The sequence below is a fragment of the Bos javanicus genome, chromosome 10 (genome assembly GCF_032452875.1).
Source record: "Bos javanicus breed banteng chromosome 10, ARS-OSU_banteng_1.0, whole genome shotgun sequence".
Taxonomy (NCBI): Eukaryota; Metazoa; Chordata; class Mammalia; order Artiodactyla; family Bovidae; genus Bos; species Bos javanicus.
This window is the reverse complement of record NC_083877.1, coordinates 88,014,806-88,136,701: the sequence shown is the minus strand read 5'-3', so window position 1 is coordinate 88,136,701 and position 121,896 is coordinate 88,014,806. Positions and strand designations below refer to the sequence as shown.

The window sequence follows — 121,896 nt, the reverse complement described above, 5'->3', positions numbered from 1 at the left end:
CTGGCTGGACACGGCGGTGGTCTTTGCCCTGTCCCTAAAGCTGAGCGCCCTGGTGGCCCCCGAGTGTGCCGGGGTGCTTCAGTCAGTAACCAGAGCTAAGGCAGACCCTGCCCAACCCTTCGCGGCCCTCGCCCGGCTCTGCCTTGTCACACAGGCAAGCGCCCTGGCCTTCTTCCACCCCCACCTCGGGGCTGCAGGAAGGAGACCTGATGCCAGGGGTCGGATGCGAAGGAGACCTGGTGCCAGGGGCCGGATGCCTCCAGGCAGCGTTTGCGTGGGGTAGCGGAGAGGCCAGCAGCTCCAGCTCCCTGCCCTAACTGCTGCTGCTGCTGCTAAGTCGCTTCAGTCGTGTCCGACTCTGTGCGACCCCATAGACGGCAGCCCATCAGGCTCCTCTGTCCACGGGATTCTCTAGGCAAGAATACTGGAGTGGGTTGCCATTTCCTTCTCCTTGCCCTAACTAGTAAGTGGTAAAATTGTCACCGGATGAGAAACCGAGCTCCCCAGAGGCTCGGCGATTCCCGTGAAGCTCTGAAGCCCTGTCCTTTCCCAAGCCGCCAAGTCCGCGGCCAGAGTCGGTCGCCCGGAGATGCGCGTCTATCCGGACGGAGAGGGGCGGGGGCCGCGGCGGCTTTAAAGAGCCCCAGGCGGGCGGCGCGGGGCGGGGCGCAAGGCATAGCGGCCGGGAGCCGGGGTACCTGGAAGCGCCGGGCCGGCGGGGGCGCCTCCACCTGGGCGGGGAAGGAACGGTGGCTGGACCATCCGCGCCCCACCCCACACACTCCCCCCCCCCCGCCCCGCGCCCCCGGCGCCCCGGCCGAGGCGCGGGGACCGTAGGAGGCGCCGAGTGGCCGAGGCGCCGACTGGCCGCGTCGCCGCGGAGATGGCGCGGCACGTGCGGTGACGGTGCCTGCGCCCCGAGGGTCCCAGCCCTGCGCCCCGCATCCCCGGGGCGAGCATGGAGCTCCCGGAGCCCGAGCTGATACGGCAGAGCTGGCGGGAGGTGAGCCGCAGCCCGCTGGAGCATGGCACCGTCCTGTTCGCCAGGTGAGGGCGGCCCGAGCGTCCCCGGGGGTGCGGGGAGCGGGGTGCCTCTCCAGGAATGAGTCGGAGGCGGCCGAGCCGGCGCCGGAGGAGCGGGGCGCGGCGACTAGTGGCGCAGCCCCTGCGGCTCTTCCCGCGGCGGCCGCGGCACGTCTTGGCGAGCGCGCACACCCCGCTCCCAGCGGAGCTCTCTGGGCGCCGGCCAGGGTCCTCTCCCGCCGCCCATCTCCCTATACTCCGGGCCCCGCGCTGCGGCCCCTCCCCGGCCGTGTGCCTCCTGAGTGTTCTTTCCCTGGGAGATGACTGCAGGGGTGCCCACCGCTGTCCCTACGGAGAGAAACCCAGGTGTCCCAAGGGCCTGCGTGGGAAGACTGTACTGGGCGCCTGGCCCGCAGGGCACGGGGTCTGGGCCCCGGAAATGTGCACTTCCAGTAATCAACTTCAGGATAAAGCTTTCCGAGGAAATGCCAGGCTAGGACCTGAGACCCTCCAGGGAAGGGAGGACAGATGCTCAATTCTCACCACCCCAGAGGGGTGAGGGAGTGTGCAGACCCCAGAGGGGAGGGGAGGCTGCCTTTAACCTCAGCTTGAGGGTGTCTAGGTAGCCCCTCTGCCCTCACCAAGAAGACATGCCCCCTCACCATGGTTTTTCAAGAGCCTTGGCTCCTTTAAGTCAGCCCAGAACTTCTGAAGAGGTTTTTGTAAAGCCTCCCCCTTGCAAACAAAAAGGGACTAAATTTACAGTCTCCCTCCCAGATACGGAGGAGAGCTTATACTTGGGCCTCCAGCTTTCCCCAAACCCACTCTTTTCTCAGGCCCCCTCTGGCCGTGCTGCTCCCAAGCTGTGTGGCTTGAGACAAATGATCAACCTCTCTGCTTCTGTTTCCTCCTCTATAATATTGGGTAACAGTTACACCCACTGTTTAGGATTGTGAGGGGATACCTGAGTAAACCACGTGCAAGGTACTCAATGCTCAGAAAGTGTTAGGGCTTCTGAATACTAATTATTATCGTTGCTGGGCCAAGCGCCTTTGGACAGGATGGGACTGGGGGGTTCTGATCCAAGAATGGGAGGGAGGGGAGGAGAAGGAGACAGACGGCGGGAGGGGGAGTCCCCACCAAGGACTCCGGGCTTCCTGTTTCAGGACCCCTGCCTGTCCCAGCCCACACCCCTCCACGGTTTATGGGAGGGGCTTCCCTATGAGGCCTGGGGAACATGTGTTTTCCATGATGCGGAAGAAGTAAGAGGGGCCAGCGGCAAAGCTGGCCAAGCGATGCGTGCCAGGCTGAGGGTGAGCTGGAGTTTACACCCCAGGCTCTGCGCACCTTCCCCTGCTGCAGGGCAGCCAGGGCCCATGGAGCCTGGAGGGGCGACCCCCCCCAGGGCTGACACCGGGCCTCCCCGCGCAGGCTGTTTGACCTGGAGCCAGACCTGCTGCCCCTCTTCCAGTACAACTGCCGCCAGTTCTCCAGCCCAGAGGACTGCCTGTCTTCCCCCGAGTTCCTGGACCACATCAGGAAGGTGAGGGGAGGTAGAGGGCCTTCCTGGGGGAGAACAGGAGAGAGAGAACCGGGGGTGGGAGAATTCCTTTGGCATCCTGACCCAGCCCTGGGCTGTGCCCCTTCTCCTGCTCCCTCCTGTCGAAGGCATCTGCCGCTTTCCCTCTGTGCTGAACTGGGCAGAGTTGGGGCACCCAGTCAGCCAGCTGCTCCCAGCTCAGCCCTTTGCCCTCGGACTCGTCCCTTGGCTCCTGTAGGTGGTGTTGGTGCTGATCCATCAGGGACCATCTCCCTGTAAAAACCAAGCTGGGGTTTTCTTAGAGGCTGGTGGCTCTTACAGGGCCTCAGCGTTCCCCTGTCCCAGGAGGATAATACTGTCCAATAGGTGTGTCTAGGGCTTTGAGCCCCTCAGCAGAAGCCAGCTTCCTTCATGGCCTAACATTAGTAGTCTGGCTACCATATGCTGAACGCCTGCTGTAGGCAGACACAGGCTGCCTTTTGTCTCTGATCCCAGATAAACAAGGGTCTTCTCTTCCTTCTGGTTGGGACCCCCAGGTTCGGGACTGGTTATGAGCAGGGGCAAGGAGTTGCTCTGATCTCCGTTTCACCGCGACCTTGACTTTGGCAGGTGATGCTGGTGATCGATGCTGCGGTGACCAATGTGGAGGACCTGTCCTCCCTGGAGGAGTACCTGGCCGGCCTGGGCCGGAAGCACCGGGCAGTGGGCGTGAAGCTCAGCTCCTTCTCGGTGGGTAAAGGGGCCCTTTCTCTCTCCAAAGCTCCTGGCCTGAGGCCACCACTCTCTCCCAGGCCCCTCCTGTCCACCTGTTAATCTCTCCCCCTCCTAAACCTTCAGGTGACTGCATTGTTAGGTACTTGCTGTGTGACCCTGGCACTGCCTTGACCTCTCTGAGCCTCCAATTTTTCTTCTCTGGTGTGGTTTCTCTTAGAACCCATAGAAAGTGAAGGAGCCTCTGGGATTGCTGCTCAGTTTTATATCGGCATGCATAAAACCATCCCAGAACCAAACTGGCTTAAAACAATGACTTCTGATTTCCCTGGGCTCAGTTGAGCGGTTCTTCCGTCCCACGTGCTGTGGCTGGAGTCACGTGTGCACTGCATTCAGTTGGGAGCTCAGCTGGGGCTGCAGTGTCCAAGATGGCCTGTCATCCTTTGGGATCTCTCTCCCTGTGGCCCCTGATCATTCGGTAGTGGAGCTGAGCTTCATTCCAGAGTAGCTGCTGAGCTCCAGGAGGGAGTATTCTAAAAGGACAAGCCAGCCTCTGCTTGTATCACTCACTAATGCCCCACTGGCCAAAGCCAGTCACATGGATGAGCCCCGTGTCAAGGGCGTGAACCCTTGAGGGCCCCCTCACAGGGGACCACTCACCTGATGGCCCACCGCACGGTCCAATCACCTTGTCAGATGTAAGCACCTTGAGGAAGGGACTGAGTTTGTCTTGTCATTCTCTCCATCCCCAGCACTAGTACAGCGTCTGGCCTTTAGTGTGTATTCAGGAAATATTTGTGGAATAAATACACTGTATTTTATAATTAATAATTAAAAAATGAGAGCCATTATTATTGCTGAAGACTTACTGGGTATAGATGCTGTGCCAAGAGCTTTTAGTAGATGATCTCTTAATCATTCCAACAATCTGATGAGTTGAAAGTTTCACTCATGAAGCAACTGAGGCTCAGAGAGGTTACCTAACTTGCTCAAGGTCACACAGCTCTCAAGCACTAGAGTCAGAAAGTGAACTCAGGATGGCAGAGCCTGTGCTCTTAACCTCATGACTGCTGTCTTGCAGAGAAGGAAACAGGAGGGACAGTGACTTTGCTTGGTGTGAGCTGGAAGTGCCAGGCAACCCCTCACCCCCGACTCATGGGGTAGTCGTGAGGCTGGGAGTGGAGTGAAATGCTTCGTTCGCTTTAAAGCCTCACCTTTAAGTGGCACCCAGGGACTGGGGGGCAGAATCCTGCTCAGGAAGCATGGACCCCGTGTAGGAGAGCCAAAAAGCCCAGGAGTCCTTTCCAGCCCCCAGCCTGTTTTCTCAACTGTGGAATGGGGGCATGCCTCCCTGCACCTAGAAATGACAAGTATCCCCCTTGCCTCTGCAGACGGTGGGTGAATCCCTGCTCTACATGCTGGAGAAGTGCCTGGGCCCTGCCTTCACACCTGCCACTCGGGCTGCCTGGAGCCAGCTCTACGGGGCCGTGGTGCAGGCCATGAGTCGGGGCTGGGGTGGCGAGTAAGAGGCGGCGCTGCCCAGCGGTTTCCACCTGGTGGACGCCCCCGCCTGTCTGTGTCTGTCTGTTGGTCTGTGTCCATTGTAGCCCAGGCTCCCCTAGGCCTCCCTGCCTTGTGGTCCTTGTCCCCTTGGCTGTGCCAGGGAGGTGATGGAGCAGGGCTGGGCCTCAGTCCTGCTCACCCCCAATCGCAGGTGGGGTGGCTTTTCCTTTCCGATTTCCTCGAGTTTCCCCTAGCTTCCTCTCTGCCAGCCCAGCCTTCCCCTCTGGCCCCCCCACCCTCCTCCAGGAGGAGGAGCAGTGTTTTGGCGGCAGAGGTGGCATGGGGCCCAGGGAGGGTGGGGGAGGCACGGGGCTTTGAGGGGTGGGCGCTCCCATCCTCCTCCCTGCCCGGGTGAGCCTGGGCTGAGGCAGGCAGTGGGCTGGCTGAGCTTCGAGCACGTTTCCAGCTCTCCTGCCCTCAGCACGTTTCTCTCCCAGCAGTGTGTTTGCTTTGCACAAGGAGAGAGGCGCGGGACAGCTCTGGCCTTCGTGGCAGAATCCCAGGCAGCCGGAGCAGGTGGCCGGGAGACCAGCTGGCTCTGTGACGGGGCCCCTCCAGGTCTCAGTGGGGAGCAACCTCTCAGATGCCCCCCGATAAAGTAGTTTTTCTTTTCTCGTGTCAGGTGGGAACTCCCCTGTATCTCTGTAGGAAGCAGCTATCCAGCCAGGGTGGGTGGGCTAGGGAAGGGCCAGGAAGCTGGGGGCTTCCTTCTCGAGAGACCTGAGTCTGTTCCCCAGCCCTGACTCCTGCAGAGCCTGAGGCTTATCCCCCGCCCACCCCCACCCCTTTCTGCCTCTGCCCACACCGACAGCAGGTCCAGGGCTCCTATATTTAATACCTGCTGTGTGCCTGTACCTGGGCTTCCCAGGTGGCGCTAGTGGTAAAGAGCCTACCTGCCAGTGCAGGAGATGTAAGAGATGCAGGTTCGATCCCTGGGTCGGGAAGATCCCCTGGAGGAGGGCATGGCAACCCACTCCAGTATTCTTGCCTGGAGAATCCCCATGGACAGAGGAGCCTGGTGGGTTATGGTCCATCGGATCTCAAAGAGTCGGACACTACTGAAGCGACAGCATGCACACACGTGTGCCTGTACTTAGCAGGGTTGATGGACAATAGCAGGAGAGTCCCCCTTCCCACGCTCTGAACTGTCTCCACTTTTATCTTTTGCTGAGTGCCATGGTTATATAAACTCACGAGAAATAAACCTGTTCTGTGTGCCTCTCTGACCCTCTGGGACTGGTCTTTTCTTTGGTGTTGGCTTGTGTCCAGATGAAGCTGCAGGGTGGTGGATGGAAGGTAATGTGGGAGGTCGGGGTCAGGAGGATCAAGGCCAGAGTGGGTGGAAAAGAAGGGAGGGGTGTGGGGAAACCAGTGGCTGAGATGGAAGGGGTCTGTGGTGGAAACTGGCTGGCAGGGCACACAGCCTGACTACATTTCCCAGTGTCCCTTGCATTTAGGTGAGCTATGCTACTGAGTTCAGGCCAATGGAATGTGTGGACATGTGTACCACTTCCAGACCTGGTCCCCCCAAACTCCTGCCTGCTCCTCTGTGCTCTGTCATCCTCCAGTCATCTTGATGCAGATCTCAGTGACCTTGAGGGCCATGCCTTGAACATGGCAGACTCACAAGGTGGAAGGAGCCTGAGTCCTGGATCATGCTTGCAGGACAGCACCCCCTAATTAGAAGTGCCTTGCAGCATCCAAGCGCTTCCCCTGAATGTAGTGCAGGGGCTCGTTCATTTTAATTTTCTAGGAAAGAGACAAACTTGTGTTTGTGCCATTACACATTTGGGGGTTGGTTTATTTCAACACATACCCCTACGTCTGGAGTCTGAAGCAGTTCACTGGCCGGGGGTCTGGGAGGCCACGCGCTGGTGGACAGGGTGAGGCCACGAATTGAATGGGCTAGGTGTCAGGACAGCAGCGCACAGCAACAAATCTTGCAGGGTTTCAGAAGAAAGCTTCTAGAACCTCTTTGGAGAGGTAGGTGCCAATCCCAGAGTGGACTTTTTAGGGAGACTAAATGTGTTAAGCTGGGGTATACATATTGGAGTTGAAGACCAGCTGTGAGTGTAAGTAAGTGTGTGTGTGTGTGTCAGGAGGAACAGGCAGGCAACCGTAGAGAGACAGCCAGGTAAATGGGGAGTGAGTGACTTTAAGAGTGGCCTTCATCCAAGCAGGCTTGGGGTTACCCCCTGCCTGCTCCTCACTTACTCCTGGCCTCCTATGTGTGGGGCCCTGGAGCTGGGCTGTGAGTAGCTGGAGGGGCTGCACCCGGGCCAGCTGTCCTCACCCTGAGGTCTGATTTTCTCAGCCCAAGACCAATGCCACCAGTGTTAGCAGAGCCTCCCTAGCTGCAGCCAAGGCCTCACTTTTGTTAAGCTCTGGAGGCCAGGCCTGCCTGGCTCTGTGACTGCAGACCTTGGGTCTGGAGCACGTTAGGAATGCTTTTCCCCCACTGGAGCATCAAAGGGATTTTTCTCTTGATCCCCATAGGCTCCCATGCGGGGGGGCCCACTCTGCTGTGTGACCAAAGAGTGGCTCAGACTCAGGTGGCCACGCCTAGCCTCAGGCTCCTGAAGCCTTGACACCCACACCGGAGACGGGGTGACCTGGCTCCGGATGGGCCGCACCCCCTCCTCCAATGTGTCTGGAGCCATCCTAAGCATGGGTGCTTTTGCCTTTCTTGAAGGTCTTTCTTGCACTTGTGCGTGTCTCCAAAAGAGTTGTCCTTCCTTGTCTTTCTCATGTCCTCATTCCCGTGAGAGGATGGGAACCCATTTCTGCCAGGCTTTCTCTCCCCCGCCCCCAGCTCACCATCAAGGTTACCAGTAGCCTCCATCCTGCCCAACTCAGGGGTTGCGTCCCAGGCTTCATTTTGCTCTTCTGCTCAGCAGCGCTTGGACGAGTTGAGCACTTTGGTGAGCACTTTTTTCTTTATTTTTAAACTTTTTATAGTGGAGACGTGTTAACATACACAGAAATCAGAGCCTGATGGATCTCCAGGCACCCTTCACCCCTGCATCTGCACTGAGCAACTCAAGACCTCTTCCTGACTTCTAATTTTGCTGGACAGTTTCAAAGCTAATCCCAGATTTCGTGTTCTTCCACCCATAAGGTCTTCCATATGCTTTTCTAGCCAATTTTTTTTAAAACCTCTTAACCCACGCCATCAATGTACCCACCAGGATAAACAGTTATCTCAACATCGCCAAATGCACAGTCCATATTTGAATTTCCCTGGTATCTCAGAGATGTCTTTCTGCAGCTGGTTCATTCAATTCAAGATGTAATCAAGGGTCACACACTGGTTGTGCCTCTTAAACGTCTCATTTTCTTCCAGCCTCTTGCTCTCTGCCCTGTGCCATTGATTTGTGGGTGAAACCTGGTCATTTGTTCCATGGCTTGTCCAGCATTTGACCTGGCTGGTGCCTCTTGGTGGCATCTCTGAGCTTGCCGGTCTCTGCCCGTATTTACTGTCAAGTGTGGTTTCAGGTGACCCCACGCCCTCCCCTCTGAGTCCCTTTCTTCCCTGACTTCCAGGACGCCAGGCTCTCCTGGTTTCCCCCCTTCCTCTCTGCAGCTCCTTCTCAGTCTCCCTTGCAGACTCTCCTCCTCATCTCCCTCCGACCGCCTCCGCACCTCTGCCTGCACCCCTGGAGGTCGCAGCCAGTCCCACGCTTTCCACACCATCCAGATGCTGAGGGCACCAGAGTTCACCCCTCCAGCCTAATTCGCCTCTACTCCAGACTCTGTCTCCAGCCACCCGCCCAACATTCGCATCGGGCACCATCTCAAAGGTAACCCAACCCAGGTGGAGCTCTGGGTCTTCTTCCCAGACATGCTCCTTTCCAGCTTTCTCCACCGTGGTGAACCAGTTTACTCGGTTGTTTGGGCTGAAGAACTGGGAGTCATTCTACCTCCTTGCTCAAACCTCACGCTGAATCTATCCAGGAATCCGTAATCCCTGTACCAAATCTCACTCCCTCTCTCCTCTTTGCTTACCCTCTCCTTGTCTGAGCTACCGTGTGGTTGCTCCAGGCTGCCCTCATCACAGTCCCCAAGGGGGCTTTCTGCTTCCGTCTTGTCCCCTCCCTGCGGCTTGTAAGGGGGTGTCTCTTCCCTGCTATGAATCCTCCAGTGGCCTGGCCCATGGAGCCCCGTTGCACCCTCAGACCCCACCCCACCCCTCTGCCCCTCGCTGACTCTGCTCCGGCCACTGCGGCCTCCTCTCTGGTCCTTGGCCCCTTCATGCACTTGTTTTCCCGCCCCCTTCACGCCACCTCCACTGGCTCACATGTCTGGTTCCCCCGGAGCTTCCCCCAAGTCCTCCCCATCTCCAGGCACTCTCCCATCCTGCTTTGTTTTTTTCTTCATAGCGCCTGTCCCGACATCCCACTATGTAAATGTGTTAATTGCACTTACATTCCATTGCAATCGACATGGGAAGGCTGTCAGGAAAGGCACTTTGGGCTCTGTGTTTGGAGGGGAGGGGAGGGGCGCTTCAAATCATGGCTGAAGGTGCTGAGCTAGGCGGAAGTGACCCCCGAGGCTGGTCTGTGTCTCTCTCCGACCCAACAATAGTACTTATTGCCAAGGAAGGTGATTACAACAGAAGTTGTACCCGCGCTAGGCGTTAATCACTGTAAGCCCAACGGCAAATGCTTCCTTGGGCCTAACCTTTGGTTATCTGCCAGGCACCTGCTATTTCAGCTCTTTGGAGGCAGAGTGAAGGGATGAGAGGTTATCCAGCCTGTGCATTTGTAACTAGGTACGGGCTACCGGGGGCTTTGCCGGTGGCTTCCCTGGTGGCTCAGACGGTAAAGCGTCTGTCTACAATGCGGGAGACCCGGGTTCAATCCCTGGGTCGGGAAGATCCCCTGGAGAAGGAAATGGTAATCCACTCCAGTACTATTGCCTGGAAAATCCCATGGACAGAGGAGCCTGGTAGGCTACAGTCCATGGGGTCCCAAAGATTTGGACACGACTGAGCGACTTCACTCACTCACCGGCTACAGGGGGCTTTGCCGGTGGCTCAGCATCAAGAATCCTCCTGTCAATGCAGGAGACGTGGGTTCCATCCCTGGGTCGGGAAGATCCCCTGGAGAAGGAAATGGCAACCTGCTCCAGTATTCTTGCCTGGAGAATCCCCTGGACAGGGGAGCCTACAGTCCATGGGGTCGCAAAAGAAGTCAGACATGACTGAGCAACTAAATGACAACCCCTTCCTGGAGGGGAAGGCGGTGTGAGGTGCTGGGACCAGCTGCCCTGGTTCCGGGAGGCTGGGATGGTTTCCTGATGGCTTCAGGAGAGCCTCGCCCACTCAACCCTCCTGCACCCCAGAGTCACTGGGGGGATTGTGTGAAACAGAGGTGATCGGGCCCCACCTCATAAATTCTGGCTTGTTCAGTGAGGCGGCCTGGACACTGGGATTGTTTACAATCTCCAAGGAGACTTCCACCGGCAGCCAGAATAGAGACCCAGTACTTGAGGCTTGAGAGAGGCTGGGCTGCTGGTTGTCAAGGCCACGGTATCTCAGATGTTCAGAAAACAGCCTCTGTTGAAAAAAAAACCTGCGTGCTGTCTTCCCAGAAGCCGGACTCCACCACGCTTCCCCAGGGCCTTTACAGAGCGAGCTTTGCTGGCAGAGTCGGCCAGCACAGAGTTCCCTGACGGCTTTGGGAAAGTGGCCGGGAGCCGCCAGAAGCTTGGCCTCCACAGGCAGAGCCTCTGGGAGCCCAGGGCCCTTCTGCTTCCTCCCAAGCCCTGCAGACCCCAGCCCGGCACTCAGGGTGGTGCTCCAACACCCTCCAACAAGAGGGTGCTGGCATCCTGGACTGCCCTGGCACCAGGCCTCCCTCCTGGCCATCTGCCCAGTTCCCCTCCCCAACAGCCCCCACCCCTGTTTCCAGGCCGTGGAACCCAGCCCCTCTCGTCCGGCCAGGGTGGTCTTCCTGCTCTCCTCTCCACTGAAGTGTCTCTGTGGATTTCATCTGACTCCACTCGGAAACTAATAGTGTTGAGGGGACAGGGGTCCGGGGCGTGGGGCCTGGACCCCTGGCCAGGCTCACATCACGGGCAGCTTTGAGCCCACGCCCACGAGTGGACCATGAAAGCTTGGGGAGAAGGTCCGGCAAGGGTGCTCCCGAACACCCCTTGGAAATCAAGCCCTGAGAGTGCCCTCTGCCCTCACAGGGGGCAGTGACGGAGGAAGCCCCCCTCCATACCCCATTCCCTCTATCCCTGCAGCTGAATCTGCTCCATTCAATAATGGACTGAGCGATTGACTTCCCGTCCTCCTGCTTTCAGGGTGAGGTGACCAGTGCAGGGACATCGCGCTGCCTAGAGAAAGGCCCAGAATCCTGGTCTCCTAGGCGAGGACATGTCATTGTCCCCCAGGGTAGGGAAGTTTTCCTCCTTGTCATGGGCACGACAGCTGACATAACTACCCTTTGCTAGAGGGTTTTCTTGTTCCGTTCAGGCCTGACGCGGCAGCCCAAGTGCCCAACCTCTCCCTAACCTCTCCCTGCCCCTGTGTCACTGGCCGAGGCTGGTACAGACCTGAGCCTCGCCTGCTGCCTCTGCCGGGGGCCTCCATGGGTCAAGTCCAGCTGCTCATCAGGCCAAGAGCCAGCTCTCAGGGAGCAGCACTCAGCCTGGAGCTTGTGCTGCCCAGGGGAGGCTGCCTGATGGCTTCTTAGGTAGCTCAGGGACCAGAAAGTTCTCATCTACTTCCCAGGTAGTACAGTGGCGAAGAATCCACCTGCCAATGCAGGAAACACAAGAGACATGGGTTCGACCCCTGGGTCAGGAGTAGGAAATGACAACCCACTCCAGTGTTCTTGCCTGAAAAATTCCACGGACAGAGGAGCCTGGCAGGTTACCGTCGTGGGGTCGCAGAGAGTCAGATACAACTGAGCACACACCTTTAGCAGACGGGTCAGGGGACTCTCAGAGCGCCCGCAGTGGACTTCTGGTCTCCCCAGGAGACCAGGCAGCGCTTGCCAGGCCTCCTTCCCCTTTGAGGCCAGGGGCCAGGGAAGGCCTCAGGGCTCAAGGGATTCCCAGGGAGGCAGCTTTTGGTCTCAGGCGCCAAAGCCACAGCGCAAGACGTGTGCTCCAGCCTGGCCACCTCCGGGAGCTCCGGCTCCTTCCAGATGGATGGGAGGCCCTGCTGGGTGGGTTCAGACGCAGAGGCACAGGCCAGCTGAGGTTGGGAGGACTTGTTTATTCAAGGCACAGTCATAGCGTTAATAACAAGAAGGTTCGGCGTTCTGGCACATTCCTTAAGTGGTGGTGGCCAAGGGAAGTCCACACGCCCCACTGGGGTCCCCAGAGGATGCAATGCTGCTAATAGGCACTTCGCTTCCAGAAGCATCTGAGGAAGAGGCAGGCAGGTGTGGAGCTGCCCTAGGCCCAGGGAGGGGCGCTTCTCGAAGACTCTAGGCAATCCCCGGTTTGGGAGGCAGCTCCCTCCAGAGAGGAGCAGGTCTGAGGCTCTGGGGGTTGGGGGAGGCCGTGGGAGACAGATGGGGCAGGGGGCGGATGGGGAAGGGGGCCGTGGATGGGGTGGATGGTGGTAGGCGGAGGCCAGTGGGTGAGACCCGCGTGGGCCGAGGGTGCAGGTTGGAAGGGAAATGCCCGAGGAGGGCCTGGCTGTGCCGTGGCAGGCCCCAGGCTCACCCACGCAGCCAGCAGTGGCCGCGCGAGGTGGAGCGGCTGTGGCCGGGGCCCCGCTTGATTGCCCTGGGTCTCCAGGAAGAACAGAGACGCCAGGGGACTCCAACACTCCCAATACCCTCCCCATCTTCTTTCAGAACCAGGCAACCTTTGACCCAGGTTCAGAGCCGGCAGCTCCAGCCCTGCCGCCGTGTTATCTGCTGGGACCCTTCCCGTACGCAGCTTCCGCAGACTTAGGGGGACGAGGCAAGAGCAGCCGCCGCAGGACTGGTCCAGTGGGGACCACGAGACGGGGGCTGGATGCCAGCAAGAGGTGCCAAGAGAAAAGGAGCCCTCAGGCCAACTTCCGGCAGGACATGCCTGCCGGACACCTTGGGGCTGGCGGTGGGTAGGGGTGCCAGAGTCGCCATCTCCCTGTGGCGAACAAGGCTCCAGGCTGGGGGTCCTGACCACTCTGCTCTGGAGGGGACCCTTCCCCTTGACGGCTGGTGCAATGTTTAGGGAGCAGGCCTGTGGGGGCTGGGATGATTTCCTCCTTATTCAGACCTGGATAGGGTAAGACCCCGTCCTCCCCCCAGCTGACTCAGGCTCTCTCTGGAAATTAGCCTTCGTGCCGAAGTCGGGGCCGAGGTCTTGGTGGTGGGGTGGTGGGGTGGGGGCAGAGCAGGGCTTCTTGCCCCTCAAGTGCTATTTCTCCTCTGGGGTTAAGCTTGGAGCTTCTGGAGCCAGGATGTGGGCAGCAAGGGGAGCAGAAGTGAGGCTCAAGTGATCTGAGCTCAGGAGCACCCATGTGCCCAGGAGCTGGTGGCCAACACCCATGCGAGGCGGACCCGAGTGCCACCTTCAGGAGGTTGGCTGCAGGGATCCAGGCCTTTGGAGGACGGAGCTCAGGAGAGCCCTAGGGCACACAGACCCCGCCTGGCGCAGCTCGTCCCGGCCCACCGTGGCCCCTGCAGCCCTTCTCTGTGTCTCCCTCGGCCTGACTGCCTGGTGGTCCTGGTGGGCCACCTGTCCCCGGAGGCCAAGGCCTGCAACTCCCTGCCTGGGGCGAGGGTGCCACCAGAGTCCTTCCTACTCAGGATTCGGCTCCTCTGGGCCCCAGCTGGTGGCCGCCCTGGGAGGGAAGCCTGAGTCTGCCTGTTCATGGGGGACATGGTGCCCCCGACTCCACCACCCACAGGGAATCCGCAGTGTCTGAGCCAGGACCACGCCGGAGGCACTCTTCAGCCCAGAGTGCAGGGCAGCCCGAAAGGAGACATGGGTCCTGCTTGGAGCCCAGGGAAAGGCCAGTCAGTGCCTGGTCTGCAGCATGGGCTTCTCACCCTAATCTATGCCCCCCACCTTGGCTGGGGGCTCAGGCACTCAGATGGGTATGAGGCAGGGGCAGCTCTCAGCAGCCACATCCTTGACCTTGGGGGTCCTCTCATTAGGCCCTGGGGCTTGGGGGAGGCATATCTGGTTTCTCATCATTTGGCATTTTGGGAGAAGACACCCCCTCCTCCCCGCCGCCCCGCCAACTCCATGAATTCTGCCTCTGCCCCTCCCGCCTGACAGTAACCAGCCCAGGTCGCTTTCATCAGAATGCACACAGGTCCCATTTAATGAGCCCCGCTACCCTTGCAGGGACAGACAAGAGAACAAGTCTCTACCCTGCGGCTCCTGGGACCCCTGATGAGGAGCGGGGGACAGAAAGGGGCTCAGTCGCCTCCTTCCCGTCTAGGGTCTCAGCCATCCCTTCCTGCCGGTGGGGTGCAGGATTTTTCCTTGCGGCTCTCCATGTGGGGAAGCTGGGAGGAGGTGGTTCTCTGTGTCTTGGGTCCTCCGCAGACTGCAGGGGAGGGATGGGGCTGGGAGGAGGGGTGGGGCGGGGCAGTCGCAGAAGCTCCTCGGGCAGGGTAGCTGGTGGAAGGGTGGGGAAGATCCCAGAGAGTCTTCTTCCTGCCTCCTCCTTAGGCACACCTTCTCCCTCGTGACCCCAGGAAAGCCCTCCAAGCCTTCAGTCTCTGTGCTCTGGGCTCCAGCCGTTGTTGCCAAGAGGCAGGGCTTGCCTGTATCCTCTGTCCCATCCTGGGGGGGCCCTTCTAGACTGCCCAGCGTCTCCTGTTCGAGCTGGTCAGCAGGCCGGGGTCTCCACGTGGCTGAGAGATACAGCCAGGGCTCTGCTGGAGCCTTCCCAAAGTCTGCAGGATGTGTTGGGGGGTCGGGCCAGGGTGCCCTGCTGCCTCTCTCTGCCAGGCCCTTCCCCTGGCAGCTACTCCCGGCTGGGGTTGCCAGGTGGAGGCCTGGGTCCTGGTCAGTGATACTGGCTCTGGTCCCCCAGTTCCAGCCCTTCCTGGAACCGGGCCGAGTCCAGCTCCCTCGAAAAGGCCCTCACACCGCTCTCCTCTTCTCCCTCTTCCGGCTGTCTGCTCATGGTGCCGTAGGTGGGCTGGGCTGGGGAGGAGGCAGGGGTCAGGTTCATCTCCGGCTCTTGCAGCACGGTGGCCACATACAGCTGCTCAGGACAAAGAAGGGAGATGGGACAAGGTCACACCTGGGGCGAAGCGAGGTCACGTCCGTCTGGGCACACCCTCCCCCCAACCCTGCCCACCCCGCCCTGACGCTTGACCTTTCTCGGGGCCCCCACCCTCTAAGCCGTGGCTCCTTCCTCCCCCGGCAGCCCGCGTCCTGGCCAGCCGGCCCAGTCTGCCTTCCCGGTTGCTCTCGAGCACGCCGCGGGCACCTAGTCAGCGGTCTCCTAACTCCCAGTCCAGTGCTCCTTCAGCACACGTGCCGTTCAGTCTTGGTTCCAGGTCCGGCTGAACCCAGGGGAGATGACGGGCTCCCTGACACTGGGGTCTGGGGGGAGCCCCCATTCCTGAGCTAGTGCACTTTCTACTGCAGCTTCAGAGATGCATCCAACACCCTGGGCTGCGTCACTGGCCGGCCCGTGAATGAGGACTTGAAACCGAGGCTGCCGTCTGAGGTCTTGGTCATGAGACCTCTGAAGTCCAGGCCCGGGCTCAGGAATGCCTGGGACAACAGCCGAATAGAAAAACACAAGAAGTAACAGGGATGGGCTGTCTGTCGTCCTTTGAAGGGACTTTGAAACCAACTCCTTATTTTGAAAACAGGTAATTATTGGATAGAATGAAACCTTTTCTGTAGGAGTTTATTAGAGTGAGACTAAACAGCCCTAGATGATGAAGGAACATTTTTTTCTGCAATAGAATTTAGATATTTTCATAGGGCCAAAGTCAACCCCACAGATGACTTTTGGGTCCTCCAGGAAAAATGGTAACTGAAAAATGGAAAAAGCCAGCAGTCATCCCTGAACCCGGGAGTCACTTTAGCATCATAAATGGCAATAAATGGGATATCATATATCTCCTGGTGTGACACAGAGCACTGCCGGTGATGTTCTAGGCCCTAGTGTTGAACTTGAATCTTCAATTCCAGCCTTTGAATCTAACTTCTAGTTTTCAGGAAATACAGGAGATACTGTAACCTCCTGTAAGATATCATGAAGAAACAGCCAGAAAAAGCCAGAAGATGGGGCCTTCTGCAGGACTACAGGCTTGGTCTTTCCAACAAGTCATGAAATAGAGATGGTGCTGAAATAAAAGGGACATGGGCAGGGGCCAGATTAATCCAGCACAGACCCCAGGTTGGATCCTGGTTTGGATGAGCTGCAAAATACATTTCTGGAACCGTAGGGCAAGTTGAATATGGACTAGGTATTTGAAGAGGTAAAAACGTATATATGCAGGAAGACGGAGATTGTTAACTAAAAACACAGGTTATGAAACAGTGTGCAGTGTTACGACATTTTAGAAGAAATATATATCTGCAAGAATATACATTGAGGTGTCAGTGGTCATTGTAGGTGGTAGAAATATGGACTTTTATTTTCTTATTTTGGCTTGTTTTTTTCCCATAGTTAGCTACAACGCTCAGAAACCTCTGTTATAATAATGAAAGATTTAAAAAATCAATTCCAGTAATTTCTTTTAAAAAAAAAAAAAGCTCACACTCTGGAGTCTAGCAGACCTGGCTTCAAACTTTGTTCTGCCATTTTCTTGCACAGTAGTACCCTAGGGTCTAAATTAAGTCAGGTCTTTGAGCCTCAGTTTCCTCATCTGTAAAATGAGGATAAAACCCCCCGCAGTGTGGGTTAAGTGCAAAGATCAAGAGCAAGAATGGTGAAGCGTCTAGTTTGCAAGGTTTCAATAACCAACTGCTGACAATATTCTGGAAGGGTCATCTTAGAAGGGCCCTAGGAGAAAGGCTACGTGGAGAGAGACTCCTGCTCGAAACTTTTGTCTCTCCTGGTACTGAAGCTCCGTCTCCCCTGCCACCCCCCAGAGTTCACTGGGCCCTCTCTGTGGGGCTTGCTTCAGAGCGAGGCCTGTAGTTCTGTGTGCCTGGCATGGGCACGTCCTCCCACTGCTGTCTAAGGGGTCCCCTCTCCTACCCACTCTGCGAGTGCTGCCCGCTCTGAAGTTGCACCCGGCCCAAAACTGTCTTTGGTTCCCTGATGCCCTGGATTCTCTCTTCTGGGCCTTTGCACAGGCTGGCCCTGTTCCTAGAGTGCTCTCCCCGACACCCTCTTCCATCCGGCAACCCCTAACTCTCCCATGCCGGGAGTCTGGTTAGACCTCCCCTTTTCCAAGAAGCCTTCCCTGAGTGCCAGGGCTGGCTGGTGCCCTTCTTCAGTGCTCCTCCAAGGCACCCTGGCATCGGGGCATGGGCCGACCCAGTACCCAGCTCAGTGCATGCCTCGGCAGCCCAGCATCCATCCGTGTGGCCAGGTTTTGGCGTGCGCTCATGCCCATCTCCAGGCTGAGCCACGAGGGTGGGAGCCAGCGCCCAGCCTGCTGGACCCCTGCATGCGGAGTCCAGCCTCGTCTCCTCTCAAGCTGACGGGCTCACTCGTCTTACCATTCCATGCAGACCTCCAATAGCTCGCGGCAGCTCTGTCCGCGCCATGCTGCCTGGCACCCGTGCCCTTGGCGGCAGCCTTCAGTCCTGAGGCCGAAGGACCCCAGCAGACCCCTGCGTCTACACGACTGAGCTCGCTGAGGCTGAGTCCGCCCTGCCCTTTCTCTTCCTCTCTGAGCTCCTTCTATAGTGTGTCCTGTAGAAATTCCCGGATCTTCTATCATTCTGAAGGCTCTTCAGCCAGGGCCACGGCAGCAATCTGACCTGGGCCAAGTCCTGCTGCGTCAGAGGGGGGAGTCCCGGGCACCCCATCTCCTCCCCGATACCCAGGGTGGACTCTAACCACTGGTGCCCCCACAAGGCTGCTGGAGAAGCCCATCCCTGTAAGCACCGCACCTCCCCACCCCGACCTGTCCCAGGGCAAAGGCACTGACTCACAAGGGAGGTTGGCGTGGAGGAGGTGCTGCTAGGCTCCAGGTCAAACACGGTCTCCATCTCCTCGGGCTGCGGCGGTGGGAGAGACAGGGAGGGTCAGTGAATGCGCCCCACCCCCGCCCTCCCCATATCCAGAGAAACCCGGACCCTAACCTCAGGCTTAAGGGGCCCCCCGCTCCCCTTCAACTCATCTTCTGTTTTTCCAGACCTGCAGCCCAGCTGGCCGGGCTGAACCCTCGGGGGACAGAGTGAAGACTGGGATGCTGGGGAGACCCTTCTGGAAGGTTCCATCCCCAAGGTCCACAATGAGAGCTGTGGGAAGCTGTGGTGCAAAGATGAGCCTGCTGCTTTGACTCCAGGAGAAGCCCTGACTTCAACAATACCCTCTTCCCTGCCAGGTTTTCCCTTTTATCTGAGATGAAGGTCTGAGTCCCTTGTCACCTTCTGTCTCTAGAGTGGACACTTGAGCAACCAGATCCCACGACACTGTTGCATTGGGAAGAGCCACGGATGTTGTCTGCCCAGGTGCTTCACTAGCACGGACTCAGGCCAGGGGATGGAGGAGGGTCCGGGGAGAAAGGGAGTGAGCACCTATGCCAGGACCCCGGAGATGGGACCACGGAAGCAAGAAGATCCTCTTCTCAGAGGCTCCCTTCTCCGGCTCAGTAGCATGCTAGTACTTGAAATCAACTTTCTTTCTTATTTAAATTCATTTGAAAAGGAAATAATTCACTATTATAAACAAAAATCCTGTGTCAGCTGCCATAAACAAGGTCAACTAGAAAAATAAAGGTATAACCATGAAAAACAGAAAATGTTTCTGTCCACTGGAAATCATTCCAGTACACTTCTAAAGTCACCCCACTTTAGGAAGTGCTGATCTAGAGCACATAGTTCTGTTGGCATGGATGGGCTCCCTTCTCTAATAACTGGCTGGGCCCCGAGACCCTAACGCTGGGAAAGATTGAGGGCAGGGGGAGAAGGGGGCATCAGAGGGTGAGATGGTTGGATGGCATCACTGAGTCAATGAACAGGAGCAAACTCCGGGAAATAGGAAGGACAGAAGGCCTGGTGTACTGCAGTCCACGGGGTTGCAAAGAGTCGGACACGACTTAGCGACCAACCAACAATGCAGCAAAGAGTCAAAGGAGTCATGGGGCCCGGAGGACCAGGTCTCCCTTCCAGACAAGACCAGAGTATCCTGAGATTCTTCAAAGTGAGATGACTGTTCCCCTTCCCCAGGGTCTCATTCTTACCACCCCCTCTTTTACTCCTTCACTCCATCCTTTCTCTCAACCCTCCATCCCTTGGAATGGCCCCAGAAGCTCTGTGGCTGGACAGGCTCACATCATAGGAGGGATGGGCCAGCCTGTGGTTCGGAGGAGACGTTAGAGGGGGGAAGAGGAGAGGACGATGTCTTCTGCCCTGGGAGGCCTGGTTCTGGGGCCAGTGCAAGCACACACACAGAATGCACACCCAGCACCTTCTGCCCATCCTACCACCAGAGAGAAAGGCAAGAGCCTCTCGTCGCTCTGACGCTGTGGGCGCCCCAGGCAGGGTGGGGGGGTCCTCTAGCTGTGTGCGCCCCGGGGAGAACTTGAGGGAGGAAAGGCAGGCTGGCAACTCACCTCATAGTTAGTCCTTTTCGACATCTTCCCCAGGAATGTGGCAACGCAGGCCATTATTATGGAAACAATAAGGGTGGTGAGGGAGAAGATGGTGATGGCATGCTGGGACCCTGCAAGGAGGAGGAGAGGCGTGGGCTTGGTGCCTGAGGACCAGAGCTGTGTGCGGGGCGCTGGCAGAGATGCTGGCCCGGCTGACATATGCCTGGGGCCCTGGCCCGGCACCTGTGCAGGAGTTTGGAGCCCAGGGCAGAGATGTCTCTGCCCAGCTCTCCCCTTAACCACATAATCAATGAGCCCCACCCAGGAACATCATCTCTCTGTGCTACCTGACCAGTTTAGAATTCGGCATCTGGCGTATTCCATGAAAAAAATTCATTTACTCAAACAACCACTTAGGTGTCCATTAAATGTCCCCCTAGATGTCAGCCACCTTCCATATCACGGTCCCTGGGAAGTATCTGAGTCATTTATGTCACTCCCTCAGGTCACTCATTTATGTCCCTGTCCCCAAATGCAGTGACTGACCCACACCTTCCCTTGTAAGCCCTCCCCCCCCTTTTTTTTTTAATTCTTTTAAATTTTATATTGGAGTAGACTTCCTGCAATGCAGGAGACCCAGGTTCGATCCCTGGGTGAGGAAGATCCTCTGGAGAAGGAAATGACAACCCACTCCAGTATTCTTGCCTGGAGAATCCCATGGACAGAGGAGCCTGGCGGGCTAGTGTGTGGGGTCACAATCAGTCGACTGAGTGACTGACATGACGACTACTACGGTTGATTAACTGTGTGGAGTTAGTTTCAGGTGTACAGCAAAGGGATTCAGTTATTCATATACAGGTATCTGTTCTTTTTCAAATACTTTTCCCCATACAAGTTATTACAGAATATTGAGCAGAGTTCCCTGTGCTATACAGTAGGTCGAGGTTGGTTATCTGTTTTAAAAAATAGCAGTGTGTACATCTCCATTCCAAACTCCTACTATGTCCCTCCCTGCTCTACCTGCTGGTAAACATAAATTCATTCTCTAAATCTGATTCTGTTTTGTAGACAAGTTCCTTTGTATAATTTTCTGCATAGAAGCAATATCATATGAAATTTGTCTTTGTCTAACTCTCATAAGCCCTTTTGAAGTAAGCATACTCTATTACATGTGCTAATAGCACGGAAAAGCAATTCAGAATTTAAAAGTCACTTATGTTTCGTTTGGGGATGTTTGGTAACCTTTTCACGACAGCAGTTTTCTAAGTACATGAATATTAAAAATCAGTCTTTACAGTCGGAAGTTATTGCAAAATGACGTTTATCGTTGTGTTATTATAAAAGCAAAAAATGGTAAACAACTTCAATATCCCAACAACGTTGAACTGACTAAAATTGGCAGAAATTAATGCAGCCATTAAAAGACACATGCTCTAACAGTATTTTAATAATGCAAGAAACTGCTCAGAGCATAATGTTCAGTGAAAAAACTCGGGCTGTAAGTCTGACTAGAATAAAACGGATCCACAGTTTTGTAAAGTCAATCCGTAAACCCCCTCTTACTCTGCCCTGTCCTCTAAAACACATGCACAAAGTGAGGTCTGGGAGCAGCAGACGGGAGGCTGTAGGTGAGATACCAGGCATTCAAACTCTAATCTTTCCATTTTTTTCTATTTTTGATAATAAATCTGTAGTCTTTTATACCTAGCAGAAAAGTCTTATTAAAAAATGAAGTCTGCCAGGGGTTTCCCAGATGGCTCGGGGTAAAGAATCTGCCTGCCAGTGCAGGAGATACAGGAGACGAGGGTTTGATCCCTGAGAAGACACCCTGGAGTAAAAAACGGCAACCCACTGTCAATACTAAAGGAAATCCACCCTGAATATTCATTGGAAGGACTGATGCTGAAGCTGAAACTCCAATACTGTGGCCACCTGATAAGAAGAAGTGACTCCTTGGAAAAGACCCTGATGCTGGGAAAGATTAAAGGCGGAGGAGAAGGAGATGACAGGATGAGGTGGTTGGATGGCATCACAGACTCAATGGACATAAGTCTGAGTAAACTCCAGGGAGTTGGTGATGCACAGGGAGGCCTGGCGTGCTGCAGTCCATGGGGTCGCAAAGAGTCAGACACGACTGAGCGACTGAACTGAACTGACTGATGATAGATACTGTAAAATTTTATTTCCTGCCAGCCTTGAGTTAGAATGAAGGAGTAGGATGTTTTTGTTGTGGAGGTGATTTCCCTGAAAATTGTAAAGCGAAATGTATACGGTCTGGACCACACCGGTGCCACCCTTAACTTCCAAGGTCAGCCGGGACTCTAACACGAGCCCGCTGGGCGTACAGAGGCGCTGAGCGTGGCCGTGCTCCACGAGGAACACCTCGCTCCTCCCAGGGCTTGGTCTGCTTCGACAAGAGTCGTCGGTGAGGGGCGACTGAGCAGTGGGGGAACGGACAGAGGCGGGGTGGCCGGGGGGGCTCGGCACGTACCTAAGCGTAGGATGGAGAAGAAGAGCATCCAAACCAGCCCCAGGAGCGGCGCGAAGATGGCTTGGTGGATGGCCGCCATGTGGATCTGCTCGTTGAGTTTGGTGGGCGCATACGAGTAGTACATGTTATAGCGGTCCGTGACGTGCTTCATGCACAGGTAGAGCAGCCCTGGGGGCCGGCAGACGGAGGCAGGCTCAGAAGCCATCGCAAGACCCTCCCCTCCCCTCCCCTGGGCCCGAGATGCCAGACACAGGTCAGCCAGAGTGGCAAGGGGCTCAAGGACAGGCTGTGGGAGTCCCGTGGGGCTGATCTTGCGTGCCCGGCTGCTTCCCTTGAATCCTAGAACCTATTCTGTCATTTTGGTTAAGTAGTCATTCCCTAACAAGCATCCTCTGTAAATAGCCATCCAACCCCAGCCCCCCTGACCAACCTGGCCCCCTCCCCAGCCCTTCTGATCAGCTGGCCCTGGGTCTCCTCCTGAGCCAGGAGGGAGCCGGATGCTCTGGGGCTTCCACTGGGTGGGGGCCTCAGGGACAACTCACCGAAAGGAGCAATGATGGGGCAGGTGATGCTGTACGCCATCACCACGCTGAAGACATTCATCATCCACGCATACTCGCGCCCGTACTGGAAGTCCATGGCCTGGTTCTGGGGCAGAAAGCAGGGTCCGCTTGGCATGGCTGCTTCTGCAGCTCCTCATCCGGCAAGGCAGCCTCCCCTCCGAGAATGGTGTCGGAGGAGCACCTGGCCCCTTCCGCCCACCAGGGCTCCCAGGTCACTCCGCACTTCTAACAGGCACCCCCCACTCCAACACCCGCCCAAGGGAAGCTCCAAGGGCTGTGTCAGGGAAGGGCCTGTCCCTCACCATTCGGATGTTCACTCTCTCTGGCTCCGACCTGGAGAAGACGAGGCGGATGGTGTACAAGAAGAGCGACCCCAGGCGCATCAGCTCCATGCCTGTGCCAATAAAGGCTGCCGTGATGACGTAGTTGACAAAGAAGGCGCCATTGTCTGGCAGGAACACACACCTGGGTGTGGAGGAGGGCGGGAGATGGCCACAGAAGCCGGAGAAGAGGGAGAGGGCAGAGATGTTGGGAGCAAAGAGGAGAGAGAGGAAGAGAATTGAAGGGATGGGCAGGGGGTGGAGATAGAGACGGGGAGAAGAGCTTTCAAATACAGTCATCCCTTGGTATCCGCGGGTGGTTGGTTCCAGGAGCCCCTGCGGATATCAAAATCCAGGGATGCTCAAGTCCCTTATATGAAAATGTCAATAATATTTGCAGATAACCTATGCCCATCCTCCTGTGTACTTTTGTCTCTAGATTATCTGTAATGCTAACACAATGTAATCAGCTGTAAATACAACTAAACGCTATGCAAGTGGTTGCCTGCACACGGCACATTCGAGTTTCGCTTTTGGAAACTTCCTTGAATTTTTTTCCCTGAATATTTTGATCTGCAGTAGGTCAAATCTGAAGATGTGGAATCCGTGGACACAGAAGGCCCACTGTATACATGCGTTTCCAGCCCAGTGTAATTTAAACAAGGGCCCTTTTGAACAAGGATAGGGGTGGATGGGTTAGGAGACACATGCACTGGCTTGATCTACAGAAGGGCTGTGAAAGAAAACAAAAATAAAGAAGGGCTGTTTGACTGGATCCACAGACCCTGGAGAGCTCACAGGTAGACTTTTGGGGGTCTGTGACCTTGAATAGGGAAAAGATTGCATCTTCACTTTCTGCAGTTTAGCACTTCCTTCCATGAAGAGTGTGGGCAGCACATCACAGGCATGCCAGCCATGGCTGTGAGTCTGTCTCCAGTTGAAGTGAGGTATTTTCATATCATGTTGTATCTATTGCTGAGCATTCACAACACCATTTGCGTTCATCATCTCTTCAAAATGATGCTAGTTATTAGGCCACTACATTAGACATGTTAAATTCACAGGATTGAGACTTTCCTGTCTGCACACGTGTTGCTAGCTGGCCAACTTCGGCTAACAGCCATTCAGCCACCTGAATGGATTGTCACACTGCCTGTTCTCACATTGGTGACCCATGCATCTCTGTCATCTATACAGTTCTGATAACTCCCTCAAGAAGAAAAAATCTGTGAGTCCCTGCACATATTTCAGAACTCCTTCAAAAGCTATTCTTTCTTGAGGGCATCAAAGGTGAGTCATGAACTCACAATTCTTCTCCTTCTCATATATTTACAAACTGTATTAAAAATAACGACCTAGCCAAAGATGAACTCACTCATCTTGGGAAAAACTAAGCTTATTACAATTACAGTTTAACTGTAGAAAGCTTGGAGAATTCTGGCTCTTGCCCTGTAAAGCAAGCTATGAAAGGTTGCATGGCATTGGCAACAGCACATCTTTGAAAAATTGGGACTTTCAACATTTGTAACCCTAAAAACAAAACAAAGCCAAACAAAAAGAGAAACTGGCTGGACGTCCAACAAGACCTGCATGTTGCCTTGTCAAAAATCCACTCCTCTGTTCCTGTTGAATGTTCTTCTTTTAGCTAAGTAACATCAATTTTCACATGGATGGCTTTAAAACAATAAAATGTAACTTTTGCTTGCTTCCATTTAGAATGCATTGACCTATTATTAAAGGTATTAACAGAGATTGTATCATACATTTGAATTCTAAAATATTTTCAATAACTGTATTTTGACATAACCAGTTTTCGTTATAGCCCAGGTATTTTGTACATTTAAAGAACTGGGCTTCCTGGGTGGCTCAGTGGTAAAGAATCTGCCTGCCAATTCAAGAGACATGGGTTCAGTCCCTGGTCTGGGAAGATCCCACATGGCCCGGAGCGACCAAGCCGTGCATCTTAACTACTGAGCCGTACTCTAGAGCCGTACTCTAGAGCCGGGGAACTGCAACTTCTGAGCCCACTTGCATGACTACTGACACCCGAATCCTAGAGCCTGTGCTCAACAAGAGGAACCACCGCAATGAGAAGCCCACGCTGCAACAAAGAGCAGCCCCCGCTCTCAGACTAGAGAAGAGCCCGTGCAGCAGTGAGGATCCACACAGCCAAAAATTAATAATTTTTTAAAAAGAAATCTAATCAGAATCAACTCAACATTGTACAGCAATTATCTTCCAATTAAAATATATATATATAAGAAATCTACTCAGAGTATATATAAAACTGGCAAAATCTGAACAAGCTCTGTGGATTGTATCAATGTCACTTTCCTGGTTTTGATACTGTATCTTAGTTATGCAAGATGTGACCATTGGGGGAAACTGGATGAAGGGTGTATCAGTTCAGTTCAGTTCAGTCACTCAGTCATGTCTGACTCTTTGTAACCCCATGAATAGCAGCACACCAGGCCTCCCTGTCCATCACCAACTCCCAGAGTCCACTCAAATTCACATCCATCGAGTCAGTGACACCATCCAGCCATCTCATCCTCTGTCATCCCCTTTTCCTCCTGCCCCCAGTCCCTCCCAGCATCAGGGTCTTTTCCAATGAGTCAACTCTTCGCATGAGGTGGCCAAAGTACTGGAGTTTCATCTTTAGCATCATTCTTTCCAAAGAAATCCCAGGGCTAATCTCCTTTAGAATGGACTGGTTGTATCTCCTTGCAGTCCAAGGGACTCTCAAGAGTCTTCTCCAGGACCACAGTTCAAAAGCATCAATTCTTCAGCACTCAGCTTTCTTCACAGTCCAACTCTCACATCCATACATGACCACTGGAAAAACCATAGCCTTGACTAGACGGACCTTTGTTGGCAAAGTAATGTCTCTGCTTTTCAATATGCTATCTAGGTTGGTCATAACTTTCCTTCCAAGGAGCAAGTGTCTTTTAATTTCATGGCTGCAGTCACCATCTGCAGTGATTTTGGAACCCAGAAAAACAAAGTCTGACACTGTTTTCACTGTTTCCCCATCTATTTCCCATGAAGTGATGGGACCGGATGCCATGATCTTCGTTTTCTGAATTTTGAGCTTTAAGCCAACTTCTTCACTCTCCTCTTTCACTTTAATCAAGAGGCTTTTTAGTTCCTCTTCACTTTCTGCCACAAGGGTGATGTCATCTGCATATCTGAGGTTATTGATATTTCTCCCGGCAATCTTGATTTCAGCCTGTGCTTCTTCCAGCCCAGCGTTTCTCATGATGTACTCTGCATATAAGTTAAATAAGCAGGGTGACAATATACAGCCTTGACGTACTCCTTTTCCTATTTGGAACCAGTCTGTTGTTCCATGTCCAGTTCTAACTGTTGCTTCCTGACCTGCATATAGGTTTCTCAAGAGGCAGGTCAGGTGGTCTGGTATTCCCATCTCTTTCAGAATTTTCCACAGTTTATTGTGATCCACACAGTCAAAGGCTTTGGCATAGTCAATAAAGCAGAAATAGATGTTTTTCTGGAACTCTCTTGCTTTTTCCATGATCCAGCAGATGTTGGCAATTTGATCTCTGGTTCCTCTGTCTTTTCTAAATCCAGCTTGAACATCTGGAAGTTCACGGTTCACATACTACTGAAGCCTGGCTTGGAAAATTTTGAGCATTACTTTACTAGCGTGTGAGATGAGTGCAATTGTGTGGTAGTTTGAGCATTCTTTGGCATTGCCTTTCTCTGGGATTGGAATGAAAACTGACCTTTTCCAGTCCTGTGGCCACTGCTGAGTTTTCCAAATTTGCTGACATATTGAGTGCAGCACTTTCACGGCATCATCTTTCAGGATTTGAAACAGCTCAACTGGAATTCCATCACCTCCACTAGCTTTGTTCATAGTGATGCTTTCTAAGGCCCACTTGACTTCACATTCCAGGATGTCTGGCTCTAGGTCAGTGATCACACCATCGTGATTATCTTGGTCGTGAAGATCTTTTTTGTACAGTTCTTCTGTGTATTCTTGCCACCTCTTCTTAATATCTTCTGCTTCTGTTAGGTCCATACCATTTCTGTCCTTTATCGAGCCCATCTTTGCATGAAATGTTCCTTTGGTATCTCTGATTTTCTTGAAGAGATCTCTAGTCTTTCCCATTCTGTTGTTTTCCTCTATTTCTTTGCATTGATCGCTGAAGAAGGCTTTCTTATCTCTTCTTGCTATTCTTTGGAACTCTGCATTCAGATGTTTATATCTTTCCTATTCTCCTTTGCTTTTCGCTTCTCTTCTTTTCACAGCTATTTGTAAGGCCTCCCCAGACAGCCATTTTGTTTTTTTGCATTTCTTTTCCATGGGGATGGTCTTGATCCCTGTCTCCTGTACAATGTCATGAACCTCTGTCCATAGTTCATCAGGCACTCTATCTATCAGATCTAGTCCCTTAAATCTATTTCTCACTTCCACTGTATAATCATAAGGATATATAGGAATTTTTTTTTTTGGCAATTTCCTTTGAATCTACAATTATTTGAAAAAGTTCATTCAGAGGAGGAGTCCCTGGGCTTTACCCCCAAAGGGGTTCATGGCACAGGAAACGTTAAGAGGCTGCCTAATGAGAATGTTGGCATTCATTCATCTCTACCTATATGAGCAGATAAAGAATAGGCATATCCAGCTGGTGTGAACCCACAAAAGCCCCAGTGAACACTGGGAGTACGCCTGAAACATGCACTCTGGTACTCACTGGAACCTGACGGATGCCTGCTCCAGATAGTAGATGTCAAAGAGCCAGTGCAGAAAGACGTCCAAACTAGAAGCAAGAATAAAGCAGACCTGCCATTAGCGAATCGATGAACTAAGGCCTGGGGTTCCATTTCTCTTGGGCTGGCTTCCCTCCTTCCAACCTCCCTTGCCTACTCCCTGAAGACTCTCGCACCTTAATATTCCAGCTGGCCAATCCACACTGCCTCTCTTCTTAATGGTGCCCACCCTGTTCCTGACTCTTTGACCTTTCCACTCAAGGCCTCCCCTCCAGCAAACCTTCACCAGCCTTTTCTCCCACAGCGCTCTCTCCCTCTTCTGAATTTCTACTGCACATTTCCCCCACCTTGGGCTGCCAGGCAGCTGGGAGGGATGGCTTGTCTCCGCAGCTGGATGATAAGTACTTTGAGGGCAGAGTTCATGGCTGACCGCTTAGAGTTCACATGATACCTGGCTCATGCTAGGCTCATGACAGGCACTGGACTGTCATTTGAGGAATGGATTTGCAGCAGTCACAGGTGGGCCTACAGTATCTGAAGGAGGAGGTTCTGACTCTAGGGTGAGCCTGGCTGAGAGAGGAGAGATAACTGGAGGTGAGGTACCTGGTCAGTCCCATAGAGGGCAGAATGACCACCATGAACACCAGAAAGACATAGCACTTGTGCGCTATGATCAGATTCTGACTTGTTCTGGAAGGAAACAAAGAGACACATGATAAGAACCAAACGACTGACTACAGAATGGAGAGAAAGAGAGATGGCCACCTGGGCTAGAAAGCAGTTTCACAGCATGTGCCAGTGCCATCTCCACAGTGCACTGAGAGCCGTGCTGTGTCTGGGAGCAGCAGGAAAGAACGGCATGATCAACTAGTGATGTCTGCCGTGGGCAGAGGAAAGGGAAGGGAAGGCTCACACATACCATACACTTGACGCCCCTGTTGCAGGGACATCACTAACAATACTCAGAATCCTTGCAGCATTTCAATAAGCAACATGAGCCTTGGCCGTAGGAAAGCCCAGGAAGGATTTCTGTTAAGAGAAACCTCTTGGCTTACTGCCTGATAGGATGATAGAAGCTTTGGGAGCAGTAAATAACTTTTGAGACCCATGCAGCCTTCAGTCCAGAGCAGGTCCATTTTGCCCCAAGATATAGTAAATACTTCCTAAGTAATTAGCTCCTACCACAGAACTATTAGGGCTAATAAACAGGGAGGGGCTCTTTGTTTAAAATATGGCACCGTATGGGCTACACGGGTCTTCAGTCAGATTGAGGGCATGGGCTCCTCTGCGATGACCGTAGCAGCCCTTCTGACATTTTTCAGACAAGTCCTGTTATCTCGCTCCCATCCTCCGCCCTCTCCCTGGCATTCCTGCCATTTCTGCCCACGGCTCCAGGCCCTCAGTGCGTGGCTGGAAGACGAGGGAGCAGCCTGAGGAGGGCTTGGTTTCGGGTATCTCAGCATCCCTGAGACAAACCAGTCCCTTCTTTCCAAAGACAAAAGTATCTGTTACTTTTTTGGGGTGGTTTTGGGCATCAAAGCCATCCTGCATCAATTCCATTCCCCAGGTGAGACAGGAAGCTGGAGCACAGGGCTGGTGGGGACGAGGGAGTGGGGAAAGAAGCTGGTGCCAAGGGAAGGATAAGAGGGGAGGCCCCCAGCTCACCTGGTCCAGTGGGCTTCAAGGAAGGCAGAGAGGTAGACGATCAGAGGCAATGTCACGGTAAAGGCCCAGAGCAACACAGACGGGAAGAACTGGGTCACGATGGGGCTCTGTGTGAGCAGGTGGAGGTGGGGCAGAGAGAGGTCAATGCGAGAAGCCCGCTCCCCCTCACAGGCCTCCCCTGCCTTCTCCCACACCTCTGGCCACTTCTCCAGCTCAGTCCCAGAGCGGGCCTCGTGTCCCTGAGGCTGCACAGTGGGCTGGGGCCTTTCTCACTCAGAATCTGCCTGGCTGGGGCAGCCAGAGGCTGACACCTCAAGGTCAAGGGGCATCCCCAAGGGGTGCAGGCCTCCTATGCTGAGATCACTGGAGGGATGGCCTAGTCTGACCCCACCGACTTGGCCCCAAGGCCACAGCCACCTGCTGTCACTCAGGGAGGAGACGCTCAGACTTTAGAGAGGAGACACTGCTTTTACCGCGATGTTGTGTGAGACATGGTGGAGAAGGGGAGGGTGTGGTGTGAGAATTCCCGGGCAGAGCTGTGGTGCCCCGGCCTGGGGCCTGTTGTGAAGCTGACAGAGGAGGGGGGCAATGGGAAGCGGCAGCACAAGGACTTGGCTTGACTGTGTGCACGTGTGTGCATGTGTGTGTGTGCATGTGTGTGTTGCGTGTGCACTTCCATGTGTGCGCCTGCATGTGTTTTGCTGGAACAGGCACGGGGATAACATGAAAGAAGGGGCCTTCTAGGATCACTGCAAGTGTGCACGTGTGTATGCACACATGTGTGTGCATGTGTGTGTGTGCATGTGTGTGTGTGTGCCTGTGTGTGTTTTGCTGGAACAGGCATGGGGATAACATGAAAGAAGGGGCCTTCTAGGATCACTGCAAGAGCCTTGAGGCTACACAACTTGGATATGGGCCCGTCCAGCTCCTCGGAACTCCTCTATGCATATGGCAGGGACGGCTCTTGTGGACATACCCAGGGCCTGTGTGTCCAGAAGTGAGGCAAGTGGAACCAGAGCCAGAGAGCCTACTCCTCTTGAAGGGCTGCCCTAGAACTAAACTCTGTCTTCCCCACCGTCGCCTTATCTTCACACCAAGGATCTCGGCTCTAGAGAACGTGGGGTAAATGGAGCTGTCACGCTCGCCCCACCCTCTGCTGCTCTTTCGTACCTCTAGCTTGACCCAATCTAAAGAAGTCCTCCAAGCCCATCCCCCCAAATTCAGCCCAGAACTTGCCTAAGGCTCCCCACCCTTTAGCCCTAGTCCCTAAGTCGGGCAGTGGCCCACATGCATCCTCTTTAGAGCAAAGGAGACCCTGGGCCACCACGTACACCCACTGCCAGGGCCACAACTGCGTGTGCTCTGGAGTCACGTCTCAGTGGGCCCCCCATCCCATCCTCGCCGGAGCTCTTCCTTTGTCTCCTGGGGGGCCCCCATGCCTGGCCTGAGTGGAGGAGGCACCTGCAAATTCTCGATGGGGCGGGTGACGTTGTACAAGTCGATGGTGTTGATGATGATGGCAGGCGTGGTGAGGAAGAAGAAGAGGAAGAAGAGGAAAGTGTTGATTGCGATAAAGCGGGCCCACCAATGGAAGCGGCGGACGGACAGGTGTTTCCTGGGCAGGATGGAGGAGGGAGGCGCGCTTAGGGCCGTGGGTCTCGGCCCTCAGACCCAGCCATGCTGCTTTCTGCATGCCAGCTGTGGACCAGGCTGCCCTGGTCTAGTTCAACGCTGTGGGCCCACGCCTGCATGCGACAGCCCTAGGCCTTCTCCTATCACGCCACTTGTCAGGCTCTGAATACATCCCACAGGTGAGCCAGAAGAATGATCTGAATTCTTTCCACAGGAAAAACCTTTTCCCCAAAAGGGGGTGGACTTGGGGGCAGGCAGAGGCTGCGATGCCCAGGAGAGACACAGCCCAGCAGGGGCTGTATGTGGAGGAGAAGGACAGGCCCTGATTCTTTTCCCCATCCTACAGGCGTCTTCCATCCCAAAGGAGCTCAAGGGAGAGGAGACAGACAGAGGGGGCTTACCAAATAATGTCCTTGGGGTGCGGGGCACGGACTACCCTCCAGCGGTAGGACTTGACGATGGTGGTCACTGAGGACTCTTTGGGGGACATCCCACAGTGGATGAACTTGTAGTCCTGCAGAATGCTGCGGAGACGAGGAAGACACAGAGGTCTGGGGGTGAGGAATTCTTGGAGACTTGGATATGTCTCTCCTGACCTTATAGGTGGGCAGTTCCTCAGGCCTGGTCACTGGAGGAAAGGGTGTTAGAGGGATGGACTGCCCAGGAAAAGAGGGGACCACGTAGTTCTCAGTTCACGTCTTGTCCCCCTATTGGTAGTGACGGCACAAAGACATGCTCTTTCTGTGAGGTTGACAGGGGAGGTACTCATTTAGCCTCCTCTTAATATCAATAGCTACCGGCTGTTCCAGCCAGTGCCTGACACTGTGCTAACTGGTGAGTCACATCATCTTAGCTGCATAGATTACTGAAGACACAACCAAAGAGGGGCGGGTGCTGGCACTGGGGCCCCACCTTGGGTTTCCTAACTCACATCTGCTGTAATTAAACCTGAGATCCCTCTCTACTGAGCGATGGTTCTCAGAAAGATATGTAGATGTCTCACACACACTAAATAGGACACATATTCCTTCTTACCCTTCCAGGAGGTGGACAAGGAAGATATAAGTAACCAAATTTGATGAATAAGAAACTTGAGGGTGTAACTAACTTGCAAAATTGCACGTGATCTGTTTCCCTGAATTCTAGCCTGTGCCACTGTTCCTTTGCAGGGTCAGGGCGGGTGAAAACAAAGCCTTATGAACGATCAGGCTCCCTCGGGGAGAGGATGGCTCCATCGTCCTCAAAAGACTGATTCTGAGGCTCCTATGTATTTGACCCAGGCCTAAGATTCCTTCCAGAACACTCCAGAGCAGACCTCATCCATTCCTTATCAAGATGGGGCTGCCAGTGGCTGGGGCAGAAGAGGGAGGAGCCTGCAAAGCTATGAAACAGAGAAGGCTTGCAGAGGAGAGGAGAGGAGCAGGAATGGCAGTTGGGTCTTCTCTATGCTGACTCTGTCACTAGCGGGGAGGGGAAGGGTGACGTAGGGGTGATGGGTAATGAGGGGCGGAAAATGGGTATCATTCTTGTCAAGGCCTGGAAGAGGAACCAAGAGGTCAAGGGCTACGCTGACCACTTCTGGGCTGAAGCAAGGATGTATGGGGGTGGGGAGCCCAGGACCTGGGTGTCTCTGGAGACAAGCTGAGCCCAGCAGCTGGAGGAAGACGCATGTGGCCGTGCTCCGGAAAGCAAGATGGCATCTGCGATGCCCGTGAGGAACAGGGCGGGGCCGAGGGGAGGAGGGCAGAGCACGGCATGACGGAGGCAGGCACTCTCCCCTCCTCCACTCCTCCCCTCGGCTGGAATGGGGGTGGGAAAGGATGGTTTCGGAGAAGCAGAGGCCCGCTCTTGGGGCCGGGATGGGCGCAGCAAGCAGCTGCCCACCCCCCCCACCCCCCAACCCGGCACTCACTGCTTCGTCATCCTGGAGTCCTGGAAGGTGACGAAGATCAGGTCCAGACGCTTCAGCCGCGCGCGGTTGAGCTCAGCGTTGAACTCATCAGTCAGCTGCTCCTCCAGCTCGCTGTAGTACTGTTCTGCGTCCACCTAGTGGGCCAGACGTGGGCCTCAGAGCTGGAGCGGCCAGGGCTCCAGGAAGGCTGCCTCTCTCCCCCCGGGGGCACAGGCCGGTGAGGGGCGGGGATGGGGGTGTGTCTTGGTTCCATCCCCAGCTCCCTAGGAAGCCTGGCAAAAAAGCTCAGGACCCCAGGTGGGCTCCCAGGTCCCAGCTCTCCAGAAGGAAGAGTCTGTCACTTTGAAACAAGTTCCCTGCTCTTAGATCTGGGGAAAGGGAGGCTTCCCCAGGGGTGAAGGGGTGCCTTTGGCCTCGGGGTGGACTCCGGAGAAGCGACAGCCTTTTCAAGTGCCTGCAGCCTTTTCAAGTGAGGGAATCATGCTTTTTTTCTGAACTGGCTAGATGAGTTCAGTCCCGCCAAGGCCTCCTTCTAGCCACATGGGCGGGGCGATAAGATGGAGCCCACAGCTTTCCAATGTCCCCGTCCCAGCTCCTTCCCCCCGAGGCCGGGCAGCCTGCTGTGTTCTTGCTGGTCCTCCCCACCAAGCCCCGAAGGGAGCAAGAACCAGCCCCGTCCTGGATCACTCTGGGAGGGGGAGGCCCCGAGAAAGGCTCCTCTGCCTTCTCAACAGGGAGACAGAACATGCTGGAAAGGAGAACGTGAGCCAGGGGCTGCTCTGAACGGAGTCTGCGGCCCAAGGATGCAGGCCTGGGATACCGCCGGGGGCCGTGGACGGAGCCTGGAGCCCCGGTGCCCCAGCCCCTGTGATGCGCCCCCGATGTCCGCGCCAATTACCTCTTTGAAGCAAGCCCAGCACCTGCAGAAGCACAGCCGGGAGCAGGGGTGGACCTTGATCATCACCTTCCCCTTCTTCTTGGCCTTGGCGGTATAGTAGAGCCGGCCCCGCATCGCGTGGCGCCTGCCAGCCAACAGGTGACACGGTGAAGGGTCTCGAGGTCAGAGGCCGAGCAACAGCCTCCCCTTCCCTCCCCGCCCCAGATCCAGACAGGTCTCACCGCAGCCTCACCTCTGATCGTCCAAGTCAATCAGGGTCCTGACGTCATAGCAGAAGTGGACTCTGGTCACTACGCACCCTGGGTAGGCCTCGCTGAAGCCAGGAACAAAGATGATGAGCCAGCCTGTGGGGCTGGGGACTTCCCCTTTCCCTAGAGCTACAGCCCACAGGGCTGAGGGGCACAGCTCCCAGGGGTTCCCGGTGCTTGGATGGTAGAATCCACCCCCTGGCTCCTAAGCCTGGACATCAGGATTGATCCCTGTAAATGAGGGATTTGCCACATCCTTCCCAGATGACACAGAACAGGGCCAGGGAGCAGAGCTGGACATTGCTGCTCACGGACAGATAATTAGCTTCTAGGGTTTGGAACTCAGGTCACAGAAGGGGCCACAAGATAAGACGACCTGTTCTAGACTGGGCACCGCGGCTGGAGGGTGACTGGGAGGGGGCCATCCACGCCTCAGCCCACCCCGCCCCACTTACTGAAAATGCTTAATGATGATCTCTGGGTCTTGGATGTCCGTGGGGACATAGGTGATCATTAGTGTCCTGGTGACCTAGGTGGGGAAGGTCAGTGGAGAAAGAAGATTGCTCACACAGGAATCCTGGGTCTTCCGGTGGCCCTCAACCACCTGGAGCAGGTCATCTACTCACATCAGGCTGCCTCCTTGCTGGGTAAGCCAGGTGCCAGCTTCCCCACCCAGCCCACGTCCCTGAGGTCAGCAGGCAGGCAAGCTACACCTCTGTGCATCCTGTGCCCCGTGCTCCGCCCGCCCCCCACACCGGGAGACCCCTTGCCATGGATGGCTGTAGTCAGGGGAGGAAGAGTCAGAGGCTGCAGGGAGAGGTGGAGGGCTCAGGGACGACCAGAGCTCCATGACCTGCAAGGGCAGCTCATGCTGTCTTGCTGACCTCCGGGCTCCACTGTTCCACATGATGCCCATCTCGAGGGGACATCCCTATCATCAGACCAGGGATGGGGAGTTGGAAGGTCAGCTGGACTGTGGGGAGGGAATGGGGAAGTCCCTCAAAGTTCACATGTTACTCTGTGAGTGGGACATGTCTTCCTGAGCCATCGCCTCGTGGCCAGCATCTGTAAACTGTGCTGCTAGAGAGGGGAGTCTGGGCAGGAGCTTCTGGTGACAAGACAGAAAGCTGATGTGGCCGAATCCAGATGGGCCAGGAGTGTCTAAGCCTCCTGGCAGGCTGAGACATTCAGGGTTACCTTTCAGGGGCGTGTGCAATTGCATTCTGGGGTGTGTGCAATTGTGTTCTGGGGTGGGGTAAAGGGAATCTGTCCTTTAGGATGAAAGGCTTGAAGAAGCCCATCTCTCTTTTATCTGCCATCTTCCCTCCCGCTAGGAGACTCTACCTGCCTAGTGGTCCTTCCTGGGATCACCTCCCAAATAAGTGAATACTACTCAAACCCTTGTCCCAGGTTCTGCTTGGGAGGTGGGATGGGAGAAATACAAACCAAGACAGTGAGAACACAAAGAGGCAGCCCATGCGTTTCTGACCTCAGGGAGATGGTAGAAGGGCCAGGAGTTGGACGCAAGAGTGGGCAAAGTAATCAAAGTATCTACCCACTGGGAGCACTGGCCACTGAAGATGGAGATCACCCCCGCCACAGTCAAGGCTTCAGTTTTCCAGTGGTGGGGAGGTCCAGGGGTCCTTGGAGAGGGTCCAGGGCAGCAGGGGTGTAGCAGGAGGATGTACTTGGGGGCAGCTATTCACCAGCTGGTTTGGAAGGGTCTCAGTGGTTTCACAGCCCAGACAAATGTGCCAGGTGACAATTCCCAGGGATAAGCAGAGGAGGCCTCCCTGATCGGGCAAGACTGCCTGGTGTGCAGACCACGACAAGCTAGGATGCTTCTGAAGGCTGGGAGTGGGATGGTCCAGCTTAGGGGGGTAGCAGAGGGAGGGGCTCTAGGTGAGAGGGCGTGGTCCTGGTAGTTCTTTTCACTTACTCACCGCATAGCTTTTCCTGGGCACAAATCCTAAGCAGTGATGAGTCATGAAGAGGAGGTTGGTGATGAAGTATAAGAAAGCAAAGATGCTATGTAGCCACAGGAACTCACTCCTGCCAAGAATGAGACACGGAAGGCGTGAGACCCCCACCCCACCTCCTCCCACCTCCCAAGGGCCACCCTCCAGTGCCTCCAGACACTCAGGCACCTTGGAAGGGGATGGAGAAGGGGCTGTCCACTCCAACGAATGAAGGCTAGCGTTGCTCGACTGTTCACTATATGCCAGACGCAGGGTGGGAGCAGATGCTCTGTGTACATTTTCTCACTAGACTCTTGGACCGTGTGAGTGCGGTGCTGTGAATGTCTTTGTTTTACTTGTAGGGAAACAAGGGCCAGAGTGCCTGCCCAAGGCTACTCTTGGCCGTGGCGGTCCCAGGAGGGGAGCCCAGAACTGCAGAAGCACTTACACTCTTCATACCGTGTCACTTTGCCCCCTGCCCACCCCCTACACCCCCTGCCACTGCACAGCTGACCATGAGGCCAAGCAGAGCAGGCCTGCAGAAAGGAGGGCCTGCAGATTCGGCTCACCTCCCTGGGGCAGGAAGTGTTTGGGTCCCGGGGCTCTGCACTCACGTGAGGCTGTCCCAAGGCACCAGGCCAGGAAGGCTGCTCAGAAACAGGGCCCGCCTTATTTGGTGCAGTTTGAGGACAGAGAGGCTGCCTGGCTTCAAAATATCTCATCACTGTTCCCCCGCCCCACCTCCTCCGCCTGGCCTTTCACTTCACTTTTCCCATCTGGCTAAATGCCTCTCTCCTCAGTTTTCTCAGAGAGGGCAAGGTGACATGGTCCCTGAGGGACGCTCCGGCTCTCTGGATTTAGGAAAGTTGAAAGGGCTCTTGGCCGCCCTATTAGACTTCACTTCTTGTTGGAAGTTGTGGGCACCGCACTTATACCAGCGACTGGGCGGGGAGAAGCTGCTTAAGCTCTGCTCTGGCGCTGCCAGCACCCGGGGCGGAGCTGGCGAAAGGGGGCCCAGCCTTTCTGGTGCTTTTGGAGTTTGGTGGGGTTCGCAGGGGTGCAGGGTCAGAAGATGGGGTGGGGTAAAGGGAGGTGGGGTTAGGAGCGCGCAAGCCCACTCATACCTGCTGGAAAGGCTGCTTCGGCTCTGTCAGGAAGCCGGCCATGAGCCCTGGGGGGCCTGTTGTCTCAGCCGAGACCAGCAGGGCCGCGTCTGGGTCCTACAGATTGCTCTGGCCACCCGAGGGGTTGGCTGATGTTAACGTCCACAGGCTCCTGAACCATGAGGGCTGGAGGGGCCTTAGAGCTCGTGTCCAACAGCCTTTCCGCCACCACGGACGAGGGATGAAGCTCACAGCAGGGTGCTCTGCCCCAGACCCAGGGCCGGCTAACAGCAGAGCCGGGGCAGGAACCCAGCTCCTCTGGGTCCTTAGTCTCGTGGCTGTAGGCATCAGGTCTGTGCTTCACTCAGTTCCTTGAGGCCTGAGCTGAACTCTTTTGTGGGCAGAGGAAGCAGTACCTTAAACCTCCACTTACTACAGTGCTTCTGCCTATCGGGAGCTAGACATAACCAAGCAAAGAGGACCACCTTGCTGGGACTTCAGGAGTGACTGGTTTAGCTAGTTCCACCCATTACAGAGATGGGGACACGGAGGCACCAAGAACACTTCTCACGAAGAGAAGGCAGTGTCTGGCATCCCACTTGGGACCTGGGTTCCCAAAGAAACCAGGCCTTTCTCGTCATTAAAGAGGAGCCCATGTTTTAGACTCACCATCAGACCACCTCTCCCCACCAACATCCACCCCCTCCCCTGCCCCGGCCAGTAGAATGGGAGGTAAGAGGATCAGGTACCTACTCTGTGGAGACATTGACAATTGTGGTCCGGCCAAAGTGACTATCCCGGTCTGAAAGAGAAGAAGGTTGCCAACCTCAAGCCTGGCTCCTCAACTGGTTGGGCACCAGACCCTAGAGTTCCCGAGTGAATGCCTGGGGCCTAGAAACGCTTGCCTACTTCCTGCGCTTCCTTTTAGTTCCCCAGAGCTTGTTGCAGGAGACGCAAGAGACATGAGTTCCATCCCTGGGTCGGGAAGATCCCCTGGAGTAAGAAATGGCAACCCACTCCAGTATTCTTGCCTGGAGAGTCCCCATGGACAGAGGAACCTGGCGGGCTGCAGTCCACGGGGTTGCAAAGAGTCAGACACGACTGAGCGACTAAGCTCAAGCACCAGTGGCCGAGGAGAAACAGGTGGAAACCTGAGCGATCAGCACACGCCTGGCGCCGTCTGGACATTTACACACCACCCAGTTGTACGGCCCTCGTTCAGCTCTGTGTCTGCGCTCACTAGTGAAATTTTGGCTGCTATTCACTGAGCACCCACTACAGGCAGCGTGCGAAGCACATGACATGCATCGTCTTTATCCCTATGACCATTGAGGAAACCGCGGCCTGGGGACATTGTATAAGATGAAATAATCTTCTGGGAAGCAGATGTGGGTAAACGGTGGGGAACCATAAGTTTTCAGTCTCTGAAGGCCAACCCTCCTCACCCACCACACTACTGTGTCAAAATCTACCCTGTTAGGAGAAATGTTGATGGACTCCAGATGAGAAATTCTGCCCCTACGACGCTGCGTCCACCGGAGTGGGTACAGCCAGAGATCCGGTCCAGGGATCTTGGCAGTGGGTCACACGCCATAACAAGGCCTCCACGAACACCTGGCCAGGTACAGTGTGGGTCATGGATCATGGATAAACATTCGGTCTTAGACTGAATTACACTATCTGCCTTCTCTGCGCCAGACCCTGGGCCAAATTGGTACCCAGAGAGGTATCACCTGTGGTTTCCACGTGAGGGAACCAGAAGCACAGGTTGCCTAAGGTCCTATAACTAATCCTGAGAAGTGCAACTAGAAGTTAGAGTTTGAGATGCCCAAGCCCCAAGCTCTGTCCCACCAGCTGGGTTGCCTCTTAGGTCTAGCAGGCTGGGCTCAGGGTCCACAGAGCTCCACATACCCAGAACATCTCCAGTGTAGTTGATAGGCAAGATGATGCCCAAGGAGGGGATGCAGAGGATGAGGATAAAGATGATGAGGTGGTACTGGAACATGATGTAGATCCGGGCATCGTCTCCACACCTGCTAATCAGATCTTCATTCCTGGAGGAGACACAGAGATGGGGACACTGCTCAGGGGCCAGTGTGGCCACAACTCAAGTCAGGGGCGGAGGGAGCAAAGGGCGAGGAAATGACCGCCCCATGCCCGTGTCTTCATCTTCAGAAACATCCCTCTTCTCAAAACTTGTTAGGCCTGAAATGGGTTTCACTGAATTTCATAGGCGTATCAAAGAAAGAGGCTGCAGATAACGCACTTGGGAATCCAGAAGCACTCTTAAATCAGGCATTGATTTCCTCTTTTATTGCTTCTTCAAACATTCCTCGTGCCTGCCATGGTACAGGTACTGAACAAACCGTTAGTGATAACAAGATTCATCCTATTTTTCAAAAAGCTGCTCCTTAAAAACCACAATGAGCTAAAAACCTCAAACGACAATGAGCTATCACTCCATACTGCCAGACTGGTCAGCATTGGAAACTTGGTGAGGCAGGTTCTGAGAGGAGGTGCTGGTGAGGGTGTGGGGTGCTGGGAGCTCTCTCATACTCATGGGTACTGACTCTGGCAAGGCCACTTTGGATAACAGTTGACATTATCCATAGACATCGACTATATGTACACCCTATGGCCTAACAATTCTACTCCTAGGTTTAAAACCAACAGAAATACATGCACATGGGCATTAAGAGACAAGGATGAGAATCTCAGAGATGCATTATTTGTAATGGCCCCGAACTGGAAAGAACCTAAATGTCTATCAAAGGTGGGATGGACACAAGAATGAAATACACACGCAGTGAGCTGCATACATCACATTATGCATGAACGCAATGTAACACTACACACAGATAAAAATGGATGAGCACAGCTGAACCCCACACACGTAATGTGGAGTGAAAGAGGACACACACAAACAATACATGCCTTATCATTACATACAAAGTTCAAAAACAGGCGATACTGAACTGAAGAGTTAGAAGTCAGGATGCTGGTTCCCTCTGCAGAGCAGGGAGGTGCTAGGAGATTGGGAGGGTGCAGGAGGAGAGCTTCTGGGGTCTTGGCAATGCTCTAATCTTTATCAGGAGGGAGGCTGTGATAACTGAGCTGGACATCTATTTTTTGGGCACGTCTCTGCATGTTTGTTAACTCCAGTTAAAAATGTTAAAAGCAACACATGCTTATAATAGAAACTTCGGAAAATACGAAAGAAGAAAATCATTCGCCTACAATCTCATCAAACCTAAGACAATGGGTATTAATCATTTTGGTCAATTTCCTTTAGTTTCTTATTATATTACTGGTTTACCTTAGTGACTGTAGGATAAACAGCATTTAGTGGCTCAGATGATAAAGAATTTGCCTGCAGTGTGGGAGACCTGGGTTCGATCCCTGGGTCAGGAAGATACTCTGGAGAAGGGAATGGCTGCCCACTCCAGTATTCTTGCATGGAGAATTTCAAGGACAGAGGAGCCTGGTGGGCTACGGTCCATGGGGTCACAAAGAATCAGACACAACTGAGCGACTAACACTTTCACTTTTTTCCCACTTTCCTTCTTTCACATTTAATCTGGCTGCTGCTGCTGCTGCTAAGTCACTTCAGTCGTGTCTGACTCTGTGCGACCCCATAGACAGCAGCCCACCAGGCTCCCCCGTCCCTGGGATTCTCCAGGCAAGAACACTGGAGTGGGTTGCCGTTTCCTTCTCCGATGCATGAAAGTGAAAAGTGAAAGTGAAGTCGCTCAGTCGTGTCCGACTCCCAGTGACCCCATGGACTGCAGCCCACCAGGCTCCTCTGTCCATGGAGTGCAAAGTACTGCAGTGGGGTGCCATTGCCTTCTCCATATTTAATCTTAAGTGTTTTCTAACAGTTTAACATTTTGTCTAAATATTTTTATAACTGCACAGTAATAATGGTGAAAATGGCCTGTTTGTGGATTCTTAGTTCACACTTAGCCCCAAGGTGCACACCTGCCCCGCCATTGGTGCACATACCATAGTTTACTCACCCTTGCCCTCTGATCAGACTTGAAGGTGGTATGCAACTTATAGCATCCAGTCCAATATTCAGGTTTATTTTTCAACAATACTACAATGTACAGCATGTCTTCAAGGCCTTCAATATCACCATTTCAGTAATTTAGAGCTCTCAACCTTTTTTTTAAACTTCAAGCTGTTAAAACACTTCCTGCCCTGCATTTGAGAATTAAATCCCAAGAATGGGGTGGATGAGGAGTGGTGAGAAGGGAGAATGAGGGGAATATCCCCCTGCAGGCTTGGGGTGCCCAGATCTGCTCACATGATATAAATAGTGTGCCTGAGGCAGGGTGAGAGCCTCCAATCAGATAGCGAGAGAAGATGGGACCGAGAACACAAGAATATCGTTTCTGGACTAGCAATTCCCTCTGCCCCTACTGGGGTCATTGCTCCATCTGCACCGGAAAACCCAGGCTATACTCAGCAGCCTATGTTACAGTTCTAAGGGAAGCCTGAATTTTTGAGCCTATCTATATTCCTCTATTCAACTCTGTCCTCTTCCCACCGTTCTTTAAAGTGCAGCCCCCATGACGTTCCAGGCACCACCCTCTCTCCTACTCATGATGAATTCTTGTCTCTGCTCGAATCGCTTCCTGTCCTCTACCTCTTACTGGAGACTCGCTGTACCTGGCATCCTTCTCTTTCACCTTTAAGGCCTCCTCTCTCTACAGCCACCCCAACTTCTTCCCTTTCAACGACAGCCAGGTTCAAGTGTCCATGTTTCAGTCTTAGAAAAACCTGAGAAGCTCCTCAAGCATCTGGGAAGCTCCTTCACCAGCTTCCCTTCGAGTTCCATCCAATATCCTTACGTCCCGGTCCCACCCACTTCTTGAAAAAAGGTGACTTCCTTTCTCAGCCTCTACTCCTTGGACGTCTCCTCATGCTGGACCTGCCCTCCCAGGGGAGACCCAAGTCTTCAAAGTTGACTTCCTTTCCTGAGCACTCGTTCTAGTCCGGCTCGTGGGGTTGGAGGCTGCAGAGCACACCATGTCTGGAGCCTCGTGCCTGCCTGGTTACAGCGAGCTGCTGCCCTAAAGAATGCTGCCTTTTCCTCCTGCCCCAGCTATTCTCTCCCTCACATCCTTTCTTATCTTGATCCCTTGGGTGAACCATCTGCTCCCACGACTTCAACCACAACCTCTTTGCTCCCATATCCCAAGTCTAAATTTCCAGCTCCAACCTTTCTCCTAAGCTTTATTTCTGTTTTTCAATAGCTTGACCATCAATTCCCATACTTGCCCTGGTTCTGTGTTATCAATTTCCCAACTCATTCTATCTCCTCACCTTCCACCTAATGGTATCACCGCCCTTCCCAGAAACAAGACCTCGACTTCTCCCTCTTTCCTAACCAGGTGGAAGCCAGGTGGAAACCACGACCCGTTGACAGTCGCCCAGAGCCTCCCTTCCCATGTCTCCTCCACGTCAATTCCCTGGTCATCACCACCTCTCACCTGGACACTGGGAAAGCCTTCTTAGCTGCTTGCATTGCCTTTGGCCTCTTCCAACTGCCATTCACCCCTCAAACTTCTGCCTACAAACAGACATCATCCTGAGTTTCCTGCTCAAAAGCAGGCACTGTCTTTCTGCTGCCTGTAAGTCAAAAGCCAAGATTCTCGGGATGGCAGTCAAGATCCCCACTGATCCTTCCGGCCCAATCTTTTATCTCGTTTCTTTCTATGTACTCCTGCTTCTAGCACACCACAAGATTTACCATCTCTGGACACTCTCTGCCATCTCCACCTCCAATCTTTGCCCCAAGAGTCCTTAATTTCTGATTGGGCCCTCCATATCACAATGACCAAAATTCTTCCCATTCTTCAGGGCCTCGCTCAAAACCATGCTTCTTCCAAACCCCGACATTGGAATTAAGTTCTCATTCTCCAAAATGCCTTTTGCACAGCAGTTATGTGCTTCCTGTGAGAACTTCTGTGTTGTGGGTCTGGTTAACCTTTGTGTTTTTGATTAGACTGAGTGGGCTTTGTGCCCTGGGTCTTTGGCTTCTGCAGGAAGGGAGGGTCATGAAATGGATGAGAGACTGCAGGTGAACTTTTATGTTTCTCTTAATGAAACTGCATTTATGCAAGCTTGCACATGCTTTTCAAAATAAAGCAAAACTAGAGAAAGTGCCAGGAAATAAAAGTCTTCCCTCCACTCCCCAACATGGGGCTAAAGGTCCTAACCCCCACACAAACTAGTTGTATCACTTCCTGGGGACTCCAGTGAAAGATAAAGGAAGAAGAAAGGCCAAGACCATGGGGAGTCCTCCATCAGGGCTGGGGCTCAAACACCAGAGACTGCCAGTCCCAAGGCCAGCTCTGGATTCCCAAGGGCCAGTCAGGATGCCCTGCACCCCTGTGGGGGTCCCAGGTCTGGGGAAAGAGAGGTGCTCTGGTGTGGCTCGTGTGGGTTGGGATGGGGTCTGGGGGCAATATCTGAATGCTCCCAGCAAGGCTCTTGAATGGTGGACGTGGAGACACACGATGGAAGACACTCTAAGAGCCTTGGCAAAGAACCAAATGAGCAGGTCCAGGCGGACCCCTGTGCAGTGGCCTCTGAGGAGCAGTTAGGCAGCCCCCTAAGGCAGGCATCCCAGGCAAGGCTGGACCCTGGAGGAGGGGGTCAAAGGACGAGAAGAACAGGCTGGATGGGAGCTATTTAGGGAGCACCCAGGAACATACAGGGCTCTGAGATGGAGACAGAGTTGTGTGCACACAAGTAAGTGTGTACGCACATACGTGTTCATGCAGTAGAGAGAGAGAGCTCTGACAAGAGTCAGAGACTGGTTGGGATAAGGCAATCAGGAGATGACAGGCCTCGCGGGGGGGTCTCTCTTCTTGCCAAGGGCGTCTGACACTAAAGAGATCCAGAAGATGCCGTGGGCCAGGGGTTATCCCTCCAGAGTGGGCACAGAGGCTGGGAGACAAGGCCTGCCCTTCTCTCCAGTGGTTTTGGTTTTTTCCACCTTGGCAAATACGAGGAATGACGTTCACAGGAGAAAAGCAAACAACACATGGGAAGGACTTCTTTTTCCTCGTGTGGCCCTCATAAAAGCATTTTTACAAGCCTGTGAAAGGGGTCCTTTCCTGGGAACTGTGGCAGAGGGAAAACGGGCTGCGGGCACCCCCCAGTTTCCATTTCACCAACTGGAAAGCATCCTTTTTCCCCGGGCTGGGCTGCGGGGGGTGGCCGGGAGTGGAGAGTGGAGGCTGGCGCACAGAGTTCAGGCCCCAGGTCCGGTCCTGTGGGGAAGGAGACCTGCCCCCCACCCTCCAGCAGATGAGGCCCCGCGGCTCAGAAAATTCAGGCACTTACTTCATGGTGATGGTGTTGAAAAACCAGGAATAGAAGCCCTGGGGGGGAAAGGAGAGAAAGTGTGAGAAACCCAGCGCTGGGACGTCCAAGGCAGCCAGGCAGTGTCCGGGGCTTCCTCCCCAGGCAAGGCCCGGACGGGAATCGGTGCTGAGGGGGATGTCTTTCCGGAAGTCGGGCATCCTGTGACAGGAAGTGGGGGCCTGGGGGGGGCCTTGGACTGGAGGGAGAGAAGGCACTCTGGGGTGGACATCAGTTGCTTTCTGTTTGTCTCTCATTGCTTCCCTCTGGGAAATGCCCCTCCCCCGGCATGTGGCCCAGTGGGCTGTCCCTCAGGAAGGCTCCTGCCAGTTGACCAACAGGAGCATGACCCAAGTGGGGCCAAACAGAGTGCTCTTAAGGGAACTGACATGGCATGGCTTCTTCTGGGTTCTTGCCTCTCGGTCAACACCAGGCCGCCTGGAGGGGCTTGGTGAGTCTCTGATGCCACACGCAGTAGTCTGCCTGCGACAAAAGCCCAGCCAGACGAAGAAGGATCAGAGAGGGATCCTGGTGGCAATGCTGGATTTCCTGGATCCAGCTGGACCTGAAACAGACACCTCTAATTTCTCCACACTCAGGCCACACATCACCCTTTTGTTATAACTGTGAGCGGGAGCTGGTTTCTTCTTCTGCACCTGAGAGTCCTGTTGATTATGCCTTTCTCTCAGGGTCTTGCTGTCTGGAGTTCCCGGGTGACGGGAAAAGGTGGCCTTGGCCAGAGACTCGGGGCGGGGGGAAGCCTGGAGAGGGATCAGCTTAGGAACTGTGTGCTAAGATGGGTAGAGGGCCATGGCTGTAAAAGCCACCAGATGTGGCAGCTAGTTAAGTTGCTCTGATGCATGCTTGCTTCTGAGATTCCGGAGGGTTTGGCAAAACCTTAGAAAAGGTTGCAGTTCCTGATTGACCCCATTTGGGTCATGAGCACATCAGTGAACTGGGCAGCCCCCCTCTCAGTTGAACCACGTGGATTACAGAATAGGTATTCAAAATGTGGTGCTGAAGAAGACTCTTGAGAGTCCCTTGGACTGCAAGGAGATCATACCAGTCAATCTGAAAGGAAATCAACCCTGAATATTCATTGCAAGGACTGTTGCTGAAGCTGAAGCGCCAATACTTTGGCCACCTGATGTGAAGAGCCGACTCTTTGGAAAGGTCCCTGATGCTGGGAAAGATTGAAGGCAGGAGGAGAAGGGGTAACAGAGGATGAGATGGCTGGATGGCATCACCGACTTGATGGACATGAGTTTGAGCAAGCTCCGGGAGTTGGTGATGGACAGGGAAACCTGGTGTGCTGCAGTCCATGGGGTCACAAAGAGTTGGGCATGACTGAGCGACTGAAGAACAACACATTTCCCAAAAGGAAGCAAGGAGAGGCTGGTAAACACGAAACAAAAGGAAGTTCCTTGCTACCTTCGGTGTAAGGCCCACCTTCCAGGCCTCCTCGCTGTGTTGGGTGGGTTGACAGTGGGAATGCCTGTTGGGGGAATCATTCCCCTAGCTATGACCTAGGGAACTAAAACAGGGATAAAGGCCTGGGTATGAGGCAGAGCAATGAAGGGACAGGGTACGATGGTGGCAGTGGAGACTGGGCAAGCCTAAGGCAGGGGGTTAACTGCTAGACAAAACTGGGCTTGACTCTCAAGGCTGGCCACCCCTCCCCACATGGAGAGCCTTTCCCCACCACCCACCGTTGGGCCAGCTCTCAGTTCATTAAGACAGCAGGCAGGCTTGCTGACAGACCCTCGTGGTTGTGTGGAGCGGAGGACCATGAGTGAAAGGGCAGAGGTCGAGAGTGGAAGTGTGGTCTATACACTCGTGCAGAGTGCACGGACACAGCTGTGTGAGTGACCATGTGTGGATCCGTTCTCTCTTTCTCTCTCTCTCTCTCACACACACACTTCCCTGCATACACACCATAGCTCTGAAAGGCATAAACCATTCTGAAACCTTTGCAGCTAAACAGCGGGCCTAAGAAGCAGACGTATCTTCTCTCTTCTCCCCGCCCTGAGGAAATGGTCACAGGCTCCCAGGAGCCTGCTCAGCTGGAAAGACTGAGTGACAGTGGTCAGTCCACCCACCTCGGTGGCCCCATCCTCCCCGATCCTGCCACGCCTGTCCCGACTTGCTCACGGCACTATGGGAAGACCGGTTGGCTTCACTCATGCCGCTCAGCCAGGCTAGGGGCTCGCTGCCTGCCTGGGACCCCTCACCACACTCTCCCTCTGTGTGTAATTTATACCCTCATCTGTTTGACTACTCCACTGCTGCCATAATGATTTATCTTCTAGATATTTTTAAAATAAAATGTCACTGTGCAGGAAAAAACCACTACAAAGGCAAAGCGATGTTTCCAAAGGTAAATCTGAGAATCACCTTGCAAGGTAGGTGTGACCTCATTCGACAGAGGAAACCTCCAAGACACGAACTGTCTGAGGCTCCCGGCCTGGCCTGGGGCAGGTCTTGGCAAGGAAAGGGACTGGGTCTCTTGGAGGGATGAAAATGGAAGGAATAGGGCTCTACCTACTCCCTGCCTCCAGCAAATATGTATCAGATACTAATGACATGGCAGGGTGGACCAGGTGCTGGGACAATGGCAAGTGAGACCAGACGACACTGGTCTCGAGGGGGGAAGTGGGAACACTTGACTGATTGCAGAACAGGGAATTGTCACAGTTTGGGCTAAGAGCACTGAAGAGAAGGAGTGCGTTTTCCATGAGGCTATAACAAGAGATTGGGATCCAGAGGAGCGGACAAGGATCCCGGGAAAGTAGTGTTTGAGCTGAAATCTGAACAGAGCATGGGTGTGTTAGCCAGAGAGGGGCCAGTGGGGAGGGGGAGAGCAGGTGATGGGTGTGAGGCGAGAAGGAGGGTCAGAAAGATGGCCAGTGTGGTGGAGGGTGGGGCAGTCGGGAGGAAAAAGAGAGATGGGACAGGTGGGCAAGAGGCCCAACCACAAGCCCATGGCAGTTGATTCCAAGAGCATTAGGAAGCCATTGAAAGCTTACACAGGGGACCCTGTGTCCCTGTTCATGGAGTTCACTCTGGATGGAGTAGGGGGCACGTGTGGACCAAAAGAGATTGGTTAGAGGCTACCATGCTCACCCAAACCAAAGACTGATGGAAGCTGGACTGAGGGATGGTGGGAGAGGTGGAGAGAAACAAAACTGGGAAGGCGCAAGCGACACAATTAGGTAACAAGCCAGCCATGCCCAGGGGCCTGGATGAGAGCAGCAACACGTACCTGAGTGGGTGATGGGAAGAGTCAGACCAGGGGTCCAGGGACAGGTGGTTGTGGGGGTGAAAATCACAGCATATTGAATCCGAAATGCCCTTACAATATTTTGAAGGCCACTGGATAAATGGGGCCAGAGCTCAGAGGAAGGTTTAGCTGGAGATAGGAATTTAGGAGGGATCCATGTAGAACTGGGGACTTCCCTAATAGCCCAGTTGGTAAAGAATCCGCCTACAATGCAGGAGACCCCAGTTTGATTCCTGGGTCAGGAAGATCTGCTGGAGAAGGGATAGGCTACCCTCTCCAGTATTCTTGGGGTTCCCTGCTAGCGCAGCTGGTGAAGAATGTGGGAGACCTGGATTTGATCCCTGGGTTGGATCCCCTGAGGAAGGGAAAGGCTACCCACTCCAGTATTCTGGCCTGGAGAATTCCATGGACTATATAGTCCATGGGGTCGCAAAAAGGGGGACCTGATTGAGCGACTTTCACTTTCGTGTACAACTGAAGTCGTGAGTGAGTATGGATGACACGGCTTGGGGCTGGGGAGTCTCCTGGCTTGGAGGCGGCACCGACAGAGGGAAATCCCGGAGAGCAGGATGCCACGGAAGCAGCCGGAAGTGCTTTCCTCTGTTCAAGAAGGGAAGGCGGCTCTGAGAGATGAGATGAGAAGCGAACCGAGGAGCGGCCTTTGGGTTTCGTGACCGGGGGGGCTGTGTGTGACCCCGGGCCTGTGTGTGACCCCGGGGCTGTCTGGGTGGGAGCCACGGGTGAGAGGGGGGTGAGGAGTGGAGGTGGCAAGCCAGACCTCTCTTCTGAGTTCCGCTCAAGACCACCCAGCCCTGAGCGCCACGCAGAGCACGTCAGCTCCGCCCCGTCGCGTGGCGGGACCCCTTGCTGCCTTTATCCTATGTGCCCTAACCACCACCATTCTCTTGCGCCCTAGGAGGCAGCTGGGGTCAAGTCTCTGTGTTTCCGCTGGGGAAACAGGCTTGGCAAGGTTGAGGCGTTTGTCCGAGGTCAGGCTGCCGGGAGCGTGTGCTGTGGCCCCTGCCCGCGAGCCGGCGCGTCCTGCACGTGCCCGGGCCGCCTGTCCAGGGCCAGCGCGCCCGCTCCCGCGCTGCCCACGCCAGCGCGCCCGCCCCCGCCCTCCCCGCGCCGGCCCCCCAGGACCCACCTTGTCCCTGTGCTCCATCTCCAGGGAGATGTCCGAGGGGGACGTCTTCTCGCTCTGCTCCCCATAGACCAGTGAGGTCAGGCTGCCGGCCAGGAAAGGGGAGGTGGACAAGGAGAGGAGGCTCTTAGGCGCCTGCCTCGCTGTCTTGCCCACTCCCGGGGCCCCTCCCGCCCAGGAGCAGACACACCAGCTCTGGGCATTTTGGGGAATCATGATCCAGACTGTCTGAGACCTGAGAAGAGTGGCCTTGGGTCCAGAGAGGGCTGCCCTCCGGAAGTCACCTCTGTGCTGGGAGGGACGAGCGGGGTGGGGGTGGTAATGAGATGCCACCTGCTGACACCTGTGCGGCTTGGGCACGGGTCAGAGCCGTGTCCTGGTCGCGGCAGCACATGCCCCGAGGAAGCTGGATCCCCACCCCGGCCCCTCCTCACCTGTCATTGTGTATCAGCAGAGCCAGGCGCCCGTAGTCCCACGCGGCTTTCCGGAGGAAGGAATAAACCAAGACGATGACCTGCGGGCCAGGAAAGGGGCAAGAGTGTTCACAGATGCCTTCCCCTCGACTCACCCCTGCATTCCCAAGGGTGAGGGCCCCAAGGGCTCCCCTCTGGGTGGCCAGCTCTGTCAGGGTAGGGGTCATGCCTTTTTCAAGACCCAGTGCCCAGCAGCATCCTGGCACAGAGGGGTTGCTTAGAGTTGGTTGAATGAAGGTGGCACGTTTAGAACAATGAACGAGAGGTCTCCTTGAAGAAACCATCAAGGGGCCAGATGGGAGGCTCAAGGGCACTGGCCAAGGGGGGACCTTCGGACAAGGGTGCAAGAAAGAGAATCAGGGATTTGGCTGTACCCAAAGACCCCTCTTCTCCAAGGTGCACCCGCCCCGGGCCGCCCTGGGCAGGCTGACCTTCAGATGGTTCCCGCCACTGTGGCTGGTGGGACACAACTACAGACAGCTGGGGCCCCTTGTATCCCTTGGGAAAGCTGGACAATGTGCCCCGGTGAGACCCCTCTGGTTTGCCCTTCGCAGTGCCCAGCACTCACCACCCACAAGATGATGTTGAGGAACAAAACAGTAGGGATGCCCCCAAAGGGCTGCCCCTTTAGGACGGTGTTCCGAGAGCTGAAGCAGTCATCCACCGTGAAGTTCCGGGACTTTCCCACCATGTTCAGGCTGCTCGGCAAGACAGTCATCCTGGGAGGCTCCCTGCTGGAGAGGGGTCCCCAGGTCAGACTCGAGGCCCCCCTCCCCCAAACTGTGCAAGATACAGAAGCCTGTCAGGGAGCTGGGAGGGGTACGCTGAGCTTATAACTGGTCAAGGCAGCTCAGCCCTCAGATGGCACGCAGGCCTGTCCTGTAAGAGACCAACTTCCTCAAACCCAGGGCCGAGATGGCAGAATAGCCCAGATACATTGGTAAACGCACATCTGGTGGGCCTTCCTACTTCCACCTCTGTGATGTTTTTCTTGAACAAACCTCACAAAGGTCTCAGGGAGAAAATATTCAGTTTGGAGGATGGAACCACCACATCACGGGACACCCGTGCAGACAGGGCCATTAACGATCGTCTTTATCATTTTACGACTCTCTGGTCCAGTTTCCAGGGAAGGCAAATCACTTCTAAGACTAAGTAATGTAAGAATGTGGAGTACCTGGCACACCACAGGGACTCGCTATTTCACCTTGAACTTGACCAGAGAGATCAACACCCCTTCAGGGTCGTGAGCCAATGCAGTAAGCCTGAGACTCAGATGCAGGGTTCACGGTCAGGGTCATCCGCATTCTTCAGGCCTAGGTAAGAGGGGAACGTGTGAGTGAAAACTGGAGGGAACCGGCAGCTGCTTGGACACATCACTTGTTTTGGCTCCAGACTATTACATCACACCCTAGAGATTCTTCACTCCCATTCAAGAAAAGCAGGCTGGTTCATCCAACAAATATTTGGTGAACAACTGCTTTGTGCTAGACTAATAGTAAGACCAAAAAAAAAAAAACCCTCCCTTATGGAATTCTTGTGGGGAGTGAGAGTTCAGGGGTGGGAGTGAGGTTAGGATTATAAAGAGGGTGATTAGGGAAGGCCTCACAAAGAGGATGCCGTCTGAATAAAGACGTGAAGAGGGAGCAGACCATCCAGCTGTGTGGGAAGGGTGCTACAGGCAGAGCAAAAGCCCGGGGTTGGTGGATGGAGTGGCAGGGGTGGGGTGGGGGGTGTCGTGTGGTGGTGGAAGCTTGCCTGGAGCGAGGAAGAGTTAAGGGGCCAGTGTGGCTGGACAGGGGAGAGTGAAGGGCATGGGGGTGCCTGAGCAAAAGAGGGACATGAAGTGACTCATAGTTTCAAGGGGTCACTTGTACTAAGACTAAATGGGGGTGAGGGCAAGTAGAGAGGGTCAGTTGGAATTTGTGGCAAGCCAGGCAAGAGATCTTTCTGGGGAAGACTGAAGGCGAGAGGAGAAGGAGACAACAGAGGACTAAATGGTTGGATGGCATCACTGACACAATGAACATGAGTTTGAGTAAACTCCAGGAGTTGGTGATGGACAGGGAGGCCTGGCATGCTGCAGTCCATGGGGTCGCAAAGAGTTGGACCCGACTGAACTGAACTGAACTGAATCGAGGCAAGAGATAGTGGAAGCCTGGACTGGGATGGGAGCTGTGAATCAGTGAGAAGAGGGTCAGACTTTGGAAATATTTTGAAGGTGGAGCCAACCAGATTTGCTGATAGACTGCATAAGGAGCATGAAACAGAGGAGTCCAGGATGACTAAGGCTTGTGGACTAAGCATCTGGAAAACTGGAGGTGCTGTTATTGGATGGGAAAGACAGGACGTGCTGGGTGGGAGGTGCAGGGCGGGGGGGCTGGGAGCTGGGTCGTGGACACGCTGGGCAGGCGGTGGGCTGTGTGTCTGCAATGCAGAGCAGTGATTGGAAACACGACATGGGAGTGGCCGGTATGGAGACAGATCTTGGGTTTTCCTACTTACTGCTCGCCTGTCTGCCTAATTTGCCCACCATTTTATTACCCCAGGTCACTGGTTAACACATTCACACTAACGTGTTTAGCCAAATGTACAATTACTAATAGTTTATATTGAGCACAATATATTTTAAACAGTAAGCCATCTGCTGGAGAGTCAGAGTAGAAGCTATGGCATTCCTGCGGTCTCTTGGCGGATGGGGCCGGCATCTCAGCCTTCGCAGGCTCTGGGTCAGCTGCGGCATGAAATGACAGTTCTGCCGGTGGCCACTAGGGGGAGCCCTTGTTGAGGAAGCAGGTGGAAAAAGGAGGCAGGCACGTCCATTAAGTTTGAAGGCCTAGGGGAGAGATTTTGCCTACTTGAATCAGTTCTCCAGGGAGCCTCTCAATCAGGCCTGGCGGCCCAACTCAGCCACGGGTGTGCTGCAAAGAACAGACGCAGTGGTGAGTCCCCCAGACTTAGGAACCCAGGCTGTCTTTGCTGGTGGCACCCTCCCCCAGACCCCTTCTCCTCCCCTTTAAGCTCCAGATGCTCTCTCTTTATCACATATGTGTTTCGCAAGTAATTTTTCACCATCTTGCTTGCTTTTTTCATTTTTGTCACAGTATCTTTTGAAGCACCAAAGTCACAAATTTTGACAGTCCAATGTATCAAATTTTCTTTTATGGGTCATGCTTTTGGTACTGTGTCTAAGAAATCTCTGCCTAACCCAAAATCTTAAAGATTTTCCTTGATGTTTCTCTGTCTTAGAGTTTCTGCTCTTACGTAAAAATCTGTGATCCATTTTGAGTTAATTTTTGCATATGGTGTGAAGTAAGGGTCTAAGCTCATTCGGGGGAGTATGTGGCTGTCCAGTTGCCCAGCACCTTTAAAAGGAGGGGAATAGTTTATAAGCCCTTCTCTGGGCTGTCTGGGGACTGGAACCAGGCCAAGGATGTGAAAGAGCTTGGTGAGCTGCTGTCCAACCACAAGGACTCAAGACTGTTATTATTTGGTTGATACTGTGTGTGATGAGCCCAGGAAGGGATCCCTGGGCTGTGAAGAGCTCTGGTTCCCATCTGGATCTAAGAAGGTTTTGAGTTCTGGATGCTTTCTTTTTACTCATCAACTCCCACTACGTTAGTCTCTCTTACTCTGAAAGAACCGCCCCCTTTCTCCCTCCGTTTCAACCTTCCAGAAAGAAGGACTGCATACTTACTATAAGCCAGGCATCATGCCAGGCTCTAGGAGCCTGGCAGACATGGCTCCCACCTGCATGAGGCTCCCAGACTCACTGGGGAGACCCAAGCACCCAAGGCATATGCTTCTGAACTCCAGCACTCTCCTAGCCCAGGGCCATGGGGAGGACTCACCAAGGAGTCTACACAACCTTCTGTGGGAAAGTGACCTCTGTGCCTGGAAGCACAGTGCGGTGGGGAAGCGTGGGCAGAAGAAACCGAATTGGCAAAGACGCGGAGCAGAGACAGAGCACGGAGGTTTGGGAAAGTGAAAATGAACACTCGCGGCTCCAGTGTCAGTCGCCGGTCTGTTCTTTCATTTGTTCATTCATTCATTCAACACGAATTCATTGAGCATCTACTCTCGCCAGGCCCTGTGCAGACTCTGGAAGTACAAACATGTGTTCCTCCTCTTTAGGGAGTTCACAGCCTTTTGGGATCCGGGGAGAGGCCTGGCCCAGACTGCTATTCTGCCTGGGAGGACCCAGCTACGAGGTTCTAGCTTCTAAATGTAGAGTGGGGTGGAATCTAGCCAGCAAGGTTGGGTCAGGTGCGGGCTTTCAGCTTATCTGCAGCCCAGCCTTAAGGGGAGGTGAGGAAGGAAACGAGAGAAGACAGCCTCACCCCCATCTCACTACCGTCCTCAGCTCTCTCAGCAGCAAGCAGACGCAGTAATGAGGGAGGTTGTTGCGTTGCCATGAAAACACAGAGTAGCACCCAACCTTTTCTCCTCACCCCTACACCATGCCTGGACCTTCGTCCTCCCTTCTTTCCAGAAGGTGAGCATTCTGGAGGTAGAGCTAGCTCTTGTGTGTGAAAAAGAGGACAGACTGTTTCCTGGCAATCAGAGCATCAGCCCCCAAAATAATAAAACTTGAAATCCGAGGGTGTTAAAGGAGCACAGAGCAGGAAACCAATTTGCCTGGTGCAGCAGGCATCAAGGAACTCTTCTCTTTGAGCATGAATTTCACAGCAGAGCACAGGGATGCTGGCTATTCAGGGCATCTCTCTGGAGCCAGATTGCCTCGGCTTAAGTCCCAGAACCACGCTTGCTAGCTGTGTGACCCTGGACAGTGACTTCATCACTCTGAGCCTCAGTTTCCAAATCTGGAAAGTGGGGATAATAAGAGAACTGCCTCTCAGGGTTACTGTGAAGATGAAATAAGATAATTTGCACAATGCCCTTCACATGGTGCTTGGGAATCTATGCGCTCAACATGAGCCAGCACCAAGATCACTGTCGTTAGCTTATTTGTGAGATGAGCGGCCCAGACCGGACCATTCCCAGTCTCCTTCCCCCTACTCTGCTCTGCAACAGGCAAAAGGAGAGATGGAGAGTGAGGGAAGGACTTTACTGGACCCTCAAACTGCAGCCTGTGGGTGGTGCTGCTTCTGCTCTTCCTGGACATGAAAAGTAAATGTCAGCCTTGCTTTTTGGACCCAGGAGGGGCAGCGAGAGAGGATGTTAAGGTTGGCTGGTGAGTTGGGAGTCTCAGGTCTCTTCAGTTGCACATCTTATCTGATAGGGAAGTGTGAGGCCTTCCTCACCTCCCATTTCTGCCCCACCCTAAAATAGCTACTTCTAGCTTTATTGATTACGCCAAAGCCTTTGATTGTGTAGATCACAACAAACTGTGGAAAACTCTTCAAGAGATGGAAACACGAGACCACCTTACCTGCCTCCTGAGAAATCTGTATGCAAGTCAAGAAGCAACAGTTAGAACCAGACGTGGAACAATGGACTGGTTCCAAATTGGGAAAGGAGTACGTCAAGGCTGTATGTTGTGACCCTGCTTATTTAACTTATATGCAGAGTACATCATGCGAAATGCCAAGCTGGATGAAGCACAAGCTGGGATCAGATTGCCGGGAGAAATATCAATAACCTCAGATATGCAGATGACACCACCTTTATGGCAGAAAGCAAAGAGGAACTAAAGAGCCTCTTGATGAAGGTGAAAGAGGAGAGTGAAAAAGTTGGCTTTTAAAATTCAACATTCAGAAAACTAAGATCATGGCATCCAGTCCCATCACTTCATGGCAAATAGATGGGGAAACAGTGGAAACAGTGAGAGACTTTATTTTGGGGGGCTCCAAAATCAATGCAGATGTGACTGCAGCCATGAAATTACAAGATGCTTGCTCCTTGGAAGAAAAGCTATGATCAACCTAGACAGCATATTAAAAATCAGAGACATTACTTTGCCTACAAAGGCCCATCTAGTCAAAGCTTTGGTTTTTCCATAGTCATGTATGGATGTGAGAGTTGGACTATAAAGAAAGCTGAGCGCTAAAGAAGTGATGCTTTTGAACTGTGGTGTTGGAGAAGACTCTTGAGAGTCCCTTGGATTGCAAAGAGATCCAACCAGTCCATCCTGAAGGAAATCAGTCCTGAATAGTCATTGGAAGGACTGATGCTGAAGCTGAAACTCCAATATTCTGGCCACCTGATGGCGAAGAGCTGACTCATTTGAAATGCTGGGAAAGATTGAAGGCAGGAGGAGAAGGAGACAACAGAGGATGAGATGGTTGGATGGCAAGAGTGATGCGAAGGACATGAGTTTGAGTAAACTCTGGGAGTTGGTGATGGACAGGAAAGCCTGGTGTGCTGAGGTCCATGGGGTCACAAAGTGTCGGACACGACTGAGCAACTGAACTGAGTTGAGTCTCCAGTGGCACCAGCTGGAGGCTCAGCAGTCCCAGGCCTCAGCAGAGTTGAACTGGCTTTGTCTTTATAACTCCTCTTGCCCATTCTAGGCTTCCAGACCTGGCCTGCTTTCAGCTCCTGCTGTCCCAACTAGCCAGGCCAGCACCTCCCGCCATGGTTTCTTCCAGGAGAGCTGGCCATCTCAAGGCCAAGTCTTCTGTGTGTGCTCAGTCGCTCATTTGTGTCCAGCTCTTTGTGACCCTGTGGACTGTAGCCCGCCAGGCTCCTCTATCCATGGGATTTCCCAGGTGAGAAAACTGGAGTGGATTGCCATTCCCTTCTCCAGAGGATCTTCCTGACCCAGGGATCAAAGTCATGTCTCTTACGTCTCCTGCATTGGCAGACGGGTTCTTTACCACTAGTGCTCCCTGGGAAGCCCCAAGTCCTCTGTGGTTGAGCTCAGATCCCAGAGTTTAGCTGATTCAGGAAGGCTTAGAAGGGGCCAGTCTTATTAACGGCTAACATTTATTGAGCACTTATTATAGGAAAATAATACCAGCTCATGTAATCTTCAGAAGTACCCAAGGGTACTAGAATCACCCCTAGATGAAATAGAAAGTGAAGGCTCAGAGAGATTAAATAACTCGTCCAAGGTCATGATGCTGGTAAGTGGCAGACCTGGCCCTTGAACCCAGGCAGTTCATAACCCTCTGCTCTGATACCCCCAGGCCCTCTGGGCCTCTGCTGGGCTGCAGAGCTGGGCAGGATTCAAGAGGAGGGAATGACTTTTCTTAAGCCCTCATCTAGAGATGGAGCCTTTCCCAGTCTCTCAGGGTGGGGCAGAGGAAGGTACTGTGGACTGAGGGATCCCAGGAGAGCTGGGCTCCAGGCCACCTGTGGGCACGTGTCTTCTCTGTTCTGGCCTCCTGTCTGTAGGATAAGGGGTTTGGTTGGGAGGTCTCTGAGGACCAGGCTGGAGCCAGGATCCCAGGTGTCCCAGAGGCACAGCCAACACCCACACAGCCGGCAGCCTGAGCTGACTCTGCTCCGCTATCCCCATGAATTCTCAGGAACTGGTCCACAGGGCTTGGCCATTGATTTGTAGATGAGAATCACTGCAGCCACTCGCAGTGTCCGAGGGGAAGGAGCTGTGGATAGGGAGCTGCCCAATCCTGTCCCCGAGGCCTTTCCCCACCAGAGCACACGAAGCCACAGAGCATGCCCTGCACTCTCCTGCCATCTGGCCTTCTCAGCCTCTTCAATAATTCAACACCTTTTGTTCATAACAAGAAAGATTATTTTCCATGATTCTGGACTTAAAAAAAAAAAAAAAACCAAAAAAACACAGCATTCCTGGCCTTGGGCACGGGTCCCATTTCCCCTCCTCTCTGGGTCTTTCCTTATATCCCATCCCTGCCCTCCACCCTCAGATTCTGTCCCCACCCCCACCCTTCCAGGACAAAAGCTCAGGTTCACTCTCACCGCTGGGGGGTTCCTCTGGGGGACAGGGAGGAGGGGAGGTGGCTGTTACAGTGAAGGTTCCGATTCACGTCTCTCCCTCCCTGCCATGCCAGCTGGCTATGACTCTTCCCCTAAATGTCAGTAAGTCCTTCCTTGTTCTGAACTGCCCTTGAGTCTCCTCATATTTTCACAGCTAAGGTTGGACTTCCCTGGTGGCTCAGATGGTAAAAGCATCTGCCTGCAATGTGGGAGACCCGGGTTCGATCCCTCGGTCAGGAAGATTCCCCTGGAGAAGGAAATGGTGACCCACTCTACTACTTTTGCCTGGAAAATTCCATGGATGGAGGATCCTGGTGGGCTGCAGTCCCTGGGGTTGCAAAGAGTCAGACACGACTGAGTGATTTCACTAAGGATGGTTTGCCCAACATTACACATAAAGAAAATGGGTCAGCAGCAAGCTAAGAGATTTGCCTAAGGGTGGGGAAGTTGGGCTTCCCAGATGGCGCTAGTGGTATAGAACCCGCCTGCCAATGCAGGAAGAGATGCAGGTTCGATCCCTGGGTCAGGAAGATCCCCTGGAGAAGGGACTAGCAACACACTCCAGTATTCTTGCCTAGAGAATCCCACGGACAGAGAAGCCTGGTGGGCGATGGGCCACAAAGAGTCAGACACGACTGAAGCCACTTAGCATGCACACACAGGGAAGTTGGTAGATTTGGGATCAGAACTTGAATTTTCTGGCTCCCCATTCAGCACTCTTGGGCATGGACCAGTGATGCTCAGCCTGGGGTGGTGGACACTGGAATTACCCGGTAGGTGTTAAGTAGATCCAGAAGACTCACGCTGCACTCCAGACTTCAGATATGAGAATCTCCAGTCAATTTTTATGTGCAGCCAAGAAAGAGAAACAGCAGCTTAAGATTTCTAGGGTTATTTGATCTAGATAAGGGGTTCTTGAAGATCTAAAAGGTTTTCTGACTCGCCCTAAATAAGCAATGAGGATGAGGAGGTTTGGGGATAAAGGACTACAGCTAGTGTCCCTAAAGTCATGTCGCTATAGGTCAGCTCATGAGACTGGTCCTTATATTCATCTCTCAGGAGATCTCCCTTCCCCCCTCCCAGCTTGTTCTGAGTCAGTGGAACATTCACCAGAAATCTAAAGAGACCCACACCACCTTTTCCTTTGAATCCCCAAACTCTTGCATTTCTCCCTGGGTCAGAGGTTAGTGGCCTGGCCACTTCTTCCTGGGCAAGAATACTGGTGTGGGTTGCCATTTCCTTCTCCAGGGGATCTTCCTGACCAGGGATTGAACCCAGGTCTCCCACACTGCAGGCAGACTCTTTACTGTCTGAACCACCAACGAACATAATTACATCTATCCTGCCTATATCAGAGTCGTTATGAAGATTGCTTAAAGGAGACAGTACATGGAGACATTTTTATAAACTATAAGTACCCCAAATGGGGTTGCTGCCTTTGCTATCCTCTTTCTAGGATTAAGGTCAGCCTCCATTCAGAAGCTCCTGAATGGTCCCCTCCATCATCCCTGTAGCCAGCAGCCCCAGTGTGGGGTGAGTGGGTTGGGGTCTCTCCCGCTAAGATCAGAAGCGCACTCAGCACCACGGACAGCACCACACCAGGCCGCTCTTTTCTGGGGCTGCTTCTCTCTGCCAGGGTCCTGTGAGCAGTGCTCGACGATGCTCCTGGCCCGATAATAATGCCAGAAAACAGCTACTGAATGAGTTCTGTGTGCCAGGCACTGTGCCAATTCTCTTAATGCATCAACCGGGTTAACAACAAACGTATCAGATTGCCTGTTGGCTATGGTCAATGGCCTTCGGCACCCATTCCCTCCTCTTCCCAGTATACCTTCCTATATTGCAGAAGCTAGAAAGCTGAAAACTACATTTACAACACTCCCTTGCAGCTGGGGTTTTAAATAGACATCGAGTTCCATCGATTTATATGCACTGGAGATAGATTTATAAGGCCTGCTGCCCTCGCTGCGTTCTGCTGACAAACAACGTTGAGGAGGGGAAGGAGTTATCTGCAGCAGATCAATGCCCAGATCAATGCTCCCAGGGAGGAGGGGCAAGAAGACACCCTGGGGTAGGCTGCAGAGGCTCCTAGGTCCTGGCTTGCAAGAAAGAGAACACAGAATTCATGGCTCCGGTAGTCCCATCTTGGCTGTGGCTCAGAAGCAGTTAAATCAGCTCTGCTCTGTTTTGAAGACCCAGGTTCTAGCGTTAGAATTAGAGTATGTAATTCTCTGGTTTAAATTCTGTTTGCTTAAGGTTTACTTAAGGTTCTTAGAGTGGTTTTTGCTTCCTGTGCTAACGATGGGGAGGCACAATTATTACCCCATCTTGGGCATAGAGAAGTTAAGTGATGGCCGAGTTCAGGCGAGCAGTGGGACCTGAGCCCGGGGCAGCTGACTCCCCAGCCTCATTACCAACCATTTTTCCATGTGCCACCCCCAAGGCAGCGAACTCCAGCAAACATCCCAGGAAATAGGAACAAAGCTTCTAGGAGGCTAGAGACAGAAGCTAAGTGGAGAAGAGAAAAAGCTGACAGAGAATCCCAGGGATGAACTCCAGGCCCAAGTGGACACAGCCCGTGACAAATCCTAAGAAGGAGGGGGAGGAGAGGACACGGATGTTTGTGGAGGGCCAGACGGGGCCACCACGCATGCCTCACAAGCCAGGTCAGAGGTGGCAGCCTAAAAGGTAGATATCAGTAGCCCCATTCTCCAGGTAGAGAAACTGAGGCTCACAGAGGTCAAGCAATGGGCCTAAAGCTACACAGCTGAGGAGAGACAGAGGCAGAATTGACATCTAAAAGGTCTGGTTCCACCACATCACATGACCTCTGAAGGCACCATGTGAGCAGAGAGCTGCCTGGCCCATTTGGGGAAGGCTGTATTTCTGGGCTTCAGGAAGACAGCACCCCACTCCCCAACCCAGGATCTCTACTACATCCCAGGGGCTCTCCTCTAACCAGGAGGAAAGGCTGCCGGAGTAGAGGGGGCTGGAGTGCAGCCAGGGGAGACTGTAGCCTCTTGGACCCAGGGCGCAAGCTGAGTTGCCGGCTCCCCCTTCACCGCCTTCCCTCTGGGTGCTCCCCCACCCTGCATGAGTCCCTATGCTTGCTGGGAAGATTCCTTCCCTTGCCCCTCAGACTCTGCACCCACACCCAGAGCCCATGCTTTTCCTATGGCCCGGAAGCCAGTGAGCCACCATAACTGTGTCCAAACGGCTGGAGGCAGGGGAGAGGCAGCAGTGGGAACGACATCAAGACCCCGCCCCTGGGAGCTGGGCGGTGACAGGCACACACCGGGAGAAGGAGGGACAATGCCCTACTTGTGCTGAAAACACAAAGTAAGGAGTGAAGACAGCAGGCTATAATGATGGCGAACTAGATGATTTCAGTTCAAAAAGAAAGGCAGGGGCGGGATATAAAAAACCAAAATTGTACCTGTAGAAAAAAGACCAGCTATCTCTGGGTGGTGGGACTATTTTCTTTTACTAGCATTTGAAAAGTATTTCCTGAATTTGAAAAACCATTAAACATAAGCATATATTATTATTTATAATTAGAAAAAAATCCTATTCAAAAAGGCAGCCTTGGTATTTCTAGGATGTGAGAGTTGGACTATAAAGAAAGCTGAGAGCCGAAGAATTGATGCTTTTGAACTGTGGTGTTGGAGAAGACTCTTGAGAGTCCCTTGGACTGCAAGGAGATCCAACCAGTCCATCCTTAAGGAAATCAGTCCTGAATATTCATTGGAAGGACTGATGTTGAAGCTGAAACTCCAATACTTTGGCCACCTGATGCAAAGAGCTGACTCTTTTGAAAAGACCCTGATGCTGGGAAAGATGGAAGGAGGGAGGAGAAGGGAATGACAGAGGATGAGATGGTTGGATGGCATCACCGACTCGATGGACATGGGTTTGGGTGGACTCCAGGAGTTGGTGATGGACAGGGAGGCCTGGTGTGCTGCAGTCCACGGGGCCACAAAGAGTCAGACACGATTGAGCAACTGAACTGAACTGAACTGAACATACAATCAGCTTCTCCTCATCCTTTGGCATAAAATCCTTTTCCTTCACTGCCTTGAGGGGCCTCATCATGACCAGCTCCCACTCAAGCTTGTCAATGGGGCAGAGAGGGTGGAGAGGGTGCAGGGGCCAGGCCCTTGGGGTGGCCCAGGGGTTCCTGTGCCGGCTGCCTGCTCAGAAGGAAGAGTGAAGGTGAATCTGAGGCCACTCCTTCCCTGCTCCATCCACAGGGCCTGGCTGGGCCAGGGGCACCATGTAGGCCAAGGTGGCCATTAGCCGCCCCTCCCTCCCCAGGTCAGGAGCTCCCCCAGCAGCTGCGGCGCTGGCCGCATGGTGAAGACCCAGGTGCAGTAACTGGGGAGGGGGCTCCGTGGTGCCCAGGGCAGCTCTCACCTGAGCAAGTGGGGGCCAGCCTCCCTCCCCAAAGACCCCACATCGATCAATCAGTGGAAGATCAGGACCAGTAAGGCCCCAGCAGCATAACTGGGGCAATCTAAACCTAGATCCCCGTGGGGAAGGGAATAAAGGAGAGACAGGAGCCTCCTGGGCTGGCCTGGCCTCTGGACTGTCTCCTCGGTGCCTGACAGGGGCACGCATTCTTCCAGGTGGCGAAGTGTGTTCACAGTCATCATCCCTCCTGACCCCCAACAACCTGGTGGCAGCAGGGGTAATGACTGTCCCCATCTGGCCCAAGAGGATGCTGAGGCCCAGAGAGGGTGAGGAGCCTACCCAGGGTCACACAGCCCACAGTGGTAAGGCAGATGGAGGCAGGGGTCTGAAGCCAAGGCCTGAGACTTTCCATAGCTCCTTCTGACATCTGAGCTCTTGGCTCCTGGCCTGCTCCAGGCAGAGGCCCCCTTGGCCCTAGGACTCCTCCAGTCTCGTCTGCCCCATCTCCCGAGAAGGAGCCTCAGCTCCAGTGGATGGGCAGCCCCGGTCCCTCAAAGGCTCTGGGTTTCTCTGCCCTCTCCTTTGTGGAAAGGCCTCGTGAACCTCCCCACAGAAGGATGCTCCACCGTCAGGCCAGCTCAGCTTCGCTTCCTCCAGGCTCCCTGGGTCTCAGCAAGCTCATTCTCCCTTCATGTACCCTCTCCTGCGTTCTCTAAGGCCGGTGGCACTAAGAAGGATGAGATGTACCTCTCCTTCCACCAGCCACACTCTAGAAGGGATGTGTCAAAGGCCTTGGCTAAGAGGCAATTATAACATACAGTCTGTAAGAAGGGACAGAACTCACTGGGAGGGCTGCGGAGCCCAACTGATGGTGTCCAGGGACCCTTCTAGGACCAGGTGAGTCTTAGTGGTCCTGCAGGTCATGATGGAATCGTCTGAAAGGGCTCTCTGTAGCTCTTCTTGACATAGCCAACAAGGCCTGCCCATGGCTCCAGATCCATCTCACCCACCTCTCCCCTCATTTCTACCCCCTGGCCCCTCTGTCTGTCCCTCAGTGCCTGAAGCATGCCACCTTCCCTCCTGCCTTTGCATATGCTAGCCCTCCTACCTGGAGTGTTCCCCCTCCCACCCCTGAGTTAACTCATTTTCCCACTAGTTAATCTCATTCTATTTCTGCCTCCTTAGCAAACAGCTCCAGTCCAGGTCAAGCCCCCACATCTCATGCTTCACGGCATCCTGGGAGACAGACAGAGCTTGGTGCTTAGGTGTGGGCCCCTAGTGAGACTGGACTCCTGGGATCCAAACCCTACCTCTGCTACTTACTAGCTCCATGTCTTTAGGCAAATGTCTTAACCTCCCCGGGCCTCAGTTTCCTTATCTGTAAAGTGAGGATGTTAATAGCCTCTACCTGGCCGGGTGAATGTGAGGATTACATGAACCAATTCACATGAAACACTCAGAACAGTGCCTAGCACACGCCCATGGCTCAGTACAGTGAAGTATTATTTCCTTGTGAGTAACTGGTGCATGCATGCCTGCTCAGTTGCTCAGTCAGGTCTGACTCTTTGGGACTCCATGGACTACAACCCACCAGGCTCCTCTGTTCATGGAATTCTCCAGGCAAGAATACTGGAGTGGGTTGCCATTTACTCCTCCAGGGGATCTTCCCGACCCTGGGATCGAACCCACATCTCCTGTGTCTCCTGCATTGCGGGCAGATTCTTTACCACTGTGCCACCTGGGAAGCCCCCGGGTACCTAGTCCCTCTGATGTTTATTCATGGAATGACACAGCAAATGGCTGCCTCCCTTGGTGAATGGAAAGCTCCTTGATGACAGAGCCCAGGGGCTGTATTTGCTCATTATTTTCTCTGCTGTGCTGGGTAGAGCACAGCGCTTTACAAATATTTGTTGAAGAAAGGGATGATCAGCTGCGGAACTAGGGCGGGTCTCATCTGGCCCCGTGATCTCAGACTCAGCATCTTGGCTGGAAGGGCTCTTACAGACCCTCTACCCCAAGCCCCTCCTTCCTCAGATGAGCGAAGGCTGCTGCTGGCTCGCATTTCCGCAGCTTGCAGTCTCACGGGAAGCGCTACGGCTCCACTCGGTCCACCCCCGCCCCACCCCCCCACCCCCCGCCCCGGCCCCCCACCAGGCTCTCCTCATTCAGAGGATCCGGGGAATGATGAAATCTTGGACCGAGGTATCCATTTATGTCAGAAAAAGAAAGTGAAGTCACTCAGTCGTGCCCGACTCTTTGCGACCCCGTGGACTGTAGCCTGCCAGGTTCCTCCGTTTATGAAATTTTCCAGGCAAGAGTACTGGAGTGGGTTGCCATTTCCTTCTCCAGGGGATCTTCCCAACCCAGGGATTGAACCCGGGTCTCCCACATTGTAAGCAGACGCTTTACTGTCTGAGCCACCAGGATTTAGTGGGGGGAAAAATGGTGACAAGTCATCTGGTATCTGAGTGTTGGGGGAAACATCCACGCCCTCCGCAACCTGGTGAAGCTGCAGGCTTCGATTCAACCTGAGTTATTGCTGCAGTTTCCGTCTCCGTGGTAACAAGTCCGCACTGAGCTCAGCAGCGGCTGGACCCCCGTCCCCCAAGCTAAGCTGCCTGCAGTACGGCTCCCTCCTCAGCCTCTTGTCTGATGGGCTCCTCTGCAGCGGACTGAGAGAGGGGGGCAGCTGGGATGGAGCCACGGCGGAGGAAGGCCCCAGTCCATCTGCATCCGCCAGGGGAGGAAGGTGCCCGACAGCAGGAGCGAGCAGGGGGGATGCTACGGGGCGCCGTCCCAGCCCAGCTCCCCCTGCCGTCAGAGGGGCTCTCGTAGTGGACTGTGTCGCAGGCTGGCGGGAGGCGGAGAGACCCAAGAATCTTGCAGCCAGGAGGCTGAGCCCTGGCCCACGCAGGCCAACCAGCTGTTGATGATTTGCTGCTGTGCAGACAGAGCCAGCCTTCACTGAACGCCTTGCTCTGCGTCCCGCACTGGACTAGGATGTGGGGAGGAGGGCAGGGGGCTCTGCCCTCGGTGGGCACCCGGTCAGGCGAGAGCAATCAGAGCAAAGAGGAACCGGTGCCCTGCCCGGGCCTGGACTTTTCTCAGGAAGGAAACTCAAGAAACTCTTGATGGGGCTGCCTCCTGGGAAGGGAATGAGATGGAGGTTGAGGCAGGGAAAGGAAGGATGACTTTCCATGATATCCTCCTTTCTACTCTTTGGATTTTGTACTAAGATGATAACTAACCAAACCAAAAAAAAAAAAAAAAAAAGGCCAAACAAAGATGACAAGCACCACATGACAGTTACTACCATAGGGGCAGCAACTCCATGCTGGGCCCGGAGAAGGGGAATGGGCAGCCCTGACATCAAGGCACTCAGAGTTCCCATCTGCAAGGGTGTGTGTGTGGTGGGGGGGGGGGAGGGTCAGTCTCTGTACCTTGGGATGTGTGGACCTACTGGGCTGAAAGTGCATCTCTACCTCCCACAGCATATAGCCTTTATTTGGATAATATGTATGGTGATGGCAGGTAACTGAACTTATTGTGGTGGTCATTTTGCAACATATGCAAATACCAGATCATGTTGTATAACTGAAACTAATATAACATTATCAATTATTCTTCAAGTAAAACAAGACAACCTAAAAAAATTACAACCTTATTTAAAAATAGGGAATCTGCAGACATACTGGGGCTTTCCGGGTGGCGCTAATGATAAAGAACCCGCCTGCCAATGCAGGAGACCTGAGAGGTGTGGGTTCCATCCCTGAGTTGGGAAGATCCCCTGGAGGAGGGCATGGCAACCCACTCCAGTATTCTTGCCTGGAGAATCCCAAGGACAGAGGAGCCTAGTGGGCTACAGTCCACAGCGTTGCAAAGAGTCAGACACGACTGAAGCGACTTATCACCAAGCAGAGACATTAGTTAAAACGAAGCTATACTGCATTAGAGTGGGCCCGGAATTCAGTGGCTGCGTTCTTCCAATAAGCCCACATGGAGAGACACGCAGAGAAGAAAGCCAGGTGAAGACAGAGCAGAGATCAGCAAAGGAACACCCAGGGTCATCCACCCCCCAGAAACTGGAAGAAGCAAAGAAGGTGCTTCCCGTGAGCCTGCAGAGGGAGCACGGCCCTGCCAGCAGCTTGATTTTGGACTTACAGCCTCCAGGGAGAGGAGGAGAGCAAATGTCAGTCAGCCGGTTCATGTTAATGCGTTACAGCTGCCCCAGGAGACAAGACAACGGGCCTCTGCGTTTGTGTCTGTGTATCCTGAGGTGTGTGTATCAGTGGGTTTGGAGTCTGTGTGTGTCTGTGCGTGCTTGGGAAAGTATTTATGGCTGCAATTTGAATTTTAGGTGTTGTGTGTATTTTGGGGTACATGCATGTTTGCGTGTTCATTTATGTGCAGTTTTGTGTGTACATGTATGTGTGTGTGTGTATGCATGTGCTTTGGTGTGTTTGAGAGCTGATGTGTATACAGTCAACGATCTCTAAAGTCTCTCTTGGCCCTAACTTTCCAGAAGCCTGCCCTGGGGCTGCTGCGGCAGCAGAGGTTGGCCTTGAGGGAAATGCGGGCCAGGGGTAGAGGAGAGGGACCAACAGCAAGGCTGGGTTGGCACAGCCCCTCCTCTGGTCTAGGGCCGCCTGGGAAAGGGGGTGGTCTGCGGGGAGGGTGCCCTCCATTGCACCTGTTCTGTTGGTAAAAGGGTCTCAAGGTTAGGAGTGTGGGTCTTACAGGAGCCATATCTTGCCAGCCTGACAGCCTTCTTTGAGTCCTTCAGAAGAGCAGAGACCCCTGAGAGAGAGAGACTCCCTCCCACGAATCCGAGTTACTCTAAAACATGAGAGCAGTGGTTCTCAAACTTTGGTAAACCAGTGTCACCCGGAGGGCTGTTACACGGCAGATGGCTGGGCCCCACGGCAGAGGGTCTGATGCAGCAGGTGTGGGGTGGGGCCTTAGGGTCTGCATCTCGAATAAGATCTCGGGTGATGCCGACACTGCTGGACTGGGATCTTGCTTTGAGAATCACCGCGTTAGCGCGTACAATATGGGACGGAGTTCCTCCTCCATCTCCCCCAGGCCTTGCAGCGGGCATCCACATCTTTTAGGACAGGCCCCCGGAATAGTCAGGGCTGGCGGGCTCAATTCTATTCCATGGTCTGCCTCTCACAGTCACCCACCCACTTGTGAAATCATTTATTCAGTAAAATAATGGGCCTTGTTCCCTGCACTCAAGACACTGACAGTCTGGGCACAAGATTCCAGTGGGTACACAGATCCACCAGGAAACCAGGATGGCTCTGCCTAAATGAACTCCAGAGGCCCGCTGAAGGGATTCTGGGAGCACTGAGGAGGAGCCTTTGGCTGAGCCTGGAGCAACCCGGGAAGGCTGCCTGGGGGAGGTGTCAGCCAAAGTTAGCTCTTAAGAGAGGAACTACCGACCGTAGTCACATTAATTGAAGGCTCACTGCCAGGCACTGTGCTGAGACTTTGCAAACATGCACTCTTTCAAGACTCACAATAAGAGGGAACTATTGTTGCTGGGATTTCTTTGGAAGGACTGATGCTAAAGCTGAAACTCCAATACTTTGGCCACCTCATGCGAAGAGTTGACTCATTGCAAAAGACTCTGATGCTGGGAGGGATTGGGTGCAGGAGGAGAAGGGGAAGACAGAGAATGAGATGGCTGGATGGCATTACTGACTCGATGGATGTGAGTCTGAGTGAACTGTGGGAGTTGGTGATGGACAGGGAGGCCTGGCGTGCTGCTATTCATGGGGTTGCAAAGAGTCGGACACGACTGAGCGACTGAACTGAACTGAACTGATTGTTGCTGAAGGGAGATTTGAGCCCAGCCTGCTTCCGGTAGCCACGTTCCCAACCTTGAGCCTATGTGGGGATGGATCCTGACCTGAAGACGAGTTGTGGTGTGGAGGCCAGGGCGGGGCATTCCAGGAGGGGACTGCGTGTGCACCCATGCGGAGAGGGAGGTGGGAGCAGAGGTTTCCCCCCAGCTGGAAACCACTCCCTTGGGCAGCATCGGGGAGGGACAGCAGGGATCTGCAGAGAGGCAGAAGGAAGGTGCTCTGTGAGCACAGCTGCTCCAGCGAAGCTGGGAGCCAGATGGCAGAGGCTGTGGGTCTGGCTCACATGGTTTCCCGTGGCCTGGGGCCAGAGCGGGGACACAGGGGCCCAAGAACCACAGGGCTACAGGGCTGGGGCACTCTATTTACAGATCTGCTTGTGATGAAGCTTAGCCCCGAAGAGAGGCTAAGGGGTGACTGGCCGGCACAACCTCCATGACTTAGGGTGGCCCCTCAGTCCCTGGCCCCCAGGCAGCCTCTGGGTGGTTATAGGGGTCTCTGGCCAGCCTTGTTACAACCTTGCTCTCACCTCTTGGCAGGGAGGGTAAGGAAGGCCACTCTGAGCCAGGCTGAATGAGTACTCAAATAGGGACCTGAATGCAGAGGATGGAACCAGAGGGTATGAGGTTCAGCTGCAGCAAGAGGTGTTCTAATCAGACGCAAGAAGAGCACTGGCCTGGGACACTCAAGGGAGAAGAGAGATTTTCTTCTGGGGAAGACACCTAACCTTGTGTCTTTGTGACAGTCTGTCTGTCTGGAAGACACACGGTGGAGATTTCTCTCTCTCCTCTTTCACGACTTCTCCAGCAAATCTCACCCATGCTGTTAGTTCCTTTTCTCCTTTCCTGCTGGCTTCCCATTTCTGCCTTCTTTCTCTGAGCGGGCAAAGGCTCCCCTGGGCTTGTCTAAGTGTTGCTGGGGGCCTTTGAGTTTGGGCACCCTCCACCCAGCCAGTTGTTCACTGAGCCCTCCACCTGCTGGAGGTGAAAGAACCACAGACTCTGCCTGGCAGGGGAGAGATCAGATAGTTCAACCAAGGCCCACATTCAAGGCAGAGTAAGGGCCATGCAATGAGAAAGATACAAGCCAAGGTGATAGGGCTGAGAGACCAGGGCCTCAGGGGGTCAGGGAAGGCTTCAGACAGGGACAGATGGGATCTCTCGGCTGGCAGAAGACAGTGGGGGCAGTCTTCTGTCTGGGCAAAGGGGGCAAATGAGTAGAGAAAGGAAGCATAGAGGGGAATATTCCAGAAACGGCACGTTAGATTGACTTGACTGCAGAGGCTGGGTGAGAAGAATCTGGTATGATAACAGGCAGGTGGGGGACCATGAGGTCCTGAATTTCAGGCTGAATGATTTGCATGTAATACTGTAGCCAGCAGGGAGCTGTTGAAGGTGCCAGAGGAAGAGCATGGCATTATCTGGGCTGAGACTGGAAGGGAGTCCAGATTGTGCTCCTATGCTAGTAGCTCCTGAAAGGCACCTGGCCCTGATTCTGAGGCCACTGACTTCTCAGAGGGTTCCCAAGGGGAGCAGACAACTGCTGTCTCAAATGTCACTGTTTTGGTGAGGCCTGTCCTGATGATCCAACCAGTCCATCCTAAAGGAAATCAGTCCTGAATATTCACTGGAAGGACTGATGCTGAAGCTGAAACTCCAATACTTTGGCCACCTGATGCAAAGAACCAAGTTCTTTGAAAAGACCCTGATGCTGGGAAAGATTGAAGGAGAGAGGAGAAGGGGGCGACAGAGCATGAGATGGTTGGATGGCATCAGTGACTTGATGGACATGAGTTTGAGTAAACTCTGGGAGTTGGTGATGGACAGGGAGGCCTGGCGTGCTGCAGTCCATGGAGTCGCAAAGAGTCGGACATGACTGAGCAACTGAACTGAACTCAACCATCCTGATGATCTTATTTACCAATTCTGGCACTCCCCCTTTTCATTCTCTGTGTTTCCGTCACATTCACTGCCTTCTAACATCCTTCATCTGTGGTTTATGTTGTTTATCATCTGCTCCACCCTCATTGGAATGAAGGCCCCATGAGGAAAAGGCCAATGTCTGTTTTACTTGCTGCTCAATATTCCAGTGCCTAGCATAGTGCCTGGAATCCCAACAAATCCATCCGTGTGTGGAATGAATCAAGAGAAAAATTCCACCCTGCATGAACCAGCGTCTGCTTTGTCTCCTCCCTGTCACTTTGCTCCTGGCTTCCTGAGCTTGGCAGCACTCAAGCGGAAAAATCTGAGAAAATCAGACAGAATTCTGCTTCTTCCCTGCTGTGCCTCTCACCCTTGCCAGAAATCTGGGAAGATTTGGACCGTTCCTTCTCCTTTCCTCTGCCAAAAACACTTCCCTTCATCTTGGAGTAGGGGCCAGGCAAGGAAAATTTCAGTCAAGGGAAGCAAGAGGCTCGCAGGCCTGAGGCAGCCCCACCCAACAGCCTGGAAGAACTCTGATGGGTTCATTGGAATAATTGCAAATTATTTTGCAGTTACTAATGAGCGCCCACCCCAGCAAGCACTGTAGAGGAGCTCTATGCATTTTGTTCCATTTGGGCCTCCCATTAACCCTATGGAATGGGTATTATCTTCCCATTCTACAGATGGGAAAATAGAGGCTCAGAGAGGCTAACTGATAAGGCCGAGTTCTTCCCACCAGCTGAGAGAGCCCCAGTTTGAACACAGGTCTGTCCTCCTCCAAGCCAGTGCTTGCTCCTCTATGGCACACAGGCTCTCTTCTGCAAGAGAAGCAGCTGAGATGCAGCGAGAGGGGCTTGCTGAGTTCTCTGTCCAAGGCATCGTCAGATCACGGAGGTCTCTGCTGGCCTCGGGCTTCCCACCTGAGCTATCAGGAGCTGAGGTTTTGGCCACTTCCCAATGATGAAGGAGGACAATGATGTCACATCTGCCACCCGACCTGAGCTCATCAGAGAGTGAGTTACAACTGCAGGCACTGCTTGCTGTGGCTGTGGCCAGGTGTCCGATCCTCACTTCTGTGTGCACCAAAAGAGCTGGAGTCGAGGACAGGGCTCCCTGCCTTGGCGGCCCAGCAGACACCAGGGACACCAAACCTACCCCTGTGTGCAGATCCAACGCCCAACATCCAGGGCTGCTCACAGCTGGGCCATCACTGGGGAGGTGGAAGAGCTTGGCTCAACCCCCAAGCTGCACATTCCCAGCCTAGGAACACAGTTAACCCACCTTGAGGGGAGAAACCCTCCCTCTCAGTAAACATCACTGAGTCCTTATGTGCAAGGAAAAGAGAGGCTTTCTGCCTTTGAGGCTCTAAAGGACAGAGTAGAGCATAGTCACTAAATAGACCATGGGGAACCATGGATGATTCTAGAGCAGGTAAGTGGATTAGGAGGTGAATCAGGCAGCAGCAGTGTGGCTGGGGGAGAACCGGCCTCTGTAATGGCTCCAGCTAATGTGTTGAGCACTTACTGAGAACTTGAGATTGTTTCAAGCTTTACAAATACTAACTTTAATCTTCTTAGTAACCCTAGGGTACATTGTTATTCCCATTTTACAGATGGGAAGACTGATGTACAGTGATCTTATCAGCCTTGTAGGTGGTGGCGTTGGGCACTGAACCCACCTACCTCCCAAGCCTGCCTTCCTTACTAGTATTCGTTGCTGCCTCTTGCAGTGGTCTGGGCTGGGCAGTGGGCAGGGCCGGAGGGAGGGAAGTGAAACACTGCCTATGGTTAAGACTCCTTGCCTCAGAGAGCTCTCACGTGGCCAGACCAGGAAATCATAAGGGAGATGTGAACATCAGGCACTTTGATCTGCATGGAAAAGAACTGTAGCGAAGATCACTGTTATTGATAACAGCGACAATCACAATGGTCTTGGACAACAGCCCAGACAGGATAACTTCTTTCACGGAAAAGAGATTTTAGAGACTCTCCCACAGAGAAATAATATCACAGTTATAACCTCCCTTGTCTATCCAGTCCTTTCCTGATTTTATTTATTACTTTATTTACTTAAATGGTGGCGCAGACGGTAAAGAATCTGCCTGCCATGTAGGCAAACTGAATTTGATCCCTGGGTCAGGAAGATCCTCTGGGGAAGGAAATGGCAACCTGTTTCCAGATTCTTGCCTGGAGCATTCCATGGACAGAGGAGCCTCGTGGGGTTGCAAAGAGTTGGACATGACTCAGGGACTAACACTTTTATTTACCTAAATGGAGGAGAAAGCCTCACTTTGGTGCTGACCTGGTTTTAATGCCTTCTAGTTTTGGATGTGTGATCATCACCAGTGCTCCTTTCACAGAAGAGGATGAATTTCTGGGAGTCACCAGATAGATGGAAGGAGAGGGAAGGATGTAGGGCATGGGGTGGCTCCGGCCAGGCAGGGGGGAGGCAGCTGCACACAGGAAGGGCTGCCTGAGACCCAGGGCTTCCTGTGCTGTTTTGACGTGATTTACACTTGATGCCTCTGAGATGATCGGCTACATTTTAAATGACACTATTGATACAAGCAAGGCTTAAGAAGTTAAAAGAAATTGAGGTTGGAGTATATCAAGAGTCCTTACAGCTCCAACAGTCTGTGAAGATACCATCTGTCTTAATCTTCTCCCAAGGAAAAATTATCAAGAGGCAGTGAGCACTCAAAAGAGCTGTGTCTGACTGGGTCTAGCCTGTCCCCACACTGGGGTCAGCTGGGCAAGAGCCGCTTGGGACCCTGCTGGCAGTTCAGCCTGGGGGCATCCTAGCCAGAGCCACACAGCCTCTGGCCCCCTTCCCGGGTCTCGGGAGCCGGGGTCACCTGGGGACTGTCCTCCTGGCCTCTCCTGTTAGGTTGTGGGTGTGGGAGGGCTGGAAAGGGCCTTTGTTCAAGCGATGAGCAGAGAGCTTGAAGAAGGAGCTGGCAGTAGGGACTGAGCCCTGCTGGGTGGGATGAGAGCAAAAGCGCTTACCTGCAGCAGCAGGTGAGGTCAGGGGGCTCCCGAGATGAGCTGTCACCGGCTCACCCTCCTCTTAATCAATCCCCAGGTGCTTCCAAGTGTCCCGGCTGCGTCTCCGCTTAATTCCAGACCACAAAGCAGGCTCCTCCAAGGCTCTGTGGCATCGGGACAAATAAGTGCTCTCAGTGCAGGTGGGCATGGATCCCCGTCCTCCCTGAGGCTCCTCCCCCAGCCCAAGCAGGCCAGGCCCTCCCAGGACCACCAAGCTTGTCAGCACCGCCCCGCCAGGTCTGCCTCATGGGAACTCTGATGGGGTGAGGGGCACCCCATATATGCAGCCATAAGCCCCGGTCTGCCCCTCTACTCCACATCCAGATGCCCAGCCCTGGGGTAGGTAAGCCAGGGAGCCATCCTTCATCCAAGATCAACAGAAGCCGGGAGGAAGCCAGAGGACCGTGAACAACACTGTACCGGGAGTCCTGGCATCTGTGGCTGCTACTTGCCCCTGGTGAGGTAGAGCACCCCACTTTCCCTCAGTGGGGTGTGAGCTTCAGTGTGGACACACTGCCTGCAGGGCTGAGCTGGGGAGACCAGAGGCCCGTAACCACCAGGTGACTCTGAGTACAGTCAGAATCGCCTGGGGTGGGGTCCTGCTAAACTGCAGGTTTAAGGGCCCTATCCTAGCCTGTTGAATCAGACTCTCCAGGAAGGTGCCTGGAAATGTGCATTTTAGCAGGTTCCCCACATGGATGCCAAAGAAATAGGACTCACTGGACTATGTGTGCTGGGAAAGGGTTGACAAGTCCAAGGATGAAGCTTTGATCATATGCCTGAGGGGGTCGTTGGTCCCTTTCCTAAAAGCAGCATCATAGGAGCCCAGTCTCTGCAGCCAACCAGCCAGGGGCCCTGGGCAACTCGCTGAAACCCTCTCTGGGTCTCTTTTCCTTGTGGACAAAAATGCAGGTTAGAGATGATCTCTTGGGCCCTTCCAGGTGTAAAATTATCGGTGTAAAATTATCAGTTTTAAAAAAAAAAGGTGAACCCACTGAGAAATGAATTTTAAAAGGAAGTTCATGGAAGCATTTTAAATAGTATTCTCCTTGTATCATTGGTTTTTTTCTTTAAATTCACTTTTTGAATTCTGAAAATAACATACTTATGTAAGGGGAAAGAAATCAAACCATTCAAAGTAATACAGAATGAAAAGTCTCCCTGCTATCCCAGACCTCTGTTCCATTCCCCAAAATAAACACTTTCTTCAAGAATTTTCCCATTAATACTGACAAATATATATATATATATATATATGCCTACATCTTTATTTTAAACCCAACTGGGACCATATTCCCAGTACTCTATCTTTGTTTCTTAGTTATTACACATCACACATCTCTGCATACCAGGAGACAGATCTTTCACTCCTGTAGCTGTCGTAACCTCCCACTGAAGGACACACCACGATTTACACGTATCTATCCCTGTTGGCAGAGGTTTAGTTTGCTTCCGTGTTTTTGCTGCACAGACACAGCTGTAGCGAACATCTTTGATGATATATGTTTGTGCGTACATGTGAGGTTAGCTGTAGGATAAATCCCCAGGGGCAAGGAGTTGAAGGGTGAAAGTCAAAGTTAAGTCACTCCATCATGTCCGACTCTTTGTGACCCCGAGGACTGTAGCCTACCAGGCTTTCCATCGATGGGATTCTCCAGGCAAGAATACTGGAGTGGGCTGTAAGGAGTTGAAGGTTCAGTTCAGTTGAGTCGTTCACTCGTGTCCAACTCTTTGCGACTCCGTGAATCACAGCACACCAGGCCTCCCTGTCCATCACCAACTCCCAGAGTTCACTCAGACTCACGTGCATCAAGTCAGTGATGCCATCCAGCCATCTCATCCTCTGACGTCCCCTTCTCCTCCTGCCCCCAATCCCTCCCAGCATCAGAGTCTTTTCCAATGAGTCAACTCTTCGCATGAGGTGGCCAAAGTATTGGAGTTTCAGCTTTAGCATCATTCCTTCCAAAGAAATCCCAGGGCTGATCTCCTTCAGAATGGACTGGTTGGATCTCCTTGCAGTCCAAGGGACTCTCAAGAGTCTTCTCCAACACCACAGTTCAAAAGCATCAATTCTCCGGTGCTCAGCTTTCTTCATAGTCCAACTCTCGCATCCATATATGACCACTGGAAAAACCATAACCTTGACTAGACGGACCTTTGTTGGCAAAGTAAAGTCTCTGCTTTTCAATATGCTGTCTAGGGTGGTCATAACTTTTCTTCCAAAGAGTAAGCGTCTTTTAATTTCATGGCTGCAGTCACCATCTGCAGTGATTTTGGAGCCCCCAAAAATAAAGTCTGACACTGTTTCCACTGTTTCCCCATCTATTTCCCATGAAGTGATGGGACCAGATGCCATGATCTTCGTTTTCTGAATGTTGAGTTGAAGGTTAGGTGGATTTAAAATTCAGGTCTTGCCAGATTGTCCTTCAAAGAAGATGAACCAGTCTGCACTGCCCAGCCATCAAATTTTTAAGCTTTGCCAAAACGTGAGTTGAAAATGACATCTTGTTTCAGTGTGTAAGTCTTTTAATCTCAGAAAAGGCAGGCATTGCTTTCACGTTGATTGGTGGCCTTTGCATTTATTTTTCTGTGAACTATGTTCTTTCTAAATTAACTCACTGATTTTTAAAAGATTTTTTCTAAATTAAGACAATTAATTTTTTGTTATGTGCATTACAAATTGTCATTTGTCTTTTTTTTTTTTTTTACTCTATTTATGGCATCACTGCTTACAGAAATTTCAGATATTTCTATAGCCCAAAATATTTTCTACTAGAGGATCCTAAAAATATATGCTCATGTTTTCCACTGGTATTGTTAGGGTTCTTTTTCTTTTTAATCATTCTTTTACTCTTTCCTTCTTTAAAATTTTCTTTCTAGATTTTATTTTGGTGTTAGGAGTGTGGTGGGCCCAGCTTTATTTCTTTCCCCAAGGGGCTGGTTATCTCAAAGTCATGTTTGAATAATTCATTTTCTCCCCCCACCCACCCTCCCTCTTCCAGATTCAAAATATCAATTTAACTGTATTAGGATGGATAACCGGAGAAGGCAATGGCACCCCACTCCAGTACTCTTGCTTGGAAAATCCCATGGGCGGAGGAGCCTGGTAGGCTGCAGTCCATGGGGTCGCTAAGAGTTGGATACGACTGAGCGACTTCACTTTCACCACTTTCATGCATTGGAGAAGGAAATGGCAACCCACTCCAGTGTTCTTGCCTGGAGAATCCCAGGGACGGGGGAACCTGGTGGGCTGCCGTCTATAGGGGTCCCACAGAGTCGGACACGACTGAAGCGATTTAGCAGCAGCAGCAGCAGGATGGATAACAAAGAATCAAATATTGATTCAAATTCCACCTTCACTGGATCTAGGAGAAGTTACCTAAAGCTTCATGAGCCTCAGTTTCCTCATCTACAAGTGACGTTAACTGAATTACGTAGGGGAAAATATAGGGAAATGTGGAATTTTTCAGGCAGTTCACTAAGAAAAATGCTATATTACTTCTATGGATTTTTGGATATGTGTGATACTTGTCAGCTTTCTGACACATTATTTGATATGACTTCATTGTAATTCTAAGTAAATAAATGTTTCTAACTTTAGGAAACATTAAGGACAACAGTAGCAACATCTGCATAGGGTTACTGTGAGAGTTCAACGAACCATTTGAGCAAAAGGATGTAGAAAGATGAAACTATATGCTCTCTACAGGAAACTAACCTTTGCTGTAAAGACATACACGGCTTGCAAGTGAAAAGATAGAAAAGATACTCCACGCAAATGGTAAACAAAAGAGACTGGGATGGCCACATTTACATTGGATAAAATAGACTTTAGGTAAAAATCTGTCACAAGAGACAAAGAAGGATATTACACAATGATAAAAGTCAATTCCCCAGGAAGAAATAACAATTATAAATATATATGCACTTAACAGCACAGCACCCAAATATATGGGAAGCAAACATGAACAGAATGGAAAAAAGAAACAGTAACGCAATAGGAGGAGGAGATTTCAATGAACCTCTTCCGCTAGTGAGTAGAACAATCAGACAGAAGATCAATAAGGAAACAGAGGACTTGGAAATATTCAACACTATTCAATATCACAGTAATTCAAGTCTATGCCCCAACCAGTAACGCTGAAGAAGCTGAAGTTGAACGGTTCTATGAAGACCTTTTAGAACTAACACCCCAAAAAGATGTCCTTTTCAATATAGGGGACTGGAATGCAAAAGTAGGAAGTCAAGAAACCCCTGGAGTAACAGGCAAATTTGGCCTTGGAATACGGAATGAAGCAGGGCAAAGACTAATAGAGTTTTGCCAAGAAAATGCACTGGTCATAACAAACACCCTCTTCCAACAACACAAGAGAAGACTCTATACAGGGACATCACCAGATGGTCAACACCAAAATCAGAGTGATTATATTCTTTGCAGCCAAAGATGGAGAAGCTCTATACAGTCAGCAAAAACAAGACCAGGAGCTGACTGTGGCTCAGATCATGAACTCCTTATTGCCAAATTCAGACTTAAATTGAAGAAAGTAGAGAAAACCACTAGACCATTCAGGTATGACCTAAATCAAATCCCTTATGATTATACAGTGGAAGTGAGAAATAGATTTAAGGGCCTAGATCTGATAGATAGAGTGCCTGATGAACTATGGAATGAGGTTCATGACATTGTACAGGAGACAGGGATCAAGACCATCCTCATGGAAAAGAAATGCAAAAAAACAAAATGGCTGTCTGGGGAGGCCTTACAAATAGCTGTGAAAAGAAGAGAAGCAAAAATCAAAGGAGAAAAGGAAAGATATAAGCATCTGAATGCAGAGTTCCAAAGAATAACAAGAAGAGATAAGAAAGCCTTCTTCAGTGATCAATGCAAAGAAATAGAGGAAAACAACAGAATGGGAAAGACTAGAGATCTCTTCAAGAAAATCAGAGATACCAAAGGAACATTTCATGCAAAGATGGGCTCGATAAAGGACAGAAATGGTATGGACCTAACAGAAGCAGAAGATATTAAGAAGAGGTGGCAAGAATACACAGAAGAACTGTACAAAAAAGATCTTCACAACCAAGATAATCACGATGGTGTGATCACTGACCTAGAGCCAGACATCCTGGAATGTGAAGTCAAGTGGGCCTTAGAAAGCATCACTACGAACAAAGCTAGTGGAGGTGATGGAATTCCAGTGGAGTATTCCAAATCCTGAAAGATGATGCTGTGAAAGTGCTGCGCTCAATATGCCAGCAAATTTGGAAAACTCAGCAGTGGCCACAGGACTGGAAAAGGTCAGTTTTCATTCCAATCCCAATGAAAGGCAATGCCAAAGAATGCTCAAACTACCACACAATTGCACTCATCTCACACGCTAGTAAAGTAATGCTCAAAATTCTCCAAGCCAGGCTTCAGCAATATGTGAACCGTGAACTTCCTGATGTTTAAGCTGGTTTTAGAAAAACAGAAGAACCAGAGATCAAATTGCCAACATCTGCTGGATCATGGAAAAAGCAAGAGAGTTCCAGAAAAACATCTATTTCTGCTTTATTGACTATGCCAAAGCCTTTGACTGTGTGGATCACAATAAACTGTGGAAAATTCTTCACGAGATGGGAATACCAGACCACCTGATCCGCCTCTTGAGAAATTTGTATGCAGGTCAGGAAGTTACAGTTAGAACTGGACAGGGAACAACAGACTGGTTCCAAATAGGAAAAGGAGTACGTCAAGGCTGTATATTGTCACCCTGCTTATTTAACTTATATGCAGAGTACATCATGAGAAACGCTGGACTGGAAGAAACACAAGCTGGAATCAAGATTGCCGGGAGAAATATCAATAACCTCAGATATGCAGATGACACCACCCTTATGGCAGAAAGTGAAGAGGAAGTAAAAAGCCTCTTGATGAAAGTGAAAGAGGAGAGTGAAAAAGTTTGCTTAAAGCTCAACATTCAGAAAACGAAGATCATGGCATCTGGTCCCATCACTTCATGGGAAATAGATGGGGAAACAGTGGAAACAGGGTCAGACTTTATTTTTCTGGGCTCCAAAATCACTGCAGATGGTGACTGCAGCCATGAAATTAAAAGACGCTTACTCCTTGGAAGGAAAGTTATGACCAACCTTGATAGCATATTCAAAAGCAGAGACATTAGCTTGCCAACAAAGGTTCGTCTAGTCAAGGTTATGGTTTTTCCTGTGGTCATGTATGGATGTGAGAGTTGGACTGTGAAGAAGGCTGAGCACCGAAGAATTGATGCTTTTGAACTATGGTGTTGGAGAAGACTCTTGAGAGTCCCTTGGACTGCAAGGAGATCCAACCAATCCATCCTGAAGGAGATCAGCCCTGGGATTTCTTTAGAAGGAATGATGCTAAAGTTGAAATTCCAGTACTTTGGCCACCTAATGCGAAGAGTTGACTCATTGGAAAAGACTCTGATGCTGGGAGGGATTGGGGGCAAGAGTAGAAGGGGACAACAGAGGATGAGATGGCTGGATAGCATCACTGACTCGATGGACGTGAGTCCCAGTGAACTCTGGGAGTTGGTGATGGACAGGGAGGCCTGGCGTGCTGCGATTCATGGGGTCGAAAAGAGTCGGACACGACTGAGAGACTGATCTGAGCTGATCGACCAACTAAACCCAGTGGACATATACAGAACACTCCTAAGAGAAGCAGAATACATGTTCTTCGCAAGTGCACACAGAATATTCTCCACGAAAGACTGTGTTTTAGGCTGCAGCGAGGGCCATGGCACAGTGCCTGGCACAGGGGAACTACTGTTCATTGGTGACTGCTATTATCATCACCACCTAGTAACTGTGTCTGGGTCTTAACAGGTATTTTCTGTTTCCTCTATCTATGAGCCAGTTCCATCACTCAACAAGTATCTGTAATTGTGTGTGAGGCCCTGTTCTAAGTGTTGAGAACCAAGAGTGAGCAGCAGTAATAAGAGCTGTTCTTCTCCCCTCCAGTTAGGCTCACTTTTAATGATTTTTAGCACCTTTACTGACATTATATTTTCTTTCTCTATATTGCAAAACAGGCTAAAGTTATACACAGGAAAGCTATACGTTTTTGTCCTGAATAGTGATTAGCAGTCATGTTAGTATGTGCGTGTGAGTGTGTGCACTCAGTTGCTCAGTCATGTCCAACTCCCCATGGACTGTAGCCTTCCAGGCTTCTCTGTCCATGAAATTTTCCAGGCAGGAATACTAGAGCAGGTTGCCCTTTCCTCCTATAGGGGATCGTCCTGGCCCAGGGATTGAACCCTCATCTGTCACATCTCCTGCATTGTCAGTCGGATTCTTTACCACTGTGCCACCTGGAAGTCCCATCTTAGTATATTCCTTTATTATTGCTAATAGTTTTTCAGTGGACTGTCTTGTTCTTTTTTTCTCCAGATGGCCAATCTTATCATCTACAATTTAAACTGATAAACTGGTCTCCTTTCATAACCCATATTTTCAAATTTTGTATCGGCTAGCACTTCTAGAGAAGTGTTAAAGGATGAAGGTAACGGTGGTCACTTTTTCCTTGTGTGTATGTCTCTGTACACACATACACACACACACACACACATAAAATTTTAAGCAATATCCATCTATTCCTATTAAATACGAGTTAAAATCAGGGACATATGTTGAATTTTATCAAATGCCTTTTAGGCATTTTAGCATTTATGGAGCTGTTTATGTCATTTTCTCATCTCTTTTGAACTATTGTTTTGTTCAATTATGTTAATAGTTTTCCTAATACTGAATCTATATCTCTGGAAGATAGCCCCACTTGCTCATGGTGTATTCATTTTCTAAGCATAATGTTGTGTGATTCTATTTGTTTCTGTTAATATATGAATTTTGCACCAATATTCATAGATGAGATTTTTTCTAGTATTTTTTCTCTTTTCCTGTGTGGGCTGTTTCTGTCTGTGTTGTGCAGGCTTCATAGACTATTATGGAGTGTTTCCTTCTCTATGATCTCGCACAGTTGATGCAGTTTAAAGAACATTGGAATTCTCTCTTCCCTGAAGGTTTGATAGAAATTAAGAGCTGTTTAAACCTGGGTGTTTGGGAGTGGAGTTTATGAAAATTCAGTTTCTTTCATGATTATTGGTTTGTTGAGGTTTTTCTAGTTCTTCTGGGGTCAAGCTGATGATTTGCATTTTCTCAGAAAACTATCTGAGCTTCTCTGGTGGCTTAGATGGTATAGAATCCACTTGCAGTGTGGGAGACCTGGGTTCAATCCCTGGGTGGGAAGATCCCTTGGAGAAAGGATAGGCTACCCACTCTAGCATTCTTGGGCTTATCTGGTGGTCAGAAGGTAAAGAATCCACCTGCAATGACAGTAACCTGGGTTCGATCCCTGGGTTGGGAAGATCCCCTGGAAGAGGGCATGGCAACCCACTCCAGTATTCTTGCCTGGAGAATCCCCATGGACAGAGGAGCCTGGTGGGCTACAGTCCATGGGATGGTCGCAAAGAGTCAGACACGACTAAGCACAGCACACAGAAAACTATCAATTTTAGCTGATTTTCAGCTAAATGTGCGTGTGGTTGAGCACAGTGTCCTTATAGAATTCTATTTTGTCTGTATCACTGGCTACGTCTCCATTTTAATGTTCAGTTTTACATATTTGGCTCATTCTTCCCCCTGCTCACGTTAGATTATCTACACTTTAAAAAATCATAAAAGGACACGTGACTGTTTTTTTTTCAAGACCCCATTTACTGTGTGTACATCCCAGAAACGGAGGAGCTAGAACGAGCTCAGGATGAGAATGAGGAAGGTGGCAGGGGACGGGCAGCTTGGCAAACATTTTAAGAGTACAAAGAGGAACTTCCCTGGTGGTCCAGCAGCTAAGACTCTATGTTGTCAATGCAAGGAGCCCGGGTTTGATCCCTGGTCAGAGAACTGAATCCCACAAGCCACAAGCAAGAGTTGACATGCTGCAATACAGATCCCACGTACCGCAGTGAAGACCTGGCAAAGCCAAATAAATAAATGTTTAAATATTTTTTAAAAGTACAAAGAGCCTGCCCACATACCCCCTGGCCTTGAACACCCTAGATCTCCTTTCCCCAACTCCCCCACCCAGTTAAACCCACCAACTTCCAGTCTTCAATACCCAGCTGCCACCTCCTCTTGCAACCTTTCCTAATTTCCCTGCGAAAAGCCAGTGCCTTTCCTCTGATGTCTTGGATTACTAATTTATTTTAATTTTGAAAAATTTCAGGTCCCAAAAGGTTAAAAGTATAAAATCAACGGAATTAACAAATGTTCATATTCTGTGGGCCCAAATCAACTTAAAAGCTTTCGCACAGCAAGGGAAACCATCAAAAAATGAAAAGACAACCTACAGAATGGGAGAAAAATCTTTGCAAATGATATGACAGACAAGGGCTTAATCTCCAAAATATACGAACAGCTCTTACAACTCAACAACAGCGACAACAAAAAACAACTCAATCAAAAAAATGGGCAGAAGACCTTAATACACATTTCTCCAAAGAAGACATACAGATGGCCAGTAGACATAGGAAAAGATGCTCAACACCACTATTAGAGAAGTGCAAATCAAAACTACAACAAGGCACCACTTCACACCGGTCAGAATAGCCATCATGACAAAGTCTACGAAGACCTAACGCTAGAGAGGGCGCACACTGCTAGTGCGAATGGAAACGGTGCAGCCACTATGGAAAACTAAAAATGGAATTACCATACGAGCCAACAATTCCACTTGGGCATATACCCAGATAAAACCATAATTTAAAAAGATACACGCACCCTTATGTTCATAAGAGCACTATTCACAATAGCCAAGACATGGAAGCAACCAAAATGTTCGTTGACAGATGAATGGATAAAGAAGAGGCACTACATACACACAAGGGAATATTACTCGGCCATAAGAAAGAATGAAATAATGCCATTTGTGCTGGTCTTGGGAAAGGGAGAAAGACAACAAATACTGTACCATACGATATCACCTATATGTGGGATCTAAGTGAAAGTTGCGCAGTCGCGTCCGACTCTTTGTGACCCCATGGACTGTACAGTCCATGGAATTCTCCAGGTCCGCATACTGGAGTGGGGAGCCTTTCCCTTCTCCAGGGGATCTTCCCAACCCAGGGATTGAACCCCAGTCTCCCATGTTGCAGGCGGATTCTTGACCAACTGAACTATCAGAGAAGCCCGTGAAATCTCACATGTGGCACAAATGAAGCAATCGACAACAGAAACAGACTCACAGACATAGAGAACAGGCTAGTGGTTGCCGGGGGGCGGGGTGGGGGGAGAGGAGGCCTGCGAGTGTGGGGTGAGCAGATATAAACTCTCATATATAGAATGGATAAACAACAAGGCCCTACTGTAAAGCACAGGGAGCTATATGCAATACCCTGTGATAAACCATAGTGGAAAAGAACATAAAAGTATAATGTCTATGTGTGTATAACTGAGTCATTTTGCTGTACAGCAGATATTGGTACAACATGGTAAATCAACGACACTTCAATAAAAGGAAGTTTTAAAAATACAAACGCTAACATTCTGTTATTTTTGCTTCCAATCTTTCTTAAAAGAAGTGTTACGGACAAATTAGAACTCGTTTATTTTCCCGTCAGTCTCAGCGACTTCCCTCCACCCCTCCAAAGACCAGCACAAGCGCGAACCTGGTAGGTATTACAGCGTTGCAACGTGCTTGTGCCCATAAAACATAGATATTGTTTTGTGATTTTTATTAAAATTAAATTTTCACTAACGGCACTATTATGCAATTTCCTTTTTTTCACAATAATGTTTTTGAGACTGATTCATGATAATACTATGAATACACGTGTGTATATACATCAGCTTTTTTGAGGCATAACTTACAAAACATAAAATTCCCCAGTTATTTATATTGTAACTGCTGCGCAACATCACATCTTTGTCTACTCCATCACTGTGAGTTGAGACCTCTTTTTCTGTGTTTCGAACACTGCTGCCCTAGATATCCTTGGAACTGTCTCCTTATGCACATGCGTGAATTTCTCTGGGTAATTAGTCAGCCAGATGTGAAACTGCTGGTCATAAAGGATGTACACTGTCACCTTTAACCGCCATTGCTCCAGCGTCCCCTGGTGTTTGCACTGCCATCATTAGAGCATTTCTGAAGCGCTTGTCACCATCCGGTGACTCGCCTACCCGCCCCTTCCCCGTGAATTACTGGAGGGCATGTCTGTGACTGGCACTCAATGAACACTTGATAAATGAAAGGATGAGCTCACCGTCTAGCAGAAGAGACAGACTCAAAATCAGACAAGTGCATTAAGGGCTGTGAGACCTCCTCTGGCCCGGGGTCCAGGGAAGGCTTCATGGAGGAGGTGGCGTTCAAGTCGGGGTTTGAAGAACACAGAGACTCTGAACAAGTGAGGATGGGGATGAGGACAAGGACTGGGCTGGGAGAAGGAAGTGGGTCAGACAATCCAGGGCACATTCGATTCGCTGGAGTAATGGTTCCTGGCCGAGCTGCAGGTAAGGGTGTGTGCATTTTGTAAAAACTTCATTGGATTTCCCCCCACTCCCCACACAAGAAGAGCCTCTGAGCTGGAACAGGATGAAGGAAGCAGGCGGGCAAACTGGAAGAGGTATCTGGGGCTTACTCCAGGGTGAGTCTTCAGTGGCAGGCTCTGGGGAGCCTGTGAGAAGGAACCAGGTCAGAGCCTAGCTCAAAGATGATTCATTCGATGAACAGGCAGGTAGCTGCTCAGCCTCTGGAATAAGGCCTCGGTCAGAGAGAGACTGCTCCTCCCAACCTCTTTCCCTCCTCTGTCTCTGGGGAAAGATCAGGGCAGCAGGCAGCAGGCAGCAGGCCCCAGGCCATGTGCTCCTTCACTTTGCAGCTTGGGGGCCCAGGTCAGGGGCTTGCACATCACTTACCCACTCCCACCACCCCATCACCCGGCCCCTCCAACCCCGCTGCTCTGGACAGATGACAGGACCAGGGCTCCAGGGAGCCACTCCATGAAGTATGGAGCCAGGACCTGGCATCCTGAATACACCTTTGGTGTGTCCCAGTGGGGCAGGGGTTGTGTGGGAATCTTATCCTTCCATTTTTTCTGCTGTCCTTCAGCAGAACCCAGCTCTGGGCACCCTGCCCAGAGTGGAGGGGAAGGGGAAAATGCACGACCTTCACTCCCAAGTCCTGTCTTCAGCAACTTCAGCAAAACCACCAGCAGTGACAGCAGCAGGTGACCTGAGGGTGTCAGCCATGCTCGGGGAGGAAGAGCCCTCTGCTGCAGACAGACCAACCTTGGGCCGGTGTGGGCTCCGCCATGTCTGTGCATGGGTGTGGCTGTGGCTATCACCACCTCTCTGAGCCTCAGCGTTCTCATCTATCACCTGGGCTACTCACGCCGGCTCACAGAGGATTAAAAGATAATGACAAGGGGACCTCCTTCATGGTCCAGTGGTTAAGAATCCACCTGCCAATGCAGGAGACATAGGTTCAATCTCTGGTCCAGGAAGATTCCACATGCTGTGGAGTAACGAAACAAGTGTGTCACAGTGACTGAACCTATGCTCTGGGGCCTGCGAGCTGCAACTCCTGAGCCCACGTACCGCAAGTACTGAAGCCCAAGCACCTAGAGCCCATGCTCTGCAACAAGAGAAGCCACTGAAGTGAGAAGCCTGTGCACCACAACTAGAAAGTAACCCCTGCTCGCCGCAACAAAGGCTGAGTGCAGTGGTGGCTGTTCAGTTGCTCAGTCGTGTCTGACTCTTTGTGACCCCATGGACTGCAGCACGCCAGGCTTCCCTGCCCTTCACATTGCTCAAGCTCATGTCCATTGAGTCAGTGATGCCATCCAACCATCTCACCCTCTGCTGCCCTCTGCGACAAAGGGCAGCCCCTCTAGTAAAAAAAAAAAAAAAAAGAATGACAAGGAACATGAGGTCACTGAATGGCACCAGGATCTCAGGCCAGGGACACTGTTCAGGGCCTGAGGAGGCCTCCCCAAAGCCTGGCCTAGTTCTCAGGCCAGGGCATACTAGGTCCCTGCCCAGGAAGGGTCCCTGACCCAGTACCAGCCTATTTGTGGTACTGAAGGACACCTCTACCCCCCCAACACACACACACACGCTGGCTCTGAGATGTTCCCCTCTACAAGGTCTACAGGAATCTGAAGCTCTTTTTAAGGGAACAGCTCAGCTCCAACAGTGCCCAGAGCCACCAACACTGTTGGTCAGCCGCTGCCACCGAAGCCTGACCAGCTGGCCCAGAGACCCCAGGACCACTGGCCACTCAGCAGGTAAAAGGGTAAGCAAAGGGAAAGAGGGGGGCTCCCCATCACCAGTCTCATACCAGACACTTTTCTGCTTCCCTCCGCTGAATGGTCCAATGCACTGGGGGTTATTCTGAAAGTGAAAGTAGCTCAGTCGTGTCCAGGTCTTTCCAACCCCACGGACTACACAGTCCATGGAATTCTCCAGGCCAGAATACTGGAGTGGCTAGCGTTCCCTTCTCCAGGGAATCTCCCCAACTCAGGGATTGAACCCAGGTCTCCCGCACTGCAGGCAGATTCTTTACCCAGCTGAGCTACCAGGGAAGCCCCAGGGGTTATTCTACCATGTTGTGAAGGAAGACTCACAGAGGTGAAGTGAGCAGGCAGTGAAGCAGATGGAAGCCCAGCTCCCAAGTGCCCTCAGGTAATGTGTGTGCCAGCCTCCACGTTCCCAAGCCCTCCATCAAGCACAGCTGACAACCACATGAACAGCTCAGCAAACAGCCATCTGTCTCCCTGGCCAATTGGCCAGAGGTGCGTCTTGCTCATTGGTATCTCCACAGACCTCAGGATGCGTTGCTCTTTTGCCAGGACCCCGTGGCCTGAGGCCAGTGTCCCTCTGGCTGGACTCGATTATGAGAAGATCCAGTCAGGGGGAGGAGAAGGCTCCTATCTCTGGGGCCATCTTCTTTGGCGAGGCCACTCAGTCAAGAGTGTGGCAGGCTAGGCTTCTGGCCAAAAGCTCGCCTGACCTCTCTATCTCTGATGCTCTGAGGCTGCCAGAAGCCGCAGCTCAGCCTGAACAAGGTCTGCAGGCACAGGGCAGGGCTGGACCTCAGTTACTCTAGCCCAGCTCTTCAGAGCCTGCCTTCAGGGTGCTTGCGTGAAACAGCAGAACGGAAGGTGAAAAAAGCAGAAGGCGGGAGCCCAGGACACTTGGATCCTGGTTTTCTAAGTGGGGGTCCAGGCTTCAGTTCCCTTTGGGAACACTACTGATCACCAGGAAGCGGGAGGCGACAGTGGGGCACCCTTCCCCCCACCCCCGCTTCTGCAGGTTCCAGGACCAACCCCAGGCGTGCTGGGAAGGACCATGGCAGCGTGGGTGCAACCCTGCCCTAGAGCACAGCACACTCTGGTCACTGATGTTCTTCTAAAGCGCCCCCTCGGTTGGCCCCAAGCAATCCAGACACACTGTAACGAGGACACAGCATGCTTCATGAGCTGCCCACATTCTCATCTCAGCTTCCCCGTCACCCTGTTTTGCATGAGTTGCACCAGCCACCTCCTGGGCAAGAACAAGGGGCCCAGGGTACACCACCCCTGCTGACGTGGGAGTGGCCTGCAAAAACCACTGCTCTCCCAGAGAGGGAAGAGGAGCGAACGCTGTGCCCCAGCTCAGGCGAAACAGTGCACCAAGAGCTGCCAGTCTTACTCGTAGCTGAGCGCTCCGCCTAAGCACTTACAGTCCAGCCTCCCAGAGTGAGCCTGCCCATGGCCCCGAATACCCCGCAGCCTTCCCACACCCTCAACACTCTGTGCAAAGAGCTCCCAGCACTTGATACCCATGATCTCTGTGGCTCTTCCACAAGCTGCTTCTGAGGAAGAAGCCAGACTAGAGAGTCCAAGGGATTCAAGAATCAGGGGGGAAGATCGGGTGTGTGAGCAGGTCCGCTGTGCCACCAGTTACCTGCATTTTACGGTGTGGAAATTCTGTGAAATGTCACAACGGTGTAGAAGGGGGAGAGGAAGTCCTCAGGGCCCCAAAGCACAACCTGAACTGGGCTGGGGAGAGATGGTCTGCCTTCCAAACCCAGAAGCGTGCCCTAGACTGGCCGCGGGATGGGGGGTCAGGCATCCTTCATAGAGGGAATGGCCACCTTTCCCCCTTTGAGGCAGGAAGTAGATGGCTTCAATTCCAGAGTCTCCAGGAATAATTCCCCACCTGCAATAAGCACTTGACATATTTCCCAAGCCCCATCTGAGGAAGGTGTTTTCATGCCCAGCTGTCAGGCAGGGAAACCTGGAGGGCAGAGCTCCAGCTAACGGGGCTCGGTCCAGAACCAGGTACTGTGCCCTGTAAGTGGTTCTTCTCCAGCAGTCTCAGAGCCTACCTCTGCCCTGCCAGCCCGGAGGGGGCACCACCAGCATCCCTGGATCATGGGGCTGGGGCCTTTCTCCTGGAGAAGGGTTAGAAGGAAGCCTGAGAGGGGGGTGCAGAGGAACCAGACCCACCGTGAGTACTCCTCTCTCTGGCATTGTACTGTCACTCCATGGGCAGCTAGCTGTCATATGGTTTACTGGGAACCCCACCCCGTCCCACAGGGTCACCCCAGGATTACTGTGGTCATGATGGAGCGCAAGGCATGCTGTGCAATCACCAGGGGCCAGCTTTCAGGGGCTCTGTGCTCAGAAGGTGTGTCTGAAAAGCATCAACTCAAGCACCAGGCACAAGGTAACTGCTCTGCTCATGGGCTGGGCAGGACCTCCCATCCTGAGATGCTGGCAGAGAGATAGCTGAAGTCCCCCATGCCCCTGGGCCCCCTCCATGGCTGTGACCACAGCAGCTAGCCCCAAGGCCATCTGGGCTCAGAGGTTTAGTTACTAAGTCGTGTCCAACTCTTGTGAACCCGTGGACTGTAGCCTGCCAGGCTCCTCTGTCCATGGGATTTTCCAGGCAAGAATACTGGAGTGGGTTGCCATTGCCTTCTCCAGGGCTCAGAGAGGCCCACAGAAATTGTGTATCCACTGTGGGTGCATGGCAGGAAGGTAGCCAGGTGCCTTTAGCTCCCCTCTTCAGGTTGCTTCTTTCCTAAGAAACTTGAAAACACATCTTAACGGAGGAGAAGATGCTGGAGCTGTCCCCTCCCATCAGGAGGTCCTCACAGCCTCGCCTCACTAGGGTGCTGGGGGTAAAGTCGGGGAGGATCAGAGAGGAAGGGGCCTCATCCTGCTGGCCTGGAGGTAGGCCAGGCAGTCAGGAGACCTGGGTGCAGGTGAGAGCCCCAGAATACCCTCTGCGACTCAGCTCCCTGGCCTGCCCAGTGATGCTGCCCGGCTCCAGCTCTAAAATAAAAGACGGCTCTCCGCCTGCCTCAGTGTCCCTCCAGAGAAAGCCAGCCGAGCCAGGGAGAAGGAAGGCAAGGTAAATTCAGGAAAAGTTCACCTCCAAGGGCAAGAGTCCATTCTTCCCGGGAACAGGAGCTGGGGAGAGAGAAAGGCTGCACCACAGCGGGTGATGCTCAGAGAAGGCGGACTCGGTTCTCCGTTCTCCCACCTCTTCTCCCGGGAGACGAGGCTGTGAAAGGAGAAAGTCCACCTCCCTATTCCCCGCTCTTCCCACTGCTGCCTGGGAAGTTCCACTTGACTTTCATCAGGGCTGGTACACGAGACTGAGGCCCGGAAGGGCCTTCTTCTCCCGGAAGACAAGGCTCACTCTCCGCCCTGAGCCCTCAAGGAGGCAGGGGCCCTGTCGCTCCTCTGCTCAGATGAACATTTTATTTCCTGTCCTCAGACAATTCCGCCCCTGAGATGTTCACACCATGATACTCCGGAGCCTCTCACAGAAGTCTTATGCCCCTGCATTCTCAGGAATGGGGAAAGGGGGGCCCTGGGGGAGGGGGCGGGTGGGAGTCCACCCCAGCTTGGACCAGAGGTCTAGAGAGCAAGTTTGACCCCTGCCCCTCCAGAGAGCATCAGGTCAAGGCAGTACCTAGGTCAGCTCCGTAGGACCGTGCTAAGCGACTCTGGGGGGAAGCCACCGGCACCACCACCCCACCCCCCGCCCCGCCCCGGGCCACGGTGTCCCCAGGTCCATCATCCAAATCCAAAGTTTCTCTCTCAAGGCCAAGGTGAGGATGGAGGCAAGAGCCTTTCTTTGAAAGCACAGGAGAAAAGGTGGCGGTATTGTGCCCCTGAGGGCCCAGAAGTCCAGCCCACTCGGCACGGAATGATGACCACCCCCACCCCTACCCCCCACCCCCACCCCGCCCCGCACCCGCTGCAGCGCAGCGCTGACGCTGCTATCACTCAGAGCCGCGGGGAGACTGCGGGGGAGAGCGCACCCTCCCAGGCCAGCCCCGCGAGCCGGAGGCACAGCCCCCGGGAATCCCGGCGTGGAGGTGGTCCGGAGAGGCAACCAACAAGGCAGGCGGCGGGGGACCGCCTCCTGTCCACCCTCTACCGACCCACTGAAGACGGTCGACCGAGCCACGGCCCCCTCCTGGTGGGCGGCTCCTTCCACCCTTCCCCCGGGTCCAGGCTGGGGGAGAGCCCGAGCCACCCGGGAGTATGGCGCAGTCTCCCCCGCCCCCATCCCTCAGGGTCCGAGGTCCCGGAAAGCGTAGAGCCAGCAGTCCTGCCCCCACCCATCACCACCCCTACCCCTGTCCAGGACCGGGATTCCGCGCCCCTTCTTCCAGCCGGATCGCTTCTGGAGCATCCCACCCGCGTGCTCACCACGTCTGCGCCTTCGGCGCCACGGCCCCAGCGCCAGGCAAGGTAGGCAGGCGGCCGGAATGTGAGGCCAGGCGACACGCTCCCTACCTGGGAGGAGACTGCCCGCCGGTCCTCCTCCGCGCTGGCCTGCTCGAAGCCAGCCCCACCTGGCAAGGGACGGTCAGCAAATTCCCCGCAGCATCACCATGGGAGCGGCATCGCGGCTCCTCCCCGGCCGCCGCCAACCTCGGCCCCGCCCCAGTGCTGCTGGACCGCCGGGGAACCCAGGCTGGATTTTTTTCCTATGCAAAGGCCCAGGCTCCGCCTCAGAGACCTTGTAGCTACCAGGAACCGTCTGCAAATTACCACAGCAAATCCACAAGGCTGCTGCTCCCTTGTGGGAGACACTCGGAAGCTCTGGGTCCCCAACACCAGAAGCTCTGGTCTTGCTGCTCTCCGGCTGTCCCCTACTTCAAGCTCTCCTCCCAGGCACGTCCGCCTTGCAACCCACCCAACCCCGCCAGAAAAAAAGTCAAAGCTAGGAGAGACGTCCAGCCCCGCACAAAGGTAGCTGTGCTCAGCCCCGCCCAGGGGCCAGTACCCAGTTCTTTCTTCTTCCCCAGCAAAGGGAAGATCTACAGATTGACCACAGCCCTGCCCGGGAGGCCCAAGAGAGTGGGTTTTGTCTTTTCTAGTTTGCCATGGACCACAGTTCCTGTAGGTCTCCAGTTTTTTTCAAAGTCCTGGCTACTCTGCTAGAGACACTCGTTTTGATCCAGGAGGCAGGTGCCAGTGTTTGAACCCCCAAAAGTCAGTGTAACGAACTAAGTGAAAGTGAAGTCGCTCAGTCGTGTCCGACTCTGCGACCCCATGGACTGTAGCCTACCGTGCTCCTCCTTCCATGGGATTTTCCAGGCAGGAGTACTGGAGTGGGGTGCCATTTCCTTCTCCAGAGGATCTTCCAAACCCAGGGATGAAACCCAGGTCTCTCGCATTGTAGGCAGACGCTTTACCATCTGAGCCACCAGGGAAGTCAAGCCACTCTCCTTTCTCCCAGGAAGGGGCCTCAGCAAGTTTATTTAATAGACCTTATCCAGTAATTGCAGTACAAGGGCTAATGGGAGAGGCGGGCTGCTGACCAATCTTCGAAAGTGACTCTTTTAACAGTCATATAATGCTAAGATATTGACAGAGTTGTTCGCAGTCCACTAAGAAGGCCATAGTGGAAATGTGTGAACATCGAGTCATGAGACACTGCGGGTCCGAGGGTAGCTAGGCTTTCATGCGTTGACTCCCCATAGGCAGCAGTGCTCCCCCGAGGCTGGCACACCCTGGTCATGTCTCTCCCTGCCCTGCACCTGCCCCCATCCCCTCCACCACCCCCAGGGTTCTTTTGAACCAGTAGTGACAGAGGACAAGATAGTTGGATGGCATCACTGACTGAATGGACATGGGTTTGAGCAAACTCCAGGAGATAGTGAAGGACAGGGAAGCCTGGTGTGCTGCAGTCCATGGGGTCGCAAAGAGTTGGACACAACTGAGCAACTGAGAAACAGCAAAGTGCCATCAAAACTCCAAATGAGCCACTACACATTCTGCTGAAATCCGTCCATGTCTTCACTCACCACCCATTCATTTATTTATTCATTCCTGGGACAGGAAGGCTTTTGGATTATCTATCATGTAATAGCAACAGTGTATCAAGGGCCGGTTCTAGTCCTGGCTCAGCTATTAGTGTGCTGTGCAATCTTGGGTAACTTGCTTGATGTCTCTGTCTTTATTTTTCTTTCTCATCTGTAATCCTGAGAGGGGAGGGCTAGTTGGGGTGTAAGGCCCCTTGGACCCTAACATTTCTATTCCTCTCTTTAGGATAAAGGCTGGTGGGAACACAGATAAACAAGGTAAGCACAAAAGTAATGTTTAAGACCGCTAGCTGCCTGGATTCACATCCCAGTTGGGCCATCTAAATATGGGACTTAAACTCTCTGAACTTCTTTCTTTGCATATGAAAAATGGGGGGAATAATAATAACAACCTTAAGAGGCAGTTGTGAAGATTAAATGAGCTATTGTACACAGAGTAAATGTTTAGTGAATATTAGTTGTTGCTTTTGCTGCTGTTGTTCCGATACAGGTGGAAGAGAGTAAAACCTGGACACAAGCAGCATGTCCTCTGTCTGTGCTTCCTCATTTCAGAACTAGTGTCTGACCCCAGAGTGAAAGGAGTAAGCCTCTTAAGTATGCGGGTAATAGCTGTTCTTTTAGAAGGATCCCATGTTAAGGGGAAAGAACATGGTCTTTGGATCTAGTTGAACCTTGGTTCAAAACTGGGCTCTGTGGTCTCCCCTGGTGGTGCAGTGGCTAAGACTGTGAGCTCTCAATGCTGGGGCCCTGGGTTTGATCCCTGGTTGGGGAACTAGATCCCACATGTCACAACTAAGACCCTGTGCAGCCAAACAAGTAAATAAAAATAAATATTAAAAAAAAAAACTGGTCTCTGGGCTTCCCTGGTGGCTCAATGATAAAGAATTCACCCGCCAATGCTTGAGTCTCGGGTTCCATCCCTGGTCCAGGATGATCCCACATGCCTCAGAGCAACTAAGCCCGTGCACCGCAACTATTGAGCCTGTGGCTCTAGAGCCCGGGAGCTGCAACTACCGCCTCCACGTGCCACACCTCCTGAAGACTGCACGCCCTAGAGCCTGTGCTCGGCAACAAGAGAAGCCACCACAATGAGAAGCCCACGTACCGCAACTTGTAGTAGCCTCCACTTGCTACAACTAGAGAAAAACCCACACGGCAACCAAGACCCAGCACAGCCAAAAATAAAATAAAATAAAAAAACCAGGGCTCTGCTTCTTACTAGCTGTGTGACTTTGTACTAGTTACTTAACTGCTCCAAGGTTAATTTTCACATCTGTAAGATGAGTATCATAATGCAAATAAAAGGAGTCCAATAATAGTATCTACCACATGGATCCACATGGAATTCCAGCTGAGCTATTTCAAATCCTAAAAGATGATGTTGTGAAAGTGCTGCACTCGATATGCCAGCAAATTTGGAAAACTCAGCAGTGGCCACAGGACTGGAAAAGGTCAGTTTTCACATTCCAATCCCAAAGAAAGGCAATGCCAAAGAATGTTCAAACTACTGCACAATTGCATTCATTTCACACGCTAGCAAATAATGCTCAAAATTCTCCAAGCCAGGCTTCTACAGTGCGTGAACTGAGAACTTCCAGATGCTCAAGCTGGATTTAGAAAAGTCAAAGGAACCAGAGATCAGATTGCCAACATCCATTGAATCATAGAAAAAGAAAGAGAATTCCAGATTAACATCTATTGCTGCTTCATTGACGACGCTAAAGACTTTGGCCATGTGGATCATAATAAGCTGTGGAAAATTCTTAAAGAAATGGGAATACCAGACCACCTTACCTGCCTCCTGCAAAACCTGTATGCAGATCAAGAAGCAACAGTTAGAACCAGACATGGAACAACGGACTGGTTCCAAATTGGGAAAGGAGTAGGTCAAGGCTGTATATTGTCACTCTGTTTATTTAACTTATATGCAAAGTACATCATGTGAAAAGCTAGAATCAAGACTGCCAGGAGAAATATCAATAACTTCAGATATGCAGATGACACCACCCTTATATCAGAAAGCGAAGAGGAACTAAAGAGCCTCTTGATGAAGGTGAAAGAGGAGAGTGAAAAAGCTGGCTTAAAACTCAACCTTCAAAAAACTAAGATCATGGCATCTGGTCCCATTCCTTCATGGCAAATAGATGGGAAAACAATGGAAACAGTGACGGGCTTTATTTTATTGGACTCCAAAATGACTGCAGATGGTGAAATTAAAAGATGCTTGCTCCTAAAAAGAAAATCTATGATGAACCTAGACAGCGTATTAAAAAGCAGAGAAATTACTTTGCCAACAAAGGTCTGTTTAGTCAAGACTATGGTTTTTCCAGTAGTCATGTATGAATGTGAGAGTCGGACTATGAGGAAAGCTGAGTGCAGAAGAATTGATGCTTTTAAACTGTGGTGCTGGAGAACTCTTGAGAGTCCCTTGGACTGCAAGGAGATCAAACCAGTCAATCCTAAAAGAAATCAATCCTGAATATTCATTAGAAGGATTGATGCTGACACTGAAGCCCAAATACTTTGGCAGCCTGCTCTGAAGAGCTGACTTTTTGGAAGAGACCCTGATGCTGGGAAAGACTGAGGGCAGGATGAGATGGTTGGATGGCATCACTGGCTGAATGGACATGAGTTTGAGCAAGCTCCAGGAGGTGGTGAAGGACAGGGAAGCCTGATGTGCTGCAGCCCATGGGGTCGCAAAGAGTTGGACTCAACTGAGCAGCTGAATAACAGCATAGAGTCACTGTGAATATAAAAAGCATGTCAAGTATTTAACTTAGTTTTCCACAAACGGAAGATTCCCAGTCAGTGTTAATCTCTCCCAGGAAGGACCTAGATAGAATGGAGGGGAGGCCCTAGTACTGAAATTTCCAGGTGTCCTTAACTGAGTGTCCTGTGAAGAGACTGAGTAGTGGGTGTTCTAGTCCAGACCCAGAGCAGCAGCAGCAACAGCTTTCCAACCCCCTATGCCAAGATGCCATCCACACAGAACCTAGGAACCAGCCTCCCTGGATGAGCCATATCCCTTAACATACCCTCTACTGGGAACCAAGGCCAGAATGTTCTTGAACATGGGGCTTAGGAGTTTAGGCTTTACTTAGTAGGCGAAGGGAGCCATGGAAAGTTTTTGAACAGCAGCTACAGGATAAAATTGTTGAGCCAGTACCAACCCTCTCCAGTTCCTGGAGGCGTCAAGTATGTACAATACAGGGAGGTACAGAAGAGGAGGGAGAATCCATGGGAGTACCAGGTGGATTATATGGTGGGCCCCAAAGAGACGACCCCATGTCCCAAACAGCTGAACACCAACAACCTAGATGAGTGTCAGGCTGGTAGAAGGTGCTTTGTAAAGGTGTGAAGGTGTGTGGGTATGAATAGCTGAGGCTTTTATGAATAGCTGTGGCCTTGAGAATCTTCTAGAGGAAAGTTGCTTCTGGTCTGTGGGTGCTGAAAACATTTTCATGTTCTCACTCATGTGGATTGAGGTGGAAGATCTCTGAAAGATGATGAGAGTTGTCTTTGTGACTGCTTTCTTAACCTCTAGTGTCTTGTCTGGGAACATAATCCAGAATAACAACGAAGACCCAAAAGGCATCTGAGCAACCCAAACAGATAGTACTGTCAACTGTCCAAATCAGACGTTTTATCTGCAGGACAGTGGCTTGTGTCTTCAGTGACAGCCCACCTACATTTATTCTACACAGTTTCAACAGCTCCATGGTGGCAGAGACTACTGAGTGTCCACTTATGTCCTTTCTTTTGCTCTTTCTTTTAGCAGTAGAGCTTCCAAGGTTAAAACCTGGATACACAGCTACCCTGTTAGAGACTACATATCCCAGCCTCCCTTGCAGGCTGGTGCAGCAATGGGACTAACTTATAGCCAATGGAATGTGAGTGGAAGTGATCTGTTTCATCTCTGGGCCACATTCTTAAAAGGAAGTTGCCTGCTCTCCACTGCTCTTTCCCCTTGTGCAGACTGGACCATGGACATGGGAATGGAAATGGGGGCATCTTTGATGCTGCTGCCAAGGACAGCATCCTAAGGTTGGCCGATCAACAAGACCTTAAGAACCTGTTTCATGATGACCTAGAGGAGAAGAGCCCTGGACCATTGTGACAATAGCTGGACCAAGAGCCTTACTGATAAACCTGATTGTTCAAGCCCACAGTAGATGGGGAGCAGCATATTGGAAGGAGAAAGTTTTCATTAAACTGAAAGCACAGTGAAATTAGCAAAAGCCTAGAGTGAGAGGAGAGGAAACACCTGTAAAACAAACTCAGAGTTTGGGATCATTCAGTTCAGGATCATGCCAAGAAGCCTTGGTGGCACTGTTATATTACAGGATAATGTTGGAAATGGTCACAACAATCTTGAATCATTGCTAAGTCGCTTCAGTTGTGTCCGACTCTGTGCGACCCCATAGACGGCAGCCCACCAGGCTCCCCCGTCACTGGGATTCTCAAGGCAAGAACACTGGAGTGGGTTGCCATTTCCTTCTCCAATGCATGAAAGTGAAAAGTGAAAGTGAAGTCGCTCAGTCGTGTCTGACTCTTAACAACCCCATGGACTGTGGCCTACCAGGCTCCTCCATTCATGGGATTTTCCAGGCAAGAGTACTGGAGTGGGGTGCCGTTGCCTTCTCCGCTTGAATCATTAAAAGAAAGTTAATTGTGACAGAATATTTTATATTGAAAGAAAAGCAACTATGTGATATATTTAGAAAGTAAATATGATAGAAAATAGTTGACATAAAACTTGCATGCTTAAGGGTAGACACCTTCAGCATCTATTCAAAATAATACCTTTCCTGATGGGCCAGAAAGTAGAGGCTTTGATTCACTGATATGTACCTTCTCCCCCACTAGATTATAAATCCTTTTAAGATCAGCTTGTAGGGACTTGCCTGGTGGTCCAGTGGCTAAGACTCCCAAGGCAGGGGGCCAGGGTTCCATCCCTGGTCAGGGAACTCGATCCCACATGCCACAACTAGGAGTTTGCATCCCGCCAATAAAGACCCTGTGTGCTGCAAGTAAGATCCAGTGCAACCAAATAAATAAATATTTTTTTAAAATCAGATTGTATCTCCTTTTTCTTTCTATTCCTAGTATCTGGCACAATGATGACTCAAATAAATATTCCTTAATTGCTAAGGGGGTGAAATCTGTGTTACCTTAGATTCCAGAGCTTAGTGGTTCCACGAGCTGATGTGGACGATTGAGCAGTGAAGTTGCCTGAGGTCCCAAAATACCCTGATGGAGAGCTTCAGGAGCATAGCCCTCTTAGCCAAGAGTGTTAAGAGCCCAGGTTGACCCTACTCCTGTTGTCTAGAAATCATTTCATCAGAAACACTCTCTTGAACTCAGAAGGCCAACATGCTCAGGATTTTCTTTGCAGAACTGGTTGTAATTCCAAAACCAAATACAACTGAACACAGCCTACACAACAGGGCGTGGCCTTTCTGCACTGTCCAGATGAGATGTTCAGGAAAACTCAAAATGGGAGGGAAAAAGTGGGAGGCCCGGGAAAGTTAGCTCGGCGTGCTCACTGTTGGTTTCACATCACTTCGACTCCTAGGATTTTAGGTTTCAAGGCAGCAGAGCTACACTGTTGTCCCCATCACCCCAAGGCTGGTGCTGGGTCAGATTGCTAAGCAGCCTGTAAGAAGGTGGGGGATGGGCCTGGAAGTAACGATCTTGAAAGTCCGCAGATTTTGCTATACAATCCAGAAGTAAACGTAGCCACTGATAGGGACAGTGTTTCCAAGGCAGAACTACATCACTATTAACACTTTAAGTGATAATGCAGATACTGTAGGGTATCCCCTGCCCCCAAGAGCCCAGTCAAGACTCTGCAAGAAAGTGGGTCAATTTTGGGAGCTTGGACTTCTGTCACAACACCCTCTTATCTGTCTTTCCCGCCAACTCGTTGGAAAAGACCCTGATGCTGGGGAAGATTGAGGGCAGCAGAAGAGGGAGATAGAGAATGAGATGGTTGGATGGCATCACCAACTCAATGGACATGAGTTTGGGCAAACTCTGGGAGATAGAGAAGAACGAGGAAGCCTGGCGTGCTGCAGTCCATGGGGTTGCAAAGAGCTGGATATGACTGAGTGACTGAACAACAGCAACGACAATAGGAATTTGATTTCCTGTTCAGAAGGTAGGGGAGTAGCATATTGGGATTTTCATGTCCTCTGTCTAGTCAGACATGGGGCTGTGGATTTCAAGAGACACACAGCACAGATCCCTCACTGGAAGCAGGACTTCCCAGGATGGTGGGGCCAGAGTGGAGAAGACAGAGCCCTCTAACCATGTGGTCCTCAAGGCAGAGAATCCAGGCCTCCCCTCTGCTGGGACAGCCCTGGCCTCCCTGCCCTCCCTTACTCCTGGCCTCAGGCTGGGTCCCCACTCACCAAGGCCCCACCAGGTAGATGCTGTTAGCTTGCAGCAGCCTCTTTGACTAGTACTTCTGTCCTGGAAGAGGTGAAAGGACTAGTGGGGGGTGGGGGGGGCGGTCTCTGTCATTCAGCACGCACAGCCACTACCAATGATCAATATTGGAAACTGCCGGTGGGCGAGGTCAGAGGCGGATGCTGGTGACATCACAAAGGAAGCACCACTGTCATGATGGAACTCGGCACGTGTCGGAGAGGGAGCACTTCCCTAACCAGAAATGAGCTAAACTGAACATTTCCAGGGCAGATCTGGAGGTCTCAAGCCTGCACAACCTCACCTCCATCCTATCTTAAGCCTAGCTGATGCCCTGTAGGATCAAGTCATGAAAGAATACTTGGAAACTATATTATCAGTGGTGAGCATGATATAATATATGCTGAAGTAGAAATATAATGTGTACTTGAAACATACAATATTATAAACTAATGTTACCTCAATAAAAAATTAATTAAATACTTGGGTACTCATTTGATATTTATTGAGGCTAGAGACCATCCCTGACTCCCACCTGGAGCGGATCCTCAAGGGGCAGAAATATGGGTTTCTTATGGGATTTCTTCTAGGCTGCAAAGTGAGGGTCCTGTCTCCATGGCCAGGCTCTTGAAAGCAGCTCTGTTGTCCTCTGGGAGTTGGCATCAGTTTCTGGTAATGAACACGTTCTTTGTTTTATAACCTGCATTAACTTTCTGAAATACAGTATACAATTAGAGAAGTATGTATAAAATAGAAATGAGCACTGTAATGAATAATCATAAAGCAAACACTTATGTAACCATTACCCAAGTCAAGAAATAGAACATTATACCAGACATTTCTCTGTTCAGTTCAGTTCAGTTCAGTTCAGTCACTCAGTCGTGTCCGACTCTTTGTGACCCCACGAACCCCAGCACTTCAGGCCTCCCTGTCCATCACCAATTCCGGAGTCCACCCAAACCCATGTCCATTGAGTCGGTGATGCCATCCAACCATCTCATCCTCTGTCATCCCCTTCTCCTCCTGCCCTCAATCTTTCCCAGCATCAGGGTCTTTTCCAATGAGTCAGATGGCCAAAGTATTGGAGTTTCAGCTTCAACATCAGTCCTTCCAACGAACACCCAGGGCTGATCTCCCTTAGAATGGACTGGTTGGATCTCCTTGCAGTTCAAGGGACTCTCAAGAGTCTTCTCCAACACCACAGTTCAAAAGCATCAATTCTTCAGTGCTCAGCTATTTTTATAGTCTGACTCACATCCATACATGACCACAGGAAAAACCATAGTCTTGACTAGATGGACCTTTGTTGGCAAAGTAATGTCTCTGCTTTTGAATATACTGTCTAGGTTGGTCATAACTTTCCTTCCAAGGAGTAAGCGTCTTTTAATTTCATGGCTGCAATCACCATCTGCAGTGACTTTGGAGCCCAGAAAAATAGTCAGCCACTGTTTCCACTGTTTCCCCATCTATCTGCCATGAAGTGATGGGACCGGATGCCATGATCTTAGTTTTCTGAATATTGAGCTTTAAGCCAACTTTTTCACTCTCCTCTTTCACTTTCATCAAGAGGCTTTTTAGTTCCTCTTCACTTTCTGCCATAAGGGTGGTGTCATCTGCATATCTGAGGTTATTGATATTTCTCCCAGCAATCTTGATTCCAGCTTGTGCTTCTTCCAGTCCAGCGTTTCTCGTGATGTACTCTGCATATAAGTAGGGTGACAATATACAGCCTTTATGTACTCCTTTTCCTATTTGGAACCAGTCTGTTATTCCATGTCCAGTTCTAACTGTTGCTTCCTGACCTGCATACAGATTTCTCAAGAGGCATTTCTCTGTATTGCTGTCCAATCACACCCCTTTCTCCTCCAACTGCCCTCCACCCAGAGATGCTGCTGCTAAGTCACTTCAGTCGTGTCCGACTCTATGCGACCCCATAGTGGGTTGCCATTTCTTTCTCCATCCACCCAGAGATAGGTTCCTCTTAACTTTAATGGTAACCTTCACTTCCTTTTCTTTATACTTTTACCACCTGATTATTAATCCCTAATCAATAGAGTTTGGTTGTGTTTCTTTTTAAAGTGGATATTAATGGAATTTATTCTATATATACTTAGAATCTATTATATATACACTTATATACTTATACTTCTTGTTGGGCTTTTATGCAACATTGTATTTTAAAAAATTTATTCAAGGCCTCCCTCAGAAATGTTGCCATGTAAAGACATTTAAAAAAATTTTTATTTATGTATTTATTTTATTTTTGGCTGCGCTGGATCTTCATTGCTGTGCACAGGCTTTCCTTGGAGCAGAGGGCAAGGGCTACTCTCTAGTTGCGGTGTGTGGGTTTCTCTTTGCAGCGGCTTCTCTCGTTGCAGAGCACAGGCTGTACAGTGAGGGCTCAGTAGTTGGGGCTCACTGGCTTAGTTGTCCTGTGGCATCGTCCCAGTTCAGAGATCAAAACTGTGTCCTCTGCCTTGGCAGGCATATTCTTAGCCACTGGACCTCCAGAGAAGTCTAACATTGTATTTTAAACGTTCATTCAAGTTGTGGTGTGCAGCTGCTTATTCATTGTTATTGCTTCATGGTACTCCTTAGCTTGACTCTGCCGTAATTAATTTATCCCGTTTGGTGGAAATTTCTGTTTGTCAGCTTGTTTTCCAAAACAATGCCCCTGTGCCTGGTACACATGTGCTACACAGTTTCTGTAGACCAAAAGTAAAGTTGAGGGAATGATTGTCCACTTTGGGGGTGCATGTCTTCAGCTGTACTAATTAATGCTGTTTCCAAAGTAGGGTTGTATCAGTGTGTACATCTACCAGCAGGGGGCGAAGTTTCTGATGGTCTCCATCCTTCCTGATATATTTGACACTGATGGTCTTTGTGACTATCCTGGTAGGAGTTTTAGTAGTGTCTCATGTGGTTTCAATACACATTTCATGAATTATTGAGATGACGTATATGATCACAAATGTATTGACCATTTGGAGTTCCTTTTCTGGAGATATTTGTTCAAGTCTTTCACCCATTTTTATTTTAAATTGAGCTGCCTTTTAATTGATTTGAAAGGTATTATAAATAGCCTTGCAATTATCTGCTCCTGTTTTGGGTCTTGCCTTTTTGGTCTATGGTGTTCTCAAGTTAACCAGAGTTTTAAATGTTAATTTAGCAAAATTTATCTATCTCTTTGTATCATATTTAAGAAATGTTTCCTGATTCTGAGGACATAAAGACATTTTTCTGTACTATCTTCTAAAAACTTGAGAGTTCTTTTGCATCTTGCAGTTAAGTCTATACCAACACTCATCAGTGACAATGGCTGAGGAGGTAACTCCAGAAGTCTGTCCCTCCCCAAAGGCAGTGAACAAACTTGCAAAAAACTATCAGAGTCAACTTTTTTGGAACTCTGGAAACTACCTGAAGGCTTGTAGCATCCAGGAAATGCTTCATCGAGCAAAAAACAGCTGAATCTCGGTAAGAAAGCTTTACGGTATTTTAAAAATACACCATTTTTTAGAGTAATTTTAGGTTCACAGCAAAATTGGGCAGAGATTTTATTTGCCCATGGTTCCACATATGCTCAGCCTCTTTATCATCAAAATGAACTCCCATTGACACATCATAGTCACACAAAATCCATAATTTATTTTAGGGTTCACTCTTGGTGTTGTACAACCCAAGGGTTTTGACAAATGCATGCTGACACTTAGCCCCATTATAATAGCCTCAGAGCAGTTCTATTGCCCTAGAAATCCTCTCTGCTCTGCCTATTCATCTCTCTCTCTCTTTCACTACTGGTTCTTTTACTGTGTCCATAATTTTGCCTCTTCCAGAATGTCATGTAGCCTTTTCAGATGCTTCTTTCATTTTCTTATTGTTCAGTTGCTACGTCATGTCCGCTTCTCTGCAACCCATGGACTGCAGTACACCAGGCTTCCCTGTCCTTCACTGTCTCCCGGGATTTGCTCAGACTCGCCGATTGAGTTGGTGATGCCATCCACACCCTTCTTTCAGTTAGTAATATGCATTTAAGTTTCCCACATGTCTCTTCGTGGCTTGAGAGCTCATTTCTTTTTAGTGCTGAATTCTATTCCATTGTTTGAATGTGCCTTAGCTTATTTATTCACTCACCTACTGAAGGACATCTTGGCTATTTGTGAAGGACATCTTGGCAATTATGAATACCTGGCAAATATGACCATCCATGTGCAAGTTTTTGTGTGGACATAGGTTTTCAGTTCATTTGGGTAAACATTAAGTGGTCTAACTGCTGGGTCATTTGGTAATGGTATGTTTAGTTTGGTAAGAAACTGCCAAAGTAACATCTAAAAAGGCTATACCATTTTTCATTTCCACCTCAATCAGTAAGGGTTCCTGGGGCTCCACGTCCTTGCCAGCGTTTGATTTTGTCCGTGTTCTGGATTTCAGTCATTCCAGTAGGTGTTTTCTGCTACCTCGTTGCTGTCATAATTTGCAGTTCTCTGGTGACATACACCATCGAACATCTTTTCACGTGCTTGTTACACCCTGTATATCTTTGCTAGGGAGATGTCTGTTCAGGCTTTTTGCCCGTTTTTAAATCAGGTTACTAATTTTCTTCTGAGTTTTGAAAAAAATCTTTACATATTTTGGATAACAATCCTTTATCAGATATGCCTTTTGCAAATATTTTTCTCCATCTGTGGCTCATCTGTGTCTTTCGCAGAGCAAATGTTTTTAATTTAATTAAGTCTGGTTTAACAATTCTCTCTTCTGTGAATCACACCCTTTTGTTGTGTGCTTGTTGTATCCAAAAAGTCATCATGTCAAAGGTCATCTAGCTTTTCTCCTGTGCTGTCTTCTAGGGGTTTTATAGTTTTGAATTTTACATTTAGCTCTATGATGCTTTTCGAGTTAATTTTTTTGCAAAGGGTATAAACAAATTCTGATAGAGTTTGCCACTGGTAGATCTTTCCCGTGACACATGCTAAAGGGAGTCCTTAAGGCTGCCATGAAAAGATAATAGACAGTAATGCGGTTCTGTATGAAGAAATAAAGAACACAGGAGGTAGCTGCACAGATCAATATAAAAACTAGTATTAATGTATTCTGGGTTTGTAGTTCCTCTCTTTCCTGTATGATTTAAAAGATAACCACATAAAGCCAAAATTATAAATCTAGGCACACAATATATGAAGACATAATTTGTGACAGTACAGCATAAAGGTGGGTGTAGAGCTATACAGGAACAAAGTTTTTGCATACTATTGAAGCTAAGTTGATATTAATCTGCACTGTGTGTGGTCTGCTAAGTCCCTTCAGTCCTGTCCAACTCTTTGTGACCCTGTGGATGGTAGCCTGCCATGCTCCTCTATCCATGGGGTTCTCCAGGCAAGAATACTGGTGTGGGTTGCTGTAGTGGGAATTTCTAATAATGTACTTTCACAGCCTTGAGAAATTTCTTAGAAATAGCACCTGGAAAAACAGCATACATATATCAAGAAACTGTGTTGATGATTATTTTTCATGTTTTTCTTAGAATAATAGCCTTGTTACAGACCCCAAGGCCAAACCCAGAAGAGAGTATGACTGGAATCATGAAAGCATGGACCTTGGAACACCGGGTCGGCGTTAGGTGTGAACACTGCCTACACACTTGCTGATTGTTCCCAAGACTATCCCAGAAGGGAATGGTCTGGGGTGAAAACAGGGAGATCGGGACTATGTCAATGTAGTGTCTTAGGAAAGACAGATCAAAGAAAGTTTTGTAGTCTGCAATTAGGAATAAAAACTGGCCTCAGAGTGGACTCGCACCTCAGTCCAGTAGAGGCTGTAGGTCCCCTGACCCATTGCACCAGTTTTTGTGTTCTGTTTTAATTCTCGTAGCTCGCTCCCGGACCTTTAAGACAACAGGCTGCCATGCCCTCTTCCAGGGAATCTTCCCGACCCAGGGATCCAACCGAAGTCTCTTAAGTTTCCTGAATTGGCAGAGGGGTTCTTTACCTCTAGTGCCACCTGGGAAGCCCTTAGTCTGCACTAGATTATTGTAAATTAAGATGCTTCAAATTAAGATGTTAGCTGTAATCCTCAGGGCAATCATTAAGAAAATAACCCAAAAATAGACAACAAAAAGAAATAACAAGGAAAGTAAAAAAGTGAAAGTGTGAACGTTGCTCAGTTGTGTCTGACTCTTTGCGACCCCATGGACTATACAGTCCATGAAATTCTCCAGGCCAGAATACTAGACTTGGGTAGCGGTTCCCTTCTCCAGGGGACCTTCCCAACTCAGGGATAGAACCCAGGTCTCCCACATTACAGGAGGATTCTTTACTGTCTGAACCACCAGGGAAGCCCAAGTATATTAGCAAATAAACAAAATAAATATATATTTAACAGAAAAGAACAGTGCTGGATAAAATAAAGAACAAAAATAATATAAGACTTAAGAAAATAGCAAAATAGCAGAAGTCCTTCCTTTTCAGTAATTACTTTAAATATAAATGGATTAAACTCTCCTATTAAGAGGCAGAAACCAGCAGAATAAATTTTAAAAAGACATGATGCAAGTATAAACTGTCTGCAAGAGACTCACTTTAGATCCAAAGACACAAATAGGTTCAAAGTGAAAGATGGAAATAAACTGTCCATGCAAACAATAATCAAAGGGAGCTAGAGTGGCTGTATTATGTCAGAAAAATAAATTGTCAGAAAAAATAAACTCGAAGACCAAATTGTTGCAAGAGACAAAAAATGGCATCATATAATGATAAAAGGGTCATTTCGTCAAATAGATATAACAATTATAAGAGCTCCCCTGGTGGCTCAGTGGTAAAGAATCTGCCTGTCAATGCAGGAGATGTGGGTTTGATCTCTAGGTCAGGAAAATCCCCTGGAGAAGGAAATGGCAACCCACGCCAGTATTCTTTCCTGGGAAATCCCATGGACAGAGGAGCCTGGCGGGCTACAGTCCATGGGGTTATAAGAGGGTCAGACATGACTTAGGGACTAAGCAACAATAACATAACAATTATAAACATAATGGTAGCGACAGAGGCATCGAAACATATGAAGAAAAAACTGACAAGATTAAAGCGGTAAATAGACAATTTGACAATAAAAGTTGGATACTTCAGCACTGTTTTTAATAGTAGAACAACTCTATAGAAATCAGCAAAGATAAAAAAAATACTTGCATAACATTATAAAACAACTAGTCCTAGCAGACATCTGTAGAACACTCCACTCAACAACAGCTGCATACACATTCTTCTCAGTGCGTACTGAGAACCCAGTGTGTGTTGAACATTCTCCAGGACAGAATACAAGTTAAGCTATGAAAGAAATTGCAGGGCGTTTAAGTATATAAAATATCTTCTCTGACCACAAATATCTTGTATTATGGTCTCTGATCATAATATACAAAATATTCTTCTCTGACCACAGTGGAATAAAATTAGAAACCAATAATAGAAAGAAATCTAGGAAACTCACAAAAATATGTAAAAATTAGCACATGTTTAAATAAACTTAAAAAACATTTGGTTCTCTGTGTTTAGGTTCAATTTCTCAAGTTCCAGAACAAACCTGGTGATAACTTGACTCAGGTTGGATCAAACCTGTAGATAAGTTGGGTGATTTGACATTTTTAAATTATTGAAACTCCCAATCCAAGAATATGGTATATCATACCAAGAGTATGATACGGTTTTACCATTTTTCCTATAGAGGTCTTGTACATCTTTTAAAAAATTTATTTCCAAATTCTGGCATTTTTGTATTTAAATAATACATTAAAATGTTCCCATTTTCAAAATACTTGTTTTGCTATATAGGAATATAATTGATTTTTATATACTGACTTTTGTATTCATCACCTTTGTTAAACTCTATTTATTTTAATAATTCCTAGATTATTTTAGATTACATAAGTTTATCATCTGTACAATTTGTTTCTTCCTTTCCTATCTGTAATGAACTGAATTGTGCCCCCCTCCCAATTCATCTGTTGAAGCCCCAACCCTCAGTGTGATTAAATTTGAAGAAAGTGCCTTTAAGGAGGAGATCAAGGTAACTGATGTCATGAGGATGACCTTAATGTCATGAGGATGACCTTAATGTCATGAAGAACCTTAATCCAGTAGGATTGATGTTCTTGCAAGAAGAGGAAGAGGGACTTCCCTTGTGGTCCAGTGGCTAAGACTCTGGGTTCCCACTGCAGGGGGCCCAGGTTCGGTCCCTGGTCAGGCAACTAGATCCCTCATGCTGAAGCTGGAGTTTGTGTGCTGCAACTAAAGATCCCGGTGCAGCCAAATAATTAAATAAATATTTCTTGTAAAGAAAGAAGAAGAGAACAGGAGCTCCTTCTCTCTATGCCCAGAGGAGAGCCCAGATGAGGACACAGCAAGAAGGTGACCATCTGCCAGGAAGGAGAGACTCTTCACCAGAAAGAAACTCTGCTGGCCCCTTGATCTTGACCGTCTAGCCCCCAAAACTGCAAAAAACAAATTTCTGTTGTTTAAGCCACCCAGGCTGAGGTATTCTGTTATGGCAGTCCCAGCAGACTAATATAACACCCTTACACTTTTTTCTTTCTTTCTTCTTTTTTCTTCCTTCCTCCCTCCCTCCTCCTCCTCTCTCTCTCTCCTTTCTGAGCTAAGATGTAAATATAAAATGTAATAGTATATTTGTCTGTTTCCAACCATAAGGGAAAACTTTTATTGCTTCACCACTAAGCATGATGTTTACTCTAATTTTAATAGATACCTTTATCAGATTCAAGAAGTATCCCTCTCTTCCTAGTTTATATCATGAATAGATGTTAAATGTTATTATCAGTCACTTCACAGTAACTTTTTTTCTCTTTGACATGTTAGCGTGGCAACTTACATTGATTGCTGTGACTTCTTATAGATTTTATTTTAATTCTTTTTTCCCATGCAGATATCGTAAGCATTTATTTCTTTTAAAATAGTAAGCATATAGTTCACATCCTGTGATCAAGGATTCCACTGCTTCAAGTCGTTTGTTTCTGTCGGCTGTTCTTTCTGCTGGTTCTTACTCATACTGTCTCGTTTCCTTGTGTGCTTGGCTATGTTTTACTTAATTGTCTGCTATACAGATGGACGTTGCATTTAAAAAGTATTTGCTGAAATACTTTGAGGCCTAAGGTCATAGTGCTTTCCCCAGAGAGGATATTTATTTGCTTTTGTTTTTTAATACTGAGGGCTGCCATACTGGAAATACCTTAAGTCTTGTTAAAGTATGGAGGTTTTCTTGATCAAACGTGTGACAAGAACCTGGCTAAAAGATTACACAAAACTTTATTTCTAATTCATTGTTACACTGAGGACTTGTCCTTTTGGGTGCTAGCTTAAAGTTTTTGTTCATTCACTCAGTCATATCCAGCTCTTTTTGACCCCATGGACTGCAGCATTCCAGGCTTCCTTGACCTTCACTTTCACCCAGAGTTTGCTCAAATTCATGTTCATTGAGTTGGTGATGCTATCTAACCATCTCATCCTCTGCCAGCTCCTCCTTTTGCCTTCAATCTTTCCCAGCATCAGGGTCTTTTCTAATGAGTTAGATGGCCAAAGTATTGGAGCTTCAGCTTTAGCCTTTCCAATGAATATTCAGTATTGATTTCCTTTAGGACGGACTTGTTTGATCTTGCTGTCCAAGGGACTCTCAAGAGTCTCCTCCAGGATCACAGTTTGAAAGCATCAATTCTTTGGTGCTCAGCCTTTTTTATGGTCCAGCTCTCATATCCATATATGACTACTGGAAAAACTGTAGCTTTGACTAGATGGACCTTTGTTGGCAAAATAGTATCTCTGCTTTTTATTATGCTATCTAGGTTTATCATAGCTTTTCTTCCAAGGAGCATTTTTTAATTTCATGGCTAGAGTCACCATCTGCAATGATTTTGGAGCCCAAGAAAATAAAGTCTATCACTGTTTCCATTTTATCCCCATCTATTTGTCATGAAGTTATGGGACTGGATGTCATGATCTTAGTTTTTAGAATGTTGAGTTTTAAGCCAGCTTTTTCACTCTCCTCTTTCACTTTCATCAAGAGGCTCTTTAGTTCCTCTTTGCTTTCTGCAATTAGGGTGGTGTCATCTGCATATCGGAGGTTATTGATATTTCTCCCAGCAATCTTGATTCCATCTTGTGCTTCATCCAGCCCAGCATTTTGCATGATGTACTCTGCATATAAGTTAAATAGGCAGGGTGACAATATACAGCCTTGATGTACTCCTTTCCCAATTTGGAACCAGAGTAGATGTTTTTCTGGAACTCCCTTGCTTTCTCCATGATCCAACGAATGTTGACGATTTGATCTCTGGTTCCTGTGCCTCTTTGAAACCCAGCTTCTACATCTGGAAGTTCTCGGTTCATGTACTCCTGAAGGGTTTTGAGCATAACCTTGCTAGCATATGAAATGAATGCAATTGTACGGTAGTTTGAACATACTTTGCTTCAAGTATGGGAGTTTCAACTCACCATTTTGGGTGGCCTAGCAGCCAAAGCCACAGCCCAAGTTTGCATCTTTCTCTTCTAGTTTGCAGTGTCTATAGAGCTAAAGCATCTTCCTCACCTTCTTATCAGCTGTTCAATGTCTTTAATTTAGAATATGTAATTCATATACTTTTAAGGAAACCCTTTTATTGAGACATAATTCATATGCCATATAAATCACTCATTTAAAATGTACAATTCAATGGTTTTCAGTATATTCACAGATTCGTGCAGTCATCACCAAGTCTAAATTTAGAACGCTTTGTCACCTCCAAAAGATACTTCATACCAATTAACTGTCACTTCTGTTTCCCTCCACCTTCCTCCCCCAGCCCTAGGAAAACACTCATCCACTTTCTGTTTTCACAGATGTGCCTATTCTGGACATTTCATAAAAATGGAATCGTCCAATATGTGGTCTCTTAAGACTGGCTTTTTTCACTTGATGTGATATTTTCATGGTTCATCCATGTAGTCCATTTCCTTTTAATGTAATTATTTCTATGGTTGAGTTTAAATCTACCATCTTGCTATTTTTTTTCCCATTCATCCCATATGTTCTTTGTTCTGTTTTTTGCCTTTTTTCTTGCCTGAGTATTTTTTAGGAGTTCATCTGTTGGCTTATTAGTTATTCCTTTCTCTTTTCTAGTGTTTGTTCTAAAGTTTACAATGTGCATCTTTAATTTCTACCTTTAAATAATGTTACCCTACATCACATGTTACACAAGAAACTTACAACATTGTGTTCCTTTTCTTCCTCTCCTGTCCTTAGTGCTTTTTTGGTCATGCATTCTACTTCTGTCCTTATTATAAGCTCCACAGTACATTGTTATTATTTTTGCTTAAGATTTTAATCTTTAACATAAATTTTTGAATGAGGAGAAAACATTTTACTTTCACCATTTTCCATATTTATTTATTTGTAGAGATTTGAGTTTCTACTTTTACCGTTTTTCATATTTATTTATTTATTTCTTTGTAGAGAAATATCATTTCCCTCAAGCCTTCAATAGGTCTGCAGATGATGAGTTCCCTTAGCTGTATCCCTGGAAACAAATCTAGGTTGACAATTCTTTCTTTTTTCTGGTAAGATGTTAAAAATTTAGTTCCATAGTCTCCTGACTTGTATTATTTCTACTAAGTAATCAGATATTATTCATATATTTTCCTTCCTGCATAAATATTTCTTTTTACCTTGGCTCCAGGAAAAGAAATTTTTTTATCATTGATCTCATTGATAATGATCATCACTGATAATGACATATCATTATCATATCATTGATTTTCAGCAGTTTAAATATGATGTACCTTGGTGTCATGCTCTTGTGCTTGGCAATGGTTCAGGTTCTTGGATGTGTGCATTTATATTATTCAAAAAATTTAAAAAACTTTCAGCCTTTATTTTTCAAATATGCACCCCCTCAATGATATGGAATAATTTTATATATTATTCCCATTGATATTGTCACAGGCTACTGAGACTCTATTCCTCTTTATGGTCTTTTTTCCTCTCTGGTTCTCCTGTAGCCCCTTTAGAAGTCATCCAGATCCTAATGGAGAACCTAAAAGTCCTTCTGCTGCTGCTGCTGCTAAGTCGCTTCAGTCGTGTCCAACTCTGTGAGACCCCATAGATGGCAGTCCAATAGGCTCCCCCGTCCCTGGGATTCTCCAGGCAAGAACACTGGAGTGGGTTGCCATTTCCTTCTCCAATGCATGAAAGTGAAAAGTGAAAGTGAAGTCGCTCAGTCGTGTCCGACTCTTCACGACACGAAGAGACCAGAACCAGCCGTGGTACTCTAACCAGTACAACCACCCATCCCCTCCTTTCAACAAGCAGATGAAGATGATCAGAGAGCAGTCAGTCCCAGGGGAGACCAGCTACATAATTTTCCAGGATATGTAACGAGTAGCTCCTTGTTCAAACATCATAAAGAATTTCAAGACAACCCGGCATTTGACCAAGTGTGGGGCCCTCCTGGGCACAGCAAATGTCCCCAGGCTAAGAGCAGGAATGCTTGGTTTTCCCTCCACTTTCTGGATGTGGAAGGAGGGTTGCTAGAGCTTATCCCCAGAGAGGCGGTGCCTGTGGGAGAGAGGTGGACACCCCATTCCTTAGTTGAGTGCCTGCCGACTGGTCAACCTATCCCGCCTTGGGGTGAGGTGGGGGTGGAAAAGAGAATGAACAGAGACAGAGCCAGGCAGTGAAGGTGGCCTGCACACGCCCATTTGGCCAGTCAAGGACGCAGGGATTTCCTGTGGGTCAGGCCCTCCTAAGGAGGAAGAATTCCAGTGGAGGGCATCCAGGGGCAAGAACGGACAGGATATGTTCAAAACAGCCTAGCCAGATGACGCTTCTCCCCAGAGAACCCAATTGCTCACCCCACTTGAAAGACTTCACCCCTGGGAGACACTTGTCATCAGGAAGTGTTGGCCCAGAGAACAAAACCTGTGGTGCGAAGAGCTGACTCATTGGAAAAGACCCTGATGCTGCGAAAGATTGAAGGCAGGAGAAGGGGACGACAGAGGATGAGATGGTTGGATGGCATCACCGACTCAATGGACATGAGTTTAGGTGAACTCTGGGAGTTGGTGATAGACAGGGAGGCCTGGCATGCTGCAGTCCATGGGGTGGCAAAGAATCGGCCATGACTGAGCGACTGAACTGAACCGAACTGAACCCCCTTCCAGCTCTTCCACCCTGCATTTATACCCCAACCTCAAACTCAAGGGAGGTCAAGGCTTTCTGATGGGGGAGGGAAGGAGGAGAAGCCCCCTCTCCACTCCTAGCATTGCTTGGCACTAGGGGAGGATCACCCTATATTTGCATTTGATGTTTAGCTTTTAAATTGGATTAAACTAAACTGGATTTTTAATCATTTAAAAACACTAGGGAATTTGATCAGAAAACTTGAAGTCTGCCAGGAATATTTTTCGAGAGAAGAAGACCTTTGACAAAGCATGGGTGAAGGCGGTGATAAGAAACAAAGCAACAACATGTCGCGTTTGATCCTGTCACGTTCAGACTTCCCCACAAACCAGGTCCACATGAATAGGAATAGGTCTGAAGGGTGTACAGCTGGGTATCAGGTAACAGTCGGGCTTGGGGATTTTGTACAAAGACAAGCAGTGATCTTTAACAAGGGAGGCATTCTGTCCTCCACCCAGGCTGCCTTCCGAGTCTCCAGCCCGTCCACTCATCCAGTCCCCATTTATAAGCAGCCTTGCCCCATGGCGGGGAGAGGAGGTGGGATGTTGTGGGGCAGCCCTCAGCCAGCTCTGGGGGAGGGGGGATGAACTCCATCCTCAGCCTCCCCACCCCACAGCTGTATAAGCCCCTCAGGACACAGAGACCCAGCCTCATTCATCTCTGTCTCCCACAGCACCGGGACAAGCCTCATGAAAGTCTGAAACATCGGAACACCACCTCAGAGCCAGGAAAGCGCCCATCACCAGGGAGGGGCCAGGCGGGCACGATTCGCAGGGGGCTGGGCCAGGGGACGGGAGGATGGACATGGGCACACAGGATGAGCAACTTGGCCGCGGAACGGTCCATCACTCTGGGCCGTTCAGGATGACTGGTCACCCGAGGGCAGGATCGGGGTTGGATGGAGCGGGGAGGGCGGCTTGGTGGAAATGCAGTGAGGACAGAGAGCGGGGGCTGAAATGGCAGCGGAGGGCGGGGCTGACACAGCTGCCTTTCTTGTGTTCCTGCGGCTTCTCCACCTTGTGAGGGAACAAAGCCTCTCTCTGCTGGGAGGGTGTGTGTGTGTGTGTGTGAGAGAGAGAGAGAGAGAGCTTCCTCTCTCTCCCCCCCGCTCTCTCTCTCCCTCCAGAAGGCCTGCCCCCTCCTTCGAAGCTCCAGTGGCCATGACTCAGCAGGAAAGCCAGACCTGCTCCAGCGCAGCTGCTGGGTGCCCCCATCACCACCCTCCCCACACACACACACCGCCAGCTCCCTGCCGGGCTTCCCTTCCTCGGCACCCACACGGAGGATCAGAGGCAAGGATATCTCTGACCCCATCAGAAAGACAGGGGGCAAGAACCCAGAGCAGGGAGCGGGGCGGACTGAAGGCACAGCCTCCCTTGCTGAGAGGAGGGATGATGTTCCCCGGGCTCGGAGAACCTGGAGACAGGGCAGAGCCAGGGTCCCTGGCGATCAGGGACCAGGGGGTGGTGAGGCCGTGGGGGGTGGAAGCAGCCAGCACCGCCCACAGCTCTCTGTCTCAAAGTGACCACCAGACCGCAGATCAGGTATGTGGCTTCCTGCCAACATTGTCAGCGAGGTCCTGGTTTCTCTCCCCACTCTTGTCCCTGGAAAGCTGGTGAGGACGGCCTGCGCTGTGAACATTCTCTTGCCCCCCAAAGTCGCCTCCACGATCAGGCAGCTGCTAAAAGTTCCGCCATCAGACTCCTACCTAGCATGGGTAGTTTGTGAAGGTGTCACAGGCTTTAAAGAGCTGGTTCCCCTTGCAGGTGCCACCTACCAGCTGGGTGGTCGGGACCAACTCCCTGGCAGCCCTCGGGCTCTGTGCCTTGATCTAGCAAGTGGGAATGAGGAGCCTATGGGGCAGGGCTGGGATGAGGGTGCAGGAAAGACGATATTAACATCCGAGCCCTCATTCACACCCTGGGGTGCCTGAAGCCCCTTCCTGCAGAACCGGGAATGAGCAGGCAAAGGGGTGTTTTAAAAGGAGGCAGAGGGGCTTCCCTAGTGGCTCTGTGGTAAAGAATCTGCCTGCCAGTGCCTGAGACACAGGTTCGATCCCTGGTCAGGGAGGATCCCACATGGCTCAGAGCAACTAAGCCTGTGCACCACAACTATTGAGTCTGTGCACTCGAGCCTAAAACCACAACTGCTGGGTCCACACGCAGCAGTTCCTGAAGCCGGCCTGCCTGAGAGCACATGCTCTGCATCAAGAGAAGCCACCGCAATGAGAAGCCAGTGCACTGCAGCTACAGAAAAGCCCGCACAGCAACAAAGACCCAGAACAGCTCAAGATAAAAATAAATTAATTAAAATTATTAAAAAAAAAAAAAAAGGCAGAGGAGAGAAAAAGATGAGACTGAGTGGTCTTGGCCTCAAGAGGTATCTTCTAGGCAGGAAAGATAAGGCGGTGGGGTTCAGGAAGAAACACTTGGCAGAATCCTACAAGCCTCTTTGCCCAACTTCCCAGGGCAACCACCGTCACCTCTACTGTGTGGCAGCTGATGTCACAGGGCCTCCCCACTCATGGCTGCCCTCATGTCACTTCAGCCAGACTCCACTCTAGAAAGGGAGGGGAGAGTAGTGTTGGGCACATTGTGGGTGGGAAAGAAGATGCCGTAGCTGGACCAGCAGGACAGGACGATGGGCAGCTGAGAGCATGAGGGTAGTGGGTGCACAGTACTGACTGTTGCCAATGGTGATCATTACAACAGAACACAAGTGTCATTTACATGCAGGGAGGAAAGAGCAGGAAGTTCAGGGCTGGCAAAGCCCTTCACGACATCGGGACCCAGGTTCCTTGTGTATCATTTCCTCACCATTCTCGGTATGCATCTCATGGTCCAAAATGGTTGTTCGAGTGCCAGCCATCAAGCCAACATTCCACCAGTAGGAAGTATGAAAGAAGGCTGAGCAAGGACATACCCTCTCTACTGAAGGACACTCCTTGGAAGTTATTTTCATGATTATTTCATTTATCTCCCATCGGTTAGAACTTAGTCACATGACATATGTAGGTGCTGTCTTTGAGTAATTCTTGTTCTGTGGTCTTATGGTTATTGGTAATTTCCCTGGTTAATTTATACTGAGGAGCTTTCTAGGTAGAGATACCCACCCTGTAGGCAGGGGATGGTACCTCACAGGCAGAATATGGTAGAGAATTCTCATGGCTCCTCAATAAACATTTTCCTTTTCTTCCCCAGGAATTGGATGCCCCTACAGTAAAGACTAATTTCTTTGCACCTACATATGGTCATGTGACTAAGTTCTAACCAATAGGAGATAAATGGAATAATCATGGATAACTTCCAAGGAATGTCCTTCTGTAGAGAGGGTATGTCCTTGCTCAGCCTTCTTTCATACTTCCTACTGGTGGAATGTTGGCTTGACGGCTGGCACTTGAACAACCATTTTGGACCATGAGATGCATACCGAGAATGGTGAGGAAATGATATACAAGGAGCCTGGTCCTGATGTCATGAAGGGCTTTCCCAGCCCTGAACTTCCACCTCTACCGTGAGGATGACAAGTACACCTGAGGGACGACGGAACAGGGCACTGGAAAGGGCTTGGTCTTTCCTGACACTGCAGAGTGCCTATATTAACCGTGGAAGGCCTGCCTCTAGGTTTAATATACCCGAGCGGGCAATACACGTCTATCTCAATTAAGCCAATTCTACTTAGAGTTTCTTGTCCCTTCTCAGCCAAATTCTAAGGGAAATTCAGTGAATTTGTTCTCTGTCTTTTGCTACTATGAGATGGGCAGGGAAGATGCCAGCTAAGCCTCTCTTGGTCTGGACCTTGGAGGATATTTAGTGATGTGGGCCTAAGATACTGTCCAATCAAGAAGTGGCCTAGGAGTCACAAAGGAAGGTACTGGGCAAGGCCTTTTTCTCCTCAGAGTCCCAGCAGACAGGCACCTAGATTTTAGCCCAGGGAAATGCAAAACAGACTTCTGACCTCCAGAACTGGACAGTGAGTGGACACTTACACACATCACAGCAGGAAATGATCCCTTCATGGAATCACCCAGCTATCATAGGAAGAGAACATGGAGAGACACAGATCTGAAATCCACCTGACAGCCAGCAGAAGAGAGATGGAGCCCCAGCTTCCAGAAAGATTAATTTCCATTCCCGATATTAACAGTTTTTGAGTTGAACTCGCCCCTGCCACATTTAAACAAGACTGTTCTTCATTTAATGAATTTCAATAGAGGAACAATAGTAAACCTAGAAGAAAGAGTATAATTGAAAAATATTCTGGCTTTAATTATTTCCTGTAAAAAGATAATCCCTTCTCTTTCAAACACCTTGATGGGGAGGGAGTTGGGAGGGAGGGTCAGGATGGGGAACACATGTACACCCATGGCTGATTCATGTGAATGTATGGCAAAAACCACCACAATACTGTAAAGTAATCAGCCTCCAATTAAAACAAACAAACAAAAATTTTAAAAAAAGAAACAAGGAAGGATTCTCCCTTAGAGATTTGGAGGGAGCATGGCCATGCAGACGCCTTGATTTTGAACTTCTGGCACCCAAAACTGTAAAAGCACAAATTTCTGTTGTTTTAAGATACCAGGTTTGTGCAGCATTCACAGAAAAATAAAACAGTGATGTTCTGAAATTTAAAAAAAAAAAAAACACCTTATATAACAACACACAGAAGTGCTTTAAAAAATGTGATGAGATCTCAAGACTCAGAAACAAGAGGGTGATTTTGCTAACTCTATTGCCCCCTCGGGACTGTGAGAAACTGAGAGGTAGAGATCACCGTAGCCCCTACACACAGAAGATCCTCAGTGAGTGTTTACTGGCAGACTGACTTCTGTTTGGAGCAGAGACTGAAGCACCCCTGGGGATGCAACAGTGGTGGAGACCAGGAGAAAAATGTGTTGGGGGAAGATGATTCTGGGGGGAGGGGCAATGATAAAATAGGAGTCAGTGTGGTCTGGGGCACACCCCTGCCCAAATAGTGTAATCCTCCTGGGGTCAGCTGGGAAAACCCTGTGTATTATTAAGACAGGATATTCCTAGGAAGGGTGTTTTACAGCTACCAATGGAGCGGTCATGTTCAGGGTAGCATCTGTTCCTCACAATCTCAAGAGCACGGATGATGACTGCACTCTTTCCAGAAGAGAAAGGTAGGTCCCAAGACTGCAGAGTCACTTGCCCAAGACCACTCACTAGGAAATGCAGCAGCTGGAACTTTAACCCAGGGCTTCTGATCACAAACACCCCCTTCTTTGGAACAAAAGATGCAACTGGGGATTTCTGGCTCTAAGTTGCTATCTCCCCTGAAATCCCCAGTCCAACACTAAGGCCCTGGCTGTGGTTTATAGAGCCCTGAAGTGAAGAGGAGGTGTGACAAGGCAGGTTATGTCAGGCAACCTCTCAGCAGATTGGAGGGCTGGTAGACAGGAGCACCGAACAGTGGAGAACCCAAACAGTGCATTTGCACAAACATACACACACACACACACACACACACGCAAAATGCCCCAAACTCAAATGTTTTACTGCCATCTACTGGAAATTGTCAAAATGATCATGTAAATCCATGCTGACTCAAGTGTGAAAATGATGCCCCCTGGAATTGTAAAGTGCAGAACCTGAACAACCGTACTGGGTTAGATGCATCTTCTCTTGCCTGGCAGAATGGAAAAACACAGGGCCTTGGAAATCATGGTAACTAGAGTCCTGCCCTCATCTTTTAGTCCCTGGCCCAAACAGAGGTTCTGTTGTGGTCGGTCTCCCATAGTTTTGCTGCTCAGGCTCATATAGACTCTTTTCATCCTTCCTTCTACTTTGTGCACATGTCCTGAGCATCTGCTCTGGGCCAAGTCCCATGCTAGGCTTTGTGGGAACAACATGGGCAGAACCTAGTCCCTGCCTTTCATGAGCTCGCAATCCAGTGGAGAACAGGACATGAAAAACCTTACATGATATAATGCAGAGAGACACGTGTCAGCTGGACTTGGGGGGCCTAGGGGAGGTTTTCTGGCTAGAGGGACAGCTATGTCAAGCCCGAACTAATTTAATAAAACAGGCAGCGGGCCAGGCAGTGTTCCAGTGAAGGGGCCACACCTTCAGGCAAAGGCCTGAAGGCTAGAATAAGCTTGCAGCCTACAAGGCTTTGGAGTGAGATCTGGGAGGGAGCTCCAGGGGTCCCAGGCCATGCCCAAGGTGGCTCTCTGAACAGGTGGGCCCTGGAGACAGTGAGTCAGGGGGCAGCTTCTGGCTGAGGCAACAATGGGGCTGGGGCATCAGCTCACTCAGTCCTTACAACCCCTGGTAAAGAAATACCAGCACGCCCACATTCTATGGCTTAAGCTAAGTAACTCGGAGAGGTTAAGTAACTTGCTCAACGGCACAAAGCTGGAGCGTGACTGAGACAGATGGGATTCAGGTCTGTGACTCCAAGTTTTGGCCATGGCACCCATGGGTCTTGTATGTGTGCCTGCTGAAGGATGCCAGGGAGGAGAGGAGACTGGCTTCCATCCTTATCAAGGCCCAGACTTAGAAAAGGAAAGGAAGGGGGCAGGTCCTCACAGGAGAAAACAGCTCCCCACGGCTCCCACCCACTCGGCCCAGGCAGTTGAAAGGTTGGGGCTCAGCAGCACCCCCCAAGGCTGTCCACCCTTATGGGTTTCCCTCAGCTCTCTCAGGAACAATGCGTGTTTCCTCTGCAAGGACCTCAGAACAAGAGCCTTCCTGCTTCTGCTGCGCTTCTGAAGATGCTTTTTGTTTCTTTCTCAAGGCTTCAGGCTCTTACAAGAGTAATAGAATACTTAGTAGGGTGTATTTTCCCATCTGGATCAGAGAAAGCGTGAACTTCTATCCTGGGCTATTTGGTCCTTCACCACGTACTAGCTATGAGTCCTTGAATATTTTCTCAAGCCTCTGGCTCCTCTCCAGTAAGATGTGGATAATAGCTCTCAAACCTGGCAGTCTGAGACCTGCAGGAGATGGTGCATAAGTCCCAGACGTGTGGTCACCATTTACCCTTCTCCCCAAGTAGTCAACTGTCAACTTGCTATGTAGGGGATTCCGTGGCCAACAGTCTTGACCTTCTCCTGGCACTGTGATTTACCACACGCACACACACACACACACACACACCCAGAGGGGTGACTTGCTCAGGGATAACAGAGGCTGTGGCACAGTTTCCTTTAGAAGCAACCGAGAAGCGATGGGCACGCAAGCTCACAAGATGCCCAGCAGAGAGCCCAACCCAGAGCAGAGCTGGGTTCCGTCGGCACTGTCTTTCACCCTTTACTCCACCTTCAAGCCCTGGCTGGAGATGCATGCAGGTAGGAGGGCTCAGGGCGCCCGTTAGCCTCCAGGGGCTGAACAGTTGGCATAATGGGGTTTGAAGTTTACAGTTTCATTTACTTGCAGGAAAAGGCTTTCAGTCTGCTACTTGGCCAGCTTCTGGAAGCTTCCATTACAGCTGGGAGCAGGGCCACCCAACCCTTGAGGTTCAGTTTCCTCATATATAAAATGAGGCTAGTAACATTTACCAAGACGATCATCGTGAGGATTACCGTGCAAGGAGTACCTAGAAGGTCTAACGTAATACCAGAAACGAGGTAAACCCAGAAGAAGGTCTAGCTGTGATCCTACGGTGGAACCCAGGAGGGTTTGGAGGTATCGGAAGGAGTCTACTCTCAGCCATCCAACTGCCAACTACTGTAGGAGGTTGAGGAGGCAAATGCCACAGCTGTTTTGGAGCCAGGAGCCAATCTCTCCTTGCTCCACTCCTGTGATGGGAGGGAAATGGGTACAAACTTTCTGGGGGGGTAGTTTGGCAATAGGAGTCGTTTAGACCCAGCCACTCCACTTCTTGGAATTCAGCCAAGGAAATAATCATAGGGTTGTTTGTGCTAGGACGTTCATCGCAATGTTACTAACAATAGTGAGAAATTGGAAGTAATATAAAGTTAGAGATGCACTCAACACACCCTTCGGCTAAATGCCAAGTGGCCAAGATCAATCCTGTTCATTCAGCTGAAGTCCAGGCCAACGTCTAATATGACCTTCACGAACGGAGGTGTACTTCATTGTTAAAGGAGTACATCTAAAATGTTATCAGAGATTATTTGTGATAATAATTAATTTCATTAATGAATGTCAATGCTTAACTGTTTAACATTTTAACGCAAGAACAATTCTTCTCCAGTGCTGGGAGTTAACGAGCTCGCTCCTATATTATATATTACGCACATTTGAGTTAATAAATCGATGCTTCTTTCAACTGAGGGTGGTGGAGGAGTGGGACCCTCACTTGTTCTAGTAATTTATTCTTTTCTTCATATTCTTTATATTTCTTCCCACATAGGGTCAAATATGATTTGCCATGGATAGTGTTCCACATCACTTTAGAGGTTTGCCTCCTCAGGAAGCTGGTAGACATTCTGCTTTTAGTTTGTCTTTACAAGGTGTAAATAATTACAAATAAGCCTTTTGATTAAAGTTTCATGCCCTACACAGAATAAAGTTACTAAAAGTTGACTACATTTTAAAAGATTATTTTGTTTAGTGTTACAAATGTTAGTATCTCAATTCTACAAAAGTTAAAATTAAATATAATCTAATCTCTATTATTCTGCTTCATACTATTATTTTAATATTTTATTATTGTTGCCTCAAAAACTATCTTCTAAAGGAATTTGGCTGACAATATTTTTATGAGCTATCAATGTTTCCTTCTATATTTAAATACTCGAAATGCTTAATAATGAACTCTGTACAAAAAAGAGACAGTGTTTGTAATTATCATGTTGCTGTTCAGTTGCTCAGTCATGTCCGACTCTTTGAAACCCCATGGATTGCAGCAAGCCAGGCTTCCCTCTCCTCCCAGAACTCGCTCATGATAATCATGCATGATATGCATTTTACCTTTGCAATAATAAATATATATATCTATTCTCTGTTGATAAAATTTCAACAAACAGAGCACAAGAGAAGAACTCATTACAAGTTACATCTAGAAGGTTATCCACACTTGAAGGTGATTATTAGCAGTAAAGCCAAATGCCATGCCATGTGTGTATAATGGAGATTATTTTGCTTCGTGGATGTGAAGGTTACATAACATGGTCACACTCATGGGTCATGTGCAAGTCCAGGGAACCCAGAAATGATGCTAATGTCTGAATCAAGCTTTTCAGCCTTTCAATGACCATGGCTGAAGATGAAGCTGAAGAGTGTATTTTGTTGAGATATCAAGGTCAAAGCCAAATTGTGGGGCATCCCTACAAAACCATGTCTCTTCTGTAAGCTGTCCATTGAAAATGATGTGGAAAACATATGTATCAGCATGGAAGAACTGTTTTATTATTGCTGAATTTTAAATACTGGTTATAAAAGAGGATGAAGTTATTAGCCCACATTTGTAATTAAGGGGGCAAAGTCCGAATAAATAAAAGATTGAAAGACACATACAAAACATTAATGATGATTATTTCTGGGTTTAGGATGAGAGGATTTCTGCTTTATTTTTAATACATTATTTGTATTTTCTTGTAAAACATGTCACTCATATGATTTTTAAAAATTAAAAATATTTAAAATGTATCTCTTCTGTCTCCCCTTTCTGTTTCACCCAGGGCCAGATTTCAAGCTTGCTGAGCTGGCCAGATGGTCCAGGATACTGACCACAGCTGCCTGTATTGCTCACTGTCCATGATCATTTGAGGTCAAGGCTTTGGCAGGCTGGAGCTGCCTTTCCTGGGCCTGTTTCTGGGAGGAGAAATGCCAAGAGGAAGTCAAGGGTCAGTGAGGGAATAGGGAAGGGCAGTGGGTAGTAGCTCCATCTGCCCAATGAGGAGCTGGAATCTCAGAGAGGCTAGAAGTGCCAGGAAAATCTTGCATCTGTCCCGAGACCTGGGGGATAAATAGCTTGAATATGTCTAAACCTTTCTAGTAGAAGAAAAAACTCCAAAGTTGTCCCCCAAATTAATTTTCCTTTTCTTTTTTATGGGGCTTCCCTGGTGGCCCAGGCGCATCAATATAATTCACAAATTTTAGCTCATTACCTAGTTACTTGCAGCTATGTGTGGCCATGTGAGGCTGCCCGAGCGGTGCTAGTGGTAAAGAACATGCCTGCCTATGTAGGGCACGTAAGAGATGCGGGTTTGATCCCTGGGTCAGGAAGATCCCCTGAAGGAGAGCATGGCAACCCACTCCAATATTCTTTCCTGGAGAATCACATGGACAGATGAGCTTGGCAGGCAACAGTCCATAGGGTCACAAAGAGCCAGACATGACTGAAGTGACTTAGCAAGTACTCATGCACACACGCATGTGGCCACGTTCTGGTGATAAGTTCTAAGTAAGTTCTGGGCGATAAGAGGTAGTAAATGGATGTGTTGCATGCAACTTCCAGGAAACACCCTTAAAGAGAGGTGTATATCCTTTCTCCTTTTCTCTTTCTTGCTGGTTGGAATATGACTATGATGGCTGGGGCAGGAGCAACCATTCTGGACCATGAGGCAACATACTTGGGATGATGGAGCAACAAGGT

General features: G+C 50.6%; 2 protein-coding genes and 1 long non-coding RNA gene across 9 annotated transcripts; 2 read left to right on the top strand and 1 right to left on the bottom strand.

Moving 5' to 3' along the window:
• The first annotated feature begins 657 nt into the window (after positions 1–657).
• Positions 658–6,063, top strand: NGB (neuroglobin). Its single transcript, XM_061429572.1, has 4 exons — positions 658–1,047; positions 2,455–2,566; positions 3,173–3,292; positions 4,666–6,063. The coding sequence occupies exons 1-4, from the start codon at positions 959–961 to the stop codon at positions 4,798–4,800; spliced, it is 456 nt and encodes a 151-aa protein (XP_061285556.1). The 5' UTR covers positions 658–958; the 3' UTR covers positions 4,801–6,063.
• Positions 6,064–12,045: 5,982 nt separating this feature from the next.
• On the bottom strand, positions 12,046–98,293 carry TMEM63C (transmembrane protein 63C). 7 transcript variants are annotated; one of them, XM_061429565.1, is made up of 25 exons: positions 90,116–90,189; positions 73,104–73,276; positions 72,345–72,487; positions 49,846–50,011; positions 49,239–49,318; positions 48,808–48,889; positions 44,363–44,400; positions 38,918–39,060; positions 37,760–37,808; positions 35,889–35,997; positions 34,401–34,474; positions 33,930–34,010; positions 33,698–33,821; positions 32,800–32,933; positions 31,289–31,411; positions 30,717–30,870; positions 29,256–29,362; positions 28,194–28,280; positions 27,575–27,640; positions 22,836–22,998; positions 22,513–22,618; positions 21,971–22,138; positions 19,501–19,610; positions 17,876–17,941; positions 12,046–15,011 (listed from the first exon to the last, which is right to left on the bottom strand). In XM_061429565.1, the coding sequence occupies exons 4-25, from the start codon at positions 49,993–49,995 to the stop codon at positions 14,811–14,813; spliced, it is 2,415 nt and encodes an 804-aa protein (XP_061285549.1). In that variant the 5' UTR covers positions 49,996–50,011; positions 72,345–72,487; positions 73,104–73,276; positions 90,116–90,189; the 3' UTR covers positions 12,046–14,810. The 7 variants fall into 7 exon arrangements, with proteins under 7 accessions (XP_061285549.1, XP_061285553.1, XP_061285550.1 ...); XM_061429570.1 differs by lacking the exon at positions 12,046–15,011 and adding an exon at positions 16,511–17,701 and having other exon boundaries at positions 90,116–90,190; XM_061429569.1 differs by lacking the exons at positions 73,104–73,276; positions 90,116–90,189 and adding an exon at positions 98,151–98,293.
• Positions 98,294–98,322: 29 nt separating this feature from the next.
• Positions 98,323–112,869, top strand: LOC133255021 (uncharacterized). Its single transcript, XR_009738836.1, has 3 exons — positions 98,323–98,548; positions 111,553–111,749; positions 112,043–112,869. It is a non-coding gene; the product is annotated as an uncharacterized LOC133255021 (long non-coding RNA).
• The last annotated feature ends 9,027 nt before the right edge of the window (positions 112,870–121,896 follow it).

Coding starts and splice junctions, on each gene's coding strand:
- NGB (XM_061429572.1), top strand. CDS start 959: ATGGAGCTCCCGGAGCCCGAGCTGATACGGCAGAGCTGGCGGGAGGTG. Junction 2,567..3,172: donor TCCTGGACCACATCAGGAAG/GTGAGGGGAGGT, acceptor TGACTTTGGCAG/GTGATGCTGGTGATCGATGC. Junction 3,293..4,665: donor TGAAGCTCAGCTCCTTCTCG/GTGGGTAAAGGG, acceptor TTGCCTCTGCAG/ACGGTGGGTGAATCCCTGCT.
- TMEM63C (XM_061429569.1), bottom strand. CDS start 49,995: ATGACTGTCTTGCCGAGCAGCCTGAACATGGTGGGAAAGTCCCGGAAC. Junction 44,401..48,807: donor AGATGGAGCACAGGGACAAG/GTGGGTCCTGGG, acceptor TTTCCCCCCCAG/GGCTTCTATTCCTGGTTTTT. Junction 19,611..21,970: donor CTTCTCCATCCTACGCTTAG/GTACGTGCCGAG, acceptor TCCTCCTTGCAG/GGTCCCAGCATGCCATCACC.